We start from the raw sequence: 121,896 nt of genomic DNA, 5'->3' as shown, positions 1-121,896 counted from the left end.
GTCGGTAGTCTCAGAAGTTGGCCGGGTCGGAGCGGAGGCTCCAAGGTTGGGGCCAGAGGCTCTTAAAGAGGCCCGAGCGATTTCCCATGCCGCGTCCACCTTAAAAGCCAGCGCGGCGGAGCCGGGGGCTGACCGGGTAAGTGCGCGGGGTCGCGGGGAAGGCGGCGGCTCGGGCCCCGCTCGGAGCCGGCCTGGGGGCAGTCGGCCCGGGTGGCCGGGTCTGAGCGGGCCGCGCGTCCGGGGAGCCCGGGTGCGCGCGGGGCGGCGGGGTCGCGGCGCACCTCCCGCCCCCAGCGCCGGCGCTCGCCGCGGAGCTCTATTTTTAGCAGACGCTGTTGCAATATAAGGAATGCGCGGCGCGCTGGGCGCTCCGGGCGCGCGCGGGGTGCGCGGTCGCTTTAAGGAGGCGCCGGGGCGGGGACGGGCCCGAGCGGCCAGAGAGGCGGCTGGCCGGGAGCCGCCAGTCCCGCTGCAGTGGGGCCGGCCGGGCGCGGCGCTGCCTCCTCGGCCGCGCGGGCATGGAGGAGGCGGCCTGAGGGCCGGAGCAGAGCCGGGGCTGGAGCGCGCGGTGAGTGGTGCAGCCGCCGAGGAGGGCAGGGGGCCCGGCCGGGCGCTTTGTTCCGGGAGGGAGGTGTGGCCGCCCCCGGGCCCTGCCGCGCTCACCTCGCGCGGAGAGCGCCCCGGGACTGGCGGGGAGTGGCCTTTTGCCCCCGCCGCGGGCTCCGGCGTAACGTCGTGAGATCGAGAGATCCGCCACAATAGAGACCGCGGCGGGGAGGGCCTGTCCACCGCCCAGAGAGCCCCTTTCATGGAACCGCCCTTCGGTTTCTTGTCCGCCTCGGCGGGGACCAGCGGGGTGGTGGGCGGCAGGACTGGAGCGGCGGGGGAAGTGGGGGGACTCTTTCTCCCCTTTTAAAATGGCGTTAACGTGGGCAGGGATCCGCCGCGGGTGTTGTCAAATTTATCTCAAAAATAAAAGGCAGCCTGCCGCACAAACGGCCCTTCACGGCACCCGGGGCTTGGGGCTCTGCTCACCACTGGGGCCCGGCTCATTCATTGACCAGACTTGGCTGGGGCGCCCACTGAGTGGGGCATGGTGCCCGTTCCTGCTTTGCGGGGAAGGTAAGGACAAAAAATGAGCGGCAGCGCAGTGTGGTCCGTGACGGGATCAGGGAAGAGCAGGGGTTGTGGGGCGAGAGCGTCAGGGAAGGCCTCCTAGAGGAGGTGATGCCTGGCAGGAGCGTGGGCACTGAACACCCAGTTACACTCCGTGGCTGGAATTGAGGTCTGTGCTGGCCTTGGAGAAGGCCGAGTCTGAAGAGATGGACAAGGGCTACCTCATCGGGCCCTGATCTCAGAGCTCTGGGATTCCCCCACCTCCTCCCTCACGGGCCCCTGCTGGTACCGAACCTCCTTGAGCTAAATGGTTCTTGCATCTCCAAGACACACAGTCTGTCCTGCACCCGATAGCAGAGAATGACTGACAAGGCTCAGAACTCTAGCCTCAAAAGAGTATTAAGGGAGACCTGACTTAAAAACCCAAAGCCCCCCTGTAATAGCAGCAGCCAGCAGGGCTCCCACAGACCAGGCACTTGACCAGAGTGTGCTTGCTCATCATCTGACAAGACTCTCCCAGAGGTTTATTGTTGTTGTTTTAAAATTTTGTTTATTCATTTGACAGAAAGAGATCACAAGTAGGCAGAGAGGCAAGCAGAGAGAGTGGTGGAAGCAGGCTCCCCACTGAGCAGAGAGCCAGGGGATGAGGGTTTTGATCTTAGGACCCTGACATCATGACCTGAGCCCAAGGCACAGGATTAATCGACTGAGTGACCCAGGGGCAACATCCATTTGGGATGCTGTGGCTAGAAAGTATCAGTAACTTGCCCAAGATCCTATCTCGAGACCCTGTGGCTGTTCAGGCCCCTCTTCTGAGGGTCGAGCTGTCCCTGGCTTGAGGGCTCCAGGTGCAGCCTGTGGTAACCTTTTGTTCTGTTGACAGGCGCAGGTTGGTTGAAGTGTGGGGTGGTGAGCTCTTGGGATTAATAACTGACACGTGTCAGGGCCTTTGCAGTGAACAAAACATTTCCCAGAGACAGTTCTTAGAGATTCTCTGCTTGTCTTCCCAGAGAAGAAACTTGAGCTGACTATCATTTTATAAATCTACTAATTTCCGGTAAATTGCAAGTCCCTGCTGACTGGGGCTGAAAATGTTTCGGGCCGTGGTTTTCAACCTTGGTTCTGTTCTCACTTGCAGCAGCCAGTGAGTTTCTCTGTCTGCGGTTTATGGTGTAGTCTGTACTTTCTCTGCCAGGTCAGGAGGTGTTGGACTTCAATGCTCTGGGGTTTTCATGGCTGCAGGGTCCACCAGCCTCTTTTGGAGGTGGGTGGTGTTGAGGAAGTGGGGTGCTTTAGCAGAAACTGCCCCCACCCCGGCCCCTGGCCTCAACATCTTTCTTTTTTTTAAAGATTATTTATTTATTTGACAGAGAGAAAGGGAGAGCGCACAAGCAGGGGGAGCAGGAGAGGGAGAAGCAGACTCCCCACTGAGCAGGAAGCCTGAGGTGGGGCTCCATCCCAGGACCCTGGGATCATGACCTGAGCCAAAAGCAGATGCTCAACGGACTGAGCCACCCAGACACCCCTCAACATTTCTTTATGGAGAAGAGGGTCAGAGCCCCCTGCAGAATCCCAGTGAGCAAGAGGCAATCTTCCAAGATTTGCCCGCTTTGCTCTTGCAAAAGGCAGTTTGCACTTTCCACTACTCATACTTTCACCTACAGAAGACGTTTTGGTGGCAGGTATAACTTTTATTTTATTATTAGCTCTAACCATATGTACTTCACACTTTGAGTTGATCTGAGCTGCTTATAAAGTCACAGATCGGGGCTCCTGGGTGGCTCAGCTGGTTAAGCAACTGCCTTCCGCTCAGGTCATGATCCTGGAGTCCTGGGATCAAGTCCCATATAGGGCTCCCTGCTCGGTAGAGAGTCTGCTTCTCCCTCTCACCTCTCCCCTTTCATGCTCTCTCTCTCTCAAATAAATATATAAAATCTTTAAAAATAAATAAATAAATAAAGTCACATATCTCTGGGGTTGGCTCCTGAGTTTGAGTGATGACCTGGAGCCAGGGAGGACTACCAAACTCAGATGAAACGAGCTAGGTCCCGGGGCGACTGGTCCTCCCATCAAGTTAGATTTGCATGGTGCCCAGCGGGCTGGATCAAGTGGGTTCTCAGGGAAACATGGCCTCCGCTTTATATCTCACACCTGGTGTAATCAGTCCTGCCAGTGAAATGCCCCTACATGGAGGGTTCCTCCCTGCAAGTGATTGGAAGCACACCTGCTCATGAGCATTGTATAATTCGTACAAACCATACTTATATGACCTGAATGGGAACACGTTCTTGTGCAAAGCTGGAATATTCTCAGGCATCCAGAGTGTGCAGTGAGTTGCAGAGGTTCTGTACCTGCCAGGCTCAGGGCAGGTAAAATGTAGTTACCTTTGAGTGGGGACAAGACAAAGGAGGGAGCTGGAGGAGCTCCCTGTGCCCTGGGGCACCTGGCAAGTATCCATTGTCTAGGGGCTGCACAGAAACTTCAGGCCCTGAGAGAGATTTTGTGGGTAGACTCTGAGGCCTGGACAACCTTCATCGTCTTGGGTATTACCCCTGGGCCTTATGGTACTGGATTGGCAGGGCTGCTTTTGGCTGCAAACAACAAAACCCAAGAATAGTAGATTAAGCAGAGTTTAGATCTCCCAAAGGTGCCGAAGATGTGAAGTTGTTCTACACAGAGACTGGATATTAGTGCCACTTCCAGCAAGCTATTACATGGGAAAGGCAGCCAAGAAGGCCGAGGGTCTGGTGACCAGAGCAATGGTTTTTACCTTTTTGGGTCACAGCCTCTTCAGTATGCCAGGGAGAAGCCTGGAGAAAAGCCGCTTGGGTGTACAAAGCCCTCGACTCCAGGTTAGACCAGGTTAGATCCCCTGGTCTAAGCCACGTTGTCTCACTAGTGGTTACCAGGAACCCTGGTCTAACCCGCTCCATGGCTCTGCCCCCACAGCCAGGCTGTCATGCTGGGATGGTAGATGTTACAAGTGAAGGCCAGGTTTTGGTGGCTGCTTCAGACAACAGAGGTGATGTTGAGGCTGAGGTGACAGTCCTTTGCACCCCTGGGCACCTGCTGTCTCCAGCCTTCTGGGTGGGTGTTTCTGCTGCAGGTGATGAGGCTGCCCCCAGAGACTTCGCCCTGGCCCACACCACTGAGTGCCAGGTTGGCAAGATCCAAGGCAGCTCTCTGCAGCCATCCCTTTCAGAAAGTTCAGGAAGTAACAGTATGTATTTAATTTTTTAATGTCCCTCTCATTGACCTATAGTATTTTGGGTAGCTTTTCTAGGTGAGGCCTGCTGATGGCCAGAAGATCAAATGACGATCTAGGTCATAACTAGTTGCTGAAGTGTTTTTATGGGTCTCAGAGGGGTGTATTTTCATTTCCAGAGCTTGGCCTCTGGCCACCTAGATGGATAAAACACCATGATTCACATCTGGGCTGTGATGCTAATGAGATTGGGGAGAGCACCAAGGATGGATTGGGTTTGGTGTGGTGGTAGCATGAGGAGAGGATGGAGAGTTGGGGGCTCTGCACCCTGGTTCTGGTCTGTGACTATCTAGAGGGCCTCGGGCATATCTCCTACTACAGGGACCCAGGTGCCATCTGTGACTTCTCTGCCTGCCCTCAGGGTCGTCATGGGATTAGATGAAATACACAGATGAGAACATGCTTGGGAGACCAGAAAGGGCCATAAGGATTAAGAGCATCATCAATATTCAAGCAACCTCACATAACAGAATCAGATCCAGAAGGGGCCCCTGGAGCATAGTTAGTCTAGATTCAGATCCCGTAGAGCATATTTCTCAACATGGTCAGGCAGACAATTTTAGGTAGGGCACATATAGCATCATTTCATTTTAATATGCTTGTTTATATGTATTATAACAATACAGGCATCACATCAAACCCATTTTTAAAAAATGGATATTTTGTTCAAATTAACACTAGAGAAAGGTTTTAAGTTAAAAAGTATGATGGGGGCATCTGGCTGGGTTAGTCAGAAGAGCATGTGATTCTTGATCTTAGGGTTGTGAGTTCAAGCCCCATGTTGGGTATAGAGATTACTAAAAAATAAACTTAAAAAAAAAGTAAATGAAAAGTATGGTGATTTTTTTTTTTTAAGATTTTGTTTATTTGACACAGAAAGAGAGATAGCAAGAAAGAGCACAAGCAGGGGAAGCGGCAGGCCAAGAGAGAAGCAGACTCCCTGCTGAGCAAGGGACCCTCCCCCCACAAGGCAGGGCTCCATCCCAGGACCCCAGGATTATAACCTGAGCCAAAGGCAGAGGCTTAACTGACTGAGCCACCTAGGTGCCCCAAAGTATGATGATTTTAAGGTAAAGATTAAGCCAGTAGTAGTTCAGTAGTTAACAAATATGGCCCAAATGGGAAAGTGAGCCCTTGAATAAAGGCTGGGAAACCTTCAAGGGAGTCTCTCCCTAACAGTCCCTCCCTTACTCCCTTGGCTTCAGCTGGACGCTTCTAGAGAGAGGAAGCTTGCTGCCCCCAAATTTGTCCACTTTTCCATTTGGGGATTCTCTCGTCCTTGCCAGGTTCTTTCCTTTCTCCCCTGAAGCTGCCTGCCCTGGATCTGTCCCTGGCGAATCCCTGACAGTCATGCTTTTCTCCAGCACCAGTTCCACTGTCTCCAGCGGCTCCTCAAGTGGTTGAAAGACAGTTTGTCTCTGTCCTCCCTTCCTCCTTCCCTCCCTCCCTACTCTCTCCCTCCCTGCTCCTTGCCCCCTTCCTCCTTCCCTCCCTCCCTTCAACAAAGACTTGGGGGCTGGGCCTAGGCTAAACACTCTATTAGCCACATCCCGGCCTCACAGCAATTGCCCTTAGCCTTTTACATACGTATGTGGAAACTGAGGCTCAGGGAGGTCGAGGAGGCCACATCCAGTCAAAGCCTGAGAAAAGGAGAGCCCAGGAGTCTGACCGAGGTCCATCTGGTCCCCAAGTACATGTCCTTCTGTGACAGTGGACCACTCCCAGAACCGGGTGACCAAAAATGGCCCCTCTCTTGGTTCCTGGTGCTCATGGGGTCTGTCCCTCAGGGGTCTGCACACCAATGGCCAGGGCTGCAGGTGAGCAAAGCCCTTGTGAGGAGGGGGACAGAGTGGCCTATGCTGGAGGATATGATGGGGCCACTGGTTGGAAAGAGAGGCAGAGTGCCTGGGTGGCCATGGTACTCCGTGATGCCCGTTAATCTTACAGTCAACTGCAAACCCCTAGATCTTTTGGGCACTTGGTCTTTTTTTTTAATTTTTTGACAAATAGAAAAATGACAATATAAAGGATTGTATAACAAGCACCATGGGTCCCTCCCAAAAATGGACAGAGGCAGCGATTTCATCTATACTCAATCTGTTGCCCAGTAGGTCAGAACTTTGGCCGTGTCCCTGGTCATAACACCTCGCTGGTCTGGGCCTGTCCTCGGCCTGAGGTGGGCTTTGGAGCTTCTGCATACTGGCTCTTTTAGCTTCCTGTCCCCCACTAATTCAGCAAGGGCCTCTGGGCCTCCACCAAGGTTGCCCATAGCTGCGGAGAAACCACGGTGGGAGGGGGTGCTTTTGGATTTAACCCTTGTCCAAAATGTTGATCTTCTCTGGAAGCACCTGCCTGGACCACTGCATGTTCAGGCCAGGCTGCAAGCAGAGTGCAGTCGTACCTGCCCAAAGCATACGCCGTGTAAGTGATAGACTTCTGTATTTAGAATAGAGAGAGAAAAAACATGATTTTATAATTAGATGACAGTGATTTGCTAAGGAGCTCATTTTATACAAACCTTAGGAAAACACCCCTTCCATTCCAAAGTGTAGAACTAGTTTAAAGTGCAGTGTGGTACGTTTCTGATCTCCGCTCTGCAGGCCCAGTGAGGAGGGACAAACAGCTGTTTGCAGCCTTCTCCCTTCCACCCCCAGCAGACTCCAGGACTCCCAGGACTCCTGGCCGGAGCCGGAGCCTGCCTCGCCCCTTGAAGCTCGAAGCCCCGGCGTGGGTTAGAACACTTAGCAGAGTAGTGTTTTGGAAAGCCATGCCGAGGAGATTCAGAAACTTCCAGGAAAGTCTTCCACACTCAGGCATTCTCCATCTGCAGGGAGTCACGATGGGGAGGAAGATTTGAACTAGTTCACTAAGAGAACACGGGGACCTGAGGAGGGCCTCACATTCTCTTTAGTGGTAAGAATGAGTTGAAATATTCTCTGTCCCTGAGTGGCCCAGGGAGAGCAGCATGGCCCACGTCCCTTCCCGAGTCTGACAGGGGTGCTGCAGACACTGGCAGGGCGACCTCAGAGGGACCTGCTTGTCGGGCTGTGTTCTCTGGTAAAAGCTGTCCAGAGACTGCACCAGGAAAGGCCGTGAAACATACTATAAAACCAGTTCCTGTTTGATTATTTGGAAGTACACAGACCTGTTATGTTTACAGGCCCACTTCTCTCTTTTTCGAATCTGATGATTTGGATTATTTCTAATTAATTCCTCACCTGATTGCTAACCATCTTTACTCTGGCTCCAGCCTTAACATGGCTCACTTAGGTTACTGCAATACCAGTCTAACTGATTCTCGGTCTATAATTTTGCCCCCTGTAAATCCATCTTAACGTTGGACAAAAATTTCAGAATGAAATCTGAGCGTTTTACTCTCTTGCTTATAGATCTTAATGAGTAAGGAGAGGGGACCAGTCTTACCGGACACTAAAATGCTATAAAACCAGAATAAAGTGGTAGAGGCCTGGCACAGGAGTAGATAGGTCAATGAAGCAGAATAGAGTGCCTCCCCCGAAGTCCCTCCTGCCCTCAAAAAAACACCTCTTTTTATTTTAAGTGAGGCCTACTTTCAAAAGAAAAGTTCTGGTTTCATAGATGGAACCTACTGTATACACTATGTGTGAGGTGGCCCTTCTATACCAAGTACCCAGACTATAGCCCAGTACCCAAGCAGTGACAGTGTTTGTGGGCACGGAGGGCTGTTTGGAGGTTGCCGGAGGGCTGGTGGAGGTGGGGAGGCCCACCCACCCCGCAGAAACTGATCATTCTCAGGGGCATCTGGGGACAGGTTCTTGCCTCTTGAAAGCAACATATATTCATTTCAAAAGCAAAATTTGGGATCCCTGAATGGCTCAGTTAAACGTCTGCCTTCGGCTCAGGTCATGATCCCAGGGTTCTGGGATCGAGTCCTGCATCTGGTCTCCCTTCTCAGCGGGGAGCCTGCTTCTCCCTCTGCCTGCTGCTCCCCCTGCTTGTGCTCTCTCTCCCTCTCTCTCTCTGTAAAGTAAATAAATAAAATCTTTAAAAAAAAAAAAGCAAAATTAATTTTCATTTCATTTAGGTGGGTTATTTTTTATCCTTTAGAATTTCAACATACCTTCTTGAAAATTCCCCCTTTTGGATAACCTACACATTCATCCCCCTGTATTTGAATTCTGCTGGAAATGTAGGGAGACCCAAGCAAGCCCCTCTGTCTTGGCAAGGACCATTCTCTCACAAGTTGGCTCAGTGGTCCAAAATAGCCACTATCAAGTTCTTCTTTCAATGCCAGCTTTATTGTAACCAGGGATGATGGAAAAGGGTGGAGCCACTGTCCCAAAGCCTTGGGGGCATATATTAAAAAATAACTGTATGAGATCTGTCTTCTCAGCCTCCTTCCACACCCACATTCCTCAGGTTGAGCTTCCTTAGGCAGCGGAGCCCGGAAGGCCTGGTGCTCCTCAGGCCCAGCCCTTCTTCTCCAGGAAGCCAGGCCCAGCCCCAGGTGCCCTGCTGGCCTCCCAGGGAACTAAGGTCAGCTGGCATCAGAATCTTCCCGCCCATCCCTACTCACTGACCCCCAACCCCACCAGCCCGCAGTGGACTTATCTGGGACTGGGTGGGTGTTTCCTGCATGTTTGAGATTTTACAGAGGAAACCAAAATAAAGGAACAAAGCCTTTGTTTTACTTCTGGACTCAAACTGGGGACGGCTGGAGGGATGGAAAGGGGGAGCTGGAGTAGGCCACTTGGCACTCCAACAAAATAACCATTCTAATAAAGCACTTAACAGGGACTTTTTTCTATTTAGGGTTGGTGTGAGTGAATAGGAAAGACAGGGCGGAGGGCTGGGAGAGCCTCTGTGTGTGGAAGGAGAGGGCCCCAGGCAGGGTCTCTGGCATGGGGCTGGGGCCACCAGCAGGGCTGCTGAATTGATGGCCAGAGGGTATCTCAGTCCTTTCCTTCCTCAGAAGACCCACAGGAGAGTGGGAAAGAGCATGGGCTGCAGGCCAGAAGAACCCCGCTCTGATTTCTGGCCTGCCACCTGTTGTCTTGAGACCTGGGCAGTCCCCCACTCTGTGAGCCTCCCTTGCCAGGTCCCCAACAGGGAACAATGCAGATGTCCCAGCCACCCCATCCCAGTTCTTCCTGACCCAGGTTTACTGGTCCAGGCCCTCATAGCACATCCATGCAAAAGGGGACATGCTCTCCCCAGTATCTCATCATTCTTCCCAAAGGATTTTCTCTGTGTAGAATTTCTCTGAGTGCATTATTTTTTCTCCCCCCACCTTTTTTTTAAAAAGATTTATTTGTTTACTTACTTGAGAGAGAGTGCAGTGGGGAGGGATGGAGGGAGAGAGAGTCACAGGCAGACTCTACTCTGAGCATGGAGCCCGATGGTGGGGGAACTCAGTCTCACAACCCTGAGATTACCACCTGAGCAGAAACCAAAGGTTGGACACTCAACTGCCTGCACCACCCAGGCCCCCCAAAGTTGTTTTATTTATTTATTTATTTATTTATTTATTTATAAGTAGACTCCACACCCAATGCCGGGCTTGAACTCATGACCGTGAACACCCAATGCCGGGCTTGAACTCATGACCGTGAAATCAAGATCTGAGATGAGATCAAGAATCAGATATTTAACCAATTGAGACACCTAGGTGCCTGTTGTTTATTTTTCTTTAAAAATTACCCAAGCATTGATGAAAATGCCCCCCACCTGTAGTATTTCTGAGGGTTTCCAGGTGGGGACCATGTCCACTGGCCATCCGGCCTCCCGGGTCAGCTGCCCAGCTTTGCCCCCGTGCATGTGTGCAATCTGCTTGGCTTCCTCATTTCTTAACCCCTCTTAAGCCACAGCTAACAGGCTTTCAGAACAGGGCAGAAGTTAAAATTGAGTAGCAGACCTCTTCCTCTTGCCCACTCACCCTCAGAAGACTTCTCCTGGCCGGTCTGTCTCCTCAAGTCTAGTTTGTGCCCATTCTCCAGGGACTAATTTTCCTGGACACTTTTCCCCAGTTTCTGAGAACTCCAAATATCCATTACTTTTGGTGGCACAGCTGTCATGAAATCTGTCCTGGGCCAGGCTGTGGGCCTAGGCTTTTGCCTCAGAAAAGAGCCATGAGAGAACTTGTCTCGGCAACAGGTAGGCACCTTAGCCTTACATGGCTAGCCAGGTGTAACTTAGCACTAAGTACTGGACACATCAAGTCCCAATGGCCAGAGTGAACCCAAGAGTGAACTTTTCTCCTTCCTGTTAGAACATTCTGCAGGATAGCAGGGAGGATTGGAGCTGATGTAAACCAGCAGACACTTATCAAGCACCTTCTTTGTGTCATACGTGTGCTGGACAGCAGAGGGTCCAACAGAGGACACGCCCTGTGCTCATGGAACTGACACATTGGGAGCTGGAGAGGCCGCGTGCACAGGGCCATCAGGGACACCCAAGTGTTTGGGAGTGTAACAGTAATCTCACCCGGCCTGAGGTGTGGTAGGGGTTGCATGGGGGAGTACACGTGAAGTGCCGAGTATGTGGGGTGGACATAATAAACAGGTACTAGAGTGATCGGTCCTGGCCACAGGACTCAGCCCGAGTGCATGTCCAGCAGGCTGCTGCTTCTAGCAACAGTGGTTTCACGGAGAGGGGTTTATAACTTTTCCACGGTACCCACAGCTAGGAAGTGAGACACCCAGGATTCAAAACTGATGCATCAGACCCATTTCCAAGCTCCTGTCTGTTTTGCCTCTGGCTTTTCTGCCCCTGGGGTGGTCCCCATGAGATGGGCTGTAGCATGGGCATAGCTCTGAAGCGTCCCCCTTTCTCCAGATCCCTGAAATAAGGCAGCCCAGAGGGTGGATTCTGGTCGTTTCTCCATCATCAGAAATAAAATACGCTTCCTTGTTAAGTCCTGGGATAGCCAAGCCTGTGGACTGTACTAAGAGCTTCTCAGGCTGAAGGAGGTGATTCAGAGGGAGCACCTGCCTCCCTTAGCACCACCCCCCACCCTGAGCACTTTGGGGCAACCTGGAAAATACCCGTGTGTGGCCCCAGGCGTCCTTCTGCACAATTTGGTGGAAGGGGCACTGGCAGGAGTTCCCACAACATACTGATGGTGATAATGGTAACAAGAATGAGAAGAATAGCAATCCTTTCTGTGCCAGGCACTGTTCTAAGCACCTGCCTGTGTGAGCTCATCCCATCCTCAAAACAACCCTGTGAGGTGGATACTGTTATCAGCGAGTGAGGAAACAGGCATACACAGATTGAGGTCACACACCTAGCAGAGGGGCCAATGACACGGGACTTTTTATAAAAGTGCTGTCTGTAGGAAAAAGGGAGATGGGAGGCCAGTAGTGGCTGCCAGGGACAGAGCAGTTCTGCCAGCTCGCCAGCTGCTCCCTCCCCGGGTCCTGGCCTGTCTGCTGAGGAGGGGAGGAGACCTGCTGCGACTGTTTTGCATTTGGGGAGAGGGGTGTGAAAAGTTGCCTCCTGCCTTTCCAGCGAAGTGGGCTTAAAATCTGGAGTTTGGGAGGGTCCCTGAAAAGTCACCACCACTCCCCAGCTCCCCAGCTCTGGTTCACCCCTCCAGAGCCGGGCTGCTGGACCCTCCTTCCTCCATCCTGCTTCAAGGAGATTCCACACCTCCCCAGCTGCTCATTGTCATGCCCACCTCGTTTTCAGGAAGTTTCCCTTTTATTTTGCTCCAGCCCAGCTCTCTCCAGCATGGTTACTCGTTTAAAATGGAGATTGGATTGCCTCGCCCCACCTCAGGCAAGAGCCTGGACCGTGTTTCTGTCTCACTGTGGGTCAAACATATAAATTTTTACGTTTTTCATTAATTGTGTGTGACATCTTGAATATCAATGATAGAAACACATGTAAGCAATGGTGTGCTTTCCTGCCCTTCACCTCCCTTGGCCCCTGCACACCCCTGGGGTGGGCCGTGTGCCCTCCCCCTAAAGACTGCTAACCCCCTGCTGCTGCTACTTCTCAGTGTCATTTTCACCTCCTTGAATCTCACACCTCCTTGTGGCCAAAGCTAGGCCAAGCCACAACGGTGCAAAGAGCAACTGCCTTGTGTGCTCTAGTGGCCCAGGACAGCAGCAGGTGCCCTTGTGGGCTGGAGCCCCCCCGGGGGGCGGGGGATTCGTTTGGCTCAAATGATGGGTAGTTAACATTAAAAACTCAGCTTCACAGGGCACCTGGGTGCCTCAGTTGGTTAAGCGTCTGCCTTCAGCTCAGGTCATGATAGAGTTCCTGGCTCAGTGGGGAGTCTGCTTCTCCCTCCAACCCTCCCCCATCTCATGCTCTCTCTCTCATTCTCTCTCTTGCAAATAAATAAATCTTAAAAAACAAACAAAAAAAACCCCTCAGCTTCACGTAAAAATTCCAATTTCTGGCTACTCTTTAAAAATTTAGACCATCGGGCAACCTGTTGCAGATATGCTCTTGTTGCTGCAGTCAACATGACTCCACCTCCTGGTGGAGGGTAATAGTGGTCTCCTGTTTGCCACAGGCCCCACTGCTCCCTACTGCCCATACCTGCCCCTTTCTCTCATTTATCCACCTGAGCACATGAGATGGGGAAGTTCATTTGCTTCCCTGAACGCCTCTTTCTGCCACTGCAGGGTAAAGCAGTTGAGGTAGTGGGACAGCCAGGACTTGGAGGGCTGGAGTTTAGCCATAGTCAGACCTGGCAAGAAGTGTCCATCTCATAGCCAGCGGCTGCTGACACAGAGCGATGCCTGCCCCTGGTCTCCAGGACTTCCCTTTACTGTCTGTCACCACCCCTGCCCTTCTCCCGGGATGCTTACTTCCCAGTGTGCCAGTGCAAGGCCATGGTTCTATGAGACAGGCAGCTCTGGTCAGGGACAGCTCTGAGGCACAGCTGGTGAAGCCGTGCTCTGCTTAACTGTCCCCTCCCCCCACACTGTACCCTCTCACTTAGGGGAAAGATAATACTAGATTTGCCTTGCTGCCACCAGGAGGCTCCTAGGACAGTGTGTGGCATCTCCAGACCAGTAGGCAAAATGGTCAGGGAGCTGGGACCTGGGAGGTACAGGGGACTCGCTGTTTTGGAAGCGTGCGTGGCAGGAAAGCACCTGCTCGTTGTCACCCACTTCTGCTGGGCTGGGGCCCATGTGTGCCTAGTGGAACTCCTCACGTGTTATCTCCCTTATGAGGGTCACCACTCACTACTCTGGGACCCGCCTGGCCCATTGGGTATAGTCCCCACACTACTTCCCCTCTCTACCCAAGCCAGAATCCCAGCTGGCTCCCAGTGTCACCCCGCATTGTGGAAATGCCGACAGCTGACACCAGGAGTGTTTGTGCAGAAAGCTGTGCCAGGGCTCTAGAGAAGTAAAGAAGATGTGGTCCAGCCCTCAGACCCCTGCCTGCCCCACCCTAGTGGGGAAATGTGACAGGAAAATAACTCCCAACTCCCAGATTTGAAGGGAGAAGTAGTGGGGCATGCTCCCGAGAAGGGACAGAATGGCCATGTAGCTGAGCTAGGAGCTTTGTGTTTGGACTCGCAGACGGACAAGCCACAGAACCTCTGTGACCTCAGGGGTCATCACTGACAGGTGCTGAGCAAGGCCTTTTTGGTGTGGTAGCTATGAGGAGTCAAATGGCCTAACAGCCGCAAAGGCCCCTGGCTGTCACCTGCCACTTGGCCAGCACTTCCTAGACACGAGCATGTGGCTGAGAGGAAGGAGACCTGGCTGGTAGGAGAGGGCTGGGGAGGAAGGGAGCTTCAGGAGGCGGTTCCTTAGAGAGGGAATGTTCTCATAGGTGGAGGAAAGGTGAAACGGCAGAGTACATTCATTGGCAGACTCTGAGGTGCCCTGCCAGGGGCTGGAGCCGCTGACAAGTTAGGCATCATCTCCATCCTCAGGGACGCCATACCAGGAAACAGCAGGAGCAGAGGCTGCGTGAGGGGCAAGCGGGGCTGAGGGCAGTTCAGGGAGGGCCTGGAATGGTATGGTCAGCCGGGAGAGCTTCAGACACCCATGGGGGTTGGCTATGGGCTGACAACGCCAGAGTGATGGGAGGGTAATACCTGGGAGGCGGCCCTGCAGAGGGCAGAGCCAAGCCACTGAATGCACCTGCCCTGAGTGATGGACTTGCTAGGCCTTGGCCTCAGATTTGAGGAAAAGGGGTTTTTTTGAGCTGCTAGGGGAAGGCAGAGGGAAAGAGGGACAGAGCAGAGGTGGTACAAGGGTGGTACAAGGGGTCTACAGGAGGTTTGGTTGTTGAGGAGTGGTGCTGGCTGGGTTCATGCTGTAAGGGTTGAGCCTAAGCAGCCCCCGGAGGAGCTATGACGAAACAGCTGCCTCGGAATGGGGAGAGAATAGGACAGCGGCCGGCCAGGCTCAGGGGGGTCTGAGGGACCTCACTTTGGGGATGCCCAGATTACCCAGAATCCACCCATCCCTGGTGGGGTGACTGCCAAAGTGACTTTTCTGGTGGACATGCAGGCTCCTGTCTCAAGCTGAGACGTTCTCCTTGGCTGCAGGTATGACTGCCCCAGCCCTAGGAAAATATTAATAGGCCCCTAGGGCTGAGAGTAAGAATTTAAATGTAAAACTACTTCCTCTTCTTGGCCCCTACCTGCCACTGAAGGAAGCTGTGACCCAGGGGCCTGAGCTGCCTGCACCCCTGGATTGAGTTCACTCCCACCCCCTGCCCTGCCTTGGGTGGCAGGAGGACATGGCGACATTGGGGGAGGTGGGGCGCTGGGGTGGGAGCTCTGAGGCTGAGAGGGCCAGGTGGCGGCACCCCAGGAGCCGGGGATGCCACTGGGGCTCATTGTTCTGACAGGCTGTGTGGACCCTGAGATGCTGTCCCCTCGTTAACCTCTTGGTTTCCAAGAGCCTTGGAACTTCTAGTGCCCTGGACTAGCCGGGGGGTGAGTGGGGCAGTTTTCATTTTTACCTGCCAAATCCAAGCTTCCCCCTTTACCAAGCTGTTCCCCTGGGCAAAGGCCTTAACGTTTCTGACTCTGTCTCGCCACTGGTAAAATGGGGAGACTAAATGCGACCGTGCATGGTCATGCCTTGGGCTTTTGTGCAAGTTATCCAGTCTGCCCTGGCTCTTCTTCCTGGTTAACCACACTGTGAGCAGCAGAAAGAGCTGGGGGTCCACTGGATTGGGTAGGTCAAGATGTGAATGTTACCCTGCAGGGCAGAATTGGTGGCTGGGGGGGCTTCTGAGGCCCACACACAGTCGGCATGAGAGCACACTGAGGAGGGAGTGGTGAGGGCTAAATTCTGTTCAGTTGTTACGGGAACCAGCCAGTTCACAGGGCACGAGCTCAGGCAGGACTCTGGAGAGACAGGAGGGCTTCCTGCAGGAGGAAGGGATGGATTTTGAAGAACGCTGGTGATGGTATCAATTCGAGGTTTACGAGCACTCCCTATGGGCCATACACAGCTGGGCAATTCAGTGTAGCCCATCATGACCACCAGAAGGCAAAGGCTGCCACTGTCCCCACTTTTACAGAAGAGAAAACCGAGGTACAGAAGAGAAGTAACTTGCTTAAGACTGCAGGCTGAGTCAGTGCCTCAAGCTCCTTGATGAGGGTTTCCAGGTGAGGGGCCAGCCCCAAGCTGGGCAGGGAGCAGCTGGCAGACGGGCACAAGGAGGCAGGCTGGGGCTGGGACAGCAACCAAGGCAGTGGTGAGGGGCCCAAACAGAGGTGCTGGAACATGGGTCTCAAAGCTGCCTGGTGCTTCCATGGTGCTAGGCAGCTGCTGGATCCCCCAGCTTCCTCCTTGGTCCTCAGGGCAGGAGCATGGGACAGCAGCCTGTACCCTCTTTGGCAGACTTCGACCCAGTTGGGGTAGAGGTGGGGGCTGTTCCCAGGGACTAGTATCTGCCTGGGATGCCTCCTCAACAGGTGCAGGGACGTGGCCCTGGAGGCCTCTGTGACTCTGACATCACCTGCCTGCCTCATGGCTGACCTCGTCCTGGATCTGTTGCCTTTGGCCTGGCCTGACTCTGCCCACCCCACCCCCCAAATCACCATTTCACCAGCCATGAGAAAATGCCTGGTACGATGGGTTGGCCACTGGCTCTGGAGCCATGGGACACGGTTTCAGATCCTGGCGCTGCCGCTGTCTAGCTGGATGACCTCAGAAATGTTATTTTACATTGTTGTGTCTCGGGTTCTTCAACCGTAAAATGGGGATAATCAAAGTCATACCTCAGAGGGCTGTTGTGAGAGTCAAGCAAGTTTAACGTGGTAAAGTCTTCCAACAGCATCAGATGGTTCACTTACATGAATGAATGAATTATTCATTGTTTTGAACATTGATCATTCCTGTAACTCTAACAGCAGTATTTCCACATACCCTTTCTGAGACTTACAGTGCTGGGTCCTCAACAGCTAAGCTCCAAGCCCTGTCAGGAGCCACTCTCCAGCTAGCGGGCAAGACCCAAGGGACAACGGTCATGGTAGGAGGAAGCCCATGATACTGGGGGGTCATGCGTAAGGCCAAGGACAAGGCATCTCTCGCCTGGCTTACTTTCAGCATTGGCCTTTGCCTGGATCTCTGGATCCCTGTCTGGCTGTTTCTGCCCTGCTGCTAGTGGTCCAGGCATGGTCCCGGCAGTGGAGTTTGGATTTGATGGAGTAGCTAAGCAGGGGCTGAGGTATTAACATAAGACTTGGGTCATAGAGTTCTCCAAAGATAACCAGGCGGGCTTCCACTAAAGGTCCTGAGATCCTCCCACAGAACAGGATGACCGTAAGTGAGATATGTTAGAGGGAATCAGAAGAGTAGTGGGTTAGATCTGGGGTGCCACACAAGATTCCCCTCTGGCTCAGTTGCCTGCTTCTGGCTGCCAAGGTGCTGCATTACAATGGTTCTAAGATTGAGCAGGGAAGAAGGCAGCGGTCATTTATGATGTCTGCCATGGCTTGGGAGTGGGAGGAGCTGCACTCCTGCTGCATACTCACCATCTGAAACCCCGCGGTATTTGAGGTCCTTTATTGCATAAAATAACACACATGGTCTGGTGGTGGGGGGGGTGAAGTCTTAATAATGGAGCAAGCAGAACGCACTGATGGCTTCCTGGAGGGGTGGAGTGGTGTGGTCCAGAGCTGGGCTTGCATTATCAGAGATGTGAGACAGTGGGTTAGAGCAATGTCTTGGGGAGCGGAGAGTGGAGAGTGAAACCTTAAGGGATACCAAGTGGCCTAGACCCCCCAGCCGGACAGCACACCATCTCTGCACAGCCTGCAAGGCCACAGCCCCGGGGAAGCTGCCCATTTCTGGGAATTGTGCAGAAGGGAAGGGCAGCTCCTGGAATGCAGAGCCATTTCCTCCACATGGGTTGGGTTGCTCCCCCCAACATGTCCTCATCCCCCTGAGCTGGGCACACCCAGACATCATGGCGATGAGATTAGCTTCCCAGAGCTGATTCAGCTCAATGTGACTGCAAATCCATTCACTCTCCCAAGAGCTTCATTAATAGTGAACGTGTCCCTTTCTCTTGGAACCTTATTTACCAGACAACTTGTACTTCAACTGAGGGGATGGAGGGAATCTTTAAAATAATTAGTAGAGAAGTAGAGAAGCAAAAAGCTGTGAAAACTAAACTTACAATAAAGTTAGCAGTGTCTTTGGGTGAGGCTCTGGGTTGGCCACTGCCCCAGCTTTAAGAATCTGTGGTCCTATAGTCAGGGCCAGGGAAGCAACCAACAAGGATGAAGAGTGCCCAGTGGGTTAGAGAAATCACAGTGACCATCAAAGAAAAGCTGTGTAATTCTGTAAAACTAATCATCCAAAGAATTTAAGGCAGTGTGGTGTGATGGTTCCCAGCGTGACCTTTATTGTCCAGCTAATCCCCTGCAGATGGTCACTACATGGTGGGGAGGGTTACTGCCGTGGAGCCTCTCCTGGGCCCCAGTTCTTCTGGCCAGGACCATTTGACACTGCTTTGGAAGTGCACCTGCTGTGGGGAAAGAGTACGTGGAGGGGCCAGGGACCCTACAGACTTCTTGACAATATCTGCAGCCAAAGCTATTTCTTTTTTATGGGTCTGCTTACAAAAATGGGCAGTATTTGGGGCTATTCTTTTGGGAAACAAGCTCTGTAGAAGCCCTAGAACTGGGACTCTGGGAGAAGGCAACAGATTTGGTAAGGAATCACAGCCGCTGGGCACTGCTGTTTTGGGGGCTGGAGCCCTCTGTTGTCCCAGGCATTTATATGGATTCCTATAATGGGTCCTCCACCAGACCTCTGCGGTACAGGTACTCTTAGGGCTGTCGATGGGGTTGGTAAGTGGTCCAAATCACTGGGGTTGACCTGGCTGGAGGGAGACCAGGGGCCCAATTACATTGCCTGTCAATGCAAATATGCCTTTGCTGGGGCTTTGCAGTTTTTTTCACCAGCACCTCACACATTCTTCAGCGTCCTGTTCTCCTGATTTATAGATAGGGAAGCAGGGTCCTGGAAGTTAAGAAACTTGTTCCAGGTCACACAAGGAGTCCATGTCGGAGACACGACTGGACCTCAAGCTGCCTGACTGCTGTCACAGGCTATTAAAGTCACTCCCCCCACCCAGGCTGGAGAACCAAGGGAGGCTTTGCACAGGACTATCCTCAGGAGGTCTCAGAACTCTCCCAGCATACTTTGAAAATTGCTTGGTGAAGAGGTTTTTCTGGGCTCATCTGTCCACCCAGCCCCCCACCTCCTAGGAGCATCACCTCCTGCTTCTTGGCCCAAGGGAGGGCTGGCTGGGGAGAAGGATGCTCTGGGGCAGTATCTAGCAGTCAATGAATAGACCCTGAGCCTCCCACGTGTTGGGCCCTGCCTGGTCCTGCGAAAGGCAAGGGAATGAGATGTGGCCCCTGTTCTGTCCTGGCAGAGCTGCTTGGGGAGACGAATCGGCCCTTCAGGAAACAACTTCACACCTTGTAAGATGGTGCTAACCCTGAGAGAGAGGGAGCAAAAGACAGCTGCCAAAAAAAGCTTATTTCTCTGGTTAAAGATGCCCAAAGTGCTTGAATATGTGTTATTAAAATTGCTCAAGCAGCAATGCTGCCTTTGAGGAAAAAGTTTCCAGCATGTGTGTGAATTTGAGCTGCCGGTGCACCTGGGTTGTGGTTCCCCCCCCCTCCCCCAGCCGTGGTTGCCATGGGAACCAGCGCTCAGCCGCCAACGCCCCGCCTAGTGGCTGCTGTTCCAAATGTTGGTTTCTGAGTGGAGGGGGCTGCCTCCAACCTCGGAGCCATTTCCCATGGAAACAACATTCTGAATGATGGTTGATGACTGCCACACAGGCTTGCCATGGAGCTAAGATGGCAGCGGGACTTCTCATGGGGGAGCCTGTGAGTGGAGGAAGGGAGAGAGGGAGGGAGGGAGTCTCTCCAGGGAACAAAGTAAACAAGACTCAAGAGCAAACATTGGAGCACCTTCTCTAAGCTGAACACATTTCATACATTTTAATTTCATGCTTAGAGCAATCCTGCAAAGTATAATTTTCTAACCAATCCCATCTTACAAAGAGGAAACTGAGGCTGTGAACGTAACTTGCCCAACAGTATCACTTACCTGGTCCGTAGAAGAGTATCCAGCATCGAAAACTGGTGGGGGAACTTTAGAGACCCTTGATCCACCTTATAACACCCTCCCACCTCAAAGGGGCCATCCAGAACCCCCAAAAAGTAAAGAACTGACATTCTAGAATGATCTCTAAAAAGATCTAGAAAGATCTCTGATCTTCTAGTTGAATAGTCTAGAGAGGAGGGGAGGTTCTTGTGAATGTAAGCAGTTTGCTCTTTAACCACCAACCAACTTTTTATCCTGTGGTGTCTTTCGTCATAGCCTGTAATGACTGAAAAAAATTTTTCTCTTTACCACTTGAGTCCACCCTATTTGGTAGGAGTGTGATACATTTTGACTGCCCTCCCCACTTACAAAGACATTGTTTAGTCAGGGATTATTTGCAGGGAGGCTGAAAGCCTGGAATAAACATGTCCATCAGGAGAAGAGCCTTTATGAACTGGGGGGAGGGGCCGGTTCTGGACCCTTTCTTTTACCCCTGCTACACCTTCTTTCCTTCGTGGGCCCACACTTGATTCCAGAAGGGCTTTTCTGTGTGACTGGTCTGACTTGGTAGAAGGAGGGAGATGGTCTTAACTGCCGGCTGGGAGGTTTGCCCCTTCGCCCTCTCCATGGTCAGGGCCAATGCTGTGGCTAGTAGGTGGTCTGACAGTGGTTCAGAAATGCCTTCAGCTAGCCTTTTTGCCCTTTGCTAATGCTCTCCCCGGCTTTGGTAATAGAGACAGGGGCAAAATGCCATCCCTTGCTCTTCTGTGCACATTAAATATAGACAATTTCAAGGGCACTGGTGGCCTCTGCACCAGTAACTGCAGGGTGCAGAGTAGAAGGACATGCCTCCCATAGGATGTGATTACTGGGCCCAGGGCTGACCTGTGAAGAGGGGGCCCTACGGGTCTGCAGAGGACTTAGTATGACCCCAGGGTACACTGGGCAAACATAAAGCTGGTTGGGAGAGCGAATAGAGTGTGAGAGGCTGTGGTATAGCCGCTACTGGAGAGGTCAGCATTGGTGACCCGTGACAGCCTTGAATGTCCAGTGAAGGAGCCGGGACTTGGCCCATCAGCCTTGGGCAGCACTAAAGGGCTTTTTACCGTGAGGGATCCGGTCCAATTTTTGTGCTGACTGTGCTTTCTAACCTGCTTCCATTGAGTCTTATTTGGGAGGGAGCCCCGAGTTGGCTGCCTGTGGTCTCTCAGGAGCTCAACCCCTGAGTGTGGAACTCTCTGAAAGGAAGGAACCCCTCACTTGACCATTTCCTGCCAGCTGCCTTGTTTGGCAAGCAGGTCCCAGGTGGTTCTGCTGTGGGTGGTCTGTACCAATTCAGAGATTCAGTTCATGTCCTCTATCATACTTACTAGTGAAGATTTCTTACCTTGTTTTATTTTGAGAAGAATATCAAGAGAAATAATTTCCCTTCTTGATATCTTCCCACCCACTGAGTATTTTTTATTCATGTTACTGCCAGCAGAGAATGGAAAGAAGCTTTAAAAACAGCCTCTTTCACAGGCAAACATGCTCACCCTGGCCCTGTGTCACTGTCCACCCTCAGCGAAGATGGCAGGTAAGGAGAGACTGACACTTTGCTCCCCTGACCTGAGAGGCGGAAAGAGGGAGTTGGACCTTGCTTTCTTCTCCCCAGTTCTGTTTCCTTCCAGCTGCCCTGTGGCCCCTTTGGACCTCCATCTCGTGTCATGTGGGAAAGCTCAGTTGCCAAAGCCTCAACTTGTCCCCACCTTTACCCTACTTAGGGAGACTGGGCACCAGATGCTGGGGCTGCAGCCGGCCCCTGGGCCTAGTATCTTGCACTTAAGGAGCTCAAATCCTCACCTGAAGGACATGGAGTCCTACATTTTCAGGTAGCCAGAACGTTCATTTGGTGGGAATATTAATTTATTTTTTTACTTGAAGATAGTTGACACAGAATATTCTATTAGTTTCAGGGGTACTAACTTAGTGATTCATCAACTCTATACACTCTGTTTGGCTCACCACAGATGTAGCCATCTGTCACCATGCAGTGCTGTTACAGTACTATTGCCTATGTTCCCTGTGCTGTGCCTTTTATTCTCATTGGTGGGAATATTTTAATATTGTTAAACTTTCCCGAGATACATATACAATATTAGCTTACTGTAGCAAGTGTTGAGAAAAATTGAGAAAGTGCCCCCAAATCTGCCAGTCCTTTCTGTGCCTAGAACCACATCTAGACATACAGATTCATTCATGGAAATGCAATCATATGTACTTGTGGTTTCACAGCCTGTTTGGGGCTCTTTTCATGCATAATATATTAATGTTCCTAGGTTAGGGACTATCATCCTTTATAATGGCTGCACAGTATTGCACTGTGTAGATAAATTTTTCTTTAACAACCCCCCCCCGCAACATTTAAGTGATTTCCGTTTTCCCCTGTTCTTCACATCTTTGTACACTTGTCTGATTATTTCCTAGAATAAATCGTCATATACCCTACAGCTTCGAGAGAGGGTATGTCATTTTAAATTTTGGTATATTTATGCGAGTGTATTCTCAGTCCAGTCGGGACAGATTTACATGCTCATCCGCAGTGTATGAAGCGCCTATACTTCCTCGCACTGCAGGGAAATCCTAAATGTCAACATCAAGCTTCAGTAACTGCAGAGCGTTTTGCAATGCCTTTCTCCCGTAACCTCATGCAAATCAGCGTGGCCACATATCCCACATTTGTGTCTAACACCCTTTTGTTGCTATCTAGAACTGAGGACTCTTTTAGGGCTGCACATAACTGAAAAATCCAGCTCTTTCATCTGATGGGTTAGGAAAGTATGGCTTGGCGCAGCCTTCCCAAGCAGCAACGAAGCACGTGGGACACCCAGTCTGCACCCTTAAGTGTCCCCGTCATGCCTATGCCATGCCTGTCTGCCTCCCGGATTGCGCAGAGCTTTTTCTTTCCTGGTACTGTAAGGCAGGATCCAGCTTGCACGCCCTTGGCATGAGGTCAGTGCTCCTGCTACCCAGGAGGAGGCATTGTTCTCCCTGGCACCCTGGAGGGGTCTAGAGTTAGTAGCCCAGGTCCCTGGGCCAAGCGCTCCTTCCACAATCCCTGCCTCCCTCTCCTCCTTGTCACTTCATGATGCTGCTTCCAAAGATCACTCTTCACTTCTCTATTGTTACCTCTTCACAATCAGTCATTATCTATTCAGGCTCAATTATTCTTTAGAATCCTGGCTCCACGTTTCTGTCTCCTTGCCTAGTCACCTTAGCTCGTTGACATCTTAGGATAGACAATTCTTTGTTTTGGGGGATGCGCTGTGCTTCATAGGCTGTGGAACCACAGCCTTGGCCTGTTGACTGGATGCCAGTAACACCCACTCAGTTTTAACAACCGGAATCATCTCCAGATGTTGCAGATGTCCCTAAGGGGCAGAATTGCCCCCAGTTGAGAACCACTGCCTTAGCAGGACTCAGCATCATTAAAACAAAACTTAGCCCTGCTCCTCCCCTTCCTCCTGCCCAGCTAACACAGGGGTTGACCAGTTGTCAAGAGATTCCAGCACAACTGTCTGCATGACAAAGGGCAAGGAGACTGAGGGAGAGGAGCCACAATCACTAAATTCTGAGGGGTTGGGACACAGGGATCCTGAACTCCTCCAGTTAGCAAGGCTGTTATGGCCAGCCTTCCCTTAGCTCAGGCAACCTCAAATCCTTCTGAGTACAGCAGTCCCCTGACCAGAGTTGATGTAAAAGGTGCCATCCCTGCTCAGATTAGCACCCACATGGTTACCTGTACAGGAATAGGGCAGACTTTAATGGTGGAAATGATTCTTTGATATGGCTTTGGCTGTGCTTGCTAAAGACCTCAGGGCATCTAGTAGTATGTGTCCCCAAGACCAGGTATGGCACATGGTTGGTATTCAATAAATGATTGAATCAATATACAATTGGGAGTATTTGGTACTTTCTGAGGTCAGAAAGGAAAAAGCCCCAGGCCTCATTATGCATGTCTTGCTTCCCCAGGTCTGACCTACTAGAAACATGGCAACCAGTGCCGTCCCCAGTGACAACCTCCCCACGTACAAGCTGGTGGTGGTGGGAGATGGGGGTGTGGGCAAGAGTGCCCTCACCATCCAGTTTTTCCAGAAGATCTTTGTGCCTGACTACGACCCCACCATTGAAGACTCCTACCTGAAACACACAGAGATTGACAATCAGTGGGCCATCCTGGATGGTGAGACCCCGGTGGCAGCCCTGCATGGGGCAAGGGGTGGCTTGGGGAGGAAGCAGAGGGTCAGGGGAAGGTGATGAGCTTCACTGGGGCCAGATGGCTTCTCTCATGTTGTCATTGTGACATGGTTGGTATAAGGCCGTGTATGTTTTCCAGGGTGAATTCTGAACAGCTTTGTGGAAACCAAAATGTGTATTCAACAAAGAGGCAAAGCTAGCCTCATGCCAGCTGAGTGATGTCATGTTTGTTATTGCTTGCTGATCAGAAGCTCTGATTAGCATTTACAGATGTCTCCGGCTAATAAAAAAAAGGCGGGGGGGGGGTGGGGAGATAAGTCATTCTTTAGTGAGCATAGTTTATTTTTGCTTGGAGGGAAAAATCTTGCATCTGACTTTGTTTCTAGTTTAGTCTAAGTTGGTCTAGATGAACAGTTCTCCAGTTGTGGTATCCAGGCCAGCACCTAAGAATTACTGGGGAGCTTATCAGAAATGAAAACCCCCAGGCTCTACGATTCAGAAGCTCAGAGGGTGGAGGCCAGCAGTCTGTGTTTTTTTTTTTTTTTTAATTTATTTATTTGACAGACAGAGATCACATAAGGAGAGAGGCAGGCAGAGAGAGAGGAAGGGAAGCAGGCTCCCTGCTGAGCAGAGAGCCCCATGTGGGGCTCGATCCCAGGACCCTGAGATCATGACCTGAGCCTAAGGCAGAGGCTTTAACCCACTGACCCACCCAGGCACCCCAGCAGTCTGTATTTTAACAAGCTCTCCACGTGATGCTGAAGTGGAGAACCGCTGCTCCAGATCATCACTCTCTGAGTCTCTTAAAAAAAGCCATTCAGAATAGACTGTCATTGTAGGAGGGGAGTTTGGAAAGCCACTGGGATACAAGTCCTCTGTCAGCTATATGATTCGCAGGTGTTTGCTTCCAGTGTGGGTTATGTTTTTCATTCTCTTAACAATGTCTTTCAAAGACCAGAGTTTTTAATTTTGAGGAGGTCCCTTTATCAGTTTGTTCTTTTATGGACTGTGCTTTTGGTATCGTGTCTTAAATATTTGCCCAACCCAAGGTCACAAAGGTTTTCCCCTGTGTTTTCTTCTAGTTGTCTAATGGCTTTAGGCTCTGTATTTAGGTTTATGATCCACCCCGAGTTAATTTTTGTATATAGTATGAGATATGGAACAAGGTTTAGTTTTGTTTGGTTTGGTTTGGTTTGTTTTGGTTATTTGTATATGGAGATGCAATTGTTCCAGCACTATTTGTTGAAAAGGTTGTCCTTTCTCCACTGAATTGCCTTTGTACCTTTGATGAAAATTAGTTGCTCATATATTCTGTTTGATCTGACTCTCTTAGCATCAATACCACACTGTCTTGATAACTGTAGCCTTATAATAAGTCCTAAAATCACATTCCATTAAATCCCTAACTTTGTTCCTTTCCGACATTGCTTTGGCCCATCTAGGTCGTTTGCATTTCCACATGAATTTTAGAATCAGTTAAATTAAAAAATTTTAGGTTTTAGACTGAGATTGTGTTAAATCTATATAGATTTATAGATTTGAGAAGAATTGACATCCTAACAGTGTTGAGCCTTCCAATCCATGAATACGGTATTTCTCCATATTTTTAGGTCTTCTCTAATTCTCTCATCAGTTGTTCTTGCAGATTTGCCTGCATAGGTCTCTATATATTTTGTCAGATTTATATATACAGTCTGTATTACAAATGATATTGGTTTTTCATTTCAGTTTTTTTTTTAAGATTTTATTTGTTTATTTGACAGAAAGAGACACAGTGAGAGAGGGAATACAGCAGGGGGAGTGGGATAGAGAGAAGCAGGCTTCCCTCGGAGCAGGGAGCCCAATGTGGGGCTCGATCCCAGGACCCGGGGATCATGACCTGAGCCAAAGGCAGATGCTTAACAACTGAGCCATCTGGGCGCCCCTTCATTTCAGTTTGGAATTGTTTTTTGCTGATATGTAGAAATACAGGAGCATTTTGTAAGTTAACTGTTAACTTGCAACCTTACTAAACTCACTTATTCTAGTGGCTCTTGTAGATTCCTTTGGATTCTACAAACTGTGAGTAACAATAGTTTCACTTCTTTCTGATCTGGATGGCTTCTGATTCTTTTTCTTGCCTTATTTCACTGACTAAAAACATACTTGTCTTGCTCTTGATCTTAAGGAGATCTTTCCTTTTCAGTCTTTCAGCACTAAGTATGATGTTAGCTGTAGGTTTTTTATACATTCCCTTTATCAGGTTGGGGAAGTTCCTTTCTATTTCTAGTTTGCTGAAAATTTTTATGAGGTGTAGATGTTGGCTTTTGTCAAATGCTTCTTGTATGTCTGCTGACATACTCAGATGGTGTTTCTTTTTTAGTATGTCAGTATGGCAAATCACATTAATTTTTCTAATGTTAAACCAACATTTTACCCCTGGGATAAATCCCACCTGGCCATAATGTATTACCCTTTTACATATTGTTGGCTTTTATTTGTTAAAATTTTGTTTAGAATTTTTGCATTTATGTTCTTGAGAGTTATCTTGGTCTGTAGTTTTCTTGTTATGTCTGAGTAATGCTGGCTTTATAGAATGAATTGAGAAGTATGCTCTCTTCTTCAGTTTTCTGGAAGAGTTTGAATAAAATTGGTACTATTTCTTTCTTAAATGTTTAGTAGAATTCACCTATGAGGACATCTGAGGTTGGAGTTTTCTTTGTCAGAAGATCTTTACTTTCAAATTCAATTCCTTTAATAAATCTATGGCCATTCAGGTTGTCTGTTTCTTTTTCAGTGAGTTTTGGTAGTTTGTATTTTCAAAAAGTTGTTCAGTTCATCAAAGTTACCAAATTTACTGACATAAAGTTGTTCATGATATTCTCTTATTATTTTCTTAATAACAGTAGAGTTCATAGTGATGTTGCCTTTCTTATTCCTGATATTGTTAATTTGTGTGTTCCCCTTTTCCCTAATCAGGCAGGCTAGGGATGAAGCAACATCATTGATTTTCACGAGAAAACCAGCTCTTGAGTCCTTTGACTTTTCCCATTTGGTTTCATTGATTTCCACTCTTACCTGCATTATTTCCTTTTGTCTGTCTATTTTGGAATTAATTTGTTCTTCTCTAACTTTTTAAAATGGAAGCTGAGGTCATTGACTGGAACATTTCTTCTTTTCCAAGATATTCATTTGGTGCTAAATTCCTCCAACTACTTCTTTAGCAGCATTCAAGCTATTCTAATACACTATGTCTTCATTTCCATTCAGTTCAAAATACTCTCTAATTTCCCTTTTGAGATCATCTTTGACCCATAGGTTATTTGGAAACATTTAGTAATCAAGTATATTTAGGAATTTTCCAGAGATCCTTCTGTCACTGGTTTCTATTTTATTTTCATTATGTCAGAGAACATACAGTATATTATTTAAATCATTTAAAACTCATTGAGTCTTGTTTTATGACCCAGGATTTGGTCTCTCTGGCTAGATGTTCCATGTGCACACAAAAAGAATGGGTATTCTGCCATTGTTGGGTGGAATGTTTTATGAATGTCTGTTATTTTGTCTGATTTTTGGTTGTTTCAGGCGAGAAGACAGATCTGGTCCTTGTTACTCTATCCTGGTCAGAACCAGTACCAAATCGTCACTTCAAAAAAAAAAAATGTGACAACTTTATATATATATATACACACACATATATATATGTATATATGTATATATAGATATAGATATACTGAATTGTTTACTTTAAAAGGGTGGATATTGTAGTATTTTCATTATATCTTAATTTTTTAAAAAGATTTTATTTATTTGACACAGAGAGAGAGATCACGAGTAGGCAGAGAGGCAGGCAGAGAGAGAGGGAGAAACAGGCTCCCTGCCAAGCAGAAAGCCCAACGCGGTGCTCGATCCCAGGACCCTGAGACCATGACCTGAGCTGAAGGCAGAGGCTTAATCCTCTGAGCCACCCATGTGCCCTATATCTTAATTTTTAAAAGCACCATTCTTCAGGGGTTCATCTGCAGCCCTGAAACTTTGACTAGTTCATCAGGAACCAAGCACACTCCCACCTCAGGGCTTTGCATTTGGTATTCTTTCTGCCTAGAATGTGCTTCCTTCAGAAATATATTCTCACTTCGCGTAGGTCTCCACCCAAATGTTAACTTTATCAAGGAGGTCTTCCCTGACCAGACCATCTCTACTAGTACCCAAACCCCCCACCCCCAACATTCTGTCCCTCTGAACAACTCTTTTTCTTTATTCTACCTTTTACTGGTGAACATATATTTATATTTGTTCAATATATTTATTTGTTTGAGTTTTTGTTGCTCCCCAATAAAATATAAATTTTTGAGAGTAGGGACTTAATTTTATTTACTGCTCTATTCTCAGTGTCTAGAACACTGGTCCTCAGTAAATGTGTGTGAAATGAATGAATGAATGAATGAATGAATGAATCCTGGACAATGTATGTGCAGTCATAAGTTTGATGTGCTAGTTGCATTATAAAATAAATATATATAACCACTAAAATATAAAACTTATATTTATGCACTTTCTAAAATCATCTCATGCATTACCCATCGAATATATACCACAATTTGGGATATACTGAGTTAAAGAAATATAAACAGTTTTTTAATTGTTGGACTTCAAAGAATCGTCCATATACAAACATAATATTGGAGATATATTGGTGGGTATATTGTCCTTAGGGTTTCCCAAAGGACTACTTTTTGCACATCATTCTGGGCTATTTCCACAGAAAATATTCTGGAACACATTGCCTAATGCATGTAGGAGAGAGTAATACCATGCCTGGTACATTGTTGAAGCTCAGTAAATATTATTTCTCTATACAGCCATATTGACTTCTCTTTTTCTTTTTTTAAATTTTTTTTAATTTTAATTTTTTTATTAACATATAATATATTACTTGCCCCAGGGGTACAGGTCTGTGAATCGTTCAGGCTTACGCACTTCACAGCACTCACCATAGCACATACCCTCTCCAGTGTCTGTAACCCAACCACCCTCTCCATACCCCCCTCCCCCCAGCAACCAACCCTCAGTTTGTTTTGTGAAATTAAGAGTCTCTTATGGTTTGTCTCCCTCCTGATCCCATCTTGTTTCATTTTTTCTTTCCCCACCCCTCAAACCGCCCACGTTGCCTCTCAAATTCCTCATATCAGAGAGATCATATGATAATTGTCTTTCTCTGATTGACTTATTTTGCTCAGCATAATACCCTCTAGTTCCACCCACGTCATTGCAAAAGGCAAGATTTCATTTCTTTTGATGGCTGCATAGTATTCCATTGTATATATATACCAAATCTTTATCCATTCATCTGTTGATGGATATCTAGGTTCTTTCCATAGTTTGGCTATTGTGGACATGGCTGCTATAAACATTTGGGTGCACGTGCCCCTTCAGATCACTACATTTCTTTCTTTAGGGTAAATATCCAGTAGTGCAATTGCTAGGTCGTAGGGTAGCTCTATTTTCAAATTTTGGAGGAACCTCCATGCTGTTTCCTAGAGTGGCTGCACCAGCTTGCATTCCCACCAATAATGTAGGAGGGTTCTCCTTTGTCCGCCTCCTTGCCAGCATCTGTCGTTTCCTGACTTGTTAATTTTAGCCATTCTGACTGGTGTGAGGTGGTATCTCATTGTGGTTTTGATTTGTATTTCCCTGATGCGAGTGATATGGAGCACTTTTTCATGTGTCTGTTGGCCATCTGGATGTCTTCTTTGCAGAAATGTCTGTTCATGTCCTCTGCCCGTTTCCTGATTGGATTATTTGCTCTTTGGGTGTTGAGTTTGATAAGTTCTTTATAATTTTGGACACTAGCCCTTTATCTGATATGTCGTTTGCAAATATCTTCTCCCATTCTGTCAGTTGTCTTTTGGTTTTGTTGACTGTTTTCTTTGCTGTGCAAAGCTTTGGATCTTGATGAAGTCCCAATAGTTCATTTTTGCCCTTGCTTCCCTTGCCTTTGGCAATGTTTCTAGGAAGAAGTTGCTGCAGCTGAGGTCAGAGAAGTTGCTACCTGTGTTCTCCTCAAGGATTTTGATGGATTCATTTCTCACATTGAGGTCTTTCATCCATTTTGAGTCTATTTTTGTGTGTGGTATAACGAAATGGTCCAGTTTCACTTTTCTGCATGTGACTGTCCAATTTTCCCAACACCATTTGGTGAAGAGACTGTCTTTTTTCCATTGGACATTCTTTGCTGCTTTGTCGAAGATTAGTTGATCATAGAGTTGAGGGTCTATTTCTGGGCTCTCTATACTCTATTCTGTTCCATTGATCTATGTGTCTGTTTTTGTGGCAGTACCATACTGTCTTGATGATGACAGCTTTGTAATAGAGCTTGAACTCTGGAATTGTGATGCCACCAACTTTGGCTTTCTTTTTCAACATTCCTCTAGCTATTCAAGGTCTTTTCTTGTTCCATATAAATTTTAGGATTATTTGTTCCATTGATGGTATGTTAATAGGGATTGCATTAAACATGTAGATTGCTTTAGGTAGCATAGACATTTTCATAATATTTGTTCTTCTAATCCGTGAGCATGGAACATTTTTGCATTTCTTTTTGTCTTCCTCAATTTCTTTCATGAGTACTTAATAGTTTTCTGAGTACAGATTCTTTGCCTCTTTGGTTAGGTTTATTCCTAGGTATCTTATTGTTTTGGGTGCAGTTGTAAGTGGGATTGACTCCTTAATTTCTCTTTCTTCTGTCTTGTGGTGGTATATAGAAATGCTACTGATTTCTGTGCATTGATTTTATATCCTGACACTTTACTGAATTCCTGTACAAGTTTTAGCAGATTTGGAGTGGAGTCTTTTGGGTTTTCCACATAAAGTATCATGTCATCTGCAAAAAGGGATAGTTTGACTTCTTTGCTGATTTGGATGCCTATAATTTCTTTTTGTTGTCTGATTGCTGAGACAGCAGTGGTGATAATGGACAGCCCAACTGTGTTCCTGACCTTAGCGGAAGAGCTCTCAGTTATTCTCCATTGAAAATGATATTCATGGTGGGTTTTTCATAGGTGGCTTTGATGATATTGAGGTATGTATCCTCTATCCCTACACTTTACAGAGTTTTGATCAAGAAAGGATTTGACTTTGTCAAATGCTTTTTCAGCATCTATTGAGAGTATCATATGGTTCTTACTCTTTCTTCTATTAATGTATTGTATCACATTGATTGATTTGTGGATGTTGAACCAACCTTGTAGCCCTGGAATAAATCCCACTTGGTCGTGGTGAATAATCCTTTTAATATACTGTTGGATCCTATTGGCTAGTATTTTGGTGAGGATTTTTGCATCTGTGTTCATCAAGGATATTGGTCTATAATTCTCCTTTTTGGTGGGGTCTTTGTGTGGTTTTGGGATCAAGGTGATGCTGGCCTCATAAAATGAGTTTGAAAGTTTTCCTTCCATTTCTATTTTTTGGAACAATTTCAGGAGAATAAGTATTAATTGTTCTTTAAATGTTTGGTAGAATTCCCCCTGAGAAGCCATCCGGCCCTGGGCTCTTGTTTGTTGGGATATTTTTGATGACTGCTTCAATCTCCTTACTGGTTATGGGTCTGTTCAGGTTTTCTATTTCTTCCTGGTTCAGTGTTGGTAGTTTATATGTCTCTAGGAATGCATCCATTTCTTCCAGATTGTCAAATTTGCTGTCATATTGTTGCTTATAATACGTTCTTATAATTGTTTGTATTTCTTTGGTGTTGGTTGTGATCTCTCCTCTTTCATTCATGATTTTATTAATTTGGGTCCTTTATCTTTTCTTTTTGATAAGTCTGGCCAGGGGTTTATCAATCTTATTAATTCGTTCAGAGAACCAGCTCCTAGTTTCGTTGATTTGTTCTATTGTTTTTTTAGTTTCTATTTCATTGATTTCTGCTCTGATCTTTGTGATTTCTCTTCTCCTGCTGGGTTTAGCCTTTCTTTGCTGTTCTTTCTCCAGCTCCTTTAGATGTAGGGTTAGGCTGTGTATTTGAGACCTTTCTTGTTTCTTGAGAAGGCTTGTATCACTATATACTTTCCTCTCAGGACTGCCTTTGCTGTGTCCCACAGATTTTGAACAGTTGTGTTTTCATTATCATTTGTTTCCGTGAGTTTTTAAAATTTTTCTTTAATTTCCTGGTTGACCCATTCATTCTTTAGTAGGATGCTCTTTAGCCTCCATGTATTTGAGTTCTTTCCAACTTTCCTCTTGTTATTGAGTTCTGGCTTCAGAGCATTGTGGTCTGAAAATATGCAGGGAATGATCCCAATCTTTTGGTACCAGTTGAGACCTGATTTGTGACCCAGGATGTGATCTATTCTGGAGAATGTTCCATGTGCACTAGAGAAGAATATGTATTCTGTTGCTTTGGGATGGAATGTTCTGAATTTATCTGTGATGTCCATCTGGTCCAGTGTGTCATTTAAGGCCTTTATTTCCTTGTTGATCTTTTGTGTAGATGATCTGTCCATTTCAGTGAGGGGGGTGAAAAAGTCCTCTACTATTTTTTTTTTTGGAAGATTTTTATTTATTTATTTGACAGACAGAGATCACAAGCAGACAGAGAGGCAGGCAGGGTGGGGGGAAGCAGGCTCCCTGCTGAGCAGAGAGCCCGATATGGGGCTTGATCCCAGGACCCTGAGATCATGACCTGAGCTGAAGGCAGAGGTTTAACCCACTGAGCCACCCAGGCACCCCAAAGTCCTCTCTATTATTGTATTATTGTCGATGTGTTTCTTTGATTTTGTTATGAACTGGTTTATATAATTGGCTGCTCCATGTTAGGAGCATAGATATTTAAAATTGTTAGATCTTCTTTTTGGACAGACTGTTTGAGTATGATACAGTGTCCTTCCTCATCTCGTATTATAGTCTTTGGCTTAAAATCTAATTTACCTGATATAACGATTGCCACCTCAGCTTTTCTTTATTTTTTTTATTTTTTTAAAAAGATTTTATTATTTATTTGACACAGAGAGAGAGATCACAAGTAGGCAGAGAGGCAAGCAGAGAGAGAGGGTGAAGCAGACTCCCTGCTGAGCAGAGAGCCTGATGCGGGGCTTGATCCCAGGACCCCAAGATCATGACCTGAGCCAAAGGCAGAGGCTTAACCCACTGAGCCACCCAGGCGCCCCTGCACACCCTCACTTTAAATCTGGAGGTGTCTTTGGGTCTAAAATGAGCTTCTTGTAGACAGCATGTTGATGATGTGGGGTTGTTGTTGTTGTTGTTATCCATTCTGATACCCTGTGTCTTTTGATTGGGGCATTTAGCCCATTTACATTCAGGGTAACTATTGAAAGATATGAATTTAGTGCCGTTGTATTGCCTGTAAGGTGACTGTTACTATGTATTGTCTCTGTTCCTTTCTGGTCTACTACTTTTAGGCTCTTTCTTTGGTTAGAGGACCCCTTTCAATATTTCATGTAATGCTGGTTTGGTATTTACAAATTCTTTTAGTTTTTGTTTGTCCTGGAAGCTTTTTATCTCTCCTTCTATACTGAAAGATAGTCTAGCTGGATATAGTATTCTTGGCTGCAGGTTTTTCTCATTTAGTACTCTGAATATGTCATGCCAGTTCTTTCTGGCCTGCCAGGTCTCTGTGGATAAGTCTGCTGCCAATCTAGTATTTTTACCATTGTATGTTACAGACTTCTTGTCCCCAAGACAATCCCCAGGATTTTCTCTTTGTCACTAAGACTTGTGAGTTTTACTATTAGATGATAGTGTGTGGACCTATTTTTATTGATTTTGAGGGGGGGTTCTCTGTGCCTCTTGGATTTTGGTCCTTGTTTCCTTTGCCATATTAGGAAAATTCTCTACAATAATTCACTCCAATACACCTTCTGCCCCCCTCTCTCTTTCTTCTTCATCTGGATTCCCAATTATTCTAATATTGTTTTTGTCTTATGGTATCACTTATCTCTCAAATTCTCCCCTCATGGCCCAGTAGTTCTTTGTCTCTCTTTTGCTCAGCTTCTTTATTCTCTGTCATTTGGTCTTCTATATCAATAATTCTCTCTTCTGCCTCATTTATCCTAGCAGTAAGAGCCTCCATTTTTGCTTGCACCTGAGTAATAACTTTTTTGATTTCAGCTTGGTTAGATTTTAGTTCTTTTATTTCTCCAGAAACAGCTTTTATTTCTCCAGACGGGGTTTCTCTTATATCTTCCATGCCTTTTTTGAGCCCAGCTAGCACTTTGAGAATCGTCATTCTGAACTCTAGATCTGACATATTACCAGTGTCCATATTGATTAGGTCCCTAGCCTTCAGTACTGCCTCTTGTTTTTTTTTTTTGTTTTGTTTTGTTTTTTGTGGTGAGTTTTTCCACCTTGTCATTCTATCCAGATAAGAATATATGAATGAGAGAATAAGATACCAAAATACCAAAATGAAAAATGTACGCTAACCAAATCAGAAGAGACCCCAAATCGAGGGGAAAAGAAAGGGGTTAAAAAGAAATTTTTTAAAAAATTAAAAAAATATATATATATTTTTTTATATATTAGACTGGGGAATAGAACAGAGCCACCTATTTGATTTTGGGTGTATTTTATTCTCTTAGAAGAAACTACCTCCCAAAATTTTAAAGAAAGAAAAACTTATATATATACACAAATAAGGGTAAACACGAAGGGATGGAATATGACTGTAATGAAGAAAATTAAAAATTCTAAAAAAGGAATTGATAAGATAAGTTGGTTGGAAAAAGAAAAAGAAAGTGGAGAGAATTTGCTCAGGCTGGAGACTAGAACAAAGCCCTGTGCTAGATTTAGGGCATATTTTGATCTATTAGAAGAAATTTTACTCCAAAATTTTTTAGAAGAAAAAGCCCTATATGTATACAAAAAATAAAGTTAGATACAACGAAGGATAAAATATGACTATATTAATGAAGGTTTAAAAAGATTTTTTTAAAAAAAGGTATTAAGATAAACTAGTTAAAAAACGTTAAAAGAGGAAAGAGGAAAAGTTAAAAAATTAGAATAAGAAAAAAATAAAATTAGAAAAATTTAATTAAATTTGCAAGACTAAAGAATCATGGGGAGAAAGCCATGAATTCCATGCTTTGCTTTCCCCTCCTCTGGAATTCTGCTTTTATCCTTGATCAGTGAGCTTGGTCTTGGCTGGATGTTCTTGCTGATCTTCTGGGGGAGGGGCCTGTTGTAGTGATTCTCAAATGTCTTTGCCGGAGGCAGAATACACTGCCCTGCCAGGGGCTGGGCTAAATAATCTGCTTGGGGTTCGCTCTAGGGAGCTTTTGTTCCTTGAACGCTTTCCGTAGAGCTCTGGAGGACAGGAATGAAAATGGCGGCCTCCCAGTCTCCGGCCTGGAGGAGCTGAGAGCTCGGGGCCCCACTCCTCAGTGACAGCGTTTCTGTCTCTGGCACATGGTCCCATTCAGAGTCTCCAAACCCAGCAGATTCCTGTCTCCAGAGAAAGAAGGTGAGTCTCCCCAGTTCTTCTACTTGTGGGGTCCCTGCTCAAAGAGCAGTGGTCCAACTGTGCCACAGATCACTGTTAAAGGTAACCCTGAGCTGAGAGCTCACTCCTTGGCTCAGTCTCTGTAGCCGGCTTCCCTACTCTAATACCTGCAAGCTCTGCTACACTCAGACACCTCCAATCCTTCTGTGACCCCGCAGGACCTGAGACCATGCTGTCCCTGCAAGTGTTCTACCCCCACTTAGCCTCTGGAGCAATGCCCCTCAGTAAAGCAGACATCTGAAAGTTCTGATTTAGTGCTCCATTGCTCCACTGCTTGCCGGGAGCCGGCCCCTCCCCCCGCAGTCTATCTTCCCGTTGCTTCTGATTCACTTCTCCACACATGCTACCTTTCAGAAAGTGGTCGATTTTGTGTTTCTGGAATTGCTGCTCTTCTTCTCTTCGATCTCCTGTTGGGTTTGTGGGTGTTCGGAATGGTTTGATAACTATCTAGATGAACTCCTGCGACCTGATGTCATCTCAGTCTGCTACTCCTCTGCCATCTTGACTACTCTCAAAGTTTTTCTTAAATTAACTTTGGGTGTATTAAATTAGTTTCTGAGGGGGGGGAATTTTTCAGGGGTGATTTTTAGAGGATTTTGTGATACATTTTTTAAATGATATATATTTTTAAGGGTTTTTGCTTGTTTATTTGTTTGTTTGAGAGGGTGAGAATGAGAGAGTGGAAGCAGGGGAACCAGCAGGGAACCCAACTCAGGGCTCAATCCCAGGACCCTGAGATCATGACCTGAGCTGAAGGCAGATGCGTCATCAACTGAGCCACCCAGGCACCCCAGTGATAACATTTATAGCAGCTGCAACAGCAGGGAAAAGGGAAGCATGGCCAAAGCATTACTTTATAAGCATGAACTTGCAAAGCTTTTGTTCTGAAGCATCTGGGCTCCCTTGGGTGCTATGCCTCTAAATCTGCTACCTGAATCAAGCCTAATTTAGGGCATTGCCCACCCAGCGCCTGCCATAGGCACAGATACCGGATTCCCATATTAGTATACTTCTCCATTCAAGTATTTCTTGTATTAAGAAAAGGAAGGCTTAAAACATTACAGCTAAATATTAATTAGTCTGGCATTTAAAAGGATGCCCCATATTTGGGGAACTTTAATCGAAGACTGGTTGTATGTAAGCATGAATATAACTCTGGCACCTTCTGGGGCTAGACTCTTCTGGGGTGGTTCGTGATCCTGGAATAGACAGGACTTTCCCAGGGGCATCCAGAGTCCGGACATCATGCTTCCCTGGAGACCATACCATCCTGGGGGCGGGGCAAGGCCTGGGGTGTCTTCCAAGTGCTCTGAGCTCTGGATTGCTCTTCTTCTGTATTTAGGAAGAGCAAGAACATGGCATCTTGATCATGATGATGAGAAGAAGGAGGAGGCTAATTATGAGGGCAATAATGATATGTATTGTGCAGTGACTCTGCGGAAGCCCAGTGCCAAGCACTTTGAATATGCTCTCTTTTAATCCTTCCAGCACTGTTGTGCCAGCTGCTGTTGTTATTGTCATAAAAGTAAAGCACAGAGAGATTCACAGAGCTAGCAATGGCTTGAATGCCCCTTTGTGTCCTGGATTCTCTTTTAGTCTGACTGGATAGGGAAATCTCCTCCTACCTCACACACTGATCCCTGGGGCTCTGGGAATGGGCGCTGAAATCCTGGGGAGAGGGGAGTGTGGCCGGGATTACAGGATCAACAGACACCCTCACCTGTCCTTCTTACAACTCCCCCAGGGTCCCTCAGGGGGCCGGGTGCCCTTCCTCAGCTTGCTCAAAGAGCCTTCTCTGTGGTGGCCACACTGAGGATTCTCACTGTCTTCCTGCTTACCTACAAACTTGTTTCTTGCTTTCTTTCAAGGGACCTCATTGCCCTGGTTCTCCCAGAAACTGAAACACAGGAGGCAGCTAACCTCAGGGGCCAGTAGCCATGCTCTCCATGTCTGGGACCCTCAGGCTTTGGAGCAGATTTGCTCTCAGTTCATCCCCCAGAGCTTCAGGACCCCCATTTCACCTGTCATTGTTGTGGGCCCATTTCTGGAAGTATCTCCTCCGAGTCTGGTGCCTACCTCTCTTCTGTGGGCTTACATCAGCTTCCCCACCTCCCGACTCTCCAGCTCTCTCGTCTGGTCTCTGACTTTGGACCCCCTCTCACACTGACTTTTAGCTATAGGAGTCACCCAACCCCAGTTCTCATGTTTCATGGATCAGGAAGAACCAAGCCTAAGCAGAATCCTGAAATTTTGTATTTATTCTTGTGGGGTTTTTTTGTGTGTGAGGGGTAAAATATACATAAAACTGACCATTGTAACCATTTTTAAGGGTCCAGCTATGTGCTATTAAGTCCATCCACACTGCTCTGCCATCACCACCACTGCCGGTCATCTCTGACTGCCACTCTGTGTGCACAATGATAACTCCTGCTCCCCTACCCCCAGGCCCTGACAATGTCTATGCCACATGCCGTCTCTTTGAAGTTGGCCACTCCAAGTACTTCCCATATGCGGACGCATATAGGACTCTTTCTCTCATGACCAGCTTATTTCACTTAGCACAGTGTCTTCAAGGCTCATCCACATTATAACGTGTGTCAGCATTTCTTCTTTTTTAAGACTATATAATATTCCACTGCATATGTGTGTATATATACACATGCATATACATTTGTTTACCCATTCATCCAGCAGTGGACACAGGAACTGTATCTACTTTTTGGCTATTATGAATACTGCTGTTGTACACACGAGTGTACAAAGATTTCTTCTAATCCGTGCATTCACATGTTTTCATCTTGGAATTCTTGTGTGCCTATTTTTTCTGTTAGGCTAGGACTGGAAGGCTCCTGAGCTCTAGGCTATCACCTTCCTCACTTTACACCTGAGGAAACTGGTGCAGGTGGAGAAGGGCCTGGCCTGAGGTCAGACCTAGCTAGTGGCTAAGCCAGGCCTGGGGCCTCTTGGCTCCTCAGAGCACATCCCCCATCCTGTCCTGCTGCCTCCTGTTTTGACCCAGGCCTTGGTCCTATGGTGTAGAATGTTGACCAGATCCTCTGCCCACTTAGAGTAGGAGCAGGTGTTTCTAGGCCTTCTCTCCTATATGGCCTCCTGGTCCTGCCCTCTGCCCAACCTGGCATCTTCTGTCCACCAACAGAGAACAGCATTAGGCCCTGAATCTCCCTCCACCTCTTCCCACTGGGACTCTTGGGCCCAGCTCTGCAGCCTCTCTGTTCCCCTATCTCCCCAGCAACAACTAGGGCTTTGCAAGGAGTAAGGCTCCAGCTCTTCTCCTGCACCCTCAGAAGCTGGGACATTTCCACCCTGGCTTCTGCCCAAACCTCAGACACAAGTGCTGTTGTCTTCTCGGAGCAGCCTGGACCTGGCTTTTCCCTGAACACTTGAATCCACATTCTTTCTGGAGAGGGGGAGGGAAGGAGGACATTGGAAGGGCAGCGAGAGTAAAAGGAACATTTATCAAGTGTACTTTTCTGGTCTAGAGGCTTTACTTGGAGAGTCAGCTTCCGAGTAAGCACTTCCCCATGGCCCCCCAGCTGATAATGGGGTACAGGCAGAGCTGCCCTGTCCTTCTACCTGTCCAGCCATCCTCCCTTTTTCCTGCTAGCAGTGATGCAGGAGGAATTCCCCTTTTTTCTTTTACGAGGAAACATGGCCACTGGGCTCAGATTATGAAATCTAGCCCTCCGGGCCTCAACCTGACCCTTTATCCTGATTCCATCAGCCATCACTGCTTGCATGCTTCCAGGAATGTGCAACTCACTGATCTGTGAGCTGCATCGGGCAGTGCTTCCTGGTATACTGAAACCAGATCGACCTCCCAAACCCTCCCTCACTGTGGCTCCTTCCACTTCACAGCAGTGGGGGAGTGGTTAGACTTTTCTGGAAGACCAGAACCTGTGCTCGGGGCTTGACAGGGATGGTTGTGTTTCCTCCTTGTAACACTTGTGTCTCATGGAGATTAGTGTCTCTAGCTTCCAGGTGAGTATAACCCAGCCTCCGCCAGTGTGCACCGGCACTGCCCTGATAGCCGATAGAGTGGTAAACGTGAACTATGTCAGTGCTGTTGGAAAATCACACTGCTGCTTTCCTGTGACCCCAAGAGCCCTTCCCCGGGGGACCCAGACCTCCTGCTTCAGCGCCTGTCCAGCAGTCCTCCAATCAGGCCCTGCAGGGGAGGACCAGGAGTCAGCGAGGGGTAATAGCACGTCCAAGGTCACCCAACTGATTAGGGCCACCTTCCTCTGACCCCGAAGAGAAGGATCTTACTCTTGCTCTGTGTCAGCTTAACTCCACCTGCCGGTCTGGGAGCTGAGGGGACCCCCCATCAGCCAGTGACCTAGGCTCAGCTCAGCAAGGCTGCATGATGATGATGTATGCAACGTGCACCCCTCCCCCATCAAAGTCACAGTGCAGCCTGGAGTCAGTCTGGGGATTTGCACCCCAAATCCCAGGCAGAGTTCCTCTCACACTGCTGACAGGTCCTGTACTCGGGCAGTTAATTTTGGGTTTTGCCCTGACTTCAGAACTTCATGCTGATTGCTCTTAGTCACGTGACCTGTTTGGGCTGAGTGCACCAGCCGGGTTAGTAAGTTTGAGATCTTTCCGGTCTGCCCATGCATAGCGTGAAGCCACCTGCCTCAGGCCCCAGCGCAGCCACTGCCTGCCTGCTGTCACCTTGACCCAGGTTCTTCTTTCCCTCAGGCACAGACAGCCTCTGGACCAAGACCATGTGTCCTCATTGGTGGGGCTTGTGTCCCAAATGGGATGTACGCTCCGAGTTGTTGCAAAGAGTAAATGAAGCAATACAAATTGCAAGCTCCTTGAGGGAGAACTGTCCTTTGTCCACCACCATTTCTCCAATGCCAGCCTGGAGGTGGAACCTATTTATTGGGTGAGGGAGGGAATAAGGAACCTTATGAGGGGCGTGGCACATAGCAGACCTTGGGAGATGCCTATCACTGCTGTGATTGTTCAGATATGACTTACGGTACTAGTCAGGATGGTGGCTTGGTGCTTTCAGGAACAGGCTTTATCACAGGTGCATGAGAGACCGTCAATCCCTCTGCCTACTTCCTGGGAGCTCCAGGAGTGAGACATGAGCCCCTGACTTGGAGCTACCACCTCCCCTCTCCAATGATGTGTGGATTGGTCTCTGAGTTTTGTGTACATGGATGAGTTCACTAATTCGTTCAACAAATACGTCGGGGTACTTACCATGTGCCTGGCTCTCTTTGGGGCTCTAAGGAGGCAGCATTTGACAAAGTCAAGTCCCAGGTGTCATGAAGCTTCTGTTAAGATAGGAGGGACAGAGCAGAAACAAATATGTAATGTGTCAAGTGGTGATAAATACTATGAAGGAGAATAAGGCAAAGTAAAGGAAACAGACAGTGAGGAAGGGGTTGTTATCTTACATAGGCTGATCAAGAGAAGTGAAAACCTATCCACACAAAAACTTGCACAAGAATGTCCAAAGCACCTGATAAAGTGATGTTGGAGCAGAGATGTGAAGGATAAAGCTGTGCTTATACCTGAAGAAAGAGAATCTTAGACACAGAGAGCATCAGTTGCAAAGGCCCTGAGGCAGGGGTATGGGCTTTTTGGGGACTAGGTAGGAGGCCAGGGTGCAGAGGAAGTAAGGCGGCACTAATGGGAGAGGTCAGAGAGACAGCTGGGAGGCACTGATCTCATAGGTTAATGTAGAAAAATAACCCATTGGAGGGTTTTGAGCAGAGAGGAGATATAGTCCGACTGATGTTTTAAAAGGAGTAGAGAATAAACCATAGAGGAATCAGGGCAGAATCGGGGAGACCAGTTAAGAAGCCAAGAAGACTGGGGCACCACTGAAGGAGATAGCTAGAAAGAATTAGCTTCTCTATGTGTTTTGAAGGAGGAAACAACAGGATTTGTGGATAGAGTATATGGCATGAGGTGGGGGTAGAAGAGGAAGAGTCTTTGGCCTGAACAACTGGTAGAATAGTTATGTTTATCAACATTAAGAAGACTGGTGAAAAGCAAGTTTGTGGAGGGAGGGAATCAGTTTAATTTTGGACATGTTAAATCTGAGGTGCCTCTCTCATAGAAATAGAAGTGAAAGAGGCAGATGGATGTCGGAGTCTGTACTAAGGGTACTGGGAGATGTATAAGCTGGAGATGGACATTTGGGAGTGGACATGTAAAGCATTATGAGATGAGAGATGGCCAATGAAGCGAACGTGGGTTAGAGAAGGGGTCCCAGGAGTGAGTGTGGGGACCTATCATTTAGAGGGTAGGGTGGTGAAGGGACAGAGCAGGACCAGTCACTGCAGTAGGAGAAGAACCGAGAAGAGAATGATGTCCCAAGGCCAAGGGAAGAAGGCTCTCCAACAAGGAGGGAACCATCAACCACTTCCAGTGACATCAGGTGGCCCAGAAGGATGAGGACCGAAACGTACTCATTGGATTTAGTGACACAGAGATTGTCGGTGACTTGACAAGACCAATCTTGATAGAGTGATCAGCACTGAGAGTGGGTTCAAGAGAGAGTGGAGGGGAGGAAGAGCAGGCAGTGAGAACAGATAAGTCAAGGGATGTGTTTTATAAAGAGGAACAGAGAAGGGACAGTAGCTAGAGGGAGACGAGAGGTCAAGGGGCAGGGTTTCCACTGTTGATTTTTTTGGCTTTATTTTATTTTATTTTTTAGGTGAGAGAAATTATAGTATATTTACATACTGGTGGAAATGAAACAAAAGAGAAACAATGCCAGAGAGGGAAGGTGCCACGATAGCATCAGTGTCCTTGTCTGGGGGACAGAGGCCAGGACCCAGTGCCTGGCTGGAGGGCATGATCTCGGACAGGAGCAGGGCCAGGTCATCCCCCATAGCAAGAAGACAGTGGAGTATGTGTTGCAGAGAAAACTGGGGGGGGGGGGCTTCCTCATACAAGTGTTTTTAATTGACTTGTAACTCACATGTAAAGTGTACGATTGAGTGCTTTTGAGTACATACACACAGTTGCACACCCACAACTGCTGATTGATTCACAAACCAACAATCACTTGGATCACCACGGATTCCTCAACATTTCCATCTCTTCCCCCTGGAATGCTCACCCCCATTAAAGCAGTCATTCCCTGTCCTCCCCTCCTCTTCCCCCAGCCCCTGAAACTAGTGATCTACTTTCTGTCTTTACAGATTTGCCTGTTCTGGACATTTCCTATATATAAACAGCACCATACAGTAAGCGGCCTTTGAGACCAGCCTCTTTCACTCCGTGGACTGTTTTCATGCAGCATGTATCAGAATCTCATTCCTTTCTATATATGAATAATATTCTGATGTATGGATGCATCACACTTTCTTTATCCACTCATACACTGGTGGGTCTTTGGATTGTTTCCATTTTGGGCTGTCAGGGAATAATGCTGCTTTGGACATTCTTGTGCAAGTTGTTGTGTGGATATGTTTTCACTTCTCTTGGGTCTGCCCCTGGGCACGGAAGGGCTGGGTCAAATGGTAACTCTACATTTTGCTTTTTGAGGAAACTCAAAACTGTGTTCTGCAGTGGCCCTGCCTGCCTCACACCCCACCCCACCCCACCCCACCCCTGCTGCAGTGTGTGAGGCTCCTGCTATCTGTGAGGTGGGTTGATCTGGAAGCTTGTGGAATTTAGCTGGTGATCTCTGTTTCTCACGCTCAGCTGGGAGTGGAGGTTGAAGGACGGGAGGTGATGGGAAGCAGTGGCCTCAGGAGTGGGAGAGGACTGGATGGGGATGTATTCAGGTTTCTCGGGGGTCCTAAGGGCCCCAGAAGTTGGGCTGGGACTTTAAGGGGAGCCAGGTGCCTAGCCATGAGCCCTCTCCCCCGAGCTACACATGGCCACCCAGGGGCAGGTGTGGAGTAGGTGAATCCCCTCCAGGCCTTGTCTCCTGTCTCTGTGGACCTCAGGTGTTCTCTCCCCACCCTCTCCATTTAGACCTGCACCTCTTCCCAGGCCTTGGGGACCCTGCTGTGTTCTTGCTCAAAGACAGGCTGTCAGGGGCGCCTGGGTGGCTCAGTGGGTTAAAGCCTCTGCCTTCGGCTCAGGTCATGATCCCAGAGTCCTGGGATTGAGCCCCACATCGGGCTTTCTGCTCAGCAGGTAGCCTGCTTCCTCCTCTCTCTCTGGCTGCTTCTCTGCCTACTTGTGATTTCTCTCTGTCAAATAAATAAATAAAATCTTTAAATTAAAAAAAAAAAAAAGACAGGCTGTCACCAGACACCCCGGGGTTCAAACCTGCCTCTCTTGCTCTCTAGCAGTGTGAAACTGAGCCGGTCACCTGTAGAACATTGCCTCCCCCCACACCCTGAGGACAAAATGGGGTTGTAGGCCAGCGTTTTGTCTCCCTGTTCCTTTCTGTTGCCAGGCCCCTCCCAGACTACCTGCTCTCTCTGGTATGTTCCTGATGACACAGCTGAGACGCCCCCTGCCCCTGCTACCCTTTCTCCTCTTTTCTACTCTTCCCTCCCCAGAAGTGACATTCGTTTGGGGGTGGGGTGTTCCCAGCTCCTGTGAGAATTCCACAAAGCCATGGACCGTGTCCTGAAAGAATGTGCACCCACACATGTGAGCTGTTCACCAAGTCAAGGAATCTAGACCCTCATGAAAGTGTATCCCAAGGACTCCTTGCACTATTCCCCCAGGTGCAGGAGGGTGGCCTCAGGAGCAAGTGTCCCCTGGGGCTGGTGGCCAGCACTTCTCTTCAGTCCATCCTGAAATCAGCGAGTTGAGGCCGGGGCCACTGCCAGAAAGAAACTTCCCCATCATCAGGGAGCCAGCCACATGCCCCACGATTTAGCCCCCTCCCCCTCAGCGAGTCCCAAGTGGCCTGGCTTTCCACACCCTGCCAGTGCTGTGGAGAAGAAAGTAGCCCTATTTCCGGAAACAGTGCATGGTCAATGGGTCTAGCCCTTCTGCCCAGCACCCAGCCCATGCCATACACACTGTTACCCGGAAAGGGGAACACAAGAAAAATAGTCGAGTGCCCTCATCACTACCAGTGCTCAGCTAAGTAGCCTATTTTTATTTGAGTCTTCTCCTAGGAAGAGCATAGACTTCCCCCACCTGACTCCCCTGTGAAATGGGCATGATCACTCCCACCTCCCATCATGGGTCTGTGGATTAGAGAAAGATAGAAAACATGAGGCAAGGTCCTTGGAGTCATTTTATGTCTAGAAATTCTCATCTGTATTGTTTCATATTCCAGAACCCTTACCTCACCATGATGGGTGAAGGTCACCTTTTTGTGATTTGCCTTAGATCTGGCAGGGGCTGGTTGAGCACAGTAGCTGCCTTTCCTATAGTGCACACGTGATTTGTCTAGTCATTCTGCAAGTACTTTTTGAACCTGCATTGGGAGCCGAAGCTTTTGAGAAACACAGGGAAATGAAAGCCCGGCTCCCCTCCCATCCCGTCTGTGGAGCTCCACCCTGTGGTGGGGAGCTGAGCCAGGCCTAGGGGCACTGACTCGGAGAAACCCACAGAACTCACAGAACCCAGGACACACACAATAGGAAGGGTTCAAAGACAGAAGTCCGAGGCTGGGGCTCTCAGGAGAGAAGGCAGAGGGCAGCCGTGCTGGGGGGAGGCTGGGGCAGCTGGTGAGAGGGCATTCTAGTTGGAGGTCATGGCTTGTGCAAAGGCTTGGAATTGAGACACAGCCCGGCTGGTTGGGGGCGGCCAGACCCACACCCTCTGGTTAAAGATAAAAGCCTGGATGGGCAGGGGCAGCTGGGTCTTAGGGAAGTTGGAGCAGCCTCCTTTCCAGTGTGTGGCTTTGAGTGGATCCCTTTCACTCCCTGGGCCTCAGTTTCCACGTTTCTTCTAGACCACAGAGAGGATCCAGAGGGCATGTGTGTCTAAAATCCCAGCACGGTGCCCGCTGCCAGTAGGAACATGGTGGGCAGGACCATTTTCAGCCAAAGAGCTCAGACTGTACCCTGGGCTGCTGCCAGTGTCTGAGCCCTGAGCCCATGCCAGGGTGTGCCTCCCTCGGGAAGCCCTGAGGAGGAAGAAGAGGAGGAGGAAGAAAAGAAGGAAGAGGAAGGGGGTGGGGGAAGGAGGAGGGCTCCACCAGGACCCAGGCTGGTGCCCCTTACATGCTGGCTGCCCGCCTGCTGGAGACCTCGTGCCACACTGGCCTGGGGGGCTGGGCTTCTGAGAGCCACACTCTCAAAGAGTAGCCTTGGGGTTTCTACTTAAACCCTCCTCAGGCATACTGCTGGGCGCACAGCCTCTGAGTGGGGACAATGAGGCTGGCCAGACAGGCACACAGCACTGACCCACTGTCTCCAAAATCTGTCTCTCTTCTTCCTCCTTCCATGGTTGGGCTGCCTCTTGCTGCCTCTGCCTCTCTGTGGCTCTCTTCTGTCTTCTCTCTCTCGCTCTCGTCCTCACACACACTCACACACACACTGGCACAGCACCTCTTCTCCCACAGTGACTAATACTTTCTGTCTCCAGAGCCCTCCTACCTTCATGACATCAGACATGGGAAACGCAGGTGGAATCATAATTTCTTAAAAGCACAGTTGCCCGTTATCTTCAGCCTCCCTGGGTGGCAGAATTGCTGATGAGGGGCTGTGCCCAGGCACTTCCAGGTGTATGTGTGCGGAGGGGAGGAATGAACCCCAAACCAGATGAGGCCCAGCTCAGCCCCACCACATCTGCCCCTCCCAGCTTACACCTGCCCTGCTGGGGTTCCAAGGTTTAGAGTTCCCATGGCACTCTCCACCCTCCTCTCTCCTGTTGGTCCCCATTCCCTGTGTACTGTGCCCTCAGTGTCTCCCCATTCACTGTTCCCTCTGCCTCTCGGGCACACCTGCCTTTGCTGATGCCCTGGTCACCTCTGCCCTGGCCCCCCACACCCCTAGCTCTTTTCTTCACAGCGTCCAGGCCCTGGTTCATGCTGTTTGTCTGCCTGGAAGCCTTCCCCAGACCCTATCTTTTTTTTTTTTTTAATATTTTATTTATTTGACAGAGAGAGATCACAAGTAGGCAGAGAGGCAGGCAGAGAGAGAGGAGGAAGCAGGCTCGCTGCAGAGCAGAGAGCCCGATGCGGGGCTCGATCCCAGGGCCCTGGGATCATGACCGGAGCCGAAGGCAGAGGCTTAACCCACTGAGCCACCCAGGCGCCCCGGCCCTATCTTTTTTATAACATACTGTTCTTTCAAGGGCAGGATCAATAGCCCCTCTTGGCTAAAACCTTGCATTATCCCTCCAAGCTGAAGGGACCTCCCTGTTTGGCCTGGATTTCCCCATAGTATGTATCACTTTCTGTCCTGTGGTGTTATTTTTCTTGACGTACCAGCCCAGCTAGCCTCTCAGTACCTTGATAGGGTGATGCAGCCTAGTCTTTAATCACTCCCAGTACCGAGGAGAGCAGTGGGCCCTGAGTAGGCGCTCATAAGAGGGTTGACAAATGGATGACCGAATGCCCCTCTCGGTCCCACATACAGGCTGCTCCTGCCCCTGGAAGGTGGGACGGGTCTGGCCGTTACCGCACAACCACATGCCACCCCTGTCTGTTTTGTTACTAGGAGTATGCTGAGGCTGGTACAATGAGCTGGAAAGTTCCTTCATTTTCCAGGCTCTGGAGCAGATTGTAGATAGATAATAAAAAGAGCTTGGTGCCATTCACGGGGGAGATTTGTCTGTTCGATTTCTTGGATAATTATTGGCCTATTCAGGTTTTCTATTATTTTCTTGAGCCAGTTTTGTTTATTTATGTTTTCTAAAATGGTCCATTTCATCAAGAATTAAAAATTTTTTTTCTATGAAACTGCATATAGTTTTCTCTCCGAATTAAATATATGTCCAGATCTATAGTCATAGGCCTTTTCTCATTCCAAAGGCTTATTAGACTTTCTTCTCTTTTGTTGCTGCTAAGAACTGCTAAAGGCTTTTTTTTTTTTTTTTTTTAATTGGTCCTTTCAAAGACTCAGCTTTTGATCTTTGGATTTCTACTACTTTTTTCTTCCTCTCATTTTCTTAATTTCTACTTTCATTGATGATTTCTTCTTTCCTTCGTTTTATTTTTTTCTTTCCTAGCCCTTGATTTAAATGCCTAGATAATTTTCAGTCTCTCTCGTTTTTGGAAGTGCATTTAAAGCTGTAATTTTCCTCTGAGTACCACTTTGGCCTCAAACCAGAGCTTTTATTATTGTTCATTGTCATTCAGTTCTAAATTGTTTGTAGTTTCTGCTTTGCTTTTCTCTTTAACTAGAGTATTATAGAGCATTATAGCTTTTTAAACTTTCAAGTGGATAGTTTCTTTTATACTCATGTTGCTGTTAATTTCTGACCTTATTGCATAAAAGCAAAACATAGCCCATGTGACATCTGCTTTCCGGAATTTGTTGAAATTTTTATTTATGACTTAACATGTGGCCAATTTTTGTGACGATTTCGTGTGTGTTTGAAAATGCTTATTTACTGTTCAAGTGTTAAGTTCTCTCAGATTAAGGTGTTTGTTTTGTTTTGTTTTAATAGCTTACTTAAGTAATCTCTACACCCAACGTAGGACTCGAACTCACAACCCTGAGATTAAGAGTCGCATGCTCTTCCGACTGAGCCAGCCAGGCTCCCCTCTCAGATTAAGTTTTTAAGTTGCATTATTTAGATCATAATTTTTCGGATGGGGGGGTCAATGGTTCTATCTCTAACAGAGATCTTTTCAAGTTCTCTCACAATGGTTATGGGACTTGTCTATACCTACTGGGTTTAAAAATCAGGTTTTTATACATGTATGTTTTAGGCTATATTCTTATATACTTACGATTCATGACTCTGGCACTTCTTGATGCTTGTCCTTTGTCGCATTGTAAATACACTGGTTTGTCCTGTTCAATGCGTTGGCCTTGAATCCTATTTTGTGGATGCATGTGGCTAACATGTCCTTTTTTACCCTTTCTCTTTTTATTCTTTCTGTGTCATTTTGCTTTGTATGTTTCTATTGTAGTAGCAGACAAGTGGATTTTGTATTGAGTGTTTGCTTTAATGGGTAGATTTAACCCATTTGTGTTTAACCATTGTTAGTTATAGCTAGATTTACATCTGTCATCTTCTTCTGTGTCTCCTTTCTTAGCTTTCTTATTTTTGTGTAGTTTGTTTTTGCCTTTTGTTGGATTTTTCCCATTTATTTTGTTCTGTTTTTTTCCCCCCTTCTGATGACTAGGAAATTTTGAGCTTTATTTCTAGTGGTTATTCTATACACTACATGTGTTTGTGTGTGTATGATTGTATTTTTTCTACCAACATCTGGATGTAATTATTATCTTTGCCTCTTCCCAAACGAGGCAAGAAATTTAGTAGTAACTTACTTTCCTCCATTCCCTACCCTCACATATGGATCATCATAGATTTTAGTTCTAAACTGTCATTCATTTTCTTCAAATTGTGTAACGAAATTTATTTAAAATTAACTCTTATGTTTGGCTGTGTTCTTTGTTTATCATAGTTTATAATACCACTCATTTTTTTTTCTTTCATGGATCTGTTTTTCACTGTGCTGAAGTATTCCTCCAAGAATTCTTTTCAAAAGCATGGATAATATTATTTTTAAGGCAATCAATGTGTGAAATAACCATCTTTCCTTTCCAGAGGGTCTATTTTGCCTTTCAGCTTCCTATTGAGTTGGGTTTTTTAAATCCTGAATGAACATATTTTCACACATCCTAGATCTCTAGCTTTTGTTTTGGACAATACACAACTTCAGAATCCGTGAATCCATTAGTTACCTATCACCTGAATGTTTTCTGCTGTTCTACTCACTTTCCCATCCCTTCAGCCAAATCTGTGACATTTTCATCTGTTTTGCTGGTGGGATTTATTTAGTTGCCCCTGGTTCCTACCCAACATGACACCAACTTTTGCCAATGACCTTCAGCTGGCTATACTGTTCTTCACAGTATGTACTTGTCTCCACCAGAAATTATATTACCCATTCTTTTGTTCATCAGTCTCCCTACTAGATTATGAGGCCCATGAGAGGAAGGATTTTGCCTCATCCACTCTAGATCTGTAGTGCCCAGAACACTGCCTGGCACAGAGTAGGCTCTCACATATTTCTTCAGTGAATGAATGAATGAACAAAATTGGGTAGACTGTTCGCATTCATTTATTCATTCAGCTACTATTTGAGTTCTTTTGTGCCAGCTTCCAAGCAGACCAGTCCCTGCCTCTGGAAGTGACAGTCCAACTGGGAGCCTCTTAAATGGGCAGGAAGGACAATGTGCCATAAAGGGTCTGTACGGGGGTGGGGAGAGTCCCCCCAGGAGCCCAGGCAGCAGAATGCAATGAATCAGCTGGCCAAGGCAAGGGGAGCAGTACAGGAGGGGTGGTTGGGGGATGACCTAGAGGTGGAGAGAGCACCCCAGGTGAGGAGAACAGGCTCGCACCAGACCCTCTTCTAGGGCTTCTTTGTGTCAGGCACTGCTCCAAGGGTCTTAGTATTTTTTAAAACCATTTTATTTATTTATTTGACAGAGAGAGTGCACGCAAGCAAGGGGAGCAGCAGGCAGAGGGAATGGGAGAAGCAGACCTCCTACCGAGAAAGAAGTCCAATGCAGGGCTTAATCCCAGGACCCGGGGATCTTGGCCTGAGTCGAAGATAGATGCTTAACGACTGAGCCACCCAGGCATCTGGTCTTAGTATTTTAACTCAAAACAGACCTTAGGATCCCCGTTCATAGAAACAAAGGCACAGAGAAGTGAGCTTGCCCAGGATCATACTCTAGGAATGGAGAACTAGACTCAACCCAGAATCTGGCTACAAAATCCGTAGCCATCTGCTCCTGCCTCCAAGGAGAAGGAAAATGGGTCTGTCAGGGAGTAGAGTGAGCTAGGAAATGGGGAAGGCTGAATGGTGAGCAGGGGGTTGCAGGAGGCTGAGGGCTTTAGCGCCTCAGGGGGTCAAGCATGTGGGTCTCAGAGGAGCTCCCCCAGTGACTGTGACCACTCTGAAACAGCCTCGGGGGAGGATCTTATCTCAGCGGGAAGGAAGCTGAAGGGGAGAGGGCTTCAGGAGTCCAGGAGTCTGAGGTGTGGAGGGAGGGAGAGGGGGATGGATGGGTTGGGAAGACTGCCTTTGCTGAGATGGTTCCTCCCACCTTCTCCCCAGCTGTTCTTGCTTCCTACCGCAGCACCCCTTCCCACGACCCTGTGACAGCCCCATCGTAGGGCCAAGTGATCCTGGCTCTCAGAGGCCTCTCCTTCCCCGTAGCCTGCCTTCTGTCTGTCCACACAGGCTCTGAAGACCCTACTTGATCAGCCTTTTTGGGGCCTCCCCAATGCATGTCCTGGGGCTCTCCTCCCTAGAGGCTGCAAGGTAGAGGCATTGTTTCCATCTTATATAAGAGGAAAGGGTGCTAAGAGAGTCAGGCAACTTCCCCAGGCATCAGTCTGTAAGGACTGCGACAGGGAGCCAAGCCCAGGTATAGGGACCCCCCCTCCCAGAGATTTTGTAGCAGAGCTGATCACTGGTTTTATGAGGCTTTTCTGTAGACAGACAGTTAAGTCCTGGGGGGAACAAGTAGGTTGGAATGGGCAGGTCCACAAATGAATCTGTTAGGGCCTCACTGGGTCCCTTACACTTCAGCTCAGGAAGGCCATGCAGCCTCTCGTGGGGCCAGATTGGCCGAGACACCCTGGGAACAGCCCAGCAGTATGGGGGTCTGCAGGCCATGGGAGCTCTACCGGGGGTGGTGACACCCCTGAGCGGCCTCTTCCCACCCCAGTTCTGGACACAGCTGGGCAGGAGGAGTTCAGCGCCATGCGGGAGCAGTATATGCGCACGGGGGATGGCTTCCTCATCGTCTACTCGGTCACCGACAAGGCCAGCTTCGAGCACGTGGACCGCTTCCACCAACTCATCCTGCGCGTCAAGGACAGGTGAGGGCCGCTGGGCCAGGACCTCCTAGCCCCTGCCTCAGAGCCGCCTGTCTGTCTGCCTGCCAGCTTGTCTCTCAGAGTCTCGGGTGTAAGCTGAGACACAGAGGGGCAGAGCTGAGCTCACACATCGGTCCCCCCAACTCCTACCCTGGTTCTTTCCATGGGGCCAGACTGCTTCCAGGCCCTGAAGTCAGCCCCTCCTACCTCTCCTGAACAGTCCCCGCTGATGGCCCCAGTTGAAGCAAATGTTACCAGGTTCAAAGAAAAAGTGAATTTCCTCTCCAGTATGCATTATAAGTGGTTACATTATATTTGACTGTGAGATTTACAAGCCCCTAATTAAAGGCTCATTTTTTCCCTTAGTATTACATGGAGTAATTAAATAATTTGTAGTTTCTTTTAAGCCTAACTGGTCTTTTCAGTTAATTGGCTCTTAAAGAGGCAACATAGGAGAGTAAAAGGACAAATTAAAAAGAAAACAGCAAGCTTTGAGCAAATCTCAGTAAATTCAGAAAAATCTAGGTAACACCTGTTCCAATGGCAAAGTGTTAATAATTTTACCAGGTAAGGGGATACACACTCACATGCACTCATATGCATAAAACTCGGACCCATAAATGTAAGTTAAGCCCCTGTCTATAGGAATTTCAAAAGAAGAAACATAAATGACTCTGAAATAGGAAAATATTCAACCTTTTGGCTAACCAAAGTGCAAGGGAAAATAATAAAGTGTTATTTTTCACCTGTTAAATTATGACTTTTTTAGATAAATATCCCCAATGATGTTAAAGATGTTATAAGACTGGCCTTTCTTTCACCTTCAGACAGCAATATGGCTACACACACCAGTGGGAATCTCTAAGGCAGGCGTGCCTTGGGAATCCCATCCCTCCTCTCCTGGGAGCCATCCCGATTTTGTAGCTGCTGTTTACTGAGTGCCAGCTGTATACCAGATACCGGCCCTGGTGCTCTTACCCAGCCACTGCTGAAGGCCATAGGAGCCCTGCATGGCTGGCTGGTGCATCAGGATGACCAGGAGATGGGAGGGAAGAGGTCAGGGAAGCCAGCCCCTGGCCCAGAAGCCCTGGGGAGCCCTCTTGGATGCTGCTGAGCCAGGGGTTGCCCCAGGAGCGGGGCAGGGACCCCTTTGTTCTCTTTGCAGTAAGCCTAAGCCTCTAAAGGAAGAGATCCAGCAGCCAGCAGTCCCGGGGGTGGGGGGGGGAGGCGGATTGCAGAGGGAAGGGACTCATGAGTCATCCCCAGGCGCACTGGGGAGGCTGTGTGGGCTGCGTTATGCCCAAGGTGTGGCTGTGTTGCCTTCAGCAGGTGTGGAGGCAGTGAAATTTCATGAGCTCCTGTTCCTTTATTCCCCAGGGAGTCCTTTCCCATGATCCTCGTGGCCAACAAGGTCGATCTGATGCATTTGAGGAAGATCACCAGGGAGCAAGGAAAAGAAATGGCGACCAAACACAATGTAGGTGGCGTGCACGCATGCGCGTGTGTATGTGAGTATATATGTGCGGGGTGGTCAGGGATGTACAGAAGTCCATGCCCATCACTCCTGCAGGACCTCAGGCCTCCTGGGTAATGGGTTAGATTCCACAGAGAGGCCTGGCAGGCCATATGTGACAAGGGCAATGTTGGGAAACAAAACAGCAGGCCCGAGAGAAAGCACCCTCTTCTGAGTCATGAGGAGCTCTGGTGGGGGGACCAGGTCCCTTCACTGTGGCCTGGGAGCTGTGGCCTTCAGGCCACTTCCTGCCACTAGCACAGCAGATTCATCTCTGGCCTGTGCTGGGGGCTGGCTTCTGAGCGCTCTCTGAGCCCGCCGCCTGATTCTGCTCTGAATCATCAGGCCAGCTGCAGCTGGTGAGCCCTGTTCTGTGCCAGGCCTTGTGCCAGGATGCCCTCACTCCTCACCAGCCCATGCTGAGGTGGGTATCTTGACACCCATCTTACAGGTGGTCAGACTGAGGTTTGCCCAGGCCACACCATGAATATCAGTGGACATCTTTGTTTTCTTTTTTTCAGTTCATTGCGATGCCCCTTTGCCCTCCGGATGTGCTGGGTGGGGTCACTGGGCTTCTTCCTACCCCTCCCCCGCACAGGCACAGCGCAGGCCCCTGGCCTCATGGGTCAGTTATGTAGAAGTCCACTCTGCCTGCTGGGAGTTCTGGTGCAAGATTGCCCCCTTCCCTTTGCCTGCTGGGCCCAGCTCTGTGAGTAGAGCAAGGGAACTCAGTGCAAATCACTTCTGTTTGTCTCTGCCTTCTGCTTCATTCACGTATTCACGTAACTATCCTAGGCCCTGGGAAGTAAAACCCCTGGCTTTATGGTACTTACTTCTAGTGACAGGAGACAGATAATAAAAAAGCAAATTACAGTGTGACGTGTGCTGTGGAAAAAAGTAAATCAGGGAAGGGGGTCAAGAATGTGAGGTGGAGGAGGATGCTTTTCCAAACAGGGCAGTCAGGGAAAGCCTTGTGAGGGAGGGTGCATTTCAGCAAGGACTTACAGGAGCTGAGGAAGCCAGGCTGATCTCTGGGGGAAGAAGGTTCCAACTGAGGGAATAATCAGTGCAAAGGCCCTCAGGTGGGAGGTTGAGGATCAATGGGCAAGGAGGCCAGCTGGAGCAGGAGTGGGAGGGGTGGGCTGCAGGAGACCAGGTCAGAGAAGGGCTTCAAGTCTTTATGGGCTTCTCCTCAGAGGTAGAGGGGAAAGCACTGCAGGGCTTTGAGTGAGGAGTGATGATGAGGTCTGGCTCGTGGCTGCACAGCTTCTTGCATGTGGCCATGTTGAGACGGGCCCTTAGAGGCCAGTTGTGGGAGCAGGGAAGCCAGCTAGGGTCTGCTCAGTAACAGCCTGGCCCAGGGTTGTGCCGGTGAAGGTGGCAAGGAGGTGGTTGGATTCTGGACGTGTTTCTAAGAAAGCCAACAGGACATGTGCACAGATTGGATGTGGAGTGAGAGAGGAAGAAGGAATGGCAGTTGACTCTGTGGTTTGGGTGTGAGCAACTTTCAGGAGACCAGAGTGTCGGGGTAACCAGGCAGGAGAGACGATAGGAGGAGGTATGTGTGAGACAAGAGCTTGGTTGCAGATCCGTGGAGCTTGAGGGGCTGAACAGATAATCAGATAGAAATGCCAAGATGGCAGTCAGATACGGCCCCTGGGGGAGTATTGGCCGTCAGCAGCGTGTAGATGGCCTTTGAAGCCATACACGCCAAGGAAGTGAGTGTACATAAGGCAGGGGTCCCAGAACTGGCTGGGACACTTCACCTAGTGATGCAGAGAGGTGAGGAGGGAGCCACAAAAGGGCTTGAGCTGTGGGTGACACATGAGGGCCAGAGTGGGGCATCGCGGGTGCCAAGTGAAAACTTGCCTCAAGGAGGAGGGAATGGACAGGGCTGCCCCACAGCCTCCAGAGGAGAGCTAGAGACTCCCCGCTGGCTTCTGAGTAGAGACAGGCTGAGGGGCTCCGTTCCCCAGACTCAGGCTCCCTCAGGCCTCTCTCAGACACCTGCACACCCTCCCAAGCCACAGGGTGGGGGGTTCAGAGCAGAGGCTGCCCTCCTGCCCTGCAGCCTGGGGCTCCAGCCTTGCAGCCACGTGTCTCCAGCAGCAAATGCCACTGCCTCGCTTATCATTTGACCAAGTGACTCTGAGCTACTATCACAACATGTTGTTCATAAGGCAAGTTCCTCTTTTGCTGCCAAGGCAGGCACCCCACCTGGTGCCAGAAAGTGGCCTTTCCTAGCCCTGTGGTGGAGTCAGACCATGCTACCATTTAGTGCAGCGTTCCCTTTAATTCAACTCTCCTTGCTACTGAAACCCTAGAATTCCAAGAACCCAGGTAACACACCCCAACATTTCTTCAGTGGTAGAGGCAGGACCCCCAGAAAGAAGGCAGAGGGTGTCCAAGGCTCCGGGGGACACTACTGCTCCTGTACTTCTGAGTGGTGGGTGGGGCGGCCGGCAGCATTGGTCTGAGTCCTCTGGAACCATGTACCTGCTGTCCTGACAGGGTGCCAGCCCAAGAAGGGGCTCCAGGTGGGTCCCAGCCCCAGCTACAGGCACCTTCCTGCCCCCTCTCTGTGTGTGCAACAGGAAGCATGTTGCCCGGCCTCATAGGACTCTGGCTTCTAGGGCCCAGCAGGGATGCCCCCCCAATGACTGGGAGGGGCCCTAAAGCTTCCCCCCCCATCCCAAGCTATCCATGGCAGCCAGGCAGGAAGTGCGACATGCACCTGCTTCAAACCTGATTCCCTGTCGGCTGCGGTGTGGCTCTGGGCGAGTACATCTCCAGTCTGAGCTCTCAGTGTCCCCCGCCGCACAGTGGAGATATATGCTTACCCCCAAGGGTGAAGGTGGGGATTAACTGAGCACAGGGATGTTGAGACCTGGCAGGTGAAGGGCCCAGAGTCCACTCTGTCAAACAACCAAAAGTGGAGGGCAGTTCCCTTGCAGTGTCATCAGAGGCTCAGAGATTGGTTAGATGACTATTTTAAGAGTCTGAGCCATGCTTCGTGGGCTCTGCCCTTTGCATCCAGGCCAGCCATGAGACCTCCGCTTGAAGCCACAGCAATGTGGGAAGGTACTTTAGGATGTGTTCTGGGCAGTCGTTTACAACGTCCTCCTCTAGAATAACAGCTCGCTTTGTCATCCCACCCCCACCGCCCATGCATTTGACCCACTGATTATTTTTATTTTCTTCACTGAGCTTTTCTTTTTTGAAAGTGTTACAATGAAATGCCTTAATTTTGTAGCCAGGAAAATGTTATGAAATACCCCCGAGTTCTTTACCCTGACCACAGTTGGCCTCCCTCTCTGGCCTGGGGAAACCTGTATATTTTGCACAAACCCCACACTCTCTCCACTCGAGGGGTAGTGGGCACAAAGCCTTCCTGCCTGTGTGGGGTCCATGATACAGGAGAAGGGGTGTGCACAGGACGGCATTCTGACCTCATGCAACCTTTGTTCTCCTCCCCGTGCTGGCCTGAGACTTGGGGTGACACGGCCCTCAACACCTGTCCTGTGGGGCCCCTCAGCCACATCTGCCTGTGTGCTGCCATCTTTCGGCGAGGTGATCATTCCTCAATACCAAACGTGCAGACACAAGCTCTCTGTGCACATGGCTGAGCTCCCGGACTCATAGGCACAGACCAATTAAGAGCTGAGCCCAGCAAGCTTGTTAGGGGTGAGGAGGCGCAGAGCAGCTAGGGGTCACTGAGGCACAGTGTCCTGCCTGTGGCCCAGCCTCGCCTCAGCCTCTCCTTCCAGAGTCCGCTCTGGAGGGTCCAGGAAGAGGCAGAAGTCCCCTCACGGTGGAGAAACAGGCCTCAGAAAGAAAAAAGAATAGAATCAGACCCTATTTTGGTTTGATAAATGAACAGTCTTTAGTCTTCAAGTATATAAAAAGATCTCTTTTTTTCTATTTTTAGAGGGTATTAAAGATCTCTTTGCTGAGAGAATAAAAGGGAATTTAAGAAGCTGTCAATAACATTTTCCACCCTTAAGGAACAAGACGCCACCAGGGGCTTGAGGTTGTTGGCACTGGCGTTCTGTGGGGGCCCCTGAGAGCAGGTGGTCCCTCGGGACCTTTGAGAATTTGCAGTTTTAGGGAACAGGGCTTTGTGGATCTCAGTGCTACTTTTACCAAGTTGAGCTTTGCCTTCCAGATTCCATACATAGAAACCAGTGCCAAGGACCCACCTCTCAACGTGGACAAAGCCTTCCATGACCTGGTCAGGGTAATTAGGTGAGTACTGCACACATCCCCAGAAGCAGGCTCTCTGCAGCAAGATGGGCACTGGAAGGACTGGAGAAACATGGTTGCTTCTTCCAAGGCCCAGGCTATGCGGTTCTGGGCCTGCTCTGGATTTCTTATCCCTCCATCCATTTCTTTTCCTCACCCTTCCCACCTTCCTTCGCACACACCCCCTCACATCTCCTACCTGTGGGTGAAGTGGAGCATAAGGGTGCCTTCCTGCCTGGGGTACCAGCTCAGCTTCCTCTCCAGCCTCCCCTCGGCTCTGCAGCTCAGGCTCCCTCCGCCTGCCTTCGGTGTTCTCCCAACACAACACCTGTCAAGAGCATATAAGTAGATTCCTGTCCTCTCCCCCTGCTGGAGGTCGGAGTGCCCTGTGACAGTGCACCAGAGCCACCACCACTGTATTGCACATGCCCCTGCTTCCAGACTGCACACTCTGCTGGGCTCCAGGATGGCCGGAAACCCTCATCAGCAGTCTCGCGTGCATTTCTTTACAGTCAGGGTCCCAGCTCTAACCACCTTGTGCTCAGGGGGCTGCCACATCCTCTTGGCTGCTCCCCGACTCCAAGGTTTGCAACATGCAGAACAGTCCAACCTGAGGTCCTCAAATACCTGGCATTTAGTGTGAAGCTGTGTGTGGTGAGCCCCATGGCTGTCGGTTAGCTGTGGACTCAGAGGCAGGACTCTGACAGAGCATATTCCCCCTGTGGCTTCCCGGTGCCCCCAGGATACACACATACACACACACACACACACACACAGCCCTTTCCCCCCCATTCCCCTGGGTGTGCTGTGCTAGCACAGCCCTCACTTCACGCTCGCACTCATGGAAAGATCTTCTTGTAGGCATCTCGCCTCCAGCTGGGACACACAGCCCTGCCAGGAGCTGGTGTATCTTGGTTATGGACCTGTAGTTCCAGGGCACGTTTTAGACATAGGAATAGCTAACAGAAAACATGCAAAAAGCTTTTGGACTCAACAAACTTGTCATTTTATTTAAAATATGAGACATAAAAATAGAGGCCAGTACTGAATAACACATAACGTAGCTGAAGATTTAAGTAACTGCAACCACAACGGGACATGAGGAATTCTCACCTGTGGGGCCACAGGCTTTGCCCTGCCCTCCCTGCCTTCCCACTTTCTGTGCCCCAGAGACACCGTCCAGGCCAGGCCCTTCCCCAGCATCCAGAACAGGCCTGCCGCCCGCACCCCTGGGGCCCAGGAGGAGAGGGGCCGGGAGAAGCAAAGCCTGTTCTGACTTTGTTTTTCTGCCTTTCGCTGTCTCAAAAGGCAACAGATTCCGGAAAAGAGTCAGAAGAAGAAGAAGAAAACCAAATGGCGGGGAGACCGGGCCACTGGCACCCACAAACTGCAGTGTGTGATATTGTGACGGGCCTGAGGCCCTGGCCGTGGTGACCGTGACCTGGCCGGCCCCCGGGGCCTTCCACTGCCTAACCGCACTGAAAACCATTTCTAACCACGACCCTCGGCCCGAGGACCTGGCACAGGAAGGGAGAGAGGGCAGAGAGGACTAGGCTCTGGCTTTGCCCAAAGGGCACAGGCTTTCCCGAGTCTCACCAGAGACAGGGAAGCAGCCTCCAAGCCCCTCGAGTTGATTCAACCTGGTTCCTCCCTGTCTCTCGGTGGCTGTGTTGTTCCTTTGAAGTACACAGTATTGGTGTGATGTGGAAGTGTGTGTCCACGGACAGAGTACTGAACAAGCCATGATCCACCCCTACCCCGCTGCCCCCAGCCCAGAGTGTCTGAGCTTGGGGGGCTTTTGTAGATTTTTAAATTATTTTAGTGATTATTATTTTATTAAAGGGGTCTGTGCCCACAGATGGGCAGAGCTTCCGGTCTTCAGCAGGCCTCTCTGAGAACACATCTGAAATAATGTTGTTGTTGTTTGTGGCTGAGTTTTCCCAGCAGTGCCAAAACTCAGCTCAACATGGAAGTGGAGGGACCGAGAGCATGGAGGTGAATGGGGACAGTGGCCCAAGGCCTCAGAGGAACATCCCACTCCCGGCCTCCAAACTGCACAGAAGAGAGGTGCGGTCACCCAGAAGGTTTTGCTGTGCCTAAGGGTGCAGGTATTAGGAAATAGAGTTTTATTTTGCTTAGCAGAGAGGCTGGCACGAGCATGTCCATTTTTGGAGGGGTTTTCATGATCCTGGACGTGTATAAGTTAAGTCAGCTGATTGGCTGTGCAAAAGCATCTGTTTGCTTTCCAGACAGTGTGGATTGAGTTCTGTGCTCTGAGGGCTCTCCTGGATCTGTCTCTTCCTGCTCTCCCACTGCCTCATGCCTCTTGGACACAAACACATGGACGTGGGCATGTATGTCTCAGCGTGTCCCAGTAAGCTAATGTGAACGCCATCCAGAAAGCTCTAGTTCATGCTGAATCTTAACCAAAAACGATCCAACACTGTTGTTACTAAAACACAGCCAAGACAAGAAGCCATTTTCCCTTTGACTCCACTAACTACCACTTCTTAAAGCCCAGTAAATAAGCAAACCCGGCTAAGCATTTGCAAACTTAGGATTCATTTGCCTTTCTGGCACACACTTTTCTTCACCTCTTGGATCTTCACTGTAACATAATTAAAGGAGAAAGAAAGGGTGGGGTGATGACATGACCCCCATACACCTGCTTCTATAAGGGGACACTCCCCCAACTTCCTGATGATGCCACTTCCCTCTCAGGTGCTGCCGGCGTGATCCAGAGACTGGATTTTTCCAGTCAGAGGGTAGAGGGGCAGCAGCGACCACAAAGCCCCCCATCCCTGACAGGAGATCAGAATATGAGGTAGCTCGGCTCGTGACCCCATTTTCCATTTACAAATCAGGTCATGAGGCAAACTGGAGCATCCCTAGCAGGTGGCCTCACTGCTCTTTGGAGAGAGAAGCCCTGAGAAGGTGAGCACCCCACTGGACATGGAGACACCTCGCATCATTTCTGGTTTTGAAAGCATGCTGCGTTCCTAACTCAGCAAGATCACCAGCACCAGGGGGCCCAGCCGAAGAGCGATTCTGTGTTGAATGAAATCATTGGGACCTCAGTTAATTGGAAACTCAAACTCCTTTATTTGTCCCAATGGTCTTCCCCCTCCTTCTGCTCCCCTCCCCGACCCTGAAAGGAAAGATAACAACATTCCAGATTAGGCACTTCAGAGTGTCCCAAGATCCTATAATGTTAATGGACATTTTAAACACAAACAAGCCAAGGCTCTTTCCAACCCATCTGCTCCTCTGAGCTGAGTCCGCAGCAGCCCCGTGTGCAAAGGAGAGGAGGACACGGCAGCAAGACAGGCGGGATGAAGTACTGAGGGAGATGCTCTGCAGTGAAGGAGTAGAGGGTGGGAAGGGAAGCCATGCACACAGGGCAGCGGCCACTGCTGGAAAGCTTCAGCAGGTCCCTGCCCCCTGCCCTGTGCAGAGTCTGCAGCTCCTTGGTAACCCTGAGTGGGGAGTCCTGTTGGAAGATCAGCTGCCCTAGAATGAAGCCCTTAGCCATGAAGGTAACCAGACACATGAGTTCCATCTGCTACTCGTCCCTCCCCCAACAGGGGCCGTGCTTCTGCCCACCCCCACCTCATCTTCCAGGACACCTGTCCTGCAGTCAGCCTGCAGCTCAGCTCCACAGTGCTCAAGGAACAAACTGGTGAAGGGAAGGCCGCTGCTGCAGAGTGAAGGTTAGGTGTTATGTTCTGTGACCTCGTGTTCTCCAGAGATGAGACAGAAAAATAACAGTTTTCGAAGACAGTTCTTCATGTTTAAGGGAACTGTGGGCCCTTGGAGCAGTGGGGGCTTCCAGATAGGCCAGAATGGAGTGGACCCTGGGGTATCCCCAGTACAATAGCTTCTCCGTGGTCCCGTGAGAGGGTCATTTGGAACACCAGTTGGCCATGCTACTCCATGACTGTGGAGTCTAATGGGACTTGTGTCTTTGGTGACATTTTGGTATTTCCACTGGTTTTGCAGACCACCTGAATAGTGCTACCTTCACATCCCCTAGAACACACCCTTCTTGAAACCCCCTCACCCCATGCCTTTGCCACTGTGTGCTCTCAATTTTTCTCCTAAAATTTTGACACCCCCTAATTAGAGGGCTACTTTTCTATCCAACAGGTAATCTTAGCCATCTTCCCCACCCACCCCCCCAGCCTGGGGCTCTGGCCACTGACTTCTCCTATACTTGGCCACACAGGGGTCCCTTGGATGGTCTCTCTCAGGACTTTGACCCCACCTTGTGTTGTTTGCTGTGGAGAGTGCCTCGTGGCCTAGTGTGGCCAATCTCACCTCGCCAGGAGACATGACCCACTAACACATGGAAGCTCTGACCCAAAGGCCACATGTGACAGTAATCTGGAGCCACAGACAGGTTCCCTCCATTAGTAGCCCATTGGGTTAGAAATTCCATGTTGGGTTTACATAGAATGAAAGATACTTGAATTGTTGAGCACCCGTGAGTGCCCAGCCTCTGCTACCCAGTATTAACAGATGGCCGTCGCTGTGAAATGGGAGTGATGCCTGAGGGTCTCAATGATGCTTGAGCCTTTTATGTAACTTTTTATTAAGTCTTTGTGTATCTCAACTCATTAATAAAGAAAAGAAGAACACTTGGCTTATTTCCTCTTACTCAGATACTCCTGAAGTGTTGCTGAGAAGGTAAGTTGTCCATGTCTGGCCCAGAGCAAACTAAAGTAGGGAGGAGAGCGCTGGGGGCCATGAGGAGTGTCTCCTTCCTACCTGGAGCCAGAGGATGAGGGCAAGTGAGCACATAGCCTCCTGATGTCTGGAAGCCCTGGATTCAAGTTCTGCCACCAAGCTTTCCGTGCCTTTGAGCAACTTCCCTGCTTCGGTCTCCTGCTGCGCTGCCCAAGGACAGGATAATAGTGTGTACTTCCTAAACAGCCTGAGGACTGAGGCTAAGCGGTGGTATGGATCTCAGAAGTGGCGCTCTTTGTAGAGGACACTGGACTATCTGACACTGTTGCTTTCCGTGGAAAGAAATCGCCCCCTTCCCCCATCCACAAGATCACAGTCTTTTGTGCAGTGCGGTTTCATTTCTCTGTTAATTGAAGCTGGTGGGTACTTGGCCAAGTTGAGTCTCTCTGGCTCCTTTATCCAGGGACTAGAGACCAACTGACCATATCCCTCTCGTGTACTATCTTTGGGGAGTAATGGGTAAAGTGTGTAGACCTGGGGGCTCCTCGCCCTCTCTGGGCTTGGAACAGCCTAGGGTAGGTGCAGTGGTGTGGTGGCCGCTGGGCCTGGCCGCCCGCACGTTCATTCATTCTGCACGTATTGATCAGGTATTGGGCGGGGTGCTAGGTCCATGGTAGTGAGCAGAGCAGACGGTCTTCTGGTCATCCGTTCTCCTTTAGTCCTGAATTAGCTTCCTGTGGCTATTGTAACAAAGTACCACAAACTTAGTGGCTTAACAGAGAAGTTTATTCTCTCACAGTTCTAGAGGCCAGAAGTCCAAACTCAGCAGACTGAAGTCGAGGTGTGGACAGGTGTGTGCTCCCTCTGGAGGCTCGGGGCGGGAGGGGAACCCATTCCTTGCTTCTTCCTGCTTCTAGAACTTCTGGCATTGCATGGCTTGGGGCCATTTCCCTCCAGTCTTCAAGGCCAACATCTTCAAATCTCTCTCTTCTCTATCTTCGCATGGGCTTCTCCTCCCTATGACAAGCCTCCCTCCGTTGGAGCTGATGCTCCCTCCTTCACTGAGAAAGTTGAAGGCAGCTGAACAGAATTTCCACAGGCCCCCTCCACCATTTCCACCCACCCTCTAGCATGGGCACCCACACACTCTGCCTCTCTGGCTGCCATAGGCAGACCATCCACGCTCCCAGCTGAAGCCAGTCCCTTCTCTTGCTTCTCATGGGTATGAGAACATCCAGGACTTCCCTCTGGCTCTTCACCCCCTCTCTTCTCCATCATCTGTTCTTCCCTTTCTTGGATCTTTCCCATCTTCAGACAAATAAGAACAAAACTTTCCTTTGAAGCACCGCCTCTGCCAGATACCACTGGCTTCTCTGCTGTCTTTTGCAGGAAGCCATCTTAAAAGGGTAATCTACACTCAGTCCATGAATCTCTCTCATCCTTTCTCTTTAGACTTCTCTAAACAGACTTTCACCCATCGTTCCACCAACACCACCCTTCTTCTCAAGGCCAACCATAGCTTCCATCTTGCTAATTCAGTGGCTGGTTCTCAGTCTTTTTGCATTTGATATTGCAGCTTTAGCACAGGTTTTCACTCCTTCTTTCTTGTTCAACTTTTTCTCCATTGGCTTCTAGGATGCTGCCATCTCTTTGTTTTTCTTCTTCCTCATGGTCACTCCCTAAAATCTTTTGCTTGTTCCTCCTCCTCTGTTGGAGCACTCCAGAGCTCAGTCCTTGGTTCTCTACCTGCCATATGATCCAGTAATTCCACTATTGGGTATTTATCTGAAGAAAACAAAACACTAATTCAAGAAGACGTATGCTCTCCTATTTTATTACAGCATCATTTACAATAGCCAAGATATAGAAGCAACCCAAGTGTCCATCAACAGATGAATAAATAAGGAAAATCACACACACACACACACACACACACACACACACACACATATTATGCAGCCATAAAAAAGGACGAGATTGTGCTATTTGAGACAACATGGATGGCATTAGAGGGTATTATGCTAAGTGAACTAAGACAGAAAAAAAATCATATGATTCAACTCATAAGTAGTGGAATAAACAGCAAGTGAATAAATGAAAAAGAAGAATAAGACCTACAAATACAGAGAACAAATTTTTGTTGCCAGAGGGAATGAGGATAGGGATTTGGGCCAAATAGGTGCAGGGGGAGGGCAATCCAGGCTTCCAGTTATGGAATGAGCAAGTCATAGGAATAAAAGGCACAGAACAAGGAATACAGTCAGTGATGCTATAATAATGAGGTAAGAGGACAGATGGTAGCTTACACCTGTGGTGAACATAGTGTGATGTATAACTTGTCCAATCACTAAGTTTTTACTTGAAATAATAAAACACTGTGTCAACTGTACTAAAATTTAAAAAAAAAATTTTCCCCAGGTAATAAAAAAGCCACCTAGCCCAGTGACCATCTACACTTACAGTGGTGAGCACTGAGTAATGTATAGAACTCTGGAGTCACTGTGCTGTACACCTGAAACCTATATAACATTGTACCTCAACTTTACTCCAATTAAACAAAGTCTCCGTGTCACAGGGGTTCCCAGCTCAATAGGGATGATGAACCATTCTGATCTGTGCATTAAGAGGAATCCCTCCACCTGGGGGAGCTGGAAGGGGCTCTCATAAACTTAGTGCCCAGCAGATGAGGAGGTTGTTCGCTGACTAGATGAGATTTTCAGGTGCATATTGGGCCCACTTGTTCCATCACTTGTGAAGATTAAGGGTTGCATTGCCCAGGCTCCCAGGACTCTTTAAAGTCCACCTCTACCTCCGCTCATGTCTGAAGAGGCAGTAGATAAAAGTTGGCTGGTGTCAGCCATGTTGGCATCAGCATCACCCAGGAGCTTATTGAAAGTGCAGACTTTGGGGTCCTGCCCCGACCTGCTCAGTCAGAATCTGCATTTTAGCCAGATCTGCAGGGGAGTCAGGTGTGTGGCACAGTAGAGTTTAGAACATCAGCCCGGCATCGGACCGCCATCTAGTCTTGGGCTCACTGTGCCCCGGGAACCCATTCAACCACGTCCAGCTGGAGGAAGCCTCCTCGGCATTCAACCTGGCAGTGACAGTTTGCTCCTCTGCCCATAGCAGCAGCAGATTCTGTCTAGCAAGGCAGTGTGCTCCCAAGGGTCCCCCCGGTCAGCATGCAATGCCCTTAATTATGAGTTAGTTCTACACAAAGGGGAGTGAGATCCCAGTTAGCTTCTCAAGCACTCTAGTATTTGCCTGCAAGTGTGGACAGTTGTGTTGAGTGTAAAGAATAAGAGAACTCACAGTCTAAGCTAAGAACACCGGAAGGCTCTGGGTTCCTCAGGCACTCTGAAGGCGGAATATTCTGTGCAAGCTGGAGATACTTTTGCTCCCCCAGGAACTTTGCAAAGCTCCAACAGTGTGTCAATAACTCATTATTGTGGTCATGTAAAAATGGAAACATAAGAAAGCTGAGTTCACAGAGAACCAAGTGCTGATGGATGCTTGCAGTAGCCTCGCGATGATGCAATAAACCATGAACTCGAACTCGAACCCAGCTCCCTAGTCAGTCCAGCACCCACACCTGGGCTGATGAACAGAAGGAAAGTAATTGTGTAAGTGGTTCTCAAAGTGTAGGCCCCGACCAGCAGCTTTCAGCAACACCTGGGAACTTACTAGAAACGTAGGCGATCTGGCCCCATCTCAGACCTACTGAGTCAGGAATTCTGAGGGAGTCCCCAGAATTGTTTTAACAAGTCCCCCCCTGTTTTAACAAGCCCTCCAGGAGATTTTAGTGTTCCCTCAAGTTCAAAAACCTCTGTGTTAAAACATGTAAGTAAGAATAAAAATCCCCACCATGCGCAGGTAAATGGCGGCTTACTCTCTTCTCATCTGTAAAACGGTAGTGGGTAATCTGGGCAGAGCTGTCCAGGTCCTGCCCCCTCCTTCTGGCATCTGATTAATGAGGATCCCTCAAGGTCTGGAACCCAGGGACCCCAGCGCAGAGGTAGGTAACCTTGCCTCCCTGGGAGGACAGTGGGGTCGCTGTCCCTGCCCTACCTTCCCTGAAATCATATATAAAATTATGCATATATGTGCATTCTTCTAGAGACTATCCTACTGTATCAGATTCTTAGCATACCACTGTGATTTATCCAACAGAAAACTGAACCTTGAACCTCTTTTTTCTGACTTCAGGCCATTCTGGCAGTTTCACAGCCACTGAGAGCTAGAAGAGGAAATGAAAGGAGCAAAGATCCATTTACTTTTCTAAGAAGCTCTGACAAAATTCTTCATATGGTTGACACATCCCTGAACCCGCCCCCACAACATCCTGAGGGAGGGGGCTGGCCACCCTTCTCCCAGTTCCCCCACATGACTAAGTGTGTGACCCACACATGACTCACTCACCTCCCTCCCCCAACGTGATTTGCACCACCTGCTTCTCGGGCCCCAATACCCTGGTCCAGAATTGGTGAAGTGGGAAGGGGATAATCAGGATGCTTGATAGCACCGAGACTGGCTTGCAGCCTGCTGCTGGGGTGGAAGCCTGGCTGGGAAAGGCGGGCAAAGGAAGGATGTGAGGCACGTTGCAAAGGACCTTGACGTCTGATGTCCCTTCTCGAATTCATAACCACCTGGGCTGCAAAGTGCTGTGTGTTAGCATTAATATCATTTCTGGAGCTTGAGGGAAAAACACCCAGAGAATCTGGTGCAGTTGGCTTGGGTTCAGGCCCCACATGATTCAGCTCCACAGTCAGGGCTGAGACCACTGGCTGGTTCCACTTTATTCTGGTCCCTTCTCAGTGAACATCGCTTAATAAAAGAAACAGCTGCCTGGACTTGCCGGTGTCTGAAGTTACTAAAGGACCCTGGTTTCCCAGCCCTTTGTAAACAAACAGTTGACCATAGGGACTCCTTTCCATGATGGCAGGTCCTCTCGGAGCCTGGCTTGCCTTGTTCACATCCCTTCCATTTTTATATCCCTAGGTCCCAAGGGAAGCCTGCTAGTACAAAGTTGACACTTGATGTTTATTAAATGAATGAATAACTCTATCAGCTACCAGCAGGGGCCTCCATGCCTTAAGCCTAAGTCAGACTCGTCCCACAGCTTCCCAGCTCTGAAGTTCAGCCCCTGCCTCAGTTTCCACAAGCAAAGCTCGCTCTCAGCAACCATTCCTGAGCTCTGCTGAGGACTTGGGGGTCCCAAGGATGTCCCCTCTGCTGTCAGGGCCTCTCCCTTGTCATGGAAGACACCCCCCCCCCAACACCAGCCACCGAGTCAGATAAGCAGCCACCCTTCAGACTTCCTCACCGTGCCTGGTTTACTTCCTTTTGCCACAATCCCATAATGCCTTCCAAGGCCATAATACCATTCTGACTGTTACTAGGGTGACTGAAGGTTCCAGTCTGCTCAGGACTGAGGGTTTTCCTAGCACGTGGGGCTTTCAGGGCTAACAACACAACAACTGGTCACTCTACTGGTAAGAATCAATTTTTTCAGCTTGTTCTATAACAATACTAACCCACTCTAAACTAGGCGGTGGTTCTCGAACAATTACCAGCCATCCTATGCACCTGGAAGGCTGGTTGAGACACAGGATTTCCCGATTCAGCAGGTCTGGGGCCTGAGGATCTGCATTTCTCACAACTGCCCAGGGATGTGAGGTGGCCGGTCTGGTAGCACAGTTTGAGAACCCCAATTACCTAACACGCATCATGCCTTCAGTGGAGGGCTTGGCGCGGGGTACGTGTACGACGGATCCTGGTGAGGGGAGAATGTTTGGTGGGGTGCTGACAGTAGGCCAGACACTCTGCTATTTATACATATCATCTCATGAATCCTCACAGGCCTTCTGTGAGGTAGGCGATACGATGCTTGTTTTCCAGCAAGAGAAACCGAGGTCTGGGGACCGCCTAGTGATGGAGCCTGATTTGCACCCAGCTCTCTCTGGCTGCAAGGCTGGCACTCAGTTTATACGCCCACCCCCGCTACCCTGAAGACAAGCTGCTCCCAGCTAGCCGCACCACCCTTTTTAATTTTAACTTGTCGGAGGAAAGTCTTGCAGTGAATCTCCCACATCCCCGCCTTCTTTCAAGTAAGCGAAATGCAGATCAACTTCCCGTGGGTGACTCAGCAGCAGCATTTTGAACCCAGATCACGGTCATTTTCCAGAACTTCTGCACTGGACCTTCCCCCAGAGACAGTCTTTAGTCCTGTCCCTCCTGCTCCTTTCTCCAGCCTCTCTCCAAGCCAGGCCAGCCCAGCCCAGCAGTTAGTAGAGTAGGATCCCAGAGGCTTCAAGTCTGGGGTCCTCTGTCCTCCAGCCCAGGGGAGCACCCCATAACTAGGGATCCCATGGGCCTCCACATTTGTCCTACTCCCCTGAAGGCTGCCTGGGGGAGCCGTTGATGCAAGGCCTTATAACTGGCTTTTCTGGGACGATCACAGCTCTTCCCCACCCCCAGATGAATCCAGACTTCTGTTCCCTATTTGTGGTTGGCACTGCTGAACTTTCCAGTATTACAGGTACCCAGAGGCTGTGTAAGTTGGGGGTAAGAGCACACTGCCCAGGTCTAACCTAGCTATGCTGCTGCTTGAGGATTTTGGGCATGTTGCCTGACTACTCTTCGCCTTGATTTCCTCATTTGTCATTTTGGGTGGATGATAATATCTGTACTTCCTAGGGCTATTGGGCTATTTTTAGGTGTGAATTAGAAATGCACACTTAGAATAACGGCTGGCATGTAGAATCTGTATTTAAATGTCAGCCAATATCCCAGAATCCCATCAGTAAATGTTTCTGGAGTACCTACCAGTAACTCCAGCCACCATTTATTGAACACTTAACAAGCACCTGTCATTGTGCTTTGCGTGGGTCACCTCATGTAAGACTTGGAGGAGCTGGGTGACTTGCCCAAGCACACAGCCCTAGTAAGTGAAGATCCCAGTCTAGGCCAAGCTGCCCTGCATGGACCCCTCTGCCTCCCTTGCAGGGCAGCCCCTGGGCTGGGCATCAGTGGGAAGGCTCGGCCTCACCCCCATTGCCCTCCTTCCCTTGGATGGCCAGCCTGGAAGTCTCTGTACTGTACCCCCATCCTCCAGCCACATCTCCTGCCCTCCCCCTCTCCCTGGCCTGCATCACTCCCCCCTGCACCAATGCTCTTCTAAAAGTTGGCCTCCACAATCCACTCACTCTGCCTGTCATTCTCTCCTTTCCTGGTCCCAGGGCTACTCTGAACTCTGCTCTGACCAAGCTCCCCTTACTAATCAAAACAGATTTGACCTTCATGAGAAGCAATTTGGCATCCTGCCCTCAGAGGCTTAAAATCCTCCATCCAAAAAAGTCCTGTCCTGGGACCCTCTCCTAAAGAAATCATCAAAGATGCAAAGAATTATGAACAAAGATGATCTTTGAATTTATAAGCCAAAAAAATTGGAAATGATCTAAGCGAACAATAATTGGGGAATGATTAAATAAATAATGCTATAGCCACAGAATGGAGAACCACCCAGCTATTAAAGAGATGTGTGACTCAGTGTAAGAAATACATATTTCCTGTCCTTTTGCCCAACCTGAGAGTTATCATCTTTGTCAAAATCTTTGCTTAGTGGAAATGTGAAGAAGATGGCATCTAATTCCTTTTATTTTCACTATTTTGACTACCAATAAGAATGGTTATTTTTTCAGATTTGTTAATTGTTATTCCTTATGAATTGCCTATTTATGCCCTTTCTTCAATTTTCTTTGGATATTTCATTTTTCTTAATTGTTAGTTTCTATCTATTAACTTTATTGACCACTTATATGTCATATTTATTGCAAATTTTTCCCTAGCATGCAATTTCTTTTCATTTGATTTATTTTTACACTGTAGACATTTTATGTTTTATATGTTCAAAACTATCATTTTCTCTTTTATGGTTTTTGTCTTTGATGTGATGCTAACAGGATCCTTTCTCATCCAAATAGTATTTTCTTCTAATACCTTTATACTTAATACCTTTTTTTCCAGGTGATTTCCTTCCCATGAAATAATAAAATGGAAATGTCCATACCTCATACCCTTATAGTGAAGATTAAATGAGCTGATTCATAGCAAGTTCTAGAAACAGTAACTGGCTCATAATGGTACTTCTGTCACTGTTAGCTATTATTAATTGCAACTAACTCACTGGAAATTTTTTCTGGAGGTAGGTGTGAAATAGGTTTTGGTTTTGGTTTTGTGTTGAGCCAGAGTTGTCCCAACGCTGTGTGTTTGATAACACATCTTGTCATCAAAAAGCCAGTGGCTGGAATGCAATCTTTGTGTTGACCCAAAATTTCAGGCGGAATTCCCTTTACAGAGCTATGGGCTGGGGGCAAGGCTGCTCCAAAGCTCCCTGCTCACCTTCTCACCCTGTACTCTCCCCCATGCCAAGGTCAAGCCCTGTGTCACAACAGGTTTCCTAAGTAGGGTGCAGGCCCAAGACATGCTCAGCCTGCCATGCTCTTTCCCAGCTCATGTTCAGCACCACATGGCCTCAAGTCTTTCTCCACTTTTCTCTCTCTTCACTTTGTTCTCTGGGGCCAGTGAGACTCAGGTTTTCTCCAGCCTCTCTCCCACAGGCCACTGAGTCTCCTCAGCTGAGGTCCCCACAGCCCCTAACCCCGCTGGCGAGCCACGTAGGAGCCAAGAAAGGACAGACCCTTTGTCCACCAAGGGTGGCAGTGAGGGGGACGAGGGGGGTGCTCTATCCCCTGGGGGTCACCCAACCAGTCTTTCTGGCCACTGCCAATTCCTGGGTCCCCTAACAGCCAGCTTTCCTCTGTCTGAGGCTCAGTGTTAGCCTCCCTTCTTATAATTCACCTCTGCAAGAAAGTGTACAAGTGACATATTTTCTCAGAGGAGCATACTATCAAAAGTTGGGGAAGAAGGGTGCCTGGGTGGCTCAGTCGTTAACCATCTGCCTTTGGCTTGGGTCATGGTCCCCGAGTCCTGGGATCAAGCCCCTTGTCGGACTCCCTGCTCAGCGGGAAGCCTGATTCTCCCTTTTCCACTCCTCCCGCTTGTATTCCTTCTCTTGTTGTCTCTCTCTCTGTCAAATAAATAAAAATCTTTTTAAAAAAGAAAAAAAAGGTTGGGGAAGGAGATGGGATTTTTTTGACAGAGAGGCCTTTATTGGTCAGGCAAAGAGCTGCAATGCCGCTTTTAGAGGGCTCTCTGAGTCCTGGGTGCAACCAGTGGCGTCCTGGCGAGGTGGAGGGGGTGGGGAGGAGGTAGGGCACTACCGACCCGGCATTTGTGTGAAGGGCGCCCTCTGACCCCCCCAGCAGCCCAGGCCTGTGCGGAGCGAGGGCTTCCATGCCGTCCCTTCTCCCCAGGCCGCGGGAGAAGGATGCGGAACTCCTCTGGGGTGAGAAACCGGGCTGCAGAGATGTTCCATAACTCCCCCAAGTCCCGCAGTCCTGCCGCGACTCTGAGCGCGTCCTCCCTGCCAGCCCCTAACTGGGATCGTCCCTCTGACCTTGGCAAGCTATCCTAACTCTGTGGGCACAGGTTCTACCCCCTGAAAAACGGAGCTCCCCTGAGAACTTGCTGCAGGGGGTGTCAAGGATTAAATGAGTTGATGCATTCAAAGAGCTTACAGTAGTATGTGGCACACGCGTAGAAGGTTCTGATATGCGTAGTTGCTGTTTTTGGCATCACTAGCATTTATAGCCACGGCGGCAGCCGCGATGTTACCCCCACCCGAGGTGCCCCGGGGGCGGCAACGCGGGGAAGCCAGGCGGTGTCCCTCTCGTCCACCAGGGGACGCCATCGCAGAGCGCATGGGCCGCTCCCCCAGGCTCCTCGCAGCGCCGCTGGGCGGGGCCGCCTCCGGCTCCTCAAACTTCAGAGAGCGAGAGCTTGGGTCCCTGCTGTCACGCCTGCCGCCGGAACCTGCCCTGCAGGGCTGCTTGAACCCAGACTAGCGTACACCCCGGGGACCCAGGCTCTGGCCTCTGGCCCCCTCGTATGAGGTGCCGCATGGGTCACGCAAGCCGAGAGGCCTGCTCAGGAACTGTTTGCTGATCCCCCTGGGCCTAAACCTCCCCCACCAGAGGCCCGGCTAGCTCCTTCTGAACACCTGCGGACAGCCAAGCCTAAACCCTGCAGGACTGACCTCAAACACCTTCTAGGAATAGCTTCATCTGCTTCAAGGTTTCCAGGTGGGTACAAGGAAATTGGGGGATAGGGGGCAAAAGGAGTTTCCGGAAGGCTCTTCTTGCCTTGGTTCTCACAGGGCTCCACACCCATTTATCGCCCTCCCAACCTGCCATCCACTTGGGAGACCCCGAGTCTCTGACCTTTGGCCTTTGGCAACCAGCATCTCACACTGTTGTATGAGGACCTCCTGCCTCAAATCACAGATGGAGCCTATTAACAGGACGGATTCCAAAGCTCCGTGTTGGGCACGTGGTTCTCAACGTGCCGTCCCAGGACAGCTGGTACCCGTCACTAGGGCGGGGTGGGGGTTGGCTCCAGACCCAGAACTGTGGGGGTGGGGCGAGCGACCCCTGCCTTAACAAGCCCTCCAGGAGATTCTCCTGCAGTGGGAAGTTTGTGACTCCCAGGCCCGCACTCTCCCCTCTTCTGTGGCCACAGGATTGCTCTCCACAAACGTCCCCAGATCTCCCTCCAGAGCTCTGGTGGGTTCTAATTAATCATTTCCAAGGGGCTGGAGGGCTTAGTCGGTGGTGTGATTAGGGGGTTGTGAGGTGCGCCCGCGCCCCCGACGTGGTTGTGATAGGTGTTTTCCCATTTGACAAGGCTCAAAGCTATTGTGGTTTTCATTTTTATCTTGATGAAAGTGTGTGGTGTTTTCAATACAGTTGCTTAGCAAATAGAGCCCTGACTTGTGACAGTCAACTTGACAGATGATCAGATCTCATGATTTGTCTTGTTTCCAACAGCTGTACTGTTTTTCTCCTCTGAGGCAAGGGGAGGTTGCCGGGAGACACTGTGGTGGCCATGTTCTGGAGTGAAAGGAGAGGAGGCACAGCCCTGCTCCCGCCCATCCCCCCCCACCCCCACCCCGTGAAGTGGAGAGCCCTGCCCTGGGAAAGTTCCAGACCTGGGATGGGAGCAGTGTGGTGCCTGGGGGAATAGCGGGTACAGGCCCATTCTTTAGGAAGCTCACAATCTCAGAGACAGATAACCTTTTGGCAGAAGTGTGAAAAATTCATTCCTTTCCCTCCCAGTGACCTGCAAGAGAGGAATTTCAAAGAACTCAGCACCAGCATCCAAATCCCTCCACAAACACGCAGTGAGAGAGAAAAGGTAGAATTATTTTCCGTGAAAAAGGGGCTGTTGGCATATGTAAACAAGGCTCTACTAATGATGCTAGAAGACTCCAGAAAATATTTTTATTCTAATTATAAGTAAAGTTGTTCCTCTGAAACTCTCAACACAGTTCCCATGATTCTTTTTTTTTTCCCATAATTCTGTAAATAGAAGTATAGCGGATTGAATAGTGGTCCCTCAGAATATATGCCCAAGTCCTAACCTCCAGTACTTGTGAATGTGACTTTACTTGGAATTAGGGTCTTTGCAGATATAATTAAGTTAAATACCTTTTGATGAGATTATCCTGAAATTAGAGGAGGTCCCCAAAACCCAATGTCTATTGTCTTTGAAAGAGAAAGGAGATGAGATCAGGGAACACACAAAAGTGTAGACCTTGTGAAGATGAAGGCAGAGAGTGGAGGAATGTGTCTAGAAGTCAAGGAACACCCAAGATTGCTGACAGCCACCAAAACCCTGGAGGGAGATGTGGAACAGACTCTGGCTGAGAGCTTCCAGAACAAACTCGTCTTGTCAACACCTGATTTCAGACTTCTGGCCTCTAAAACAAGGAGAGAAGAAATTTCCGTTGTTGTAAACCACCCAATTTGTGGTCATCTGTTGCAGCAGCCCTAAGAATCTAACACAAGAACATATGTTTGGGAACCCTGGGTGGCTCAGTCCATTAAGTGTCTGCCTTTGGCTCAACTCATGATCGCAGGGTTCTGGGATTGAACCCATGGGTTTTCTGCTCAATGGGAAATCTGCTCCTCTCTCTCGCTCTGCCCTCCCCCTGCTCATGCTCTCTCTCTCTTTCTCAAATAAATAAATAGAATCTTAAAAAAAAAAAAAAAAGACTCAAGATGAGCGGCTGTGGTTGGAGCTGCCCTAGTCTGGAAGCAGATGTGGGTGAGGGCTGGCTTAAGGAAGGCCTGCATTTCCAGCCTCCAGCTTCAGCAAAGCCATGTGTGTATTTCCTATGAGTGAGGGGTGGGCCCCTGGAAGGAGGTGGTATTTAGTAGAGACTCCCTATGGTGGGCCAAAGGACAGCCAGAGGGTTAAGGGGAGAAATCCACACTGCGATCTTGAGGAGGCATTGACTGGGTCAAAGGCTCTGCAGAAGAGGGAGCCACAGTTTGGCTGAGCCCCCCTTATTTACTTGCACTGACTGAGCCCCCCTCAGTAAGTGCAAGTACAACACACTCCAAAGTCACCAACACCAGGTGACAATGCACCAAACTAGCAAGACCTTTCCGTTGCTCATCTCTGCTCTCCTAGAAGGCCCCAATGATTGTTCGTTTTATTTGTCAACCTGACTAGACCATGCGGTGCCCAGATAGTTCGTTAAATGTTACTCTGGGTATGTCTCTGAGAGTGTTTCTGGACGAGGTTAGCGTTTGAATCTGTGTACTGAGTAGAGAGGGTTGCCCTCCCCAATGTGGATGGGCATCATCCAATCCGGGAGAGCTGAAGGAACAAAAAGGCAGAGACAGAGAGAACATGCACTCTCTGCAGACTGCGTGAGCTGAGACAGCAGTTTTTTTCTGCCCTCGGACTGAGAATTACGCCACTGGCACTCCCGGTTCTCAAGCCCTCAGACTCGGACTGAACTACACCCAGCTCTGCTGGGTCTCCCAACTTGCGTCACACATGGTGGGACTCCTCAACCTCCACCATCAGTGAGCCAATTCCTTATAAAAATTGTTGTGGAGGGGCACCTTGTGGCTCAGTCAGTTAAGCATCTGCCTTCAGCTCAGGTCATGATCCCCCGGGGGTCCTGGAATCGAGCCTCTCATGGGGCTCCCTGCTCAGTGGAAAGTCTGCTTCTCCCTCTCTGTCTGCTGCTACTCCCCCTGCTTGTGCTCTCTCTCTGCGCCAAATAAATAAGTAAAATCTTTTTAAATAATTTTATGCAGATATAAAGACAGAAATATCTCTGAATACAGAGATACAGATATGGTTTTGTGTCTCTGAAGAGCCTGGACCAGTACTTCGGAAAGAGGTGGCATCCCTGTCCCCATGGCAGATGTTCCAGTCTGAGGCAGAGCTAAGGGAGAGGGCAATTTGAATTAGATAAAAGGTTCAAGCTTAAATATTGGATTCAATGGTATGACTAAAACAAAACTGTTCTTAGAGTAAAAATGATGGGAAAAGCTATGTAAGCTGCCCAAGATTTCATCCAGAGTGAGGGAGGACTCACCTAGACTGTGGGCTTGAAGGACAGTGGGAGGAGGTTGCTTTTCCACTTGCACCTTGCTGATGAGACATCTGTGCAATCAGCTGTTCCACCTGGTGTGCAAGTGTAGCTCAGGAGGAGGACAACTTAAACATCACATGGTCAAAGCTATGGATACAGGGAAGACATTTGGTAAAATTCAGTACACATCCCAATAGAAAACACTTGATAAAATAGGAATAGAAAGAAACTCCCCAAAATTTTAGACCATGTGCCTGATACCAGTAACTAATATTCATTTTTTTAAAGATTTTCTTTATTTGTGAGAGAGAGAGAGAGAGAGAGAAAGAGAGCATGAGAGGGGAGAAGGTCAGAGGGAGAAGCAGACTCCCCATGGAGCTGGGAGGAGGATGTGGGACTTCATCCAGCAACCCTGGGATCATGACCTGAGCTGGAGGCAGTTGCTTAACCAACTGAGCCACCCAGCTGCCCCCATTTTTATTTTAAAATTTCAGAAAAGCACAAAGGAAAACAAATCATTCATATTCCCATCACCTAGAACTTGTAAGTGGGCAAATTTGCTTACTGTTTATTTTTAAGAATAATTATTCTGCTATATAATACATGTTTGTAAAAAAGAATTCAAACAATGCAGAAAAGTACAATAATAAAAGTACAACAACTAACCAGAAACAGTCATCATTAATATTAGGTAAACATCATTCCAGGTATCTTGCAGAACACATTTACAGGTAGAAGGTTAGAGATACGTACATATACACATAGAGGTCTGCAGTTTAATTTCACTTACATTTGCATTCATGCTCATGGGAATATTGGTCTGTAGTTCTTTTCCTGTAATGTCTTCATCTGGTTTTGATGTTAAGGTAATACTGGCCTTGTAAAATGAATTTGGAAATGTTCTATACTCCCCCCCCCTTTTTTTATTAAGCTCTACACCCAACGTGAGGCTTGAACTCATGACCCCAAGATCAAGTGTTGCATGCTCTACTGGCTGAGCCATCCAGGCACCCCCATATTTTCCTCTTTGTAAAAAACTTTTATGTAGGATTGGTATTTTCTTTTTAAAATGTTTCATAGGGGTACCTGGGTGGCTCAGTCAGTTAAGCAGCTGCCTTTGGCTCAGGTCATGGTCCCAGGATCTTGGGATGGAGCCCCACATCAGGCTCCCTGCTCAGCGGGGATCCAGCTTCCCCCTCTTCCTCTGCTGTTCGCCCTGCTTGTGCTCTCTTTCACCACTCTCTCTCAAATAAATAAATAAATCCTTAAATAAATAATTACATACATAAATACATAAAGAAAATGTTTCATAAGCTCCATTAGTAAAGGGTGTGGAGTTCCTTTGTGGGAAGTTTTAAATTATAAATTCAATGTTTGAAATTATGATAGGACTATCCACATTTTCTGTTTCTTCTTAGGCCAGTTTTGGCAGTTTTTGTCTTTGTTCATTTCATCAAGGTTGTTCAACTTACTGGCATAAAGTTTTTCATAATATTCTATTCCCTTATTATCTTTTTAATGTCTGCAGAGGCTATGGTGATGTCCTCTCTTTCATCCCTGATACTAATATTTTATTCCTTCTTTCTTTTTTCCTTGGTCAGTTTAGCTAAAACCTTATCAATCTTATTGGTATTTAATTTAGTTATTTTTGCTAATCACATTTATTTAATTGAAGTAATACATGCAATGTTATACTAGCTTCATGTGTACAATATATTGATTCAACAATCTATACAATACTCAGTGCTCATCAAGACAAATGTAGTCATCATTCAACATTATTGCAATATTATTGACTACAGTTCCATGCTGTACTTTTCTAAAGATTTTATTTATTTATTTGACAGACAGAGATCACAGGTAGGCAGAGAAGGAGGCAGAGAGAGAGGAAGGGAAGCAGACTCCCCGCTGAGCAGAGAGCCCAATGCAGGGCTCGATCCCAGGACCCTGGGATCTCGAGCTGAGCCAAAGGCAGAGGCTTTAACCCACTGAGCCACCCAGGCACCTCATGCTGTACTTTTCATCTCTGTGAACTATTTGTTTTATAATTAGAAGTTTGTGCCTTCTAATCCCCTTTATATATTTCACCCATCCCCTCATCGGCCTCCCCTGTGGCACCCACCAGTTTGTTCTTTGTATTTAAGAGTCTGTGTTTTTTGTTGTTGTTATTGTTCATTTATTTTTCAGATTCTGCATGTAAGTGAAACCATGTGGTATTTGTCTCTCTCTGCCTGACTTATGTCCTTATATCACTTAACACCCTCAAGTTCCATCCAGGTTGTCACAAATGTCAAAATGTCCTTCTTTTCTGTGACTGAGTAATATTAAGTTGTGTGTATACTCCACATCTTCTTTATCCATTCATCAGTCCATGGCCACTTGGGCTGCTTCCATATTTGGTTATTGTAAATAATGCTGCAATAAACATAGGGGTGCATATATCTTTTTTAATTACTGTTTTTGTTTTCTTTAGGTAAATACCCAACAGTGGCATTACTATGGTATATATTATATATATATATATAAAATATATATATATATATATATATATATATATATATATATATATATAACTTCTTTTGAGGAAACTCCATATTGTTTCCACAGTGGTTGCACCAACATACATTCCCACCAACAGTGCACGAGTGTTCATTTTTCTCCACATCCTCACCAGCACTTGTGGGTTCTTGTCTTTTTGATACTAGCCATTCTGACAGGTGAGAAGTGATATCTCATTTTGGCATTGATTTGCATTACCCTGATGATTAGTGATGTTGAGCACTCTTCCATGTACCTGTTGGTCAACTCTATGTCTTCTTTACAAAATACCTCTTCAAACCTCTGCCTACTTTTTAATCAGGTTGTTTGGCTTTTTGTTTGTTTATTTTTGTTGGGGGGTGGTGTTGGGTTGTATAAATTCTTTATATATTGTGGATATTAACCCCTTATTGAGTATGTAGTTGGCAAATATCTCCTCCTGTTCAGTAGGTTGCCTTTTTGTTTTGTGGATGGTTTCCTTCACTGAGAAGCTTTTATTTTGATGTAGTCCCAATGGTTTATTTTTGCTTTGGTTTCCCTTGCCTGAGGAGACATACCTAGAAAAATGTTGCTACAGCTGATGTCCAAGAGATTACTCATTCTATTTTCTTCTAAGAGTTTTATGGTTTTAGGTCTCACATTTAGTCTTTAATCCATTTTGAGTTTATCTTAGTGTATGATGTAGGAAAGTGGTATTTTCTTCCAAGAGTTTTATGGTTTTAGGTCTCACATTTAGTCTTTAATCCATTTTGAGTTTATCTTAGTGTATGATGTAGGAAAGTGGTCCAGTTTCATTCTTCCACATGTTGCTATCCAGTTTTCCCAGTATCATTTATTGAAGAGACTGTCTTTTCCCCATTGTATATTTTTGCCTCCTTTGTTGTAGATTAATTCACCATATAGGTATGGCTTATTTCTGGGTTCTCTTACCTGTTCCATTGATTGATGTGTCTATTTTTGTGCCAGTACCATACTATTTTGATTATTATAGCTTTGCAGTATAGTTTGAAACCTGAGATTGTAATACCTCCAGCTTTGTTCTTCTTTCTCAAGATTGATTTGACTCTTAGGTGTTTGTGGTTCCAACAAATTTTAGGATTATCTGTTCTAGTCCTGTGAAAAATGCTGTTGGTATTTTGATAGGGATTGCACTGAACCTGTAGACTGCTTTGGGTAGTGTGCACGTTTTAACAATGTTAATTATTCCAATCCATGAGTATGGAATGTCTTTCCATTTTTTTGTTTCATCTTCAGTTTCTTTCATCAATGCCTTATAGTTTTCAGAGTACAGATCTTTCACTACCTTGGTTAAGTTTATTCCTATGTATTTTATTCTTTCTGGTACAATTGTAAATGGAGTGATTTTTCTAATTTCTCTTTCTGTTACTTCATTATTAGTGTATAGAAATGCAATAGATTTCTGCATATTAATTTTGTATCCTGTCACTTTACTGAATTCATTTACCAGTTCTAATAGTTTTTGATGGTCTTTAGGGTTTTTGTTTATTTGTTTGTTTTTAAAAGACTTTATTTATTTATTTGAGAGAGAGCAAATGAATGGGAGGCAAAGACAGAGAGAGAGAAGCAGGCTCCCCACTGAGCAGAGAGCCCCATATGGGTCTCCATCCCAGGACCCTGAGATCGTGACCTGAGCCTAAGGCAGATGCTTAACTGGCTGAGCCACCCAGGTGCACCTAGGGCTTTTAAAAAAAAAAAAAATATATATATATATATATATATATACTATATATATATACACACACACACACATATATATATATATAGTATCGTATCATCTACAAATATTGACAGCTTTACTTCTTCCTTACTAATTTGGAAACCTTTTATTTCTTTTCCTTATTTGATTGCTGCAACTGAAACTTCCATTACTATATTGAATAAAAGTGGTAAGGGTGGACATCCTTGTCTTTTTCACTGAAAGGAAAGCTCTAGGTTTCTCACCATTGTGTGAAGTTAGCTGTGGGTTTATCAGATATGGCCTTTATTATGTTAAGCTATGCTCCTTCTACACCCTCTTTGTTGAAATTTTTATCATGAACAGCTGTTGTATTTTGTCAGATGCTTTTCTGTGTTGAGATGATCATATGGTTTTTAACATTCCTCTTATTAATGTAAAGTATCAAATTGATTTGCAAATATTGAAGCATCCTTGCATCCTAGAATAAATCCCATTTGATTGTGATGAATGATCCTTTTAATGCATTGTTGAAGTTGGTTTCCTAATATTTTGTTAAGGATTTTTGCATATGTGCTCATCAGAGCTATTGGCCTCCAATTTTCTCTTTTTTTGGTAGTGTCTTTGTTTGGCTTTGGTATGAGGGTGATGGTGGCCTTGTAGAATGTATTTGGAAGCTTTTATTCCTCTTCTTTTTTTTGGAATAGTTTGGGAAAAATAGGTATTAACTCTTCTTTAAATGTTTGGTAGAATTCACCTATGAAGCCATCTGGTACTGACTTTTGTTTTTTGGAAATTTTTCATTACTAATTCAATTTCATTGTAGTAATTAGTCTATTTAAATTTTCCATTTCTTCCTGAATCAATCCTCCAATCCTGAAAAATTATATATTTATAGGAGTTTATCCGGGTTGTCCAATTTGTTGGCATATAATTTTTCATAATATTCTCTTATAATCCTTTGCATTTATGTGGTGTCAGTTGTTATTTCTCCTCTTTAATTTCTGATTTTATTTATTTGAGTCCCCTCTCTCAATTTCTTCCTTTATGTCTGTTAATGTTTGCTTTTTTTTTGTTTAGGTGCTCCTATGTTGTGTTCCTAGATATTTACAATTTGTATACAACTTTTGTTGGATAGATCCCTTTATCATTTTGCAATGCCCTTCTTTGCCTCTTACTATAGTCTTTTGTTTTAAAGTGTATTTTATCTGATATAAGTATTGCTGCCCTAACTTTTTTTTTTTTTTGCTTACATTTGCATGGTAATTTTTAAAAAGATTTTATTTATTTATCTGAGATAGAGCAAAAGAGAGAGAGAGAGAACAAGCAGGGCAGAGAGGGAGAAGCAGGCTCCCTGCTTAGCAGGAAGACTGATGTGGGACTCCATCCCAGGACCCTGGGATCATGACCTGAGCTGAAGGCAGATGCTTAACTGACTGAGCCACCCAGGCACCCCATGCATGGTAATTTTTTCTATCTCTTTAACTTTTAGTCTGTATGTGACTTTAGGTCTGAAGTGAGTCTCTGTAGGTAGCATATAGATGGGTCTCTTTTTTTTAGCCATTCAGTCACCTCATGTCTTTTGATTGGGGTCCATTTACATTTTATATATATACATATATAAATATGTATATGTATATTTCTTTCTTTTTTTAAGATTTTATTTATTTATTTGACAGACAGAGATCACAAGTAGGCAGAGAGGCAAGTAAAGAGAGAGGAAGGGAAGCAGGCTCCCCGCTGAGCAGCGAGCCCAATGTGGGGCTCGATCCCGATGTGGAGCTAGATCCCAGAACCCTGGGATCATGACCCAAGCCAAAGGCAGAGGCTTTAACCCACTGAGCCACCCAGGCACCCCAATACGTATATGTATATTTCTATGTGTAAATATATATATTTGTACACATATATATAATCTCGCACTTTAAATATAAGAAAGATAAGCTGAAAGTAAAAGGATTGAGAGAGATATACAAGCAGTAAGTACAAGAAAGGTGAAGTGATTGTATTCATCTGAGACAAATAGACTTTAAGATAACTATCTGATACAAACGGGGACATTTTATAATAACAAAATGGTGAATTCATTAGAAATACATAATTATAAATGTGTATATGCCTAATATTAGAGCTTCAAAATACATGAAACAATATTTGACAGAACTAAAAGAAGAAATAGACAAACCAACCATTGCAGTTGGAGATTTTAACCCTCCTCTCAGTAACTTATAGAATACCTAGACAAGAAATTAGTGAAGATATGGAAGTTCTTCACAATACCATCTGTCTTTTTAGGATTTAATTAATTTGTTTATATGAGAGAGAGGGAGAGTAAGGGAGGCAGAAGGAGAGAATCTCAAGCAGATTCCATGCTGAGTGCAGAGCTGGACATGGGGCTTGATCTCACAACCCTGAGATCATGACCTGAGCCAAAATCAAGAGTTGGATGCCTAACTGACTGAGCCACCTAGATGTCCCTCAGTCTTCTTGATCTAAATGATATTTATAGAATATGATACCAAACAATTGTAGAATATACTTTTTCAAGCACACATAGAACCCAAATAGACTGTATGCTGGGCCATAAAATAAGACTCAAAACATTGGGCGCCTGGATGGCTCAGTGGGTTAAAGTCTCTGCCTTCGGCTCAGGTCATGATCCCAGGGTCCTGGGATGGAGCCTCGCATCGGACTCTCTGCTCAGCAGGGAGCCTGCTTCCTCCCCTCTCTCTCCCTGCCTTTCTGCCTACTTGTGATCTCTGTCTGTTAAATAAATAAATAAATAAAAAGTCTTTAAAAAAAAAAAAAACCTCAAAACATTTCTGAGGGTTGAAATCATACAAAGTATATTTTCTAACCACAATGAATTTAAATTAGAAAATAATAACAAACCAACCCTCCAGCAATTAAAAATTAAACAGGACTTCCAAAGAACCAAAGGGTCAAAGAGGAAGTCACAACGGAAAATAGAATAATTTTTTAACTAAACAAATCAAGAGATTAAAACCTAAACATAAACCTGACATAAGAATAAATAAATGTTTGAATAGTAGTTGATATTAATGAAATTATATCAATAATCAAGAACCTTCCCAGTGAGAATATGATTTCATTGGTAAACTTTGCCAAACATCAAAAGAAGATAAAATACCAACCATAAAAAACTCTTTCAAAGCACAGAGGAAAAAGAAAACTTCATAAGTTATTTAAGAGACCAGCATAATCCTGATATCAAAAATTGACAAGGAAAGAAAATTATAAGAACAGAACATTTCAGAACCATATTTTTCATGAACATAGATGCAAAAATTCTAAACAAAATATTAGAAAATCAAATATACAAATAAATTAAAAGGAAGGAATACCTAACAACCAAATGGGTTTTATTCTAGGTATGTGGGGTCAATTATACAATTATAAGCCAATCACCGTAATTCACTGCATCAATAGAATAAAGGGGGGAAACTATATGATCATCACCACTGATTCAGAAAAAGCATTTAATCAAATTCAGGAAACCGATGTAAAAAGGGAATTTCCTTATTCTGATAAAGAATATCTTTAAAAAGTTACAGCTAAATCATGTATAGTGATAAAAGATTGAACATTTTTCCTCTAAGATCAGGAACAAGACAAGGATTTGCTCTCACTCTTGTTCAATGTTATACTGGAGGTCTTAGCCATTCCAAAATGGTAATGAAAAGAACAAAAAATATAAAAATCGAAAACAAAGAAGGGGAAAAGTGTGCTTTCTGGCAGATAACATGATTATATTTTTGGAGCATTCAAAAGAATCTGCAAACTATTAAGTTAATTTAGTGAATACAAAGCCAAATCAGAAAAACCAATTGTTGGCTGGTCTGAGTGCCGTAGTGTTCATAATTAATTGATCACAGCCAGTTACAGATTTCTTTTTTCCTTCTCTACTCCCACTGATTCCCTTGACTAGTCTTAAAAAGAAAAAAAGAAAAACCAGTTGTATTTCTATATGCTAGCCATAAAGTACTAGAAAATAAAATTTTAAAATCCACCATTTACCATAGCATCAAAAATATTGAAAACCTAGGAATAACTCTTAGAAACGTTGTTCAAATCCTCTATTCTGAAAGCTACAAACATCCAAAAACAAAAAACAGAAAGCAAAAATACTCCAAATCATAAACTATGGAAGTCCTTAATACGTGAATGGACCTAACATGTTCGTGGTTGGAAAACTCAGTATAGTTAAGATGGTTTTGTGGGCAAAATTCTAAGATGGCCCCATGATCTCTGCCCTTTGGTATTAAGTCATACTCTCTTGGAGTGTGGGGAGACCAGTGACTTGCTTTTGGTCAACAGAACATGACAAAAGCGATGGGCTGTCACACCTGTGATTATTTCATGACATATATACAGGGAGTCCTCACTTTGCACATTAAATGGGACAAGCTGAAACTTAATCAATGGGAAAATGTATGATTGTTCCCAGATCTTTAAAAGTGTTTGACAAAGGGGTGCCTGGGTGGCTTAGTTAGTTAAGCATCCAACTCTTAATTTTGGTTCAGGTCATGAACTCAAGGTTGTGAAATCAAGCCAGGCATAGGGCTGAACACTGGGTTAAGATTTTCTTTCTCCCTCTCCCTCTGCCCCTCCCCCACCTCTCTCTCATTAAAAAAAACTGTTTGATGAAACATTAAAACTCCCTTTGCAAATATCACTAAATTCTACCCCTGAAACTAAAAATACAGTACATGTTAACTAAATTGAATTTTTAAAAAGAATTTTTAAAAAAATTTTCTTACTGCCAATTATAAATAAACTGGGAAATTGAGAAATAGTAAAATTAATATTTATATGATATAATCTAAAATATGAGAAATACTTTCAATAGCTACTACAAGTAAAAATTCACATATCCTATGACAAAGCAAGCAATTCCACATAAGACCAAGAGAGCATAGGTCCGCTTAAGAATATATGTAAGAATTTTCTTATCAGCTTTATTCATAATAACCAAAAACTAGAAAGAAAATTAAATTTCCATCTTTAGGAGACTGGATCAACAAATTATAGGATATCCATGCAATGTAATATTACATAGCAATTTTAAAAATCTCATACTTGCCATAGCACAGATAAATATTAAAAACTCTAAATTGAGCAACAAACCCAGATACAGAAATATACTGTTGAATTACTGTTGGATTTAATTCATATGAAGTTGAAGAACAGCACACTGAATCAGTGATAACAGAACTCAGACAAGTGGTTACCTCTGGACATGGATGTTACCTGGAGAAGCATGAAGAAAATTTCTGGAGTGATAAAGATGTTCCATATCTGGATCTGGAGACTATACAGATGTATAATTGGTAGAAATTGGTCAAGTTGTACCTTTAAGATTTGTGTGTTTTACTGTTTGTAAATTATATTTACTAAAAATTAATATATAAATAGAAAGAAATGCATGTTAAGCTTTTAATACAGTGCTTTGTGCACAGTATGGCCTGAATAAATGCCAGGAATTTGCTATTTTAAAAACCTGTAGAATGCAGCTATAGCTGTCCTTAGAAATTTATAGTTCTAAGTGCATATATTATAAAAGAAAAGAAGTTCAAAAGTAACTGTCTTTTTAAAAAGACAGTTTTTCTGTCTTTTTAAAAAGACAGTTTTCTCTGTTATTGAGAGAGAGAGAGCACATGCACATGGGGGGAGGGGGAGAGGGAGAGAGAGAATCTTAAGCTGATGCCCCCCTGAGTGCAAAGCCTGACGGGGTGGAGGTCTCACTCGATCTCATGACCCCAAGATTATGACTTGAGTCAAAACCAAGAGTCAGACACTCAACTGACTGAGCCACCCACGTGCCCCCCTGCCAAAATTAATTATCTTAACTTCTATCTCAAGAAGCTAGCCAGAGGAAAAAGAAATTGCAGCAAAGTAAACCCAAAGAAAGTAGAAAAAGGAAATATAGAAGCACAATCATGGAATAAGTAGACATACAACAGAGAAAATAATTGAAGCCAAAAGTGGGTTATTTGAAAAGATTTATAAAGTTGATAAACCCTGGGGCAAGTGCATGGCTCAGTCACACAGATGTCTGCCTTTGGCTTGGGTCATGATCCCAGGATTCTGGGATGGGGCCAGATCAGGCTCCCTGCTCAACGGAGAGCTTGCTTTTCCCTCTCCCTCTGCCCCTCCTGCTTCCTTGCTTGTGCTCTCTGTCCCATTCAAATAAATAAATAAATAAATAAATAAATAAATAAAATCCTTTTAAAAAATTGATAAACCCCTATGAAGACTGATTAGGGAGACAAAAGGAAAAAAATATAAAGTATGTATAACAAGAACTGAAGGGGGTGACTGGGTGGCTCAATTGGTTGTGTCCAATTCTTGACCTTACCTCAGATCTTGATGGCAGGGTTGTGAATTCAAGCCCTGTTTAAAAAAGAATTTAAGAAGAAAAGAAAGACATCACTACAGATCCTACAGACATTTAAAAAAATAAAAATATTATAAACACCCCTATGCCAACACGTTTCAAATTTTAGGCAAAATTGAAAATTTCCTTGAAAACAACTTCACAATTTGTTTCCAAAACACAACTGATTAAGAAAAGAAAGACAATCTTAACAGTCTTAGAATTATTAAAACAATGTGATGGAAAATATAGAAGGGTTAGGTTGGAGCTGAAGGGCTGGAGGTAGAAATACTGCCATGGAGATGTGCAATTGGACAGCCTGCTAGTTTTTCAGAAGGGCAGTAAGGACAGAGGATTGTCCATGTCTCACTTAGTCCTTGTCCCTAAAGAGCCAGGCTTGCACCTTTGTCAGCACCAGCATTCATTAGTCAGTGCTGATTGTATCAGGTGGGGTCGAGCTGCAGTGTCTGAGAGACCTTCCACAGTGGGCATTTCTGTCACTCCTGCATCTGCCAGCTCCAACAAGATCTATGGAACACGATCCTGCAACCAAGGGGTCTCCCAGACCATATCAGTGAGGAGCAATCTTCAGCTGGGTAATTGGATTGGAACTGACAAAAGATCTCAGGCCAAAGGAAAGCAAACAAATGTGAAACAGTATCTAACATTAGTGTGTGAAAAGACTCTACATAGAGGTCCTCTACCGATAAGTAGGACTGCTGTTTGAGGTCAAATGACAGAGTTTACTTCCTTCTACTCATGGGAGGAAGAAGCTCAAGAATTATATCGGATCCCTAAAGAGTAGAGTGGAAGATGTTAGAAAAAAATATATGGGGGCGCCTGGGTGGCTCAGTTGTTAAGCTTCTGCCTTCAGCTCAGGTCATGATCCCAGGGTCCTGGGATTGAGCCTCGCATCGGGCTCTCTGCTCAGTGGGGAGCCTGCTTCCTCCTCTCTCCCTCTGCCTGCCTCTCTGCCTGCTTGTGATCTCTGACTGTCAAATAAATAAATAAAATCTTTAAAAATATATATATGTATTAGCTAGCCAGCTAGGCTAGAAAAGCAAAACTAGAACATTGATTTCCCAAGGCAGTTTGTCTTTGTCTTTTTTTTTTTTTAAAGATTTTATTTATTTATTTGACAGAGACACGGAGAGAGAGGGAACACAAGCAGGGGGAGTGGGAGAGAGAGAAGCCAGCTTCTTGCCGAGCAGGGAGCCTGATGTGGGGCTTGATCCCAGGACCCTGGGATCATGACCTGAGCCAAAGTCAGACGCTTAAGGACTGAGCCACACAGGTGCCCAGTTTTGTCTGTTTTATTCATTGTGACCATCTCCAGTGTTCTAAACAGTGCCTGGTGTGTAAAAGACCCATAAATAATAAAATAAATGAATGAAATAAAATAATGAAACAGCCAAAGACAAATGTGGAAAATCTGCGAGGAGAATTAAACAGAAAATTGGAGGACATAGACTTCTTTTTTAACAAATAGAAGAATCATTTTTTCCAGAGGATGCAAGGTAATGGAAAGGATATTATGCAAAAGTCAAAATCAAATAATTATCAACACTTTCAGATCATCTTTTCACACTAAAAATCTAATTATTTTAAGTGTGTATAGTCAGAATTTTAATTGCTGACAGATATAAAGCAATTATCCACCCCAACAGGTATAAAAAACTAACATTCCCAGTAACCTACTCTTCCCAATTAAGGAATGATAGTTGCAGTTTTCCTTCATAATACTATGACCTAAAAGAAAATCATCAACACATTTAAGGCTGATCTAATTATAGATTCTAAAATAAAACATGTCTCTTTTCCCTTACAATATACATGTATATATGCTTTTGGAAAGACAAAACCATTATGCAAAGTGAAATAAGTCAGTTAGAAAAGGACAAATATTCCACTGATATGAGGTAGCTAAGAGTAGTCAAATTCATAGAGGCAGAAAGTAGAATAGTGGTTGCCAGGAGCTGGGGGAGGGAGAGTGGGGAGTTACTGTTCTGTGGGTACAGAGTTCCAGTTTGAGATGATGGAAAAGTTCTGGAGATGGGTGGTGTGGTGGTTGGAGAACAATGTGAACATATTTAAAGCTACCGAACCGTATACTTAAAATGGTTTAAAATATTACATTTTCTGTTAGTGTGTTTCACCACAATTTAAAAAAAGACACCTCTGATTTCATTTATTTTTGGCAATCAAAGTACTAGTTTGTGGGTGTCAAGAATGGCAGGAATGGAAGTGGAGCCAACAAAATGGGGAAGTGGGGGAAGGGTGGGAAGATTACTATAGGACAGGGTGAGGCAACATCCCCAGACTTCGGCCTTACCTGCTATTCTCCTGTTCTTTGTCTTCCTTCACTAGAACGTCAGCTCTGTAGGAGCAGGGATCCTGCCTATTCTGTTCACCCTGAGTCTCCTGCGCCTAGAACAGTGCCTGGCACATAGCAGTTAGCAGTATTAGTTTCCAAGGGCTGCCATAACAACATACCACAAACTGGAGGGCGTAAAAGAGACATTTATTTTTTTCACCGTCCTGGAACTAGCAATCTGAAAGCACAGTGTTGGCAGAACCAAGCTCTCTCTGAAGGTTCTGGGGAAGACTCCTTCCTTGTTTCACCCTTGCTTCCTGGTTTATAGCTGCATCTTTACAGTTTCTACTATTGTCATCACACGATCTTATTCCTCTGTGTCTGTTTCAAAATCTGTGTTTATAAGGACCACATATAAAGTCCACCCTGATCCAGTATGATCTCATCTTAACAGGATTACATCTACCAAGACCCCATTTGCAAATAAAATAACATTTATAGATACCAGGGATTAGGGCTTCAACATGTGTGCAGGGGTGGGGACACAATTTGGCCCACAAGAGTAGCTAATAAATATATTGAACAAATGATCTGCTGTTCTCTGAAAAACTGCTACAATATGATAAACTCTCAAATGAATTCAGGCAAAGGCTTTGGAAGGCATCATTCTGCCCAGGTTTTGTGATGATCAAACAGTATATAAAATGTCTTTTGCTGGGGTGCCTGGGTGGCTTAGTGGGTTAAAGCCTCTGCCTTTGGCTCAGGTCATGATCCCAGGGTCCTGGAATCGAGCCCTGCATCAGGGTCCCTGCTCAGCAGGGAGCCTGCTTCCCCCGCCCCCCGCCTCTGCCTGCCTCTCTGCCTACTTGTGATCTCTGTCTGTCAAATAAATAAATAAAATCTAAAAAGAAAAAAATGTCTTTTGCTGACGATAGTAACTGGAGTGTCCAAATCAAGGGAAATAATGGCTTCAGTGTTCTAGGCACAGATTCAACCTCAGGTGGGATATGAAGTTTCTAGGTGCCACAATCTCAATGTTCTTACATATTTAATTTATGAGAGCGATTTAATGGCATTGTAAATAAAGTTTAGACAAGAAAATCAACCATCATCCCACTACCCTAACATATTTTGGGGAAAATTCAGGAGGGGAGCTTTCCAGGCAGAGGAAACACCAAGTACAAAAGCCTTGAGGCATCCATGAGCTTGGTGTGTTCGAGGAGCAGAGAAGGCAGTGCAGCTGGGGTTAGCAGTGGTCCACAGGATGACCCGAGTCTCTTGCTGGACATCTTTGTAGGTGTCCATCAGCTCACAAACCAGCAACCTTCCATTATCTGGAGTCCTCCTCCAAACACCTTACCTTCCACACTCCCTCTGCAAGAACACTAACCCACAAGAAGGATGTGGTGTGGACCTGGTGTGTGTGACGAAGGGGGATGATGGGTACAGTTGGATCCTCTCTGGGCATTTGGAATCGGGACAGGATAAGGGTCAAACAGTCTCTGGAAAGTTCTGTGACCCCGGAAGCTGTGGGAAAGGTGCTGTGTTCTCCACTTCGGCCAGAGACAAAGGAGGCGGGTCAGTAGGAAGAGCAGCAGGGATTCAGAGCTCAGTCAGTCAACAGTCAGCTTCCTGGTGCACCCATCCTGACAGCCAGCAGGATTCCTGCCTCAGGTTCCAGGGCACTTACCAACATCCCTTTCATACATTCTGAGTTCTTTAGTATGAGCTGATTTGGGTCAACCAAGAAGAGAAGAGTTTTGAGTAAAAGAATTCTGTGGTTTAAAAAAAAGCCTCAAGGCATCCATGATGCCTTGAGGCATAATTTTATTTAACATTGAGTTAAATAAAATTTATTTTTTAAAATATTTTATTTATTTGACAGAGAGAAATCACAACTAGGCAGAGAGGCAGGCAGAGAGAGAGGAGGAAGCAGGCTCCCTGCGGAGCAGAGAGCGTGATGCGGGGCTCAATCCCAGGACCCTGAGATCATGACCTGCGCCGAAGGCAGAGGCTTTAACCCACTGAGCCACCCATGCGCCCCTAAAATTTATTTTTACTTTAAGATTTTATTTATTTATTTGAGAGAGCGTGAGAGAGAGGACATGAGCAGGGAGAAGGAACAGAGGGGGAACCCAACACTGGACTTGATCCCAGAACCCTGGGATCATGACCTGAGCCGAAGGCAGACACTTAACTGGCAAAGCCACCCAGGCATCCATGAGTTAATTAAAATTGAACAGCTTTCTATCTGAAGGACTTCTCAGAGCCTTTAATAGGATTGTGTACATCCAAAAAGGAACTCTCAAAACACCACCACCAACAACAAAACAAAACAAACCCTCACATGAGATGCATTTCCTACATTGATTTCCCAGACTGCACTGGGAAATAGTTTAGCAGTGTTAAGTGGGGAGGGTTTCAGCTTCCATTTTGACTGAGTCCTGAAAGGTTGGGAATGATAGAGGAGAACCCACCTGTTCCAACCACCTGGAACAAGCCTGTTATTGAAAACACTCATTGCAGCGAGTAATTTTATCCAGTAGACAAAAAGGATAAGGCCAGAGAGAGGAATACCTGAAGGGACAGAGAGAAAGAGAATCTAGTTATCTTCTGGTTTTTGTCCATTGGGTCCAGCCTTTCAATGAAATTACTGAAAGCTTAGAATTATTCCAGTACATTTGTCAACTCCAAAATCACATTCCAGTAATGGATGTGCTCACTCATGCGACCCGCCTAAAATGTATGCCCCTCCACAAGATGGTTTACTGTCTGAATGTGGAGACTGAGACTCCCCTGCTCAGATAATTCAGAAAAGGATTAGGTAGAAACTATGGGCTTCACAACTGACCCCCAAGCACTCAGGGCTTGCCCTTCATCCCTCTTGTACCCACCCGTCACCTGCTGTTTTGGACACCCCAGAGACTAGCAGGTTGGCCTGGCCACCCGGAAACGCCAGGTCTGATGATGCAGGGAATTAAGATCCAAACTGACACCCGACAGAGAATGGAGAATGAGGGACAGAGGTTGTTGTGGAGGACAAAAGGGACCCTGGGTGTGGCTAGGTTTGGTTGGGGGCCAGGTCTAAGCTTTATGAGATGCCAGAGGAGGGCAGCGATGCCGGGCTCTAGGGGCCAGTTGGAGGGCTCAGTCAGGCCCACGCTTGGGTAGGGAGGCCCGGCGAGCCGGTCCGTGGAGGGCCTCGAACACCCAACTACAGCCCATACTAGACTGCCTCTTGTAGACTGGGTGTAGGAAACAGGTTTTCTGTGATGTTTATCCATGACAAGCCATCTGTCCACACACCTCCATGAGTCATACACCGCCTGCGGCGGCACCTAGTCCAACTAAGGCTCCACCGGGGCACTGCAACCGGACCCTCCTCTGACCGCTGCGCGCGATGTCGCGCGTCTAAAGGCGCTGCTCAGAACCCAACAGCCGCCTTGCCCACGGCCTGACCCCGCCCCCTTCCCCGGGCCCGCCCCTGGGGGCGGAGACGTCGGGAGCTGTGAGCAGGGCCGAGAGAAGAGCGCAGCCGCGCACGGCGTCTACACGCCCGGCGCTCCAGCGCTAGGAGCTCGGAGAGCTGAGCGCCAAGACCGCACGGGCGAGTTCTGCAGGGCAAGTGTAGCACGGTGCCCGGGTTCTCGCACTTGGCCGAGCGATGTGCCCGGGTGTCAGGGCGCGGGAACCTGGGCTCAGGTAAAACTCTGGGAAAGGACAGCACGGAGGCGACGAGATGCAAGCGGAGGAGCCCTGCGCCCCCGGTGCTCCTGGTGCCCCCGGTAGCCAGAGAGACCAGCGCGCACCCAGCCCCGAGCCGCGCCTGTCTAGCCAGCTGCTGCCGGAGCTGTACACCTTTGCGGCGCGAGTGCTTTTCTACCTGGTTCCCGTCTACCTAGCCGGCTACGTGGGGCTCAGCATAACCTGGCTGCTGCTCGGCGCTCTGCTGTGGATGTGGTGGCGCAGGAACCGCCGCGGGAAGCTTGGGCGCCTGGCGGCCGCCTTCGAATTTCTAGACAACGAACGCCAGTTCATTAGCCGCGAGCTGCGGGACCAGCACCTGCCGGCCTGGGTGAGCTGGGGGGGAGCCGGGCGGAGGTCGGAGGTGGGGTGGATGCTCTTAGAGGTTTGGAAAGAACCTGCGCTCGGTCGGGAAGCTGGGGGCGGCGGCTGCGCGATCCGCACACCTGTTGCCCCACCAAGTCCGGAGCACAGACCCCTCGCCGCGGCGTCCCTCGGTCTCCTCCCCACCGCCGGTTCCCAGAATGGCGGGGGGTGGGGGGCGGTGGCGGTAGCTAGGTTTCACTTAAGGTCCCAGAGCCTGGGAGAAAAGTCACGGGCGGGCCACACCCAGGAAAAAAAAACAAGGGCGTCTGGGACTTCGCAAAGTTACTCGGGGCGGGGGAGCAGAAGGCGTTTCTTCCACCCGCTTGTTGATTCAAAAAAAGAACGCTGGGTGCAAAACTGATCCGCAAATGCAGCAATGACAAAACTGCAAACTAGCTGCCTCAAAAGAGGTCCCAACAGACAGAGGAGGCTGGCCTAGAGATGGGATTGAAGGGATGGGGTGGGAGGCTGGATCACCAGCTTCTCTACCTTCCTCTACATGGTAGGGATGCTCAGACGTGCCCAGACACATTCAACATTCACACTCTACACTACAGACCCATCTCCTAGTGTGGAATGGCCTGTACTAGGGTTTCTCAAATGCTTCCCGTTCTGAGAAGCACCTGGCCTGCTTAACAAAAACAAATTCTGAGCCCCACCTCACAACTCCCAGGTGGGACTGAGGCACCTGGATGAATTTGGGAAACACTGGCAACAGGGGCATTGGGTCCAAGCTTTGGTCTGTGGCAAACTACACTTCTGGGTGCTTCTCTGATTCTCCCAGATACACTCAGGCCCACAGGGGGAGATGACCAGAAGCCACCAGACCCCACATTTCCTCTGGCCTGACGACTTTATTCTAAAATTCAGCCCCACGGTGAGGTGTGCCGAGAACATATTCGAAAGGCCTGTTTATCTTTAAAATGAGAGAAATTAAGTCTTACTATATTAGTTTGCTACAGTTACTATAACAAAGTAGCACAGACACACAACAAAAATTCATCTAGATCAAGGCGTCAGCACTCTTTGCTTCTTCTGAGGCTTCTCTTTGCTTTGTAGGTAGTTGTCTCCCCCATGTCTTCATTGGGTCTTCCCTCTGTTCATATCTGTGCCCAAATGTCCCCCTCTTACAAGATCACCATCAGATTGGGTTAGGGCCCATCCTAATAATCTCATTTTAAATTAATCACCTATTTAAAGACCCTGTGTCTAAAAAGAGTCACATTCTGGGGTACTGGCAGCTAGGATTTCAACATAAGACTTTGGAGAATATGACTCACTGCAAAACACTGATATTTAATACACGGACTGAGTACTGTTTTGTAAATTGGTTTTACATATACCGAGGACGAGGGGGCCCAAACCTTCTATTAAGGGTACACAGTAAAAAAGCACAATGACAACTTTCGTAGGGGAGCAGCCATGGGAATGGTATTTGGGGCCTGTCTCTTGATTATGCTGATTATTTGGGGGTTTGTAATCCTGAAAGATCTGGATCCAGAGAGCAGGCCGGGACCTATCCACATGCCTTGCTCATTGTTGAGGGAGTCTTGGATGCCTGTCATACCTCTGTTGGGGCCCCATGGTGGCTTCAGTCCATGAGGGTGGGCTCATGAGGCCTCACCTAGAGACAGGCCTCCCTTTCTGCCCTTCCTTGGATTAGGGAACACCTCCAGTTGTGTACAAAAGGCAATGTTTCTGAAATTGAGGCAAGAATCAGATCCTGTAGGGGTATTGATGTGCCCCCCCCCCCAACCTGCCCCCATGCACATAAACACCAGAAGCACCGTGAAACTAGCCAACAGGGAGCTCAGCCTGATGCGTAAGGCAACACAAGAAGCTACCTTACCTCATAAACTATACCCCAGGCCTGACCCAGCTGGGTATAGGGACACAAGAGGAAGATAATGGCGTCTCTTCTTCTAAGAGGGCAGTCTACAGCAGGAAGTAGATGCAGTATAGATAATTGCCATGGAGGTCTCAGAGAAGCCAGAGGTAGTCTGAACAGGGTCCAGCCAAGGGTTGAAAGCATGGAGTGAAGGACATCTCACTTGATTTCCATAGCAGATTGTCCCCAGACCATAGCCTCCCTCTTCTTTGGCAGAGTCCTAGGAGGGGCCTGGCCTCAGCTTGCGTTCTCTAGACTCCCCTGGCTGGTGGGCCGGGCCTGGATTGCCTTTTGGATTGAGGCAGTGGTGCTGTGAAGGGGATTCCAAGCTGGGGGAGGCTTTTGAGCACAGCACAGAAGCGCACCGTGGCCAGTGTATGAGGGAGTACTGTGTGGTTTGGTTTGGTTTGGTTTGGCTGAAGTGTGTAGTAGGGGCTGACAGACAGGGGCCACACTGAAGTGGGCTTGATAGAGGTTGGGCCTGATTCTGAAGGTCACAAGGAGCCTGTGGAAGGCTTTGGAAAGACCCTGTAAAAAGCAGCACGAGGGGAGGAATAAAGCTGTAGAAGAGAGACCAGATGAGAAAGCCATGGCTCTGGGTATGGCGGAGGCAGTGTACTCCTTGCCCACGACTTTAGAGCACGGGTGTCCTTATCCTATACATGGGCCTTTCAGCATGCCGTTTCCCTGTTTGGAGAACTGATTGCCTTGCACGGAAGCAGGGTCGATGACTTACGACCTCCTTTGGTCTCAAGAAATATTTTTACAAAACAACAGATGACAAGCCCATAGTTGGCAGGGAGGGGCAGGGGTTGATGAGGAGTGAAGGGTCTTGGCTACTGCACTCAGGCACAGCCCTGTGAATCGTCCCCTGCATGGCAGTTCCCAGTGAAGGGATGTGGGGAATCCAGCCCACCTGCTGCTTGGAAAGGACATCTAGTTCTACTTTGCACCGAGCCCCGGTGAGGGGGTGGAGGCCCGGGCCAGGCTGAGCTGGAACAAGCCTCCCCTGCCAGGCCCTGGTGCCATGGCTAGTTCTCAGTGAAGTCAAGGTTCCTCCTCAACACGTTGCTCCAAGCTGTTGCCTCCAGGTGATCTTAGTGAGTCCTTTCCCTCCCTGAGCCTCAGTGTCCTCACCTGTGAAAGGTGGTTGTTTTGGGTCAAACATCACACTGCCCTGCCCCTCCTCTGGTTCCCTTCCATGGAAGAGCTAGCTGGAAGAAAGGATTCCTCCGCCTTCAAAGGGGTCACAGGTAAAGAAGCTGCGGATTCTCTTGTGAGTGCACGTGGCTGGTCCCTTGGAGGGAGCGGGCCACGCTGCCTCCACTGCTGGCTCTCTGAACGGAGGAGTAGCTGCCGCTCACTGTTCATGTGTGAGTGTTCTATGTGTCTCTGTGTGTGAATGGTCTGGGATAGATTTTTTTGTATAGATCTGGCACAAAGTGTTTAGGTCTATTTTTGGGGGAATGAAGAGCCTCTTGCGTGAGCCCACCCTGCCAGGGCTGGGGACTAGGGACAGCACAGAGCCAAAAGTGAAGCCCTTACTGCTGCAGAGCTAGAGAAGGCCCAGCTTGGCCATCCTGTCTTACCACAGGCCCTGGGAAGTCTGTTCTGCAGGTGACTGTGGCCTGGCCCGAGAGGCTGTCTATGGAGAGGAGGCACCGGCGTGTGCTTGGTGGGGGGTGGGGGGGGATTCTCAGTCTCCCAGGCCTCCTATGGGACCTTTCCCTGGTCTGACACTCATCAGTGAGTGTGTCTCACCAGCAAACACGTCTGTTTGTGGTCCCTGCTCCAGCCGGGCTTGCTCTCTCCTGCCAGCTGATAGCAATCAGTTAGTTGGCAGCTTTGCTGGGGACAATTAACTCTGTATCTGCTGAGATGGGGGTGGGGCTGATGTGATGTGGTGGCAGGTACGGACTGGGAGTCCGATGCTCATTCATGGGTGGGGGTGGGTGGGAGGCTTGAGAAGGTCCCCTGTGTTCTCGGGGTCCCTGATTCCCCTCTGAAAATGGTGAGGCTTTAGGAAATGCTCTGCGGAGTCCTTCAGCGGTTGGAGTCTGCCATCATGATTCAGTCCCCAATTGGCTTTTCTGTCCTGCTGCCGGCGCCCAGGGCACTGTTCAGCAGCGTTTCTTGCCTACCCATCATCTAAATTGGTTCACGCAAAGCAGGGTGCTCTCGAGGGCTCCCAGCAAGTGCCACTGGGATGGTCTCCTCCAGGCCTCCTGCCAGCATTCAGGTGGAGGACCAGGGCTGAGTGCGTTGCTTCCCTGGGGCTGAGCATGACATTCCTTCCGCGGGTGGAGCAGCCGTCTGTCCTGGCCCAGGCTCTCACGATCCCTCCTATACTGACCCTGGTTAATTAGAGGAAGTAAATGCAGTAGCAGCTCTGAGCTGGGAGGGCCACTCAGATTACCTCAGTTCTCGGAGCCCATGCTTGGGGACCTGGTCTTAAACATCCACTTGGAGCCAGGGGACTTCTTATTTGTGAGATCCCTGCAGCCTTGCAAGGTCCTGAGTATGGCTGGGAGTCAGTCTTGTCCTTGGGAAGGAAGAGGCACGGCACATTTTAATCATGCCCCTTGGGTCTCTGCCACACGTCTCTGTGATGCTTCGTGGACTTCTCACGTCTTGGGCCAGGGTTGGGCAAGAAGAGGGGCAGAATGTGGGCATCCGCCCCTCCAGGCCCAACACAGGGATGTTAGGCATCCGCGTATTCATTCCTATATGCAGTCAGCAAGCATCTCTTGAGGACTTACAGTGTGTCAGGCCCATGATGATATGCGTGACACATGGCCCCTGCCTGCAAGGAATCCCTGGTCTGGGTGGGGATTCAGACCTGCTAGAACCGCCTTTCCTGATTTAGTGTGATCGGTCCTCAGAGGTGGCAGGGCAAGGCTCTGAGAAAGCCTCCGGGCAGGTTTGGTCACTTGAGCTCGTAAGCTCCTTCTGAGGTGAGCAGATTCTGGGACAGCAATTTGTGATACCCAAACTCACATGGGACTTCCCATTGCTTTAGGTGTAAGGGGCTGAATTTTTCTGCAACAGAAGTGTCCACAGCAACCTTTTCTCCGAGCCAAGTATCCGAGGACCTTGGTAATGGGGGAGGTCATGTTGTGGATAAGGCTCAGGGCCAAGGCAGGGGACAGCCATTGTCCTGCTCTTCTGTTGTGGCCCCCTGTCCGGTTGGCAGGAAGTGTGGAGAGCTGGTCACCAGCTTCCTTCGGCCTCCTAGCCTGGTCTTGACAGCGGGTTGAGCTGGTACTTCAGTGGGAATGGCCCCAGTCACTCTGGCGGCACTGCTGGCAGCTGTGTACTGTACCCTAAAGGCCACAACCCAGCTACACAAAGGAGCAGGGGACTGGGACCTAGGCTTCCCTGCCCCCTTCCTGACCCTTCCACCCCTCCATTCAGAGTTTCTCCCCTGGGAGAGTTCCAGGGGTTTTTAATTGAGGGAAACCTGGAGTTTACAGTCCGGACGTGTTCACACGTGCTTGAGGAAAGTGCTTTCTCTCTTCCTCCTCCTTTACCGCAAATTGAGAAGAGTGAAAATGTTTTCTGTCCCAGTGGGAACTAGTGAAGGGGAAAGCCCCGTTCTCTTTCCCCTGCCCTTCAAGCCAAGGGAATGAGAGTTCACCCCCTTAGACCCCACGGGGAGTTGGGGCTGGAGCTGGGGTGGCCGCTCCTGCCCTAGAAGCCCCATCCCAGTGTACCAGGAGTCTCCCAGACACTCAGAGTAGAGGGCCAGGGACTTTTCAGGGACACAGGATGTCTCAACCCCAGAGTCACCCACTCCATTCTTTTGCCTGGGTTGTGTTTAGGTTTTTAGTTTACATTGGTCATAAATTGGTAAAAAATCTGTTTTTTCTGGTTATAGAAGTGAAAGTAGTCCCATTGTAGAACATTTGGAAATGGCCTAAGAGAATTAGGGCAAGTGTTTACAGTCCCTCCACCCAGAAACACACCATTCTATTTGTGTGTACTTCTTTTGTATGGAAGGTGTAAAACAGTTTTTTAAAAAACTTGTGCCCTTTTTTTCTTTTTCCTATATTTTTGTTTGTAATATTATATTACCAACATTCTCCAAAAAAACCTGTTTAAGGATTATGCTATCCTTCACATGAATGTACCCTGCGCTGCTGAACCATTTTGCTAGCATTCATGATCTGTTATTTCTCAGCGTGTCCTCCTCTTGTGGCTAGCTGAGGTGGGCAGCGTCTCCTAGATCTGTCTGGATTTTCTTCCCCTGACCCGCCAGCCTGGCTCCCTTGACCTTTCCTTCAAGTCCAAGCTCAGACCCCCCCCACTCTCAGATCCTACTCCTCGGGGCCCCCACAGCATCCGGAGCCTGTCACCCCATGTGCTTTCTGCACTTGCACCTGATTTTTGTGTCTGACTTTTCCTCCAGACTGAATGCTCTTCTAGGGCAAATGTGTGTTTCCTGCTTACGTCTGTTCCCTCAGTGGCTTGGTGCCCAGTACACAGTAGGCGCTCAGGGAAAGTCTGTCCCTCGGGCCCTACAGAGTAGGAATCTTAGTCCGTGTTTCCCAAGTTCCTTACCATGGATTCCTACATGTTAAACTCACGTCAATGATTAGGAACACCTGGGATCCTGGGTGGCTCAGTCGGTTAAGCATCTGCCTTTTGCTCAGGTCATGATCTCGGGGTCCAGGGAGCCTGCTTCTCCCTTTTCCTCTTCCCCTCTCCATGCTCATGTTTGTGCTCTCTCTTTCTCCCAAATAAATGAATAAAAACTTTTTTAAAAAATGCTTATACAGCTTAAAGATTCTCATTCCCTCTTCACTGTGGCCTCATCAGCATCAGGGATTATGCTTTTTGGTCTTCTAAGGCATACATCATTTTATTATACTTTGCAGATAACTGCATTTTTTTTTTTAACAAATTGAAGGTTTGTGGCAACCCTGCATCGAGCAAGTCTATCAACACATTTTTCCAACAGCATTTGCTCACTTTATGTCCTTGTGTCACATGTTGGTAATCCTTGCAGTATTTCAGACGTTTTCATCATTGTATTTGGTGATCTGTGATTAGTGAGTATGACTCCCTGAAAGCTCAGGGGATGGATAGCAATTTTAGCAATAAAGTATTTTTTAAATTAAGGTATGTACATTTTTTAACATAATACTATTATACACTTAACAGACTACAGTATAGTGTAATCATAGCTTTTATATAGGAAACTGAAAAATTCATTTGACTTATTTTATTGTAATAGTCACTTCATCCCAATGATCTAGAACCAAACCTGCAGTATCTCTGAGGAATGCCTATACTAGTTTGATAAGCAAAAAGATACATTTTTTTTTAAACCTTTGGGCGTTACCAAACCCAACTGTCTGACAGAACTCTCTGGTCACCCACAATTACTCTCAGGTCTCCTTGAAGAAAACACCTCTGTGGATGGCTCAGGGCAGCCCCTCTGTGCACCAAGCCCTCCTTCCTCAGCAAAGGGGACAGGCTCTTGTCCCCAGGATTCTTGTCCCCAGTGGCTGCCTTTGCAGTCTTACCCACGCGGTGTCCTCCTCCTGGGTCCAGGTGACTCAGGCCAGTCTGCGGGCCAGGTGCGTTGGTAAAGAGCCTGTGGATTTTAGAACAGCATTAGGTGGAATTTCAAGTTGGCAAAAATTTTTCCTTTAAAGCACTTTTAGCCAGGAGATTTAAAGCAGAACAGTGGGCATATTTAGAAGCCATGTTTATGGTTAAATGTTTACCCCTCAAGAACAGAGGGAAAATGGGTCAAAGGCTGTGCTTCACCAGGAAAAAAGGGTGTGAAATAAGGGACCATTTTCCAGCAGAGGAGGAACCACCAAATAGGCACCACGGGGCGGGGGCCTGTCTGGGAAGACCAGAGCCACAGGGCCTCCCTGTGTAGGACTTCCCTGGGGGACGCTTGGAGTGAGGGGGCTCCTCTCCTCTCTGAGTGTGAGGGAGTTGGCAGCATCAGTTTGAGTCTGCGGGCGTGTGAGCGTAAGAATATGCCCACTGGTGCAGAGAAGAACCGTGAGGCTTTTGTCCAAGTAAAGAGGTTGTGTCCTTGTGTGTACGTGTGATTCTGTGGCTGTGTCTGCATCATTCTGAGGGCGTGTGTCTCAGGTTTTTGAGGTACAAGGAGACCCACAGACCACCTCTGTACCTCTCTACATCTGCGTGTCGGTGCAAGGTTGCTCCCACGGGAGGAGCTACCATCCCTGTGACAGGGAGGGAGCCAGGTTGGCCTGGTGACAGGCAGGCCCTTTAAGTGCAGCCGTCCCATACCCCCTGCCCCCTGAGAGGGTCTGGTGACCCAAAGCTGCTGCTCCGGCCTCCCAGCCTGGCTGCCGGTCCTGCCTGGGCTCCAGCTCTGATGGCTGCAGGCATCCCTCTGGCTCATTGCCTCACTGCAGTGGGATCATTTTTCCTAAAGGGTTAAAGAGATAAAGCACACGACCACCTAGAGATGAGCTAGAGCATTGATGTGTGGCGCCCTTGTCTTGGCCTCTGCAAGCCTGGAATTCTGTTTTGGACTTGACTTTGCTTTAGTCTGTCTCTCTGTTCTGAGCTCTCGTTACCTCCATTGCCTAAAAACTGCTGTCTTTAAAACATGAGGGGCACCTGGGTGGCTCAGTGGGTTAAGCCTCTGCCTTCGGCTCAGGTCATGATCTCAGGGTCCTGAGATCGGGCCCCGCATCGGTCTCTCTGCTCAGCAGGGAGCCTGCTTCCCTGCTCTCTCTGCCTGCCTCTCTGCCTACTTGTGATCTCTGTCTGTCAAATAAATAAATAAAATCTAAAAAAAACAAACAAACATGAGCCACTCTGTCTGGGAGGCTTTGGCCCATGCACACTAACAGCAGATGTGAGTCAGCATTAGGGAGGCCTCAGGGGCTGGGGGAGGCCCCCCATCTTTCTAAGGTTCTCTGAGAGGCACTGGAGGGGGAAGGGCAAGCAGCCAGGGTCCTGGTGACTTGACCACAGGCCAGGGCAACTTTGAGATTTTCCAGGCCTGCTTTGGGGAAGTGCTCACACCTGTAGTACATCGGTCAGGGTAGTGTTCATGTTCTGGGGTATGAACAGTGCTAGAGTTCTGAGTGTGTCTCCATTGGGGGGGATTCGCATTCATCATCTCCTGGTTGTAGACCTGGGGAGCAGAGGCATGGCAGCCTCACTTCCCTCAATCAGGAGAAACCTGAGGCTGCAGAGAGGGGGTCAGGACCAGACCCTGCTCCTCAGGGACCCCCAGCAGCACTTCTTACTCCTGGTGTCTGGCTAGAGAAAGCAGCTGGGGGGTGGGAGTGGCTCACACTTAGGGGCAGGGGCAGCACCCAAAAAAGCCAGGCAGACTAATGGTATTTTTTATTTGCTAGCTCTTGCCTCCCCTTGCTCATTGTGGCACAAAAGATACTCCCTTTGTAAAAGAATCGAGGTCCATAAACTGCTGGTAAGAATTTGATGACAAAGCAGTATTCTCCCAAGATTGACAGCTGGAGACACAGACTGTAACTTTGGAGCCCTAGTCAGGAGCCCCAGAGGGTGGAGGAGCCACTTTCTTCCAGGGCCTGAGCAGGTCCTCCAGCCAGCCCTGAGCACTGACTGTCCCACACTCTCCACCACCTTGATCAGAACAACCAGGGAGCTGGTTAAAGATAAAGTTTCCGGGCCCCTGCCCAAAGGCTTCAGGTTCCTGGATCAGAATCTCTGAGGGCCCTCACCAAGAATCCACGTTTTAAGGGGCTCTCCAGGTGGTGGTCTTGTACACACAAAAGGTTGAGACCCCCTGCCTGAGTCTGGCCCTTTGCAATGCCAGGAGCTGTGGGTGTCTCCCTGCCAGCTCGTCTCAGGGATCCCCAGCCTTGTGAGGTATTGGAACAAAAGTTCAGTGATTTCAGGACTCAGCCTGAGCACGGGCCTCCAGTCTTTTTCTGCCTTCCCTTCCTTTGCTTAGGGAGGAAAGACAGGCACAGAGGCTCTGATCCGGCCCCTCTGCCATGCCTCACAGTGGAGCCCTCCCCACATTGGGCAGTTTCATGCAGGTGCCTCATGGGCATTGGACCCAGGCTGTCTGCGGCGCACCCCTCAGCCAATCAGCAGAGGCTAAGAAAACAACCCTCAACTGCCGTCCTTCTCCAGCCTCAGGCACCTTCACTGTGCTCTCTCATTTTCTCTTCTCCCTTCTCTGTGGCTTCCCAAAGTACTGAGCCACAGGCATCTGGAGATCCCGTAGACAATTTGCAGGACTTTGGATCAGACAGAGCTGGACACATAGCCCAGGAGACATTGTTCTTGACATGTACCTGAGGACAGAGGTGGCTGAGTGTCTGCATCTCGGGCATCTGACAACTGCCAACAACAGTCACCACTTCTGGAGCATTTGTACTGAGCCAGGGAGGGGACCAAGCACCACACATGCATTGTCTTATTTACTCATCTCAGGGATTCTGTGAAACTGGCAATATTGTACCCATCTTGTGGATGAGAAAACCGAGGCTGTCAGAGGTGAAATTTTAAATGTACAAGGAATACTTCGACACTAAGATGTGGACCTCATATGCTGACACTTCAGGTGCAGGAGGCGGGGAGAAAAATTTGTAGGCTGGGCTCAAATTGTATGCAGGTGAAATGTGAGTTCCGGTCACCTGGGTGATCTGGGCAGGTACCAATTTGTCTCTGAGCCTCTCCTCATCTGTAAAATGGGGATGATTGTGCCTTTGCTGTACACCTTATGGAGTATTAGGAAGGTGAAATGAAAGTATCTGTAGAATGTCCTTTGTAAACTATAAAGCATGGTGTACCAGTGAAGACTCAGGTACCATGAGGGCAATCCTCTGCTAAATTAGACTTTCTGTAAAAGAGGAAAACATAGTCGTCTATAAGGTTTTCTTAAGAGGAGTGAGAGCGGCCAGGTGCCGAAGTATAGACTTGGTGGTGAAATGGACCTGGGTCTGTGTCTCAGCTCTGGACTCCATAGCTGCTGACTATGAGCAACCCTTCTGAGCCTTACTTTCCTCATCTGTACAATGGGGCTGATAAGGGATTAAGGTGAGTTTTAAGTGACATGAGATAACATGAACCAAAAAAGATTGAAAATAGGGTGGAAAAAGATACAACTGGGCAAATCTGAAACAAAAGTAAGGGAGAATGGCAATTTTCATATTAGACAAAATAGAATGTAACTTGGATACATCCTAAAGACCAGGATGTTATAGCATATAGCATGAAAAAGGTAACACAGCAATCATGGACACATATGTGCTGCATAAAATAAACCTGAAATGTAAACCAATAGCCCAAGAGAACTGCACAGAGAAGTAGATAAATCCATAGCTGGGCTTGGCAATTCTAACACATTCCTCTCTGAAAATGATACATCAAGTAGACAAAGAGGAAACAAGGATAAAGAATATTGGAAGGGCATGATTTTTTTTTACAAAGGACATAATTAATAACTTGATCATATATGGAGTAGCCACAGGAATTAATCATGTACTAGGCCACAAAGGAATTATCAGTATATTCCAGTGGATTGCTATCCTACAGACTGTGCAGACCATAAAGAAAAGGGAATCAGAAAACAATAAATAGCCTTAGAAATCTCATATGTCTACATATTTTAAAATATCACTATTTAAAAATCATTGTTTGAAAGGTAGTCATAATAGAAATTATGAAAAGACAGGGAGCTGAATAATGATGAAAATACAATGGCAAAAATCATAGGGGAATTTATAAGTTTGAATTTGAATAAACCAAAAAGTGAAATAAATTCTTCAACTCTAAGAACATAAAAGAGCAACAGATTTAGATCAAAGGAATAGAGAAAGAATTAATACATATAAATGCTGAAAATGAACCAAAATTTTGATTATAAATGTAAAGGGGAAAGAATTACTAACAACTAAAGTTAGTTCTATGAAAAGATTAGTGCAATGGGCAAAACCTTTGTCAAGCTTGATCTATTAGTAGAAAAAGATGAAAATAAAATCTGGAATGAAAATGCAGAAATAACTACAGATAAAGCAGATTAAAAATAATAAAATATTATAAACAAATATATATTAATACATTTGAAAACCTAGATGAACTAGATACATTTCTAGAAATGCCCAGATTACCACAATAAGAGATAAGGAGACCTTGAATACACCATTAACCACTGAAGAGAGAAAAGGCAATTTCCCACTCCAAAAGCCGCAGGCTATGATGGCTTTATAGGTAAGAAACACTAAAACTTCACTAACCGGATAATACCTATTATTTACAGGTTGTTTCAGAAACAGGATATGGTAAAGCTTTATCACTAGTGTTATAATTTAATGTAAAATCTTTATACCAAAACTAGATATGGATTGTACAAAAACAAAAATTGTAGATATCATTTTGAATCATGAGTGTATAAAACCTAAATGTGATATCAGGCTAACTAAATGTACTGCTTCAAATGGGGCTTATCCCAAGAACTAGAGATGGTTTTGTTTTGTAAAGAAATCACTTAAGTTGGCCACCTTAATGGACGAAAGGGAAAAATAACACGATTATCTCAATAGATTTGAGAAAGTGTTAAATGTAATTCAATACCCATTTCTTTTCTTTTCTTTTTTATAAAGAATTTATTTATTTGACCGGGAGAGAGAGCACAAGCAGGGGGAGCAGCAGAGGGAGAGGGGGAAGTCTCCCTGCTCAGCAGGGAGCCCGATGTGGGACTTGATCCCAGAACCCTGAGATCATGACCTGAGCCGAAGGCAGAGGTTTAACCCACTGAGCCACCCAGGTGCCCCTCAATACCCATTTCTAACGAAAGCTTTTGGAAATTTAACTATCAAAAAGAACATCTTCAATCTGATAGAAGCTGTCCTCTAAAAATCTACAGCAAAAAGCATGCTTCATGGAAAAACTTCTGTTTGATGTCAGGAACAAGATAGAGCTGCTTGCTGTCACCACCACTGTCTGGTGTGGTACCAGAGGGCTTGGCCAATGAAGACAAACTTAAGAGAAATAAGAAGGATAAGGATAAGAAAAAAAAAAAAAAAGGTTATTGGAGATTATATATAAATAGCCTATGAGAATTAATGAGAAATTAGAACCAACAACAAATTTCAACAAAGTTACACAGAAAATGAAATACCATTTTTGATAACCATAAACCCCCCCCAAGTAATCTAACAAAAAAATGGGATTTTTATAAAAAAAAGACTTATCTTAAATGTGAATGCAATCAGATGTAAGTTAATAAAGGGAAATACTCTGTTCGTGGATGCAAAACTTAATATCATAAAGCTATCCGTTCTCCCACAAATGTATAAATTCAAAAATATTCCAATCAAAATCCCAGGAGGATTATTGGAGGGAAGATGGACAAGATTCAAAATTCATTTTGGAAGCATAAATACTATTAGCTAAGTTGGTTTGAAAAAGAAAAGCAAACAGAGAGGATTCCCCCTACCCTGGGTCATGCTGCAAAGCTACAGTGATTAGTATGGTGTGGTGCTGGCAGGAAACAGGCACTCAGACCGTGGAGTTCATTGCCAAGTCCAGAAACACACCAGAGTACACATGAGAAGCTGACATATGAGAAAAGTCGCTTCACAAATCAGGAGGAAAGATGGAATTTTTTTTTTGGATATGTGTTATTAAAAAATTGTCTTAGAGTCTGGAGAGAAATGAAATTCTATGCCTATCTTACCTGCTATAAAACTTTCAGACAGATTGAAACCTAAGTACAAAGCTAAAATATAAAGTCAACAGATAAAAACATGGAATAACTTTGAGAATTTGAAGTAGGGAAAGATTGTTTTAAAGGGCCAATTATAGGGGCGCCTGGGTGGCTCAGTGGGTTAAGCCCCTGTCTTCGGCTCGGGTCGTGATCCCGGGGTCCTGGGGTCGAGCCCCGCATCGGGCTCTCTGTTCAGCGGGGAGCATGCTTCCGCCTCTCTCTCTCTGCCTGCCTCTCTGCCTACTTGTGATTTCTCTCTGTTTGTCAAATAAATAAATAAAATATTTAAAAAATAAAAAATAAAAGGCCAATTATAATGGAAAAAAAGACTCCTTAATCTCCAGGGAGCATTGGGGCTGAGTAGTTGTTCCATAAGTGTCTGCCTCTCTGATGTCATTCCCTGGCCCAGGACTTACTCTGCAGCAGTCATAGAGAAGGTGGCCTGGCTCAGGATTTGGCTCACTGGGGAATCCTGACAGGTGCTGAGATTCAGGCAGAGGGGAGCCGGGGCCAGGTGCCTGAGGCAGAGGAGGCTGACTTGATGATCCCTTATTTTCTTGGCCTGAATTGCTCTCATCAGGGCAAGGAGCCTCAAACACTAGTGTGGCTGGCCAAGAGAGGCCCTGGGCACTCCGCTGCTGCCCACACAGTCAGTGTGAGTGTGGGCCACTCTAATGCAAGGGCTGGGCTGGTCATTGATATTTCACAACCAACTCTGCCGGATCTCCAGAATCGTGCCAGGAGCTGGTTAAAAATAAATTGCAAGGCCCCACCTGGAAACACTCTGATTCAGTAGGTGTGAAAGGCAGCTCAGGAATCTGAGTCTGGGAGTCTGACTGGCTCCCAAGTGTGGCCAGGGTAGGACCTGCCAGGCTGGATCACTTTTTCAGGGTACAGGAGATCAGAACTAGCTCCCAGGGGTGCAGAACCTCCCCCTGGGTCCTCCCCTGGAGAGGTGGGGCTAGGAGGTGGAGGGGATATACATATCAGGTGTGCCCTGGGGCAGGATGGGAGTACAGTCATCAGGATGGAAAAAGGAGAGGGAGGGGTCCAGCCAGCTGGCTTGGGCAGAAGAGGCACAAGGGTGCCAGGGAAAGCCCACCTCTCTCCTCTGTGAGGGTCCCACTCCCTGCACCTTGGTATGATCCTGTACTGGAATGGTCTGTTAATTGCCTGCTTCCTTTACCAGCCTGGGAGCTGTTGGAAAGCAAGAAGCTTGCATTCATTTATGCGTTCATTCATTCCACAAATATTTATTAAGATAGTCATATGCCAGGGTCAGGCACTAATAGGGAACAAGTTTGAGTCAGCCCACTAGAGCTTGCAGGCTAGTAAGGAGGCAGGCAGTAAGACCCAGCAATTCTAATGAGGTTTATTAAAAGCCGCAATGGAGAACCGGCAGATACCTAGTAGGGACACCTATCTCTGACTTGAGAGATCAGGAAAGGCTTCCTGGAAGAAGTGAAGTTGAAGATGGTGATGAATGGAGCAATCAAAGAGGAATGGGGATGTCAGTTTCAGCCCCACATGGAGTTGTTATGTTAGTGCTGGGCAGTGTGATAGGGAGCAATGAAAGGCCTCAGCTCCCTTTGCCTGGTACGGGCTTGGAACCTAACCCAGGGCAGCGACAGCAGCAGGGAGTGCCTGGTGAATAGGCTGCTGCTCCTCAGTGAGCTGGATGGGCCAGCCCTAGTTCCTGCCCACTTCCCCCAGATCCCTTTCCCCTCTTTCCCTTCTGTTCCTATGGACTGGGCCAGCTCCCCCTCTGGGAACCAGGCAGTGATTTTCCTTTAGCATCTGGGAATATTAGATGTTTCTCCAAGTTAGTATGTATCATTGTCCAGAACTGGGGAAACTGAGGCTGGGAGAAGGGCTTGATGTTCTGGGAGTCCTAGAAGCACTGGGTTTCTCTGACTTCTCAAGGCTGTTAAAAACTGCTCCTAAGGGGTACCTGGGTGGCTCAGTGAGTTAAAGCCTCTGCCTTCAGCTCGGGTCATGATCCCAGGGTCCTGGGATTGAGCCCCACATCCGGCTCTTTGCTCAGCAGGGAGTCTGCTTCCTCCTCTCTCTCTCTCTCTGCCTGCCTCTCTGCCTACTTGTGATCTCTGTCAAATAAATAAATAAAATCTTTTTTTTTTTTTTTAAAAGCAAACAGAATTGCTCCTAAGGGGCATCTGGGTAGCTCAGTCAGTTAAGCCACCCACCCTTGATATCGGCTCAGGTCATGATCTCAGGGTCGTGACATCTAGCTCTGCACTGGGTTCCACACTCAGCAGGGAGTCTGCTTAGGATTCTCTCTTCCTCCCTCTCTCCCTCAGCCCCTTCTCCCCACTCCAAATCTTTTTTTAAAAAGTCAGATTCCTAAAGGAATTAAATTACTCTATACTCCTGGGCATAATGTTCTATGCGAGGGTCTATGTTTGGGGCTTCAGGGCACCCCCAGAGCTACCCCAAGGCCTGGTGTGTACTAGGTGTGTGAACTGCATGGACATGTTTCCTTTCCTGACTTTGGGAGGTCCTCTGCCCACCATGAATGGGATCCTGAGTTGGCCTGTGCTCTGAGGACTTGGCAACAGAAATGGCCATTGCTGCCATTTTACTGATCACATTTTGTGTCAGGCACCAGGACAGTCTTGCCCGTTTGTCCCTGAAAACCTTGGGGGCTGGGCTGGGGGGTCTATGAGAAGCTGAGCAGATACTGGTGGAGACTGAGACTCTGGCAGGGAAGGGGTTCAGAACCGTCAGAATCAGGTCATGCAAAGGTTAGCTGATAGGATTGTCACCCCCCAACCCTCCTCCCCACCCCAGGCAGCCCGCCCCCCTGCCAGGCAACCCAGGGTTGTGGCTGGGGGCTGTGACTTGAAGGAAGCTCCCTGGGTGAGGACAGGATCTCGCCTGCTGGGTAGGGGCGCTCCCCATTCCCCTGTTGCCTAGGCAAACAGCATGATCCCCTTTTCAGCCTTTCAGATTGGCAATTTGTTACCTTAGGAATCACCACCATCCTACCTGCTGCTAAGTGAAAAAAAGCAGACAACCAAACACTGACCTCAATTTCTGTGACAACAACATAATGCTTATTTCTACAAGAGGCTGGAAGGAGACGCAGCCACCTGTTAATGGTGGTTGTCACTCAGCACTCTCCGATAAAAATGTCTTTGGGGCCCCTGGGTGGCTCAGTGGGTTAAAGCCTCTGCCTTTGGCTGGGGTCCCGATCCCAGAATCCTGGGATGGAGCCCAGCTTCGGGCTCTCTGCTCCGCGGGGAGCCACCCCCCCCACCCCCCCCAACCCCCCCACCCCCCCCACCCCCCCCACCCCCCCCACCCCCCCACCCCCCCACCCCCCCACCCCCCCCACCCCCCCACCCCCCCCACCCCCGTCCCGCCTCTCTGCCTACTTATGATCTCTGTCAAATAAATAAGTGAAATCTTTAAAAAAAAAAAAAAAAGTCTTTCCTTCAGCTCACCTACAGTTTCTAATTTTTCTCCAGAGGCCACGATTACTTGTGTCTTTAAAAGCCTAAGGAGGGGGCGCCTGGGTGGCTCAGTGGGTTAAAGCCTCTGCCTTTGGCTCAGGTCATGATCCCAGAGTCTTGGGATTGAGGATTGAGTCCTTAGATCGAGCCCTGCATCGGGCTCTCTGCTCAGCAGGGAGCCTGCTTCCTCCTCTCTCTCTGCCTGCTTCTTTGCCTACTTGTGATCTCTGTCAAATAAATAAAATCTTTAAAAAAATAAAAATAAATAGAAGACTAAAGAGGAGGGAAGTGGCGATTACTTGTGTCATTAAAAGACTAAGGAGGACTGAAGTGGAGAGGAGCCAAGCCGGGTGGGGGTTCCACGTTTCCCTCCCCCAGAAGGTGGGGCTTACTTGCATAAGCAAACAGGGGGTTCCGGCCCCGCCCTTCCAGCCTCGGGGCTGCTAGCGCAGTCTGCCCGGAACTGCCCACACGCCAGCCTCGGGGCGCCGTGGGTGCGGTCTGGCCGCTTGTCGCCTGTCCCACCGGACAGTGCGTCCCACCGGACAGTGGCCGAGTCTCCTGGTGGTGCCCGGCGAGCGCTGAGCAGGGGCGGGGAGGCAGAGCAGAGGCAAACGTGGGGTGGTAGCGGGAACCGCTGGCTGCGAGGCAGGGTCTGGGGGAGGGGGGGGGCAGTGGCTGAGTCTGACTTACCCTCGCGCCTTCTGTTCCCTAGATCCACTTCCCGGATGTGGAGCGGGTCGAGTGGGCCAACAAGGTAAGGCTGAGGTGGGCCTGGTGGGTCTGGTCCCCTTGGTGCCCCTGGGCTCAGTGACCCCACCCTGGATGGGAGCTGTGCCACAAAGGCCTGTTGGCAATAACCCTCAGGGTTCTTCTCCTTGCCAGTGACTCTCTTTAAAAAACAAACACCTTTCTTTAGTGTGAAATTAATGCACAGGCAAAGCAGAAATGTTAGAAAACATCAGGAAGTATAGAGAAAAATGCAGCCTGGCAGGAGGCCAAGGATCAGGGCTTCCCAGGAGAGGAGAGCGGTATCCCACTGTAGCTGCCCTTTGCCTGTGGCAAGGCCGGATCTGCCCCCGCCTCCCGAAGGGTGCCTAGCCTTTCAGAGCCGGTCCCTCATTTGTGCATGGGGATTAATTATGGTCCCTGCCTTGGGAGGTTGTGAGGATCTGTCAGGTAATGAAAGCACCGCAGGGCCCAGAGGTCAGGAACACTGTCATCATCAGTATGACCACTGTTGGATCCTGCTGCTGGTCACGCCCTCGGGCCCTGCTGCGGGAAGCCCTGGGAAGGCCTGGCTCTGTGACTCCAGGTCTGGCCTTTTCTTACAGTTGGGGAAACAGAGTCTGCCCCTGCCTGATGAGCCCAAAACTGTCTCCTAGATGTGGAGACTCCAGTACCTTCTCATCCCCTCAGGTATCCTGATTCAGGACTTTTTCTATAGAGACCTTGCCTCTGTTCTGGTTGGAAAAGTCCATAGCAGGAATGACTTGAGTTTAGGTATAAAAAAGGACTTTCTGATGGTTTTTGAGCCAAGGCTTATAGTCTCGTGTTACCAGATATGTCATTGCCATGTGGGTCAGAAACTGCTCCCAGCCGGCAGACAGAAGTTGGAGGAAGTGGGCTGCTCCTTTCAGACGAGTCATCTGGTTTCTGTGGACTAATGCAGGGCCCAGGGCCCCTGGGACAGACCTTGTTCTTCCTGCCTGTGTGTCCACCAGTTCACGGGTGTGCTTGTGTGCTCCGTCCTTTCTTGCATTGACACTGAGTCATACACAAGGTGCTAGGGACTTGTGACTGGTTGGACCAGGCTCCTGCCCTCCGCTCAGGGCATGGATGGGGAAACAGCTGTGTAGACGGACCCCACATGGGGGCACCAGTTGTGTCCCAAAGAGCTTTGTGCTCAAGATGCACTCGGCAGACCACAAAGCAGGGAGTCAGGAAGATGGGGCCGGCCCCTAAGGGGGCTCTTAAGAGAGATGGAAGTGGTGGAGCCCTGAAACATCACTGCCTCAAGGCTCCTCTCATGATGAGTCTGGGGAATGCAAGGTGCGTCTTGTGAACTATGACCCAGGTCCAGGAGAAGGAAGGGGAGAAGACTTTGTCCCAGACAGAACTGCCACTGCTGCTCCCTTCGTACCCCTCACCGGTACCCCCCCTCCCCACATCTCTTACCCGCCCCCCCCCAATGGCATCTGCTACTTCTTGATTACACCACAGTGTTGCCCTTGATAGCTTCTGTTTTAGCACCGAACCAGAAGTTTCATAATACTAAGTTTAGTGACTGTTTCATGGTGCTTTGAAAAACAGCACCAAATCTTGGGGTCCCACTGCCTGGGCAGGTGTGAGGAGCACTGCTGGAGTTTTGTGATGTCTGATGGACAGATGGACAGATAGGTGGGTCAGTGGGTGGTGGGCAGGCAGGCCTGTGGGTGCTGCAGCGTAAGGGCCACAGGACCCCCACGCCTGGGTCAGGTTGTCCTGGGCAGGCCTGGGTCTTGGTGGGGGAAACAGACCTAACACCCAAGAGCCTCCTCTTGGCGCAGATCATCTCTCAGACCTGGCCCTACCTGAGCATGATCATGGAAAACAAGTTCCGGGAGAAACTGGAGCCCAAGATCCGGGAGAAGAGCATCCACTTGAGGACCTTCACCTTCACCAAGCTCTACTTTGGACAAAAGGTGGGTGATGTCTCAGGAGGGGGAGCCTGGATCTACCATGCAGTCTTTTCCCTGTCCCAGACCCTGCCTGCCTGAGAACACCCCCAAGGGACCTCCCCACCTGCACTTTTCAGCCTCTCAGCCTAAGTGTAGACCCCATACCCCCAAGTCCCAGCACCGCCATCTCTGCAGGTGCAAAGGAAGCCTGGGTTAGAACAAAAAGGAAAGGTGGGAAATGAGTCTACTTTTCTTGAGCCAAATTTGGAAAACGTGCCGTGCAGTAGAAGCCAGCCAGATACGAAGATGTCCAAGTCCTGCTTGCTGAGGCATCAGCGAGGAAGAACAGATTTCCACAGGGGGAGACAGTGCCCTAAGGTAGGGGAGAGTTCTCTACCAGGTGATGGGTTCTGTTAGTTAGCATCACAAGCCTGGCACTAGTTCTATGAAGCTAATGGGCGACCCAGGATAAAAGAAGTTTGCATTTGACATACCCAACATCATGTCTCTCCCTATTGTTGACAGCTTCCTACTCCACCCTTTTGCCCCACTTCTGCTGCCCCATTGGTGTGTCTTATTTTTGTCATTTGGCTCAGTCGGTAGAGCATGTGCCTCTTGATCTCGGGGTTGTGAGTTTGAGCTCCACATTGGGCACTGGGTTTACCTAAGAAGAGCTGCCTCCCACAGAGAACTGCCTGATGTTCATCCCTTGGTAAACCAGACACATTGGCATCTGGCCTGCTGGAGGACAGGCAGGTGTCAGGGCGCAGGCCAGCCTGCCCCACTAGCTGCCTGAGTGGGGAGCGCAGTGGGCATGCCTGACCCCTGGAGATTCTGGTCTGTGCCTCTCAGACTCGGCCAGGACTGGTCTGTCTTGGCATCTATGAGTTCCTTTATTCATTCTCTGCTTCTTTCATGTCCGCTTACGGAGTATGGCTATGTGCAAGGCCCCGTAGGCAGAAATGGGTGACTTATGGCCCTGCCTTTGGGAAGGTCAGTGTCCTGTTATGGAGACAGACACCCAAACTGGTGGGCCACCCCATGGCAGTGTACTCACCATGCTGGAGGAATGCGTGAACTCGGGAGTGGAGGGGTGCAGGGGCTGTGGTCATCTGGGAGGACTGCTGGGAGGGGGTGCTGTCTGATCCTGCATTTGGACTCAGCAGGCTAGGAGCTAAGCAATGGGTGGACTGCTGTAGAGCAGAGCCCGATGCCTATGGGAGGTGGTGCTGCTGGGAAGCCATCCCTCACCACAGCAGAAGCAAGCCTCACAGTGGCCCCAGGCTGCGGGTGGTCCCTTAGAGCACCCCAGCCTCCTCCCCAGGCTGCCGCTGGCTTTTCTGGGTCTTTACCATCTAGGCCTTGGTAGGACTTGGAGGCCAGGGTACAGCCAGGTGCCATGCAGCCTGAAGCTCCTGTGATTGGGGAACCTTCTGAAAGAAAAAGAACATAAAATTCAAAATGTAAAACCAGGACAAAAGCGAATATTAAATAAATATGAGAAAGAATGGGAAAATAAACCACAGAAAATTAAACACTTAAAAAAGCTGACATATCACACATATCACAAACTCAGGAAAAACCATGTGATGATTTTAATTAACTGCTCAAGATGTCCCGGTACTACTTTTTTCCCCTGAATCTGTGGCCTCTGTACTTTTTGATAAGCTTTTCATGTGACAATGCATTTGTAAATGTCACCTTTTTTTTTTTTTTTGAGACTTTATTTGTTTACTTGAGAGAGAGCGGGAGAGAGCTCGTGCACATAGAAGGAAAGGGAGAGGGAGAAGCAGGCTCCCTGCTGAGCAGGGAGCCTAATGTGAGGCTTGATCCCAGGACCCTGGGATCATGACCTGAGGTGAAAGGCAGACACTTAACTGACTGAGCCACCCAGGTGCCCTATAAATGTCACTTTCTAAGGAGAGAATAGAAAGATAATGGAATCTTCTCTAGTATGATTGATTGAATTTTTTTTCTCCAACATTTCATTGTGGAAAAATCTCAAACCTGCAGAAGATGTGCCAGTATTATGCCGTGGACCATTTGGATTGTATGGCCACTAACCTTTTGCTATATTTGCTTTAGCACATATCCACACATCTATTTTTCCTGCTCATCTTTTTTTTTTAATGTATTTTAAACTAGATTGCAAACATTAGTGACCTCCACCCCTAATTACTTCAGCATGCATGTAACTCAAATTCAAACGATACTTCTCTTTTATTCTTGGTAAATACTAACCAGAGCCCACTCCAGTGCCCACTAGCCTCCTGATGGGAGGCAAAGAGAGAAGTGGGGTGGGGGAGATCACCTAGGAGCCCAGCCCTCGGCCCTGGTGTGGGATACTTTAATTTCTAGGGTCAGCTCCCCTGAGCTAGGGACCCTGCCTTCTTCTCTTGCCCTTGGGGGGCCAACTCCTACTCATAGGCCAGAACTATTTAAATGCCACCTCTTCCAAAAACCTTCTCTAACCCTGGTCTGCCCCAGGGGAGGTGCTCCTGAAGTCCCCCGACCCCCATGTGACAGCAGGGACTGCACCTCCTCATGCCCTCCCCCACCATTGTCTCCTCTGCTGGGCTTCCAACCCATGAGGGGAGGCTCAACCTGTCTTGCTCCTTACCTTGTCCTCGGTCCAGTGCCTGGCACAGAGCGGGTACTCTGTAAATATCTGTGGTAGGAGAGAGAGAGAAGGAAGGGTGCACATTCTAGGGAGGGAGGTATCATAGGTCCGAGGACAGATGGGCCACAGTGTGAATTTCTCTATTTGTGCCCCATCCCAGAATTGTGGTGGTCATGTTGTTGCGGCCAAAGCCCAGTGCTGGGCAGGGGCCAGCAACCACCCCTTGCTGCGAGATCCCTGCTCACCCATCCCTCTGGCATCTCTTCCAGTGCCCCCGGGTCAACGGTGTCAAGGCACACACTAACCAGCGCAACCGGAGACGGGTGGTCCTGGACCTGCAGATATGGTGAGCCATCTTGCCCATGCGGGCCAGGTGCAGGGTACGGGGGACGCCGTGTGAGAACGGCCAGCTTGAAGATGGAGTAGTGTAGTTATGTTCTGATTTGGGGTGGGAAAGCGCCTCACAGCGTGCGTGCACACGCACACACACATACACACACACACCCCACCCTGGGCAGGAGCACAGGGTCCCTGCTTGGGACAGGGAAGAGTATCAGGAGAATGGACAGTCCCAGGGAAGCCACTGCTGTTTGACCCTCAGCCCAGGCCCAGATTCTCCGATAAGAATCGGCACCAGGCAGGCTCTTAGATACCAAGGCCCAGGCAGCAGAGCTTTCTTGGAGGTCAGGGCTAGTCACCTGGATGCTCAGATCAGCTGCCTTAAAGAGGATGTAGAAAGAGGGAGCAAGTACAACAAGAAGATGTGGGGACTTGTGGTAAGGCCCAGGGAGCTCTGAGCACAGGCTGAGATCTGTGGGAGAACTGGACTCTGGTGCGTCAGGAAAACAAGGATGCAAAGACACGTCCTTGTGTCTAGTTCAGTAGGTTGGGCAAGAGGTTCACCTCTTCTGAATGATGTTTGTAGCAAGCTGGAGTCTGAGAGAAGGGACATTCAATCCAGGAAGTCTTCCTGGAGGTGGTAAGTTTTTAATTGTGCTTTAAAGGAGCAAGGATTAGGGGTGAGTGGGTGGCTCAGTCAGATGAGAGTCCGGCTCTGTTTTGGCTTAGGTTATGATTTCAAGGGTAGTGGGGTCCAGCTCTGTGCTCAGTGAGGACTCCGCCTAAAGATTCTCTCCCTCTGTCCTTCCCCCATGTACTCACTTGTTCTCTCTAAAATAAATCATTTTAGTAAATAAATAAATAAAGGACCAATGATTAACTCTGAAAGTTCCAGAATGTTGCATTCCTCTCCAGTGTCTTATTTTCATAGCCCAGAGGCTGGTACCGAGAGCATATCGGGTAGATAGGAGTCAGCTCTGGGAATACCTGTCCCCATCTGGGGGATGTGTGAGGTTGATGGTTATTGGGCACGCCTGGCTCCAAGGCTCTGTCACCAGATCCATCAGGGTCATCTGGCACACACGTAGCTTCTCAGCCAGCTCAGGCTTTGGGGGAGGCCATAGCCAGGTGAGGCTGGGCTCAGGGTTGGTGACTGGGTGCCTGAACTTGGGCTGTGTGGCCCTGGGCAAGTTTCCTGGTCTCTCTGACTGGTGGACCTGCCCTTCCTCCTGGCCTTCCTTCTCCCTCCCCACTTTCAGCTACATTGGGGACTGTGAGATCAGTGCAGAGCTGCAGAAGATACAGGCTGGTGTGAATGGGATTCAGGTATGTGGAACCTGGTGGCATTGCCCCCCGTCCCTGCTTTCTGCCCCTGGGGCCAGAGGCTGGGCAGGGGGAAGCAGGCTCACACTGGAGCAGGCAGCAGGGAAGGGGAGGACACCCCACACAGACTGATCATCATCCAAAGACTCCAGGCCTGAGGTCACACGGCCGGAAAGTGGCGACTGAGCTTTACCAACATTCTGCTTGGCTCGCTGGCCCCACACCTGCCTCTGTAAGAGTCCCCCCAGGGGGACAGGAGCTGCCCAGCGAAGGGAGAGGTTCTATTTATGGAGTGATTCAGAGCCTGTGCTTAGAAACTAGGTGGATGGAGGAGGGGGAAAGAGCTTATGGCAGAGGTGGAGTACTGGCACCGGGGCCTGCCTGGCAGGGCTGGCTGGAGATTGGGACAGGGCTGCAGGCCCCTCAGGCCAGCGCACTAGTGGATGGCAGGGGCGGCTAGCTCACGGTCCTTGGGAGAGGGGTGGCAGCCATGTGCAGTTTCTGTCCCCTGAGGTGGCCCTGACATTTGGGGGTGGCATGGGCATGAGCAAGACAGGTGGCCTCGGCTAAGTACAGTGCAGGGAGCAGGGAGAGGCTGAGGTCCTGCGTGCGTCCTCTGTGCCCATCCAGTTGCAGGGCACGCTGCGGGTCATCTTGGAGCCCCTCCTGGTGGACAAGCCGTTCGTGGGAGCTGTGACCGTGTTCTTCCTTCAAAAGCCGGTGGGTGCCAAGGAGAGACCTGGGCCTGTTTTGGGGAGTAAGCAGTCACCTGCCGGGCCCCAGGTGCTAGTGTGAACCCAAGAATAGAACTGCCTACACCAACGTAGACCTGGGTACCCCACACTCCTCACGTCCTGTCATCTGAGGCAGCCTGAGGTGCTCCACTCTGCTCTAAACCCAAGAGCAAGAAACAGCTCGCAAGAGCGGCTTGCCCAGGTCACACAGAGGGTCCAAGGTGGAGAGGAGTGTCTCTCTGAGACCTCTCAGTCTGGGCCGGCCTGTGGCCCTGTGCACGACCCCACTCCTGTGTGGTCCCAGCAGGGAGGCGGCAGACTGAGGCCTGCGTAAGACTAAGAGGTGCCCTCATTTGCCTGACACCCCCGTGGAGGTGCCCCCCACAGCGGCTGTATTCTACATGCTGGTGGGCACTAGGGGCTTGGCCGAGGGACTCAGCCTTGGGCTTCTTCTTCCAGTCTTCTTCTTCCAGTCTGCTTCTTCCAGTCTAACAGCCTCCTTCTGCCCCTGCAGCATCTGCAGATCAACTGGACAGGCCTGACCAACCTGCTGGATGCACCAGGAATCAAGTAAGTGTGCTGTGGGAATGGCGGGCAGACCCCCGGAGCGGGGCCCTCAGCAGTGGGCAGGCAGTGACTGGAGCTGCCCAGCGGCGGTGCCCTCCTTCCCGGCCCCTGCATGTAGACTGGGGCTGGCACCAAGCTGGCCCTGCTCCGGAGGGAGGAGGGGTGGTGTGTTTGGAGGGGGAGCAGGAGGCCGGCAGTGCTGCTTGGCCCCTGCAGGCAGGCGCTGCCCCCAGAACACGCACACACTCAAACGCATGGGTACACGCTGGTCAGATGAGACGTCCTGGGGGAGGCCGTGGGAGCTGCCAAGAGCACAGGCTCTGTAACCAGCCCCGACCAGACCAGGCTCCTGGCTCGGTCACTTAGCACTATGTGATTTCAGACAATTTCCTGTACCCCTCTGGGCTCTTCCTCCCTGAAAGGGGAGCCTGCTTCTTCTGTGTCCTGGTTTTGGGAGAACACTCAGGTGTGTGCGGTGGCACAGTGGGCATGGACACACATGATGTCCTCCTTGCAGCTGCACTCCCCTCCCCCAGCCAAGTGGGTGGTAAGAAGCCCACAAGGCCTCACTCAACCATGGTCACAGGGAGCTGCTGTCATGGCAGAGGCCAGTGAAGAGAAGCTGGTCTGGGAGATTTCACGTTCCGGGGACTGGATCTAGGGGCTGCTGCACGTAGGGCCTCGGGCCCCAGGTAGGAGCAGAGGAGGGCTCTGACCCCACATGGACACATGTTCCCATGAGGGAAGGATGGTTGGACTGACCAGGGCAAGCTGGGGCTTTCCAAGGTCAGCCACCTCCCATGCCTGCAGGAGGGACCCCGGGCTCCCTCACTGAGGATGTTCCCCCCTGTCCTTGGCCCCCTGGATTCAGAGAATCCACGTGTACGTGGTGTCATTCAACAGATGTTTACTGAGTACCTACTGTGTGCTAGTCCTGTTCTCAGCACTATCCCTGCTGCTCTACTGGGGAGACAGAGTCAGGCAGTAAACAGAATTTTGATGGGATGTCAGGGAGTAGGAGGGCCACGGGAGCAAACACTTAGTTAGCACTTACTGTGCACCGGGCACCATTCTCTGCACTTTCCGTGTTTTAACTCCTTATAACAACCCTAGGAGGTAGTGTTAATATCCTCAGTTTAGAGATGAGGAAACTGGTCCAGAGAAGTCAGCAACTTACCTTATCCAAGGCCCCACAGCTCATGGGCGATGGAGCCAAGATTGGCACACAGGCTCCAGGCCACCCCTCTTAGCTACCCCACCGTGATGCCTCAGAGAACAAAGCAAGATGGGGAAAAGTGGTGGTTGGGGGCTGTCAAAATGTAAGCCCACCTCCCCCCAAGCCAGGCAGGCTGGAGTCAGCGCTGGTCTCCCAGCCCACCAACTCTGCTCCTGGTTCCAGTTCTGGGGCTGGGTGGCGGGGCAGGTAACCTGGGGGAAGGCAATGCCACCCCTCTACAGCTGGCCGTGCCCACTGTCCCCAGTGAGGTGTCAGACAGCCTGCTGGAGGAACTCATTGCTGCCCACCTGGTGCTGCCCAATCGTATAACTGTGCCTGTGAAGAAGGGGCTGGACGTGACCAACCTGCTCTTCCCTCTGCCCTGCGTGAGTACCAGCACCAGCCACAGAGCACAGAGCCAGGGACTGAGGGATGGATGGGCCTGCAGAGGGAATGCATTCTCAGATGACAATTGTCTCTGTCCTGTGAGAGCTTGGCTTCCTTATTCTGTTGGGGGAAGACTGAATCTTGGGAAGGTTGACTGGTTTGCCCAAAGCCACCCATCTAGGGAGGGGCAGAGCCCAGGTGGCATTCCTTCCTGGATCCTGGTCCCAGCTGCAGCCTGGGTTGGGGACTGTGGGTAGTTACCCCCACCCTGAGGAAACTTCAGGAGGCTCCCATTCTCTCTTCAGGGACATGAGGCTCCCCTGACTCCCATCATTTGGGGGTGGAAAGAATCCCCAGGAGAAAATATTCAGTCAGCACAGGATGGGGGGCTTTATTGTGTGCTTAGCCCAACTGCCCCCTCTATCCTGGGCCCCGATTGGGAGGCCTCTGAGGACAGACACATGGCCTCCCTACAGCAGGTACCCTTCAGGACTGGCAGTTAGGGCTCAGGAGAGGTGGACGTGCCCATTTCACCATCAGCTCCATGCCGGAGGCATCGGCCTGCTGCAGCTGCACACAGGGGAGGCCTGGACTGTCCAGGGAGACAGAGCACAGGTGTTCTCACAGCCTTGCCATAGTGACTCGGGCTTTAGCCCACACTGCGTGTGGCAGTCTTAGAATAACTGTTCAATACCATCACCTGCATCACCATTACTGTAAACAGTCTGTCCTTGGGGTAGATTCCCAAGATGTCCTGGGAAGCTGCTACGATCTAAACTCACTTGGGATAGTTTTGTGTGTTTGTGACAACTGGCCATGAATATTTACACTGACTGGTTTCATTCCATTTTCTATTTTTAGGGCTTAATTTTGACCATAACTTCCTTTTACCACTGTGTAAAATATTTGCAAGCTTCTAAAATCTAATATAAAAAACAAATTCTGTTTCAGGGAGTCTGACTTCTATCCCTTGTTCCCTCCGCCTAACCTCTACCCTCTTCCTATAAGTAACGGTTTATCCTTCCACTGTTCCTTTTCTAATATGAGCAATTGTGTGCATATCTAATTACGTTCCCATTCCCCTTCTTTGATGGATGGCAATGAACTACAGTTTTCTCCACCTTGCTTTTATCACTCCATACGTCACAGGCACCACTGAGTGACAGCGTGGACAGGGCCCTTCTCCTCACAGCTGCACTGTACTCCACGGTGTGAGTGTGCTGTATGTTATTTAGCTAGTTCTGATGGACAGCGAGTTGTGTCAGTCTTTCATTATTACCAATAGTGCTGTCATGAGTAGCCTTGTATGAGTCTTTTTATATTTTTACCAGTATCCTTTTAGAGCTAACAGTGGGATTGCTGTGTCAAAGGATAAATGGAAATGTATCTCCTGGTATTTTTTTCTTTTACTTTAATTCCAGTATAGTTAACATACAGTGTTAGATTAGTTTCAGGTGTATAATAAAGTGATTCAGCAGTTCAGCAATTCCTTAGCGCTTATCATAAGTGTACACATATCTACTGATATTAAAAGAAGAAGAAGAGGAAGAAGAAGGAGGAGGAGGGATGAGGGAGGAGGAGGAGGAGGAAGAAAGAAAGAAAGAGAGAGAGAAAGAGAGAAAGAGAAAGAGAGAAAGAGAAGAAGAAGAAGAAGAGTTCTAGGCAGGAGCCCTTACTGGCCCCATGAATTATATTTCCTAAGTCTTGTGGTTTGTTCTGCCTTAGGACAAAGCTGAATGTGGGGATGGGGTGGGAGTCAGTGCGGGGCTTTTATGAGCACAGGGACACACTGCCCACAGCAGGCAGTCCCCACAGGGGTGGGTACCCCTGGGTGTCAGAAAAAAAATGACTTGAACTTGGTCTACATGCATGTTATTGGGCAGGGTGGGGGTGATGAGTACAGGAGGAAACCTCCTCAGATGGTGGTTGTTGGCACAGGAGGAAATGGCTGCAGTTAAACAAGCCAGTCACATGGCAGGTTGGAGCCAAGTGAGGTTGGGAAGGCCAGGAAGGTGGGGGCATCATGATGCAGTGGACGGAGCCCTGGGCCCTGACATCACTTGCTGTATGGCGAGGAGATTGCCAGATCTGGCTTCTGTTTTCCTTCTGAACCTGGAGCAAGTGAGATGGGACTGGGATGATGTCTGATGGCTTTGGCCCCAGTGCTGTGGGCCTTGAGGGCTGGCACAGCCCAGGAAGCAGCTGTGAGCCCTGGGCTGGGGCATTTTCCAGGGAGTGATCAGAGTCCATTTGCTGGAGGCCAAGATGCTGGCTCAGAAGGACAGCTTCCTAGGGATCCGAGGCAAGTCAGACCCCTACGCCAAGGTGAGCATTGGCCTACAGCATTTCCGGAGTAGGACCATCTACAAGAACCTGAACCCCACCTGGAATGAGGT

The 121,896-nt window shown here is 48.1% G+C and overlaps 2 protein-coding genes across 2 annotated transcripts in view; both read left to right on the top strand.

Moving 5' to 3' along the window:
• Nucleotides 1–372: 372 nt before the first annotated feature.
• Nucleotides 373–59,231, top strand: MRAS (muscle RAS oncogene homolog). The gene is made up of 6 exons (XM_080810949.1): nucleotides 373–568; nucleotides 23,938–24,148; nucleotides 51,430–51,583; nucleotides 52,958–53,057; nucleotides 57,259–57,338; nucleotides 58,644–59,231. The coding sequence occupies exons 2-6, from the start codon at nucleotides 23,956–23,958 to the stop codon at nucleotides 58,741–58,743; spliced, it is 627 nt and encodes a 208-aa protein (XP_080667075.1). The 5' UTR covers nucleotides 373–568; nucleotides 23,938–23,955; the 3' UTR covers nucleotides 58,744–59,231.
• Nucleotides 59,232–92,016: 32,785 nt separating this feature from the next.
• The window catches only part of ESYT3 (extended synaptotagmin 3), a 49,074-nt gene continuing 19,194 nt past the window's right edge, over nucleotides 92,017–121,896 (top strand). The window contains exons 1-9 of the mRNA XM_080798002.1: nucleotides 92,017–92,554; nucleotides 110,370–110,411; nucleotides 112,204–112,338; nucleotides 115,204–115,280; nucleotides 116,533–116,599; nucleotides 117,227–117,316; nucleotides 117,845–117,900; nucleotides 119,379–119,499; nucleotides 121,733–121,896. The exon at nucleotides 121,733–121,896 is cut by the window's right edge and continues 7 nt beyond it. Coding sequence (XP_080654128.1) covers nucleotides 92,219–92,554; nucleotides 110,370–110,411; nucleotides 112,204–112,338; nucleotides 115,204–115,280; nucleotides 116,533–116,599; nucleotides 117,227–117,316; nucleotides 117,845–117,900; nucleotides 119,379–119,499; nucleotides 121,733–121,896 — 1,088 coding nt within the window. The 5' untranslated portion in view covers nucleotides 92,017–92,218. The remainder of the gene's footprint in view (nucleotides 92,555–110,369; nucleotides 110,412–112,203; nucleotides 112,339–115,203; nucleotides 115,281–116,532; nucleotides 116,600–117,226; nucleotides 117,317–117,844; nucleotides 117,901–119,378; nucleotides 119,500–121,732) is intronic.

This window comes from Martes martes (genome assembly GCF_963455335.1).
Source record: "Martes martes genome assembly, chromosome: 1".
In the NCBI taxonomy this organism is placed as follows: Eukaryota; Metazoa; Chordata; class Mammalia; order Carnivora; family Mustelidae; genus Martes; species Martes martes.
The sequence above is the reverse complement of the archived record's forward strand: the minus strand, read 5'-3'. Positions and strand labels throughout refer to the sequence as shown.

Excerpts from the sequence above, each read along its gene's own strand:
- MRAS (XM_080810949.1), top strand. The coding sequence starts at position 23,956 with ATGGCAACCAGTGCCGTCCCCAGTGACAACCTCCCCACGTACAAGCTG. Across the intron at positions 24,149-51,429 it reads TCAGTGGGCCATCCTGGATG|TTCTGGACACAGCTGGGCAG; the intron begins GTGAGACCCCGG and ends TTCCCACCCCAG. Across the intron at positions 53,058-57,258 it reads AAATGGCGACCAAACACAAT|ATTCCATACATAGAAACCAG; the intron begins GTAGGTGGCGTG and ends TTTGCCTTCCAG.